This window comes from Aotus nancymaae, unplaced genomic scaffold (assembly GCF_030222135.1).
Source record: "Aotus nancymaae isolate 86718 unplaced genomic scaffold, 86718_ANA_hifiasm-v0.15.2.pri h1tg000019l, whole genome shotgun sequence".
NCBI lineage: Eukaryota > Metazoa > Chordata > Mammalia > Primates > Aotidae > Aotus > Aotus nancymaae.
This window is the reverse complement of record NW_026988431.1, coordinates 56,669,153-56,791,048: the sequence shown is the minus strand read 5'-3', so window position 1 is coordinate 56,791,048 and position 121,896 is coordinate 56,669,153. Positions and strand designations below refer to the sequence as shown.

Genomic DNA, 121,896 nt, shown 5'->3' with positions numbered 1-121,896 from the left:
GCAAGAATTTTCTCGAGCAAAGAGTTGAATTACATTGTCAGTAGTGGTCTCAGTTCTCAATCCTAACAATTATATATATATATAACCAATATAATTATATTGATATTGGTGGTGTCAGTTCTTGTGGTTTTTGTTAAGTATTTATATCAGTCTTCCCTATTTTGAAATTATTTTTAGAAATATTTAAAAATCTAATAATTTTATAGTTTCCTCTTTCCCTTCCTCTACTTTTTCTCCTGTTTTTTCCTCCCAATTTATTTGCTTGTGCATTAGTCAGGATTCTCTGGAGGGACAGGCTAACAGGATATACATACAAATGAAAGTTTATTACGGAGAATTGACTCACAAGATCACAAGGTAAAATCCCAAGACAGGCCCTCTGCAAGTTCAGGAGCAAGGAAACCAGTGGTCGGTCAGTCCAAGTCCCAAAACCTCAGAAGTGTGGAAGCCAGGGTGCAGCCTTCAGTCTGTAGTCAAAGGTCCAGCAGCTTCAGGAAGAGGTTATTTACTTTTACTTCTCTTTGGTGAACTCTCTTATTGTACCTATTTGTAAAGAAAAGTTTATCACAAGTACATATAGATAGGGAAAAACATAGTGTACGTAGGCTTTGGTGCTATCAGTGATTTCAGGTGTCCACTAGGGATTTTGGAATGTATCCCCCACAGATAAGGGGACAATACTGTATTTATTTTTCCAACGTCTTCCTCCTCTTATGTATCTGCTTTGAGTTCCTAATTTAAATGGATATATTTTGAATGTCATTTTGTCAAAATTGTGTATCTTTTCCATAGTAGTATTTTTCTGCTCTGTCTCCTTACTTGTCATGTGTATTTCTCCCGTTATTTATTATGTACCTTATAGGATCTTTGTAGAGATTATAAGCCAAACATTTAAAAGTACTGTGAATGAAGGAAGTTCTATCTTTGCCATTATCTCTTGGTAGAAGTTTTCTATGGTTTAAAAGTGAGAACAGACAGCCAGGATGTCTTCCTCATTTATAAAGAAATTTATCATGACACAAGGTTTTAGATTTGTGTGTATGTTGAAAAATTAAATCAAGTCAAATTTTAGAAATGTACAGTCTTATTGTGAATATAAAACAATAGGATTCAAACTGGGATTTCCCAAACCAAGTGGTAAAAAGCTCACCTTACAATAGCTATGACACAGCTTATAAAGCTTAAAAAAGAAAGTGTTTTGGCCTTTTTAAAGATTGACTGTTATACATGAACATTCACATTAAGGCAAGATGAGCTGTTTAAGTTGATAGGTCTATAGCTGATCGGTTCAATTTCACTGAATAATGCTGACAAGAACATAAAGCTTATGTCTTCTTGGTTTATGATTAGAGGTAGGATTTCAGGAAAATCAGGATAATTTAAGTTTTCCATAGTGCCCATCGTATGCAAAAAAAAAAAAAAAAAAATGTTCAAACACTATGGCATGATAGACATAGGTATCTATCTGCTCATCCAGCTTGCCTGCTTCGAGCCTGTAGTGCAGTCGTACCTAAGGTCTCAAGTCTTTTCCAAAATACTGTGTGCCATAGTTAAACTAAAACAGCTCACAACATGCCTACCCCTTTCTGTACACATGCTGTATAATTTCCTTCCCTTGAGTATGAGTTGCCCTGACTCAATCAGGTGAGTCCTTTTGAAAGAGGATGCGAAGGACATAAAAGAAGTCTGAGATACTCAAAGCTGCACAGATGCCCTCTTGGCCACAGAAGGCTTCAATCCTAGAACCACAGGGCACTGAATTCATTAAACTATCTGAATAATTTTGGAAACAGATGCTAAACTCTAGATAAGAACACCAGCCAGGCTGGTGTGTGTAAACACACAGTGAAAAACATACTTTTCAGTTTCCAATACTGTGGGAATATCTGCAAATTATTAAGATGCAATAAAAGAATATCTATAAAATAACTTGTTGCAAGACGAATTTTGCCAACTGAAATTGAAAAAATAAAAATACTATAAATGTCATGTTCATAGAGATGTATAGCTGATGTTTGTAAAATTGAAACAACAAATACATACCAGGACCTGGTTTTTGTTATCACAATATTAATATTTTGTTTCAAATTATAAAAAGTAGTGAATTTATTCATTCAGTGAATATTTGTTGAAAAACTACATATGCCAGACTTAATTATAGGTACTGAACAAACATTTAAAAATTCTTGTTCTCATTGAGTTTATATTCTAGTGAGGGAAGAAAAGCAACAACAAATATAAGAAACCCACAAAAATAAATAAACCCCCAACAACCAGAGAGAATATTCCTGTTCCTCAAGACAGGCACATTGTGTTTTTCTTGGCACTTTGCTATGCAAACAATATCTGACTTAGAACTTCATTTCAAGGTCACCTAGAGTAGATATTACAGTTACTATGAATAGGTTTGCATTCTACATCTAGGTTCAAAGCTTGTGTCACAAAAGCAGAGTGAAATTAAAGCTATTCTTCAGGTGATTAAGATCTTGTGCTCTAACCCTAATTCAATCAAAGCTTCCAAACCATTTTCAGCCACCACACCATTCATATTCACAAAACAGTTCTGAAAGTAAGTTCTTTCAATAGAATTTAATGATTCTCAACTAGGAGTGGATAGACATCATCTCAATGTGGGCAGAATAGGTGGAGGAGAAAAAGGACCTAGAATTTCCGGGGAGGTTTAGATAGAGGAAATACTTTTTTTCCATTCTTCATCTGATGTCCCATTTTCACAGTTAAAAGTCAATAATTTGAAATAACCAGCATATCTATCTATCTCATTATTTAAGAATATCTACATAAATACCACAATAATAGCATTTAATAATAGTGTTTACTATGTTTCAGACACTGTTCTAAATAGATTTAATCCTCAAACCAACACCTGATTAGATAACCAAGGAATGCCCTTTATTTCTTTTTCTTGCCTGATTGCTCTGGCTAAAACTTCCAAAACTAGATTGAATAGGAATGGTAAGAGAGGGCGCCCTTGTCTAGTGCCAGTTTTCAAAGGGAATGCTTTCAGTTTTTGCCCATTCAGTATGATATTGGCTGTGGGTTTGTCATAAATAGTTCTTATTATTTTGAGATACATTCCATCAATACCTAGTTTATTGAGAGTTTTTATCATAAAGGCTGTTGAATTTTGGCAAAGGCCTTTCTGTATCTATTGAGATAATCATGTAGTTTTGTCTTTTGTTCTGTTTATGTGATGGATTACATTTATAGTTTTGTGTATGTTGAACCAGCCTAGTATCCCCGGGATGAAGCCCACTTGATTGTGGTGGATAAGTTTTTGATGTGCTGTTGTGTTGGCTTTGCCAGTATTTTATTGAAGATATTTGCATTGATATTCATTAGGAAAAGAGGGAGTCAAATTGTCTCTATTTGCAGAGAAAATGATTATATATTTAGAAGACCATATAGTCTCAGCCCCAAATCTCCTTAAGATGCTAAGCAACTTCAGCAAAGTCTCGGGATACAAAATCAATGTGAAAAAATCACAATAATTCCTATACACCAATAACAGACAGAGAGCCAAATCATGAGCGAACTCCCACTCGCAATTGCTACAAAGAAAATAAAATACCTAGGAATACAACGAACAAAGGATATGAAGGACCTCTTCAAGGAGAACTACAAACCACTGCTCAAGGAAATAAGAGAGGGCACAAACAGATGGAAAAACATTCCATACTCATGGTTAGGAAGAATCAGTATCATGAAAATGACCATACTGCCTAAAGTAATTTATAGATTCAATGCTATCTCCATCAAGCTACCATCGACCTTCTTCACAGAACTGGAAAAAAACACTTTAAACTTCATATGGACCCAAAAGGAGCCGTGTAGTCAAGGCAATCCTAAGCAAAAAGAACAAAGCTGGAGGCATCACACTACCTGACTTCAAACTATACTACAAGGCTACAGTAATGAACATAGCATGGTACTGGTGCCAAAACAGAAATATAGACCAATTGCACAGAACAGAGGCCTTGGAAGTAATGCCACATATCTACAACTATCTGATCTTTGACCAACCTGACTAAAGCAAGCAATGAGGAAAGGATTCCCTGTTTAATAAATGGAGTTGGGAAAACTGGCTAATCATGTGCAGAAAGCTGAAAATTGACCCTTTTCTTACACCTTAAACTAAAATTAACTCCAGATGGATTAAAGATTTAAACATAAGACCTAACACCATGAAAACCCTAGAAGAAAACCTAGGCAATACCATTCAGGACATAGGCATAGGCAAGGACTTCACGACTAAAACACCAAATGCAATGGCAAAAAAGTCAAAATAGTCAAATGGGATCTAATTAAACTCCAGAGCTTCTGCTCAGCAAAAGAAACAATCATTAGAGTGAACCAGCAACCAACAGAATGAGAAAAAATTTTTGCAATCTACCCATCTGACAAAGGGCTAATATCCAGAATCTACAAAGAACTAAAACAGATTTACACAAATAAAACAAACAACCCCATCAAAAATTGGACAAAGGATATGAACAGATACTTTTCAAAAGAAGACATTTATTCAGCCAACAAACATATTAAAAAATACTTATCATCAATGGTCATTAGAGAAATGCAAATCAAAACCACATTGAGATACCATCTCACACCAGTTAGAATGTCAATCATTAAAAAATCTGGAGACAACAGATGTTGGAGAGGATGTGGAGAAAGAGGAATGCTTTTATACTGTTGGTGGGAATATAAATTAGTTCCACTATTTTGGAAGACAGTGTGGCAATTCCTCAAGGATCTAGACATAGAAATAGCATTTGACCCAGCAATCCCATTACTGGGTATATACCCACAGGATTACAAATCATTCTATTATAAAGACATATACACATGTATGTTCATTACAGCACTATTTATAATAGCAAAGACCTGGAACCAACCTAAATGACCATCGATGATAGACTGGACAAGGAAAATGTGGCACATATACACCATGGAATACTATGCAACCATAAAAAATGATGAGTTTGTGTCCTTTGTAGGGATGTGGATGAATCTGGAAACCATCATTCTCAGCAAACTGACACAAGAACAGAAAACCAAACATTGCCTGTTCTCACTCATAGGTGGGTGTTGAACAATGAGAACACATGGACACAGGGAGGGGAACATCACACACTGGGATCTGTTGGGGGGTATGGGACTAGGGTAGGGATAGCAGGGTGTGGAGTGATTGGGGCACATACCTAATGTAGGTGATGGGTGGATGAATGCAGCAAACCACTATGCCATGTGAATACCTATGTAGCAATCCTGCAAGATCTGCACACGTACCCGAGAACTTAAAGTATAATAATAAATATATATAAAGCCAAAGGCATGGAGAAGTTAAGTGACTTATCTTAGGTCCTACAGCTCATAAGTGCTCAGATTCAAAATAAGGCATAAATACCAGAGACTTTGATACTACTCTACAAAAAACACCACACTATATATAACCATAGCTAAAATATACTGTTATTCAATTGTTCATGGATGAAAAATTAAATATATAGTTTATTTCTTTTTGGCATGATCAAAAACCTATTGTTGAATCTTTCTGATTATTTTAAAAAGAGATAGAGTAAATATGAATTTAGCAAGACCCTGAAGTTCGAAAAGCTCTATCTAGTAGCAGTGAGCTGTGTCCATACTTCTGAGTTTACTGAAATCTTTCAAGAAGTCTTGTATCAAACTGGGTTCTCATCCTTGAAGTGGCAACCCTTGTTCAGCACAATCTTATGAGGATCTGGATCTGAAAGGCTGTTAGTTCTGGAAAATACCAATCACCACAATAAAAACAATACTGAGAGTATTATTCCTTTCCTCTTTTGTTTCTTGACTTGCATCAATGTGCATCTGGGAAACATAATGATGGAATTCTTAGGTCCTGTTCTATGTTATTGTGGAAGTTACTGGAGCTTAGTGTAACAGTTTCCTTGTCTATAAAAGCCAGATAGGCTGGGCATGGTGGCCCATGCCTATATTCCCAGCATTTTGGGAGGCCGAGATGGGCGGATCACAAGGTCAAGAGTTTGAGACCAGCCTACCAACATGGTGAAACCCTTTCTCTACTGAAAATAAAAAAATTAGCCAGGCGTGGTGGGTGCCTGCAATCCCAGCTACTCAGGAGGCTGAGGCAGGAGAATTGCTTCAGCTGGGAGGCGGAGGTTTCAGTGAGCTGAGATAGTGCCACTGCCCTCCAGCCTGGGTGACAGAGCAAGTCTCTGGCTCAAAAAAAAAAAAAAAAAAAAAAAAGCCGTATAAGAGTAAGTGAGAAATAAATGATAAACTATGAATGTGAAAACATTTGTCACAGTACCTAGAATATACAAATGATAAATAAATGGTACATATCAGTTTTATTAATCTAAATGTTTATCAGAAATAGGTTTTTTCTTGCTAAATTATTATATTGAGTACTCCTTAGTAGAAAATCCTTATATTGAGATTAAATACTTATTACTTCAGTTTTTTTATCTTCTCTGTTTTATTTATGTGACCAAACTTTTACATAACACATACTAGTGTGTACATATACACACATTCACACCCTTGCACGTGAACACACATATATCCTTTCTCTCTCTCTCACACACACACACACTCTCTCTCTCTCTCTCTCAATATGCAGGTGGATATATTTTGATATAGCTTGCCTTTCTCTATGTTTGATTATTATGATGCTTTTTCCCAGGTCCTAGAAATAGATAATGGGTTTTTTCCCCTTTCCTACTGAAATTTGACTGTATTTCAACGTTTTCTTTCTGAACAAAACTCTCCTCTCTACTTTCAAAGTTGTTAGCTACCAAATCTGACGAAAATGTCCCTGTTAATAGTGTGATGGCAAAGTATTTTAGCACCTATTTCTGGATCCAGATAATACATAACAGTTCCAAATAATACATAGCATGTTCTTGGTAGCTTCCTGAAGACAATCATTTTATGTCCACTGTACGTCCCTAAAGAGCTATTTCAATGGTGAGAATTTAAAGCGAGCAAAAAAGAAAATTATAACAAAGGAGGATGAAAAGGATGATTTGTATAGGTTGCTAAGATTCTCCAATTTTATTCTTATCATTTCTTTCATTTTAGCAATAATCACACTTTACATTAATTTAACAAAGTTACTTCCCTCACCCCAGGTATTGCCAATATAATTACGATTTTGGATTTTTAAGCAGAAAATAACTAACATTTTAAGCACAAAAAGAAAACATGTAATTAGCATTTATTATGTACCCATTTAAATGTTTATTTTTTGAGAAAATATCTTTTGAAAACTGCAAGATATGATAAATCACTCAAGTACAACGTATGCCCTGTGGATGAGTACACAGTCCAATTGAAAAAATAAAACCAAAACAATGAGATTATTGATTTCTATAGGCAAGTATTAAATTATTAGACTCACATTACAAGGACTCTGGATAGCTCTCAGTACCTTAACTTTGACATTTCCAGCTGCAAATGCCATTGCATGCTATATAGACCTTTTTACCTGTATCCTACATTTCTGCTATTCTGTGTTCTCTCAAGTGTCTTGCCTTTCTGCAATTATTTTTCTAACACTAACTTGTTAGTTAAAACAACGCCTAAATTCTACCTCACCTATTTGAAATTTTTTTTCTGATTTCTATGGTATTTTCAATCAAATCTCAAAAATTCACTAGTTCTCCTTTATTACTAGGTATTTTATATATTAGTCTTGCTTCTTCAAATAGAGGCGAGCTCTTTGAATGAAGGAATCTGATCTCTAGTTTGTGAAATGTAATTAAGAATGTTTTAGCAAGTGTTCATACAACAAAATTTTGATAAACACATTAATTGAAGAGAAGAGAGTAACAAGCAACATTTATTTCAGCATCCATCCTTTTTCTAATGACCATTAAGCTTTAATTAACTTTGAGTCAACATGCTTCAACTACTTTTTTTCTGCTACTTATGCCTGATTAGAAAATAAAATATTTATCATCGTATTACCCCAAATTTACTAAAAACACTAAGGCTAGATACATTGTGTTCCTATGAATTATTCTTAAAGTCATATTACATTGTTTTTGACTAAATGATACAGAATATATATAGCTTGAAGAATATGACTATAAATAAAAGTGACTCACAACCACGAGAATAAACATCACTCAGTAGATAACCAAGTGGTACCCTACTACCCACAGTTAATACTAATGGTCACGAAGCAACATTCATGTATCACACTTCAACGGAAATGATTGCAATTAGAATAACATGCAATTTAGTTGGCTCTGATCTCATGATGACCATGACTGGCTAAATTTCAACAGATTTCAGTGTGTAGTCTTGGACAAAGGTTGACACCACCCACATTTTTACATGTAGCTAGAATATGTTCATGATGTATAATATTTTCATTTTACGGCTTTTATCCCACAAATGATATTTTAATAGAGGATTGTTCCATTAGTAAACAGACTAGTCTTGCTGACACATCTTTCCTTTTAAAATGTTAGAATTTGGCTGAATTCTAACAAAATCATTTTGAATGCAAAGGGATGGCTTTCAAGCCAGATGGTTTATCTAATAGGAATGTTTTCTGATTAGAGAAACAGCAGTAGACTCATGATCACAGCAGGTGCCAAACTGGTTCTGTAGTTTACATGAATTTGCAACTGAACAAGTCATGAACTAAAGGGAATCTATTTTGAAATGTGCCACAGTCTATTCTGAGAAGAAGGGGAGTGTAAAAGATGGTACTGTATTAGAGAGGGTTCATAGGGCATTTCTTCATATGAATGTGTTCATTATTGCATTTGTGATGAAATTTATTTGTATACTAAATTTCCTGAGTATGTTGTAGAGAAGATTAATAAAACTTCAAAATCATAAAAGCTTACAGAGAATTTTATGATGGGATAATAATCTAAAGTGATATTTTGGGGGGTCAAAATAATTTGGAATCTGTTAATTGGAAAAAAAATGTATCATTGTTTTTCCTTCCTGTTTTCCTTATTCCTTGTACCTGTACTCTGCTTTTGTTTCAATAAACAATTTTTATATGTACTGATAATTAGGAAAACAGAATATTATTGGTATGATAGGCCCAGTCATGTCTGAATATGCATAAAAGGAAACTTCCCGGGCACTGCAGAGTTGGCAACCCCACACAGATTCCTGAGTAAGGGACTGTTGTCTTTGAATACAGTACAAGTTGCTTCTGGGTACTGAGATGACTATTGGCACAAAAGAAAGTGAGCCCATAGCTTCACACTGAGAATCAGTAGCTTCCCATTCTTCATAGTCCGTCAATACCAACAAGCTTTGATGTACCTTAATGACAAACAAAAGGAAAAGCATGTAGTCTAGGATAATAGATGTATAGCTCTCTATGATAGTTAATACTGTCAACGTGATTAGATTGAAGGATACAAAGTATTGATCCTGGGTGTGTCTGTGAGCGTGTTGCCAAAGGAGATTAACATTTGAGTCAGTGGGCTGGGAAAGGCAGACCCACCCTTAATTTAGATGGGCACAATCTAATCAGCTGCCAGCAAGACTAGAATATAAGCAGGCAGAAAAAAGTGAAAAGAGAGACTGGCCTAGCCTTCCAGCCTACATCTTTCTCCCATGCTGGATACTTCCTGCCCTTCCTTGAACATCAGACTCCAAGTTCTTCAGTTTTGGAACTTGACCTGCTCTCCTTGTTCCTCAGCCTGCAAACAGACTATTGTGGGACCTTGTGATCCTGTAAGTTAATGCTTAATAAACTCCCATATATATATTCCATTAGTTCTGTCCCTCTGGAGAACCCTGACTGATATAGGTTTTGGTAACAGAAGTGGTTCTAGAGGAACAGAATATTAAGAATAGAGTTCTTTTATTGGTTTGGAGTTTTCTGGAGTTGGCTTCTTAACATGATTAAACACAAAAATGCTAAAGACTCTACTTCTAATAGTATGGAGACCACTGATAGTCTTGTCGTGAACTGCTTAGAGAGTTATACAAAATAAATGCATTTGACACTCCTGATTCATCGCTCATGAGAGACAAGGACTTTAGTGACTCTATACACAATACCTTTGACCATATGTGGATAATGAAGGAACATAGTAAAGTTGGTTGGTTTTTCCTAAGTTCAGTGGACAAAGTGCTGAAAGAAAATTATAAACTCAGGGATTCTATCTCCTGGCTTCGGAAGCAGATACTGAGCCTCAAATCTGCTAAGATTGCCCTGAGTGAGAGTTTTATCTTCTGTGGTGAAAGAGCTGAAATTGTGGAAAAATAGACACAAGCTCTTAACATGTGAGTGGCTGACCTGCAACAAAATGTGCATGCACAGCCTCACCAGGGGTCTACTGTAAATGGGAGGGCATTGATTAGAAAAGAATGAGACCCTGTAACTTGGAATGCAGACATGTGGGAAATATCTCATATATAATATATATATGATAATATATTACGTATATTCTAATGATATATATATTCTGATATTCTTTATACATGTATTATATATAAAGGGGAGTTTATTAAGTATTAACTCTCATGATCACGAACCTTCATGATAGCCTGTCTGCAGGCTGAGGAGCAAGGAGAACCAGTCCACGTTCCAAAACTGAAGAACTTGGAGTCCAATGTTCAAGGGCAGGAGGCATCCAGCACGGGAGAAAGACGTCGACTGGAGGATAGGCCAGTCTTTCTTTTCACATTTTCGGCCTGCTTATGTTCTAGCCATGCTGGCAGCTGATTAGATGGTGCCCACCCAGATAAAGGGTGGGTCTGTCTTTCCCGGTCCACTGACTCAAATGTTCGTCTCCTTTGGCAACACAGTTACAGACACATCTGGGACCAATATTTTGTATCCTTCAATCCAATCAAGTTGACACTCAGCGTTAACCATCACAGGTTAGTTCTGTTCCTCTAGGGAATCCTGACTGATTCACCCCCTACCTACTTTCTTATCTTATTTACATTACTCACTGACTTTCTTTTTTATATCAGCTACTCTGTTTATTTACTGCTTTGGAAGAAATCTAAAGTGAAAGTAACCTAGAATTAAGTCCAAGCATCCTTCTCACTCACTGTCACCCCAGGCAAATTTCATGGCCTGCTCTAGAACAGTTGGTTAGACTGTTGGTACCTGGAACATGTTCAAATCAGAGATGCACCCCCTAGAAAGATAATTTTGAAATTTTTTGGTAGTTCAAAATGCAAATGAAACTAGATTTCTATAGTGATATAAATGCAGTTATCTAAATCCTCTCCAAATGTGTTCAGTAAGCATCAAAATATGTCTAAATGTAAGTAAAAACTTGAGGTCTCATTTTTGAAGAAATATAATGATTTGGGCCATTTTTCCATACATGGATTTGTCATTATAGGAACCAGAACTTTCTATGATTCATTATTACAAGTATCTTTACTAAGTAAATTCCTATGCCTTATATCATTTCCTCTAACTAATCAAACTTCTTCAGAATTTTTCAAGTATTAATTTTGTTTTAGACAATTTTTCTGGTAGTTATTAATACAAATACTTAAAGCCCTATAATGCCTAACCATTTGATGTAGTAAATTTTGGAAATTATTTAGGTTAGCTATAAGTTTTTATGGCATATTATACATTTATCTTCTATATTCTGTTTAATTCCTTCTTAATTCACATTATGCAGAATAGAGCATTAATGCACTTATTTCATTAAAATTATGAGATTGCTTACAGGAGTGTGAAATAGGGAACCTGGGTTGAACTTTCTGCTTAAGTTATAACAGTCTATAATGAAAGCTCTTCCAGCATTGAGCAATGTTAAGCATCATTCATCCTTGCCTAAATGACCATTAACCTGCTCTTCTTTAACTTTTAAAATATTTCTACCTTTGTTCTGTGTCAGTGTTTTGTAACCAGAATAGAAGTAAGACAATGTATACAGATAATCTGGAAGTTCTCAATGAGAACAGTTAAATTTCCCTCTCCATCTAAACAATATTGCTTATGTGTGTGTGCGCGCGCGCGTGTGCACGTGCACACTTGTGTATGCGTGTGTGTAAATGCATACATATGAGCTCATGTCAGATAACCTGAGTGGTCATTATAAACAAGAACTTCCATGAGATTCTGGTTCTCACACTGTGCATCAGTTTGAAAATGAATTGTTAAAGAACTTCAGTTATATGATCTTTCTTCATTCATGATGTGCCCACTTGCTGGAAATAGATCGTTGGTGCCACAAAGAAAAATTAGTACTGAGACAAAGGATTTTTTGGCAAAGTAATTTTTACTTTTTGAACTACAGGAAGCATACCCTTGCTAGCCATTTTGCCACAGGAGTACAACGAACAAAGGAAAACAGACGTATTTATTTTTTGCGCACTTGGTGTTGTTTTTACTACTGTGTTTGATTTTTGTTCACTGGAGCCAGACTTTACAATTTAAACTAAAACCCGATTGGCTAATAACTTAAAATTTTTTTAAACAGGTAAAAGAAAAGAAGAGCTGGGACATCCCTGTGAGCACGTTTAGCACAAATATTTTGGTTAAAGTACAAGGACATAGAACGTACTACGTGCCTGTAAGCACGTCATGTTAAACAGCTACATAGGATAGGGCCTAACGAAGTTATTAGCACACTTACTCTTTAACAAGAAAGGAAACTTTAAAAAGGAACTTTCCTGCTTCTCACATCACTTAAGTCAAATCCAAATAATTCAACATTTTCTGTTCCGAGGGAGGTTTCATGGAAATCTGAACGCAGAAAAATGTAGAGAGAACTCAGTGATCACATAGAGTGCAGTAGGAGCCATGTATCAAACTCAAAAGACTAGTCCCATCAGTCAGCGCCATTTTTATGCCTCAAGTACAGAGTCAGTTTGTGCAAAATAGCATCAACATTTAATTTATTTAATGTTAATTTTACATGTGTAATACTTCAAATATGTTTTGGGACAAACTAAGCTATAAAGAGTGTATACCTTAGACATGTATTTATTTGCATTTAAGAAACTATACAATAAAAGTAATTTAAGTCATTACTGGTGGTCGAGGAGAATACTTTGTATTCTTCCAAGGGAATATTTATATTTCTCAAGCCTGAGAAACACTCCTATAGTCTATCTGTATTCTCTGTGATTTCTGGGTTTGTTACAGTGATGGAGCAAGACACAGGATCTATTTGTTCCATTCAGGAGTCAGCAAATATTTTTGTAAAAGGCCAAATAGTAAATATTTGGGGCTATGCAAATCAGAACCTCTGTTGCAACTACTCATATCCAGCAAAAATGCAGCACAGACAATAAACAAATGAATGGGCATGCTGGTGTTCTAATAAGATTGCATTTACAAAAACCAGTACTGCACCAGATTGGATCTGTGAAGTATACTCTGTTGATCCCTAAAACTAGCTGAGTGAAGTGTCAGGAAATGCACTAATAAAATATTTCAAAAGTCACCAAATACCCCAGCTTCTACAAAGGGTATCCCAGTACTGCTAACATAATATTCCAAAAGTAAACAAGCACAAAACTATCCAGTTTTTTCTTACTTTAACTTAGAAATGGCTGATTATTTTAAAAGGTGAATAAAATCTACCAGAAGTAACAGATAATATTCTCAACACATAGAAATGATAAATAGTCTAGATGACGGATATCTATACATGCATACAGTCCATGAATGTAACACAATATCACATGTACTCCATAAATATCTACAAATATTGTCAGTGAAAAAAATTTTAAAATAAACATTTTATACACATCAAAAAATTAAGTGACACAAATTAGCCGCCTTATTAAATAGTTAAAAATAAACATTCACCACTCCTAAAGCCAGCATTTCATTTTTCTCCTTTAAACATAAATTTTCAGATACATTTATCATTATAGTCTTTATGAATGTGGCTACTTTTCTGGGAAAAAACCAATATGCTAAGATAACACATTTTAGTAATGAGAGCAAATCACGTTTCTGATGTCAGCATGAATGTGTCTAATGCATTCTAAGTACCCTGGTTCTGAACCATAAGCTTCACATCTTTTGAGCAATGATTACCTTTAGAATGAATAAATATAACATTTCAGTTACTTTCTTTTCTTGCCAACTCAAAGGTATTAATTGAAAAGCAATACAGAAAACCAAATAAAGCACATACTATTTTTTTAAAAAAGGTTTTATATTAAATACGATTACTTGATACATTGTGAAAACCAGATAAATTCAATTCTTTCAGCAAAACAGCAATTCTTTCTACTTAAAGTACATTGACAGAATTGTGAGGAATTTCTGATGTTTAAAGAACCCTAATGAATGACATGTTATTACTATGTAAGCAATTTTACAACGAAGCTAATTTGTTGTATCTAATGGTGTACATGATCATGTTTTATTTTGTTTGTAAAATAGACATAAAGTAGTGGATCATTTTTATCAATGTCTAATGGTTATTACTTCCACTCAGTTAAATTTTGATGTTTAGCTTTCCATTTTATTTTTCAAATTCTTTATACAGGACTGTAACTTTCTAATTTGCCATACTCATTTTCTTCTTTACTTTCCCTACTGATATAATTTGGCTGTGTCTCCACCCAAGTCTCTTTTTGAATTGTAGTTCCCAAAGTCTCCACGTGTCATGGGAGGGGCCTGGTGGGAGGTAATTGAATCACAGGACGGTTTCCCCCATGCTGTTCTTATGACAGTGAGTGAATTCTGTCTAGTTCTGATGGTTTTATAAGCATCTGGCCTTTACCCTGCTGGCACTCATTGTCTCTCCTGCTGCCCTGTGAAGAGGTGACTTTCAGGATGATCCTAGGTGTCCCGTGACCTCCCCAGTCATTTGGAACTCTGAATCAATTAATCCTCTTTTCTTTATAAGTTACTTAGTCTTGAGTATGTCTTCATAGCAGCATGAGAATAGACTAATACACCTACCGTTACCTTATTATGTTTATACTTTTATTTTTTTCACTGGTTAAATTATTTTTTATTTATGTCATTGGCAAATATTCATTAATTATTTTACATTAAATTAGCCATTAAAGGTATTTTGACTTCATAACATGCTTGGCATTTTACACTTGATGCTTACATAAAAAGCAGTCATGTACAGAGTGATAAATAATAACAGCAAGAACATCTAGCCTTATTGGGGCAGGGCATGGGGGATGTCAGGCTTTTATTTTCACTAGCTATAATTTCAAGTAAGTAATCTTAAAAGAAGTAAATGCTCATTGAAAATACTCAATAATATGAAAGTATTAATATATAAGTGAAAAGTACATTTTTCATACCTGTCTCCAAGCTCTTACACACTAGTTGTAATCTGTCAACACATCGACATATTCAATTTATATTCTGCACATGCAAGTGCAAGTGTTTATATATGTATCTGTGTCTATATACATGTATAAAAGTACATAACAATATATTCCTCTTTACAAAATGAAATCTGACTGTGTATATCGCTCTTCATTATTTTTTTCCCCACTCATCAATCACAGTAGTGTGGGCATCTTTGTACAAAAGTACATCTCATTATTACATGAGCCAGCTACTCCAAATTGAAGATATCTTTCTTCTGGGTTTTAGAGCCAGTCTTTCTGGTTTTTCTCATAGGCCAGGGTTCCACTGGAAATATCCAAATTGAAAATATCTACCCTTTATTAAATTATCCCCCTATTGGCGAAATATAAGGCATCTGCATTTTTTTCCTAAAAATGATAAAATACTGAACAGCTATGTGAGGGAGTTTATATAGCTTTGAATTTTGCAAGCAGAATTTTTGAGTCACAATGTTTGCACGTTCACATGTTGGCTGATAGGGGAAAGTATTTTATCTTCCAATTTGCTTTCCACCAACTGTATATATTTTACCACACTGCCACATTCACTAGTTTTGAATTATATTTATTTCAAATCAAATACATAACCGAATCACTAATGTAGTTTCACATTTTTACATGATTCTTGCTCTTATTTATTTCTTCCTCTATGGATTACCTTCATTTCCTTTGTCTATTGCTCTGGCATATTGTTTAGATATTTTTCTGATTGATTTAATGTTGTTAATATATGTTGACCATTAAGCCATAGTTTACTATGTTGGTTTTCTTTTTGCAACTAAATTGTGGCTATAGTTAGCCATAAATCACTTTTAAAATAATTATATGCAGTTTTATTTGTCATTGTTTTGTTTCCAAACCACATATCTTGAACAGGAACAAGTCTCCCAAGAAAATAAAAACATTTTATTTAATTATATATTTTATTTTAATATGTTATATGTAATCATTGAGACCTATTTAATGAGTTGCGTACATTTCTTTTTTTCACTCTTCTTTTTCTTTTGTATTTGTTATCACTAGCTAAACCACAATGATTAGAGTTGTATTGGATGTATAAATTTATTTGACACACACCTGGCATGCTTTTGTTTTTGTATGTTTTATTTAGTTCTTCAGTAAAGGTTTGTATTTTTCACTGAAAATGTTAACTATTTTATATTTGGAATATATACACAAATTTTGTAGTTGTTTTCTCATGAAGGAATTTTTTTTCTTAATATTGCCTTACTAAGAATCCAAAGAAAACTATGTGAATGTGTGAGAACTTCAACTATTTCTAATAATAGTTTATTTGAATATCATATATTTTCTATGAATCAATCAAATCTACCATTTGCCAATGGTAGGGTTTTTTTACTCCTTTATTTTAAATCTAGAGCTACTGATTGTATGACATTTCCAATATACTTGATTAATTCTGGCATTTTTAAGTATTTTTAATAAAATTTCAAAATTCATTTACATTTTCAAATATTTAGAATAAAATTCATGAGAAAGCAATTTTAAAATAAACTCTGATTCTTTGGGGATGTTCCTTTTTAAGTACTAATTGATTCTTTCTCTTTGTTTTTAATTAGAATTATCTGATGTATTTCTCAATTATGTATGAAGTATACTTTATTTTGTTTCAATTTCAATTTTATTTTCTTTTAGAATATTACTATAACTAAATGCAAGGCTTATTTGCATTTCACCAATTTTTCCATCAATGTCCTCTCACTGACTTAAGATTTAATCTAGGCTACATCATTGCATATAATTGTTCCATTTCCACAATGTCCTAATATCTGATTGTTTATCTCTTCTTTCTAGTTTTCATGACCTTAAAAGTCTTGAGGCATACTGGGCAGGTGTCCTGTTGAAGGTCCGCAGTGGATTAATGTTGTTTTTTCTCCAGGTTAGACCAGAATTATCAGCCATTTGAAATAATACCACAGAGGGTAGTGCCTTTCTTATTACATCATACCAGGGAGGTAACGATGCCCACATGGAATCTGTGATGTTAACTTCCGTCATTTGGTCAAGGTAGAATGTACCAAGTTTCTTGCGCTAAAAAATGCACTTTGTTTTTTTTTTTTTTTTTTCACTGCACTATTTTTTGAAAGATATCAGCAAATCTAGCCCAATGTCAATGGGGAGGTGTAAAGAAAGGACAAGAATTAATCTCCAACTCCTGGGAGCATAGTATCTCCATATGTGACTTGCAATTCTCTTCTTTTTTATTAAAATAATTGGTTTTAAAATATTTATTGATTTATTTATCTTTGATTGACTGTTAACTTCACGAAATATCTCCATAAATATTGATCAAGACAGCTAAGATTGTTGGATCTACTGTAGGAAGAAAAACTATCACCTTGATAGAGAACAAGTATAATATCACAAGGAGAAGTCAGAGGGAAAGGGAGATGTTTATTAGAATCTTATACCTTCACTGAGTAATTTTAAAGCTAGTCTTGACAAGAGAGCAATTGGTGGATATTTAACAGGGTCTAGGAAGTAAATTCTGGATTGATGGGCACCATGAAACCAGGATCTTGAAATGAGTATTGATGAACAATTTTGTTAGTTTTGATTAAAAACCTATTTTAGCTGGTTATCGGTCTTAATTTCAAAGAGCAAATATTTTCTAGAACAAATAATTGCTTTATTTTTGCTTGTTCTTGGTATTATTTAATGGAAGTTCAAGGAAATATTCTGGTTTCAGTTTGATTTAACAAACTGGCCAGAAGTTATGTTAATTTCAGTTCTTAATATTTTGTTGTTTTGCTAGCTTCTTGAGGTGAATGCAAATTTCATTTATCTAAGTTAAAAAATACATTTACAGCTACAAAATTTCTTTAGAGTATGATTTTGATATCATATGATTTGATATATAGTAAGATTCATTTTTAAGTAATATGTGATTTCAGTTTTGATTTCCCCTTTAACACAAATATTAAAATATTTTTATTTTCAAAGATTAATTTTGGCTATTTTAAATTTTAACTTTTAATTTTATTCCATTAATTCCATTAATATAACATATAAATTTTGTTTGCATTTTTTTTTTTTTTACTAATATTGTAAATATAGTATGAGTATTTGGGAAAAAATTATACTCTGTTTACTGGAAATTTAAAAATCTATTATTTTTTAAAATAATTCTATTTCTAATATAGGTTCACTTTATATGGTTTGTGGGTGTTTTTTGGTACACACATGCTTGCAAAGGTTGCATCTTTATGATAGATTATACCTCTTTGCCTTTTTGTTCTAGCTATTCTTCTCCATTTCTATTCATCATCTTCATCTCCTAGATTACCAGAGGAGGAACAGGTCCTTCAGGGTCTTAAGACTCTTAGGAAAACAGTTCCTTTGTCTTTTGGCATTCGGCCTCTCTTTTTCCATCAGCAAGTACTCACAATTCTCCACAGCACAAGCTGTAGTTTTCTAGAACAGCCAAGTCTCATCCTATTAACAACAACAAAAAATAGATATCAGGCTGCAGAGATATACCACAGTGGCCATATTTCTCTTATTATATAGAGCATTTTTACTTCTTCTAATGAAGAATCTGTGATAGCTTTTCTGATATCAGAGTCTGACTTTTATTTGTTTAGTTATATCCAATTCAAGTGATCTTTCTAGAATAAAGAGTCTGTCTTAAAAATATATGTGTTACTTCTATTTTAAAATAGGAACCTGATATTTTCTCTGAAAAGTCTCAAGAGGTATTAGAAATTCTACTCTCTTTAAAGATGTCAGAAATTCTTGGGGCCACAATAGAGTTCAATTTCAAAGTAACCAGTCACATACCTCCAGCAGTCTGTAAAATATTTTCCCCAGGATTCTCCCATGCTCACGAGAGAAATTTAATGTAGTAAGTAGTCAGCCATTGAAAGTAGATGGTGCCTGTTGAATCTTTATTGTTCTACAACTTACTTGGAGGCCTTGTGCAATTTACTTAATTTCTTTACAATTAATATTTATTTAAATAGAAAATGAGAATAATACCAGATTTTGCCTTGTACCACTGTTGCCAGGATTAAATGAGATAAAATCTATGATGTGTTTTGCAAGGGCTTAGCACCTGGTAAGGACTCAAGGCAAGAGAGCTATTATTAGTAATGGAAGCTCAATCCTAAGATAATAAATATATACCCAGCTTGTATATCTTGTTCCAAGGATCATTACCTTTTCCCTAGGCAGATATCATGATTATACCTAGAAGTGAAAGCCAAGAACTCATCAGTATCTGAGACAGCACATGGGGTAGCAGAAGACAGGGTACAGAAAGCAGGTGCTGAGTGATCCACTTAATTTTGAACGATGGCATGTATCTGGCCTAGGGCTATTTTTAACAAGCTCAGGAAAACAACAGCAGATCATACTCTGTAGCCTCTTAAAGGCACTTCCAGCACCTTTCAGGATTCAGGACCAATGGGAACTCTGTGCAAATGTATTTGTTATCATTTCTAGAGAAATATTTACTTGAATTATGACTGGAATTTCTTGTCACATATTTTAATAATATTCCCACTGTCAGTCTATCCATAATAATTCAAACAGTGAAACTAATCTCTACTACTAGATATTTGCCTTCTCTTTCACACTACCTAAATTTCTGAGAGTTAGCTGGTTCCTCACACCAGCAAGCTGAGTCAGCAAATAAGTGACCACATGCATATTGCTAAAGTACCTCTTTCCCTGCTACAAACCATAATTAGCTCTAATTAGATATCTTTTAAGCACCTCAAACTCAACTCAACATCTCCAGGCATAATCTCTTGATTCCTATTATCTTCTGCCCTCAAATTTTCTTGTCTTCCAATGTTACCCATGTAGAAAATGGTATCACCATTCACCTAATTGCTCAGGGTTACAACCTTGCAATCACCTGTCATCCCTCTTTGTCTCACACCTCATAACTGATCCCTCAGTGAACAGCAGTCAGAGTAAAGGTAACAAGAGCTACCTTAACTATATGTTCTTGTTTCACCCTTCTTCCTACTTCCGCCACCACTGAAGTCACCATCGTTTCTAATCCAGACAACATCTGTAGCCTCCTAACTCGCCTCATTGCTTCCTCTGTTGTATCACTCAGTCTATTCTGAACATACCAGCAATTATAGAATTTACTGATTTCTAAATGACTTCTAAATGGCAAATCAGGTAGTGTTACTATCGCTTAAAATCTTTCAATGATTTCATATCACACGTTGAATGAATTTCTACATTGTTATTATGGCTTAGAAGAACGTCGGAACTGGGTTTTATCTCTAGCTTCCTCTGTGTCATCATTTCTTATCATACTGCTTGCTGCTCACTTCACCCCAGCCACAGAGCCCCCTTGCTATTCCTTAAGCACTCACAGCACGCTGTTGTCTGAGGATATTTCTCAGCACGCTGTTGTCTGAGGATATTTCGCAGCACGCTGTTGTCTGAGGATATTTCGCAGCACGCTGTTGTCTGAAGATATTTCTCAGCACGCTGTTGTCTGAGGATATTTGCACTTGCTGTTCCCCTGTCCCGGAATCCTATTCCTTACATGGCAGGCTCACTTCATTCACTTTATTCAGATTTTAGTTCATATATCCTCTTATCAGAGTATCTACTTTTCTGCTTATATGCCCATTTATATAATTTTTCTCCAAAACAGCATCCATGTCTACCTATTCTATGATATTATAGTGTTTTATTTTTCTTCATAGCATTTATTACTCTTCAAAATCTTGTTTTATTTGATTTGATTATTATCTGCCCCTACTCATACTAGAATGCAAGCTCCAAGAGAGTGGGGCTGGCTCTTTTTATCCACTTTTGAGTTCACAACATTCATAACACACCTTGAACCTGCCTCATTGTAGATACTCATCAAATAAATCTTCTGTTAATTATTCATTTTAGTTTTGTTTTCTCTTTGCAGTAATTAGTGTATGCTCTGCTGAAGGTCCTAGCGAAAACTGTTATACGGAGCTGATTCTGGGTTATTAGATATATTTCTGCAGCTTGTGTACTTCAGAATGCTAGGGGCACACCTTGGATGTGAATTATGCAGAAACTCTGCAGCTCTTCACATTGGCCCTACAAGTAAGAAAATGTAAGAAAATATTGAACAGGAACCCAACCTTGAGGCTGATAGAGAGAACCAGAGGAAACTGATAAATTTAGAACAAGTGGAGCCAACAGGATTCTTAAGTCTACTGTTGACGATATCATTGTGCAGGTGATAATACTAGAGATTACGATTCCATTGAAAGTCGCTCCCCCTTTCCGTGGCCCCCACCTGCAAATAAGCAAGTATAATAGAAGCATAATTTAGGGCCAGTAAAATATGTGATTAATACTTAATAAACAGAATGTGTCAGCAGAACAATATCATGTTAGGTAGATGAGGTTAAATTACATGTGAAATTAAATTTATAAATGTACTTGAAGGGATGAAAAGAAATGGCAATAACTGATATCAAACTTAACGTGTCCATAGTGTTTTCTTTTCCCAGTGTCTTAGAGATTTTATGAATTGGGGATACTTCAGGAAGAGATAAATGCTCTGTATGTTTTCTTTCCTTTGTCTCCATGCAATGAAGTGATAGAGATTTCAAATTGAAATGCACTTTGAGGTTATCAGGACAGAAGCGTCATCAATTTTAAGGTCTTGTTCTCTTTTGCTTTCTACTGTTCCTCAGATCGTTTTATGCTCTGGACCATTTAACTTCCACTTTCTTAGGTCTCTATCACTCATGTCAACTTTCTCCACCTTCGCTATTCTGGCATTTCACCTTTGCTTTCCTCCTATTAAACCCACTAAAAGGCCCACAAATCACAGCCTCTGGTGGGTCATTTTTCTTCCATACTTCAGTTTCACCATCTATAAAATAAAAATACTAGCAATCTTTTATGTGTTTTACAAATATAGTATGGCATAAAGCAAAAACTATACGTGGTAAGCGATGAAAGATGCTATGAGGCGATCAGAAGGTAAGGAAAGTGGAGGAAGCCCGATCATCTAAAGAGGTGTCAAAAATAGAGGAAGAAGATGAAGGAAGAGTCTAAGAAAAAGATAAGGAGCATACGGTGGACAGCAGGTGGTAGAGAAAGCGACTGCATCTAGTGGCCTAAGGGAACAGTATGAAAATAAAGGAAATATCCTGTGAAACGTCAAGATAAGCACCAGAAAATATATAATCTTTTGCTCTTCAGACAGAGCTAGGCACTGAGATATGCTAAATATGTGTTATTACTTATTTGCATTGGAAATTGGTTAGTAAAAGCATGAGCTGGCTTACTAACAGTGAGTTAGGAATTAAAATTAAGTCATGATTCCTATGGCTGTGTTTGTGCTTAAGTGAAATTGCACTAAGATTAGGTTAATAGAATAAGATGTAAGTGCAAAATTTGTTAAAATCATGGGCTTTCAACTCTTATCAAAGAGTAAGGGAATGAATAAGAAATAATAGGCAATTAGAGTCTACCAACAACTAATCTCAGAAGATCCTTGTGCAAGAGCCAATGGTAAAGCTTGCTCAGAACGGGCAAAGGAATGACTCAGAGTAGAAAATGGTCTCCGGGCCTGAGAATTTATTTTCATGCTTCTCAAATCAGGAGTACTTTGCACACTTCTCTCAGTAAACTATATCCAAGGAACTTCCAAGGAAAATCAAAGCAGGCTGCAAATACTAGATTATGACATAAACAGATCCCCTGATTCTTTCAGAATTAGATACTACTGAGATTTTAGACTACTGCTCCTCTTGAGAGAGGAAATCACTAGAGAAATTTCTTTCACTTACTTTGGGATTGATTTTCATTGAAAAGTGTTATTCTAACTATTTTCATGCACTTGCTTTGTTACGCAGACTTTAGGGTGAAAACACCTAAACTCCAAGAAAATGAAATGAAACTATTTGTCTATTTTATACATTGATTAGATGAAAAGCTGTATCTCTATAATGCCAGGAATCCACATTCCAAATTTCAAGAAATTGGAGTCTTTTCTTTCATTGAGTGCTACCAGTACTTTTTTTTCTTCTTTGGAATTTTTTTTTTTTTAATTTTGACACTAAACTCAAAGCCTGACATTAAAAATTGAAAATTGGCCAAACATGGTGCTCACATTTATAATCGCAACACTTTGGGAGGCTGAGATGGAAGCTGAGGTGGAAGGATTAATTGAGTCCAGCAGTTCCAGACAAGCCTGGGTGATACAGCGAGACCTCTACAAAAATTAAAAAACTATCCAGACATGGTGGTACGCACCTGTAGTCCCAGCTACTAGGGAGTTTGAGGTGAGTGAATCTTTTGGGCCTAGGAGGTTGAGCCTGAAGTGAGCCACCCAGCCTGGGTGAAACAGCAAGACTCTGTCTCTCAAAAAAGATTGAAAATTGCAGAATCATATCTTTATAAATATATAAAAGATTCATATAAGTAGAAAAAGATCAAATAACAAATACATAAATTTCATTTGAAAATTTCATTTTATATGGTTTATTGGCAAAAACCACATAAAGAAAATTTGTAGAAATAATCCAAGCAGTATAGAAATCAACTTTGTTTTATAAAGTCACAAGATGGTGAACATTTTTCTATGCCAGTTTAATGTATTTAATTTTTTAACAGAAGGTATTGTTTTATAATATGAATTAGATTAAATCTTGGCTTTCTATTTTGCTCTATAATGTAAAGCTGAATTAATATTTATTTCCACTGATTCATTAACTCAACAAATATTTGTGGAATGCCCACTCTCTGACTGTTCTAGGTACTGTTTACCTAGGCACTCCATTACCTAGGCACTGTTCTAGGTAATGGAGTTAGGGAAGAAAACAAGATGAACAATACTTCACAGAGCTTATGTATTAGTAGTGAAAAACATGAAATTTAGATTAGATAAACAGACAAACTGATACAATTTAGATTAGATAGATACAAATGTCATGAGGAAAATAAATAGGGAGATGGGCTAGAGTTTGTGGTGGGTTACCTTAGGTTGAGTGGCCAGAGACTCTATTTTTGGCAATATTATCCATAAACTTTGATCTGAATTATAGATGTGGAAAAAAAATATTCTCAGCAGGGAGTGACAATGACAAAGCCTGAAGATAAGAATTAGCTAGTTTGAGAAAACAGGAGAAAAGTCAGTGAAACAAAGTAAACACAGGAAGAATGGTATGACATGACTTTGGGGTGTTGATAGAAACTAAATCTCACAAAGCTTCATAGGAAAACATAAGACAATATTCAGTGTTTTATCAAACATATACTGCTGGGAGCAAAACAGTCCAAAACGTAGTGGCTTAAAAAGCAATATGAGGCTGAGTGTAGTGCCTCACACTTGTAATCCCAACAATTTGGGAGACTGAGGCAAGAGGCTCACTTGAGACCAGGAGTTTACAACCAGCCTGGGCAACATAGCAAGACTCCGTTTCTATAAAAAAAAAAAATTAGCCAGACACAGTGGTGCATGCTGTAGTCCCAGCTACTGGGGAGGCTGAGGTGGGAGGATCTCCTGTGCCTAGGAATTTGAGGCTACAGTGATCTATGATTTGAGGAGTACAGTGATCTACACTGCACTCCTACCTGGGTGATAAAGTGAGACCTTGTCTCAAAAAAAATTGTTTAAATAAAACAAAAAGCTATATTAATTTATTTTGCTCACAAATCCACCGTTATCCATGCAGCATCAGCTGAAGTGTTTAAACTGGGTCCTGAAAGGTTCAAGATGGTTTGCTCACAAGGCTCAAGTTCTTATAGTTTATCAGATAAGACCTCAATCAGACTGTAGGCCAGGTGCCTACATTCTTCTTCACATGAGCCTCCCCACCACAGGTCTCTTAGACTCGTACAAGCATAGTGGCTAGGTGTTAATAGGAAGCATCCTAAATGAACTAGGAAAATGTATCACGCTTCATGGCCTACTCACAAAAGTCATACAGCATTAGTAGTCACAGTCTTGCCTAATTCATGGGAAATGAATACCTCTTAATGGGGAGAGTATCAAAGGCATATTATAAGAAAAAGAAAGCAGCTGGGCATGGTGGCTCATGCCTATAATCCCAGCACTTTTGGAGGTTGAGGCAGCAGGGTCTCTTGAAGCCAGGAATTCAAGATCAGTCTGAGCAACAAGGTGAGACCCCATCTCTACAAAAATAAAAATTAAAAAATTAGCCAGGAATGGATGCATACCTGTCGTCCAAGCTACTTGGGAGGCTGAGGAAGGAGGATTGTTTGCACTCAGGAGTTTGAGCTACAGTTATCTATGAACAAGCCACAGCACTCCAGCCCAGGAAAGAGTCAGACCCTGTCAGAAAGATAGAAAAGAAAAAAGAAAAAAGGGAAGAAGGCAGGAAAGCAGGAAGGAAGGAAGCAAGCAAGGAAGGAAGGAAGGGAGAGAAAGAAAGAGAAAAAAAAAGTGTGATAGGAAGTCTTGTTGCAGCCATCTTTGAAAAATACAATCTGCCACAGTCTATCTTTAGGCCATGGTGATTTATATACCTCTCACATGTAAAATATAGTCATTCCCTCAAGACTGAAAGGTCTCAATTTGTAATTATATAAGCTCAAAGTTCAAAATCTTACAATCTTAATCTAATTTCAGTAAAAATAATTCCCCTTGAGTGCAATTCCTCAAATACAGCTCATTGAGCACTTTTTTTTTTTTACAATGTGATACATGTCACATATCCAACCTAAAAAGAGAATTTTTCTAGTTTTCCAAATACTCAAAATCAAGTGGAGGGCAGACATTGAATAACTGCTATAGACACTCCTATGCAAAAGGGTGGTGAATGCTAAGGAACACAGTAGTCGCTGGTCCATATCAATCCTGAAATGCCAGCCACATGCTGCCAATTCTTTGATTAGAGTTCAGTTCTACTCCCTGGAACTTGTCTCTCTTTGCTGCACTCCATTATCTCCTCATTCTACCCTCTGGGTCCACCTTCTGTTTTTCTAAGCCTTTTTATACCTATTCCCTGCTTGTAAAGGTTTGAGGGCTTAGCCATATCACATTTTGTGCTGTTTCTTTCCCTTTTTCTTACAAGTTGATACACTTATTTTAATATCTGTGAGATTTCTGTGTATTTGTGTACAATTCATTCCATGAAACAAAAGCCAAAAACACAGATCTTGTCAAGACAGGTAATTCTCTTTATTGAGAATGAGACTTACCATGAGACTGCCATGGGACACCATACTTGAGATTATTATGAGCTTTACTGTATCATGGAGAGAACATTTAAAGCACATTTTATGCTCCTTAGAGGGATGATTGTTTGCAAAATTATATAAAGGATAATCTTAGATCTCTCTGAGGTCTTAAGTATAGGTTTTACAGTAGAATTGATTTTCTCCCTTAAGCCAGTCCTTAATTTGAACATCATTTGCAATCCAGAAACATTAAGAAAGGGAAACTGATTTATTTTCAAACTAAGGAAGTTCTAAATATTTTATATTTAAGAGTTAATTTTTAGCTCTTTCCTCTTCTCTGACATGTTATCATAGGCAGTGAAAAGAATCCAGGTGACACTTCCAATATTCTGCCTGAAAACTTCCTTAGTTTGATCATTATGTTCATTGGTGTATTTCCCACCTTGCCTGTTGTTTCAGGTAATAGTGTGTTGTCAAAATTTCCGCCGCTACTAAACATCTTCCTGTCACATTTTTCCTACTTTCCTTGAGCTGTCAGAGAGTCTTCCTCAATATTCTTTGGGCTCCTGGTAATACTTTGCCAAGACTTTTCTGACTTCTTTCTAAGGCCCATCTCCAAGTCAATGTTATATGTTTAAGGGTCTTTACAGCAAAACCCCAATTTCCAGAACCAAAATTTTTATTAGTTACTTGTTACTGCATTTAACAAAAAACTATCCCAAAACCTAGTGACTGAAAACAAAAACAAAAGTTTCCTTTGCTCATAATTCTGCTGCTGGACAAAGCATGGTGAGGAAAGCCGATCTCTGTTCCACCTGTCAAGGTGGCTCAATTTCTTGGCTGGCAAATTAATACTGGCTATGGGCTGAAAACTTAGCTGAAGCTGGAGGGGCTATATCTCTCCATATGGGCCTCTCCATAGGTGACATGAATTTATTCAGGCATGGAGACTGGGTTAGAAAGTGTCCTAATGGGATCAGGTATGACTTTATCTAATTTAATTACCTGTAGTGTCACTTCCACTGGAATCTTAGAGCCACCCACATTTAAAGGCAGTGAACATAGACTCTCACCTTCCAGTGGTAGGAATATCAAGTTACATTCACAGAAGTAAATGTAAATGGGAAACATTAAGTCTTCTTTAAAAATAAAAGTTGCTTAATGAAAGACATTGGATAGCTTTCAGCTAGATTAGTAATGTGAACTGACTTTTGTTGTAAAAGATTACCCCGGTTTTCTATGAGGAAGATGGATTAATGTGTATCAAGATGAAAATTAAGGATCTCATTAAAGAGGCTATTGCCAAAGTTTAGGAAAGAGATAATGGCAGCTCGAATGGGGAGAAGTAGAAAGGGAGACAAGATTAGAGATATGTTGTAGAACTACAATCAGTGGAAATAAATTAGATGCAGTCATTGAGAGAAAGAGAGTAATCAAAAATTACTTCTAAATTTTGCACTTGAGAAATTGTGTGAATTATAATTCTATTCACTGAAATGAGGAAGGCTTGGGAAGAAACAAGTTTTAATTCTGTCCTACAAGGAGATGAGATCAAGAGCTCTACATTCTCTGTGTTAAGTTTGAATTCTTTATTTAATATTCTAGTGGAGCTGTTAAGTAGGCCATTATGTTTACATGGCTAGAATTCAAAGGATTCAAGAGGAGATGTCAGGGGTAGAAATGCAGGGTGGTAGGGTGGAGGGAGGTAACTTTCATTACCTATGTAAATGCCATGGGTTATGATGAAATAAAGCAATTTAGACAATGTATGTAGAACATAATGAATAGCCCAGGATTCTGAAACATGCTAATATTAGAAGACAGGGGACAGAAGTAGGAGTCAGTGGAAAGGAATGAGACGGGGCAACAAGTGAAGGTGGGGCTATCCAAAATGCCTACTATTGTAGAAGCCAAGACAAGTGTTTTAGCTGCTATGACGGTGTAAAACACTCCAAAACTTAGGTCATTTAAAAATACGTATTTTTCTGTGAATTGGCAATTTCAGGTGGGCTCTTACTTTATTCTGCTCTAAGTATAAGCTGGGATAACATGAAGTCAACAGGCTGAAATCATGTGGAAACTTTCTCCAAGTGCCTGGAGCCTGTATTGTAAAGATCCACACCTGGAAGCTGGGACAGCTGGAGTTTCTAAATCCTCCTCTCTATCGCTAGGCATTATTTCCATGTAATTACTCCAGAATGGTGGCTTTAGGGTAGCTGTACTTCTTACACATCTGTTTAGGCTCCCAAGTTGTGTGATCCCGAGAGAGAGACAGGTGGGTACATATCACCCTTCATTACTTAGTCTTATAGGCTATACAACATCTAATTCACCATATTTTAAGGGATAATACAATTTAAAAGGTCCAAAGAAGCTGAGGAGAGGAAACAAAGATCCATCACTCAATGGAGAAAACAGAGGCCCCCATCTCTCAATATTACTTTGTTGAGCTATGTTGGTGTAGTCATCTTTGGAAAGTAAATTCTGCTACAACAAACAAAGAAGGTCAAGTAAGGTCAGCAGGATAGGATTCCATGAAGATAGCTAGTAAGTGGAGCCTATCAGAACGAGTGCTGAATTTGCCAAGTGTTAGAGCTCACTCATAACTCTAGCATGACCAATGGGAAAGAATGAAAACAGCTTGGGGAAGAGTAAAAAGAAGGGTGAAAATCTGTGATTATAAGAGTACTGACTATAGATGACATTTAAGAGAGTTTTCTGTGGAAGGGAACTAAGAAATACAGCAGCATAAGAAAGATACACAAGTTAAAAGAAATTCATTTTTTAAAGAGAGAATATTTGCATGCTGATGGAAATCATCTAAGAGAGATAACGAGATGCAAAGAAAAAAGAAGTGTGGTAGGCACAGAGTCTCAGAGCACTGCACAGTTTAAGATATTGGACTTTTATGGGAGAGTAGATTTGTTTTGTTACTTAAAAGCAGAAACAAACAAAAAAAAACGTATTTGTCTTTCTTTCTTCGAGTTTAGTAATTTGCCCAGAGAATGAACTCTATTGATAACCGCCTGAGGAAAGTTAAAATTGAAGACAAAATTATGGTTTTGTGAGTACACTGGAAGAAAATACAGCCCAAGAAATTAGCAACATTATTTCTGAGTCATGTATTTTTAAGTTAAAAATTAAAGTAACAGGCAAGATCATTTTAATCATATTTCTACTTCTAATGATCTGGAAAAAATTGTAACTCATCTTCACTCTGCTATTTAGTTCTTGTATTTTTATTTTCAAGTAGCTGAAAGAATACTAACTGGGAGTCAGGCAAATTAGATTTATAATAACAAAAATTTGACAACATTTTTAGATACATCTCTTTTTGATCCAAATTATTAGGCTCTAAGAGAATGTGCAAATTTAAGGTACTAAATTGTATTTTTCAATACTTTATATTTTACTTCATATGCAATATACTTTTTACAATGTTAACTTTTAATTAATCTTGTTTATGTGTGAATGTTAAGTTTTGTAAATCAAAAATGTTTGCCTCTTCTTTATCTTTTTCTTTTTTTTACTGTAGAGTCTTGAAAGCCTATAACAGAAGCAGGTGCTTAGTGATGGTACTGAAGACAATGTGTCAATATATAAGGTTTTATTTTTATAATGATTATGTCACTTTGTTATGTTCACCACTTTCTTAGGTTAAGTCACTTTATGCTGACAATAATATGTGATAGGTGCTATTTCTACAGTGATTAAAACTGAGATACAAAGAAGTTAACTAAGGTCAAACAGCTAGTAATTTTGGATGCAAAGTCTGTGATGTTAACCACTTATCTGAACTGTGTCTCTGTTAATGATGAACTTATCGATGATAATCGTTAAGAAAATGATGTTGAGAATGGTGTAGCTGAGAGTTAGTTAAATAAATGAGACTTAATTCTAATAATAAAATGCTTAAAGCAAGGTAAAAGAGAATTATGCAGAGGAAATTAGCTTGCAAAGTGAGCTAATGCCTGCAGAACACAGGGTGAGTGATAGGGGATGAGACTAAGTAACTAATTTTCTGAAGTGAAGATATGAACTACAGTCTCTGTCATGCTATTAATGGTGTATAACCGATCAAAATTTGATTATTAAACAAAATCAACCTCTGAGTCTGAGTTCAAAGGCCAGAAAAAGTTCAATATCCCAGCTAAAGCAATCAGGGAAGGGGAGATTCTTCTCACTCAAACATTTCATTCTATTAGGTCTTCAGTTGGCTGGATGAGGCCCACCCAAATTAGGGAAGGCAGTCTACTTTACTCAGTCTACTCACTCAAACACTACTCTCATCCAGAAGCACCCTTGCAGACACACACAGAATAATGTTTAGCCAATTGAATGACCACCCCTATGCCTCAGTTAAGCTGATACACAAAATTAACCATTACAATAATATGCTGGCTTTATTAAAAATTAGGAAGATTTTTGCTAATGATCATGCAAATATAAGACAAACATATGTAAATTCACAAATTTATTTTACCTACAGTTAAATGAATAGATCTTGTGCACAATTGAGTGTAGATTCCTGTGAAACCATTATCCCAATTAAGAAAAAGAAAATTTTTGTCATTCCTGAGAGCCCACTCCGGCCCTCTTCAAGTCAATCTCCACACTCTTGGGTAATTACTTTTCTCTTTTATATTCTTACAGATGTGTTTAGCCTCTTCTTGAAAGTCATGTAATGGCACTATGCAATATGCAATTTTTGGTTAATGGCTTTTTTCATTTAACATAAGAGATTCTTAGAGATTATGCAATATATTAAATCATTCCTTTTTATTACTGAATAGTATTCAATTGTAAAAATACTTGGTATTTAAAAAATCTATTTATCCATTGACAGACATTTAGGTTGTAGCCAGTTTGGGGCTCTGATGAAGAAAAGCCTCCGTGAACCTTTTTGTACTTGTCTTCTTGAACACTTATGTTTACTTTTATCTGGGTATGTACATAGAAGTGAAATTGCTAGGTCATAACTTACATATATGTTTAACAGGGAATGCAAATCAGCAAAATAGTTACTGCACTTAAATGTCTACCAACAATATATGACAGTTAAAGACATTCTACATACAAAATTTGATGTCAACATTTTTAATGTTAGTCATTTGACCTAGGTGAAACAATATCTCATTATAAACAATTACATTTTCAGTAATCAGAACTCATGTGTTATGTATTTGACTGACAAAAAGACCTTACAGTACTTGTAGTACCTAGTGGGAATTTTTTGAATTACTGATATGCTTTAGTTGTGTCCCCACCCAAATCTTATCTTGAATTGTAGCTCCCATAATTCTCATGTGTTGTGGGAGGGACCCAGTGGGAGATAGTTGAATTATGGGGGTGGTTCCCCCATATTGTTCTGGTGATAGTGAATAAGTCTCACGTGATAAGATGGTTATATAAGGGGAAACCCCTTTCATTTTGCTCTCATTCTCTTGTTGCTTGCTGCCATGTAAGACAAGTTATTTTGTCTTTCACCGTGACCGTGAGGCTTCCCACCCACATGGAACTGTAAGTCCATAAAATTTCTTCATAAATTACCCAGTCTTAGGTATATATTTATCAGCAGGTTGTCTTTTGAGTAAAATGTATGTCTTTTGAGTAAAGAATAGAGATCATGAAAATTTACACTATAAATATGAAATTTAGTAAATTAATTCATCAATAACTCTAACTACGTATTTGAGGACTTCAAAATAAAAAAATAGCTTATTTTTATCTATCTTCCCTCCTTCATCCTTAGCTTTCTTTTCTCTTACTTTATTTGTAGAGTTTGCCATTAATTTTATGTTTATCTCACCTCTGTGATTAGAAAAATAAAGTTGTTGAATTCCACCGTCTTTACTAATTGAAAGCAACTACCTTTGCAAGATTTTTCTTAAAGTTTAATTGGTACATTTTTCCTGACTCAAATGCACCTTTTGATGAGTTCTGATTAAAGGTGTCTTCCGATAAAAGAAAAAGAAAAACAAAATAAAACAAAATCAAAAAAACATGAACACAAAAAACAAAAAATGTGGAAGGGAGTCAACTTTTAAACAAGGATGGCACAATAGGGTCAGGATTCTGTCAGATAAGGGTAGGAAAAATCTATATAAGCTTTAGATGATCTTTAGATTGATTTTCAGCTTTTCAAATGCTAGGCGAGTGTTTACACAAAAAAACGTTCGCTGATCAGAATAAAATAATTCAGTTGGAAACAAATAAAAAGGATGACAAGATTCTTACCTGTAGTTACGTAAAATGAGGAAAGACTTTGAGACTGATTCACGACAGACATGCAATGTTTAATCTGCACAGCGTGTGTGTGTGTGTGTGTGTGTGCGCGCGCGCGCGTGCGCACGCACCCAAGGCCATGGAAACCCAGTGTGTCCTGGATGTGAGACACAGAGGCAAAGGAGATTATTTCAGAGTTTTAAAATATAACGACTGTCCCACTGGATTTTGGACCTTTTGGGGCCTGCAGTCCCTTTGTTTTAGCCAATTTCTCCCATTTGGAATGGGAGCATTTACCCAATGTCTGTCTCCCATTGTATCTAGATAGTTAATTACTTGCTTTAGATTTTATGGGCTCCTAGGTAGGAGAGACTTGCCTTGTATCAGATGAAACTTTGGACTTGGACTTTTTGGTTGGTACTGGAATGAGTTATGAGTCTGAGGGACTGTTGGGAAGGCATGATTGGTTTTGAAATGTAAAAATGAATGTGAGATTTGGAAGGGGCTGAGTGTAATAATATGCTTTGGTTCTGTGCTCTCACCAAAATCTCATCTTGAATTGTAATCTCCATAATCCCCACGTGTCAAGAAAGGACCCTGGTGGGAGCTGACTGGATCATGGGGGCAGTTCCCTCATACCGTTCTCTTGAGAGTTAGTGAGTTCTCATGAAATCTGATGGTGTTATAAGTGTTTGACAATTCCTCCTTCACACACTCTCGCCTGCTACCATGTAAGATATGCCTTCTTCACCTACCACCATAATTGTAAGTTTGCTGAGGCCTCCCAGTCATGCATAACTGTGAATCAATTAAACCTCTTTTCTTTATAAGTTACCCAGTCTCAGGGAAGATCTTTATAGCAGTTTGAAACTGACTAATAGAGCCATAAAGGCTTTTGTAAGACTCTCATCTAAAGTATATCCCTAATGTTACAGATAAAAAATCTAGTCCTATAGACATTAATCATTGCATTATTATTATTATAACTAATGCTTATGTAATTATCCTATATGCCAAGAACTATTCTAAATTATATATATATATATATATATAATCTATGTTAGCCCTCAAATTGACCCTATAAGGTTGTAACTTTATTGCCACTATTTTAAAGGTGAAAAACCTGACTGATAAACTGCTCAAGTGACTAGTCCAAGGTCTTACATTGAGTTTCTGAAATTGGTACTGGGGCTTAGGTGTTAAAATATTCAGTCTACTAATTTTTCTATGACATTCTAGAAGCAGTTCTGTGATTATTGATTTAGTCCTCAGAAAATGATACATTATGACCAGCCACTTAAGCTGAGGTGGAAAAAGATTAAACCTAGGGGAATAGATTATTCAATAACGCAATTTAAAAAGAAAAAAAATGTCCTAGGGAAAGATAAGTATACTGTTTTTTATTTGCTTGGAAAGTTCTCCCATATCCCTTTTCTGATATCAGCACTGTCATTTCTTGTTACAACAGAAATGTTTACGTGAGCCAGGCTTTTCGGTTTCAGTAAATAGCCCATCTGTGATCACATGACCCAGAAGCCACATCCTCTACTGGGATCGATGTTTAGGTGCTGGTGGATAGCAGCTTTCTTCTGCTTCCTCCTAAGGTCCTAAATAGGCGAACTTGAATTTGGTGCTGACAGTACTCAACTTTCCCTCAAAGTAAACAAGGCCTGTCTGCAAGTCAACTACAGAGAAAAATGAAAATCTAGGAAGGTAGAAGTGGGGTTCAGGACTGTGGGTGAAAGCTCCAGCTATGGAAACCACTATTTCTCTTTAATTTTGCTTATACTAGGTCATTTGAGAATTCAGCCATTTGTCATTGCCATAATACTAGTTAAAACAGTGGAAAATCAGACAAGCTGAGACCCTTGGGAAAGAAGTTGGCAGTCCTAAAGTTAAACTGATATAAGCATAAAAATCTAATTACCAACCAAATACAGAGCCCTAAGAAAATCTAGTTCAAGAGATTCAGGACTGAGACATAGATCCAGGAATTCAAAGCAGAATCACATAAACCCCAAATTCTGGATAGGGTAGATGGAAAAGGATGCAGCCCCTGTAGCATTAACCAATGTATTCCTGTGGTTTGACATTATAGTTAGCACTACTCTGAGACATTAGTTACCAAACGGTAGAAGGGAAAGCCTACAGACATTTAAAATTGGAAAGACAAGAGGCTTTTTTTACATCCACCTAGCAGTGCCACAGCAAATCAATCCCAAGGGAACAAAGGAGGATTTGGAATTGCACAAGGCTACTACAATTCAATTAACTGTGAAGAGGAAATAGGCCTACCACGAAACACCTCTATGCATTTCTGGGGAATAGCTGAAGCAGGTAACAGCATGTTCTATATTAACATGTTAATGGTTGTACATCATTTAAAAATATAAAATAAAGAAACCATCTTTGACCTCCAACCTGATGTTAAAAAGTAATTCTCAAGAGTATTATGAAAGCGAATTTAAAATAAATATTAAATTTCCCTTAATTGGTTTCATTACAGCAAACATTGATTATAGATATGGCATAAAAATATTCCAGACCCAATTGCTTGCAAGCTCATGGAATGCTTCCGAACTTACCTCTTTTCATGTATTTTAGCTTTTCCCACACGTAAGTTTCCTATTAGCCTGGCTTTGCCTCTTACTGGCTTATACTGGCTTTGCTTTTTCTTACTTTGGCCTGTTTGAATTTATGGCCAGTGTTTACTTTGGTTCCTTTCCCTGTGAGTAGTAAATGCCAACTCCACAATGCTGTTTCTATTGGGCCACCAATAGTTCTAACTTTTTTTTTTTTTTTTTTTTTTTTTTTTTGCTAATTCTAGAGAAAACAGATTGAATAAATACGAATGTAGAAAAATCCAAGCATAATATAAAACTAGAAATGAAGATTTGCTAATAAGGCAGTTTGTACTGTTACAGACAATAGCTGGAGAATTTGAGAAAGAAAAATCAAAAGCACACAAATGAGACTGTGCAGTGAAGAGGCCATAGAGACAATTCATACTGTCTTTTTGTATCACAATAAGCAGAGTAAGTAGAAATTCCAGCTGAGCATCATTCATTTAAATTTAAGATTTTTAAGAATTAAAACAGACTATAAATTCATTCTTTCTAATGACTCATAATGTTTCCATTGGTGTTTTAAATTGTGTTCACTCTTATTCCTTCTTGGAGGTTATTGGGGAAAAAATGTGTCTACAAGCTTTTAATAGAACAAAGAGTGTATCTGTCAGCTCTACCGACGAATTTAGGCATTGGTGCCTCTGATCATCAATTTATTTTAGCTTTGCTCCTGACTCACAAGAATGTTAAGTACTCAAGGGATTACATTCTAGTCCCTTGGGGTTCTGTACACAAATAGGCTGATTTGGTCTAGTAATCAAATGAGATTTGTTTTACAAGAAGATACAAGCACAATTACTGAAACTAAACACAAATAGAAAGACGAGCTGGTTACTAAGCCAAAAAGAATGTCAATGTTTTAGAACATGGAGATGGGGCCTATCTATGATAAGTCATCCACTTGGAATTAGACAAATCTCTAACTATTTTCAGGAGAAAATCTTTGGCTAATCTTCTCTGTAAACACTAGTCATTTCATAAAATACATTGATACAACCCTGATTGAATTCCTCACTTCTTTTTCACTCCCTACAAACAAACATACTACAAATTAATTCGTCAGTATAAGATTCCGCAGAAGAGTTTATAACTGAAAGAAAAACAATATACCCCCAAAGGTGGGAGGGATATTGGAGAAATATAAGTAAGTCTTTTGATCCTAATCAGCTTTCCAATATCTTCTGTTTTCCTTTTTTAAAAAATGTATTTATTTTTGAGACAAAGTCTTGTTCTGTCACCCAGGCTGGAGTGCAGTCGTGCAATCTCAGCTCACTGCAAACTCACTGCTCAAGCAATCATCTCACCTCAGCCTCCCAAGTAGATAGGATTACAGATGAACGACATGATGCCTGGCTAATTCTTTTGTTTTGTTTTGTTTTGTTTTTAGAAACTGAGTCTCAGTATGTTGCTCAGGCTGGTCTCAAACTCCTGGGCTCAAATGATCTCCCAACTCAACCACCCAAAGTGCTGGGTTTACAAGGCATGACCCACTGCACCAAGGCCAATATTTTCTATTTTCTAAAAATATTTCTATTTTTCTAAACTGTCTACTCTAGGAACTGTTAGCTTAAAAAAGATACATGGTTTACACATAAATCTCATAAGAAAGCTAGATAATTTAGTGTTAATTTACATAATATGTTAGCCTAGAGGAATATATATTGAAGGGCTTATAAAATAATATATTATGCTACAATAGTGTGGTTTATAAATACAAAAAAAAAAAAACTGTAAACAGCAATCAAAGAATAAGAGCATCCAAGTGATATTTCAAAAGTAGAAACTAAGGATATTTAGAGATATTAATTATTCTTGGTGTCTTCCTGAAATTCTTTTAGATTTGTTTTGTTATCATTGTTAGGCATTTGTAGAAGATCATTTAGAAATTTCTAAATTGTTATTTTTATACTTTTAAAAATGTACAAATCTGTTTTAGAGCTTCATAAAGAGGGAAACTTTAAAGGATCATGCTACCTTTACTAAATCCCCACCAATAACTATACAAAAATCTACAGATACTTGACTAGAAACTTTAAATCCTCATTTATTTCAAATGGTTGTTCTTGCACAGAAATGGGTTTAATATTTTTATGCAGTATTGTTTTAAATCCACTTAACATTTTCTTTTAGATTACTTTAAAACAATTTAGGAAGTCTGAAATACTACAGTTTATTTGCTTTTTAATTTTAATTGTACATACATTTTAATACGTGACATGCTTGAATTTTTTCCAAAAAAATTACAAAGTGTTAGAAAAAATTTCGAGACTTATGTATTTGAAATTCTGTATAACACAAGTTTTTTTTTTTTTTTTTTTTTTTTTTTTTTTAAGCAAATCCTTACTTTTGCACTCATTGTCAAAACTTTAATTTTACTTTGAAGAGACTGATTGTGTTTACTTTTTGGCAAATATAGTCTGGTTATTATACAACAAAATGAAACACTGTTATAGAAAGATAAGTACATAGAAAACACTTCCATTTATAAATTAGCATCTTGTCTGTAAACTCAAAAAAAAAATCTTATGATGCTTTTTTTTTTTTTTTTTTTTGAGATGGAGTTTTGCTCTTGTTACCCAGGCTGGAGTGCAATGGCGCGATCTCGGCTCACCTCAACCTCCGCCTCCTGGGTTCAGGCAATTCTCCTGCCTCAGCCTCCTGGGCAGCTGGGATTACAGGCACGCGCCACCATGCCCAGCTAATTTTTTGTATTAATAAGAGACGGGGTTTCACCATGTTGACCAGGATGGTCTCGATCTCTTGACCTCGTGATCCACCCGCCTCGGCCTCCCAAAGTGCTGGGATTACAGGCGTGAGCCACCGCGCCCGGCCATGATGCTTTTTTACTAGCAAACATCTATGTGTTCAGATGACTGTCACTGTCTTCATCTATCTCATTACTAAGTATTGGAATATTTTGTGCTATTTAAAATTGTGAAATCTATAAATCTCTTTAATGGACAAAATCTGATGAAAGCAAATCAGCTGTTTTTAATTGTGGAATACTCCGGCAGTTTACCTTGCTTGTTACCCAAGGTCTTGATGCTTGATTATCTCATAAATGGCCTAAGAAAGATCACTAGTGTCAATCCTTGCAGTAAATATCTTAAGTATAAATCTGTTTCTTTTTTTTTTACAAAAAATAAATTACTAAGATAATATTTTTAAACCTCAATGGGTTTTCTTTGAACTTTAGCAAATTGGAAAAACATTCTAGGCCAATGGAAAAAAATCCTAGAGAAGAAAGATGTTTACTGAAGTAATGCCTGAGCAGAAAGAGGGAGAGAGAAAAAATAAATCCCAAATATAGGTGATGTTCTCTTAGTCCAAGTTTCAATACAATATTCAACTGCAGAATGAAAAATTGGCACATAAATTTTGGAAATGAAGTTTAAAATATAAGTAGAAGGCAGGGATAATCATAGTTGAGGGGAAAAATATGGTGGATTTTTTACTTTTTCACTTGGATTAGATTTGATCAGAATGAGTACCTCTACGTGCATGTGCAAAATACAACACAATTAATTTTATTCAGCAACAAGTTCTCTTTCACTTAACACGATGCTTTGAAGATTCATTTGCATTTTTGTATATATTAATTTCCTGTTGCTGTTGTAACGAAATATCACAAAATTACTGGCATAAAACAACACAAATTTATTTATTTATTCTTTTGCAGTTCTAGAGGTCAGAAATTTAAAATAGTTTTAAAGAGCTGAAATCAAGGTGTCAATAGAATGGTTTCTTCTGAAGACTCCAGTAAAGTATCCATTCCTTATTGCCTTCAGATTTCAGATGCTTACAGCATTCCTTGGTTCCTGGTTGTGTCATTCCAATCACTGTTTCTGTTCTCATATGTTTCTCCACACTTTTTTCCTCTCTCTGATTTCCTGCCTCCCTCTTATAAAAACCTCTGTGATTACATCAGACTCACCCAGATAATACAGGATGATGTACCTAGCTAAAAATCATTAATTTAACCACATCTACAAAGTTTAATTTTCCAGATAAGGCAACATTCACAGGTTCTAGGAATTAGGCCATGGACATCTTTGGAAAGAAGGGAGGGCATTACTCAGTCTACCACATTTCATGCATCAGTGGTGAGTTCCTTTTCTTTGTTGAGTAATATGTATCATTGCATGGAGTTAATTTGTTTATCTATTCACTTGTAGGTAGATATGTTTACATTAGTTTTTGTTTGGGGTTATGAAAAAAGCTACTGTGAAGATTAGTGGGTAAGTCATTGTATGAACATAATGGTTGGAATGTTATTAGGAAAACATCTAGGAATGAGATGCTCAGTTTGTAAGGAAAGTATATATTTAGTTGTATACACAACAGTCAAACTGTTTTCCAAATTGCTTTTACCATTTTCCATTCCCTTCAGCAAAGTATCAGAGCTCCACTTGCTCAACGTCCTCACCAGCAATTCAGATTCTCAGGTTCAGTTTTGCTTTTGTTTTTCTGTCATTTGTTTGTTCATGATTCTTTTAGGTGTACAGTGGTATCTCATTGGCTTTTTAACTGCCTTTCTCTAATGGAATTCTCTGCACTTTGTCATGCAAGGTGATATATAAAGGAAGCCTGTCTGGAGAAAGCAGAATCAATAAAATGGAAACTAGAAACACACAGAGCATAATAACCTCTGAGTTTCCTCTAGTCATCCCCATTGAAACCCATGCCTTAGGTTCTAAGGCATGTCAATTTACTGCCCTGATTTTGTGAAATTATTAGCTTCAATCCCTATAAAGAACACAATTTTGTTTGTAAAAGCCGGTTTAGGGGGATTCATAGATTTGCCCAAAAGTTCATTTATTTCTACGTGATACTAAAGACTATGCTTTTTCAACTTCACTAAGTCACCTCAAATAACTTTTCTGAGAATATTTATTTTGTCCTTCTTCGTCTAATGTCTCTATTTTATACATTGCACTAACTCATAATTCTTTTTTTAAGAAAAAGGGTTCTGTTGCTAGGAAAGGTAACACTTGAAGAAAAGAAGAGATATTTAGAGACCAAGAAATAGTGGGATACAAATACCAAAGATGTCCAAAAAGAGGAGATGGTGGGTTGAGGATTACTCATGGCCTAGAGGTGAACTTACAAAATTATGGACTGGGATATTTTGATAGCAAGCTAACTTTATCTATGATAAAATTATATCATAGATACATTAGAATTTATATATTCAAACTGTATAAAGAAGTATATATTAAACTCAGGAGGTATAGACATATAGTGGCAGAAGGTATAGATTGAAATGGCAGGTCTACATACCACTTTCTATGTGTTTCTTTTCCTTCCTTTCCTTCCTTTCCTTTTCTTTCCTTTCCCTCCCTCCTTCCCTCCTTCCCTTCCTTCCTTCCTCCCTCTTTTGTTATTTCTCTTTCTTTTCTTTCTTCCTTTCTGCCTGCCTTCCTCCCTTCCTTCCTTCCTTCCCTCCTTCCTTCCCTCTCTCTCTTTATGCATCATTTCCTCAGTAATAAAATGGAAGTAATAGTGCTAATTACCTCTTAGAGTTGTCTTGATGATTAAATTTGTTAATATCTACCAAATATTTAGAATAACATCTACTGCATACTGAGTATTTTATGTATGCTGAATAAATAAAAGTTTGTATAGGTAAACCTAACTGCTAATGGCAAGGCAGGAAAAAATTTGAGGTGAAGGACTTTGTCTTATTCAATGACTAAAATAGACTAGGCATAGAACAACTATTTGTTGATAGAATTTTTCTTTAATAATTCATTTTATGAAACAAAATAAATTATTTTTGCTAATTTATTTTTTGAAATTATTATTTTAAAACTTTAAAAATTTAAAACTTTATTTTAAAACTTTAAAATCAAAATTATTTTAAAACTTTAAAAATATGATTTTATTTTATGGGTGAAAGGAATCATACTTTATCTTTTGTTATTAATCATCAATAAAATCACTGATCACATAGGCAGTAACAGGTTGTATGTTTTAAAATCTTTATTAATAATATAGATAAAGATAAATGATTTCATAATCCAGCATACTAAATATTTCCCCAAATGGAATCTGGGAGGAAATTTGGAGCATATATCAATGCTTTTAAGCAAATGGATTAAGATAAAAGACATTGAAATAATGCATTGCTGAATATAATTTTGAACTAAATTATGTTGATTTTTATTTAATTTCATATTTTCTGTGCTTTGTTATTTTCAATAAACATTAATTTTACAATAAAAATATGCATGTAAAAATATACACCTATGGATACACACATACACACACATATTAACTGGGCTATTATGCTGAAAAATCATTAACCGTTATTATCTTAACAAATCCTATTTCCAATGAGGTAGTGATCATTGAATCTATCACTTATCAGTTCAGTTCACAATCAGCTCTGCAAATCTGAATATCTGCTTTTGTAATTTTGATTTTAGAGGCTCATATTTCCAGCCATTATTTATTTTCTGTGTGCATATTTTTTATTTTTAATTGAGGTATTGCTTACCATAAGTGAACTCTTTAACAAATATATTTATATATATGTATTCATATGCTCTAATTATCCACCTGCCACATTTCAGAATATTTCTAGCTTCCCAGCAGTCCCCCAGTCAATAATAACACAACACTCCTGAGATAATGGTCATGGAATTTTAATACAAATTGCCTTTTTCTCTCTGAGTATTAAAAAACTTCATATAGTGGCTCATGTTTAACTGCTCAATTGAATGGCTACCTTTGGAGGTAAGGTCATACTTCATGCTTCAAATGAATTCTGTATACTCTGCATCACACTGTTCCAAACATACTCACTAATTTGATGAGAATTGTTTATTTTTTAATGCTCATAGAGTGTAACTGCCTCCCTTTTTGAAGGATAACCCTTAGCTCCCAAAACACAACTGAGGGATGCTAACAGCCAGTTATGAAACTAGCTTATCCTAAACATGCTTTTCAAACTTGGTAACAATATATCTAGCTGATATCTGACGATGATAAAAAATAAGCAGGGTGAAATTGACAGGCATGACTTATATTACTTGTATGCTATCTATAAAATAGTGGTTAATGTGCAAAAGATAACCATTTCTGATAAAAGTCGAAGATGGTTATGATGAGATAATAAAAAAGTATAAATGAAAGAGCTGAGGTATAACCTAATAATTTTATAAATATGAAATATTATCAGTAGAAGATGGAAAAATTCTTTTCACCTTTTTACTGAAGTCAGAATCAAAATAATATTGTTGATGATGATAATCTGAAACTGAAACATGAGCATATTAGATTAGAAATAGTTAAAACACCCCTCACAGTGAGAATTGTTAAAAATACAGAACCTCTCACCAGAGAACTATAAATGCAAAAAAGATATCAATCTGTCAGAGATAATTTAGTTGCAGTACTTTCTGGAAACTGAATAATGACCTCTAGAGATGTCTTTTATAACTAAGATATTTCAGTTCCTGTTAGATAACATGTGTTAAAATATTTTTAAAACATGGTTTTAAAAAGTTTATCTTCAGCATATTCATGTTTAAAATTCAGCTTACATATCAATTTTTCTTTACCTTGTTAATAACCAATTTATAGAATATATATAAAAAACATATTTACAGTAAGTCACAATTAGAAAGATCAAAGTTTCAGATTTTGCAAAACAAAAGAGATGCTTTTGTTTGGCATAAACTTAAAACCAACTTATCCTTCAAACAGAAAGTGTCATATATACTGTTAAATTTAAGCAAAATTGAACTTGAGAATCTTTAGGAAAGTAAATACAATTCTATTGGTTTGCCTTACCAAGAAATTTTACATAAAATAGCTAATTCCTAATCCAGCAGTAGATATAATGCTATAATCTTAATAGAAAATTGTGATTGAGTTATATATTTTATAGCTGCAGTATAAAATAATCATTACAATACAAAATATTTTAATAATCATTTTGATTATAACAATAAGTTAGAAATTTGCTTTACGGAACAGATTATGAAAAAAGAAGATGAATGCATGAAAAAGTTTATAAGGCAAATTTCTCTAAAAAAATCAACAGAACTTATTACTCAAGTGTATTCTGGAAAAGATACATGTGGAACTGTTATCATCAGTCCTGAAAACAACTGCAAAGCATCCTAACCCAAGAGATTAAAACCAGTTATGAAACTTTGCATCAAGGATTGGTACAGAAGAACTAAAAAATGTCAACAATGTAAACAAAATTTTCAGACCACATACACAAAAAGAAATAACATATACAGGCATCCCTATGGCCAGTAAAACCTATAAATGTAGTAATTTCCTAGAGACATTCTATCAAAAACATGACTAAAGTTGTGTCTAATAGAGGGGACTTCTTGGAAACTCATCAACCATGAGAACTCTGGACTGAATATGTGCATTTGTGGAAATGAAATTAAGGAAGAGATTTATACAATGGACCTCTAAAAACCAGAACTCTGTATCTATCCTTTCATTGTCCCTGGGGTTTAAAAAATAACAGTTTTTAAATTTAATAATTGATATGAATACAGGAATACTTAGATAAATAATATTGTTTATGATGTTTCAATTGGATATAAAAATAGCGTGGCAGAATTCTGCTGGAGGTCTTTACTATTCTGTGAGGAAAAACTGTATGAAGGTAGAAAATTCTAATAATAATAGCATTTTCATGTACTGTCTATGAATGATACATTTTTCCTGGATCACATTCTTTAGTTCTTTTTTCTACTAAATATATCCAATAATGAGTGGTTCAATTCAACAGGATAAAATTCTAGAACTAAATGTTTTTCATTAAATATTCTGGATTCAGTTAGTGGAGAGTCAGAAATGATCACAAGTGAATCTTTAAACAAGATTGACTCATGTTCAAAATTAGCATTATTTAATTGGGTTAGAATATATCAGATAAGGAAGATAATAAAATAACCCAAAGTATTTGAAAACAGTGATATTTTATTTTTTTATATTAGAAAAATATTTAAGATTGATTTGATACTCAGTAAGTCCCACAACGTTGAGAAGTGGGGGCCAGGGAACATACAATGACCCTTAGAGCATATATCCTCAAATTCTGGGATTAACATGGCCAGTCACAGATAACTTCAAAGAAAATGTAAAAGTTTCGTATTTCATGTAATATAATAAAGCTAACTACAGGGAAATCCTTTCTAACTAATGTTATGCAGTAATCTCTGCAAGCACAATTCTCACTTTACCCTGAATATAGGTGCAATTGTACTTTACAGACACTTTTCATCTCTTAAAATATTTTGTCTTAGTACTATTACAGTATCTCTCAATGGCTTAAAGTGCTGCATCATACTCTATAAGCAATTGTATTCCCAATTGATGAATTTAACTCAGATCTACAAAAACGATCTACCCCAGAAACAAAATAATTATTAGAAATGCCAAAAAAATTAAAAAATAAACACAATTATAAACAAAGTATCAGTTGCAAAAAATAAAACGTGGTACAGGAAGTTACATTTTTAATCCTATAACAACATGATGAATTTCTTTCATTTTATGACAGCTTGTGACATTGTTAACTTCTACATAGACCCTAATACTGAAAATATTTAAAGTTGTAATACTCGTTATCTAACAAAATTCTAAATATTTTTAAGTACATGATAAGAGTATATAAAAATTTATTATTTCTTATGCAATATTTTTCAGTCTTAAAATATATTTTAAACATTATATAATTCACAGTAACTAATTCACACTGACAAACTTGGTATTACATTTTCCCTTACCATGCTTAGCCTAAGATTTTCACACTAATAAGAGATTGCTTTAAATTTATAACATAAACTTTCTGTTCACTAATCACAAAGAGCAACTTAGTTGAAATGTTGCTTATAGAGTATAAATTATGATATAATCCTCAATTTAATGAATCTACATTTACTATAAATGTCAGTCAGTATATGAGAAAATACATGAACCAACACAATTTACACATTTCACACAATAAAAGGTCATACAATTATTTTTAAAAATAAAAATAAATAAAAAGTACAAAATCAAGACACCTCATGGTTACTCTTATATCCTAGGCCTTTATTTTTAAGTAAAACTGGAAATTATATTTGACATAGAATAATTGCCTTTTAAAAATTTGTCAAAAAGCAGCCTATGAACAAATGCTAACACCAAAATTCTGTCAGCTCCACCGCTACCACTGCCACCCTGCCAGTCACCCAATCTTAACTGGCATTGTCCCTAGACATGAAAGTTTCTCAGATTGCATAAGGAGATGCTATTTCTGTGCTTAACAATAATATGAGAGGCAAGTCTATATTAATAATATGAGCAGAGGTTTACTATTTTGTTGATTCAGTCATTCAATTCAATTCAGCTCATTTTTTTTCTTGGCTGTAAAAGTAGTCTTCATACTTTTAAACTGTTCAAAACAAACTTCTAAATCACAAACACACAGTTCCTGAAAGAATTTTTATTCTTACATTAAGCCTCATCTAGAAACTACAAATGTCAAAACTGTTTCTACACTGCTGAATCAGCGCAAGAATAAAGTTGCATTTTTTTCCTCATATACTTGAAGTATTCTAAAGATGTGTTGAATCTTTAAGTGTGTACATTTGGCATGATTTATAAAATATAATTTACCTTTTAAATCTTTCTAGTGTAATGAACTGACAAGTCATGTAATTTTCTGTTTCATAATTTAATGTCCCTGAAATACACACTTATCAATACTTTCAGAAAGCTAACTTTGCAAACAGAAATCTTAGCAAAGAGTAATTGAACTATTTACTTTTCTATAGAAACAGCAAGGTTTGTATAAACACTGGAAGTCCAGTTGAAATTTTTCAGTTATTCTGACTGGAAATAAACATGTATAGTTACTCCTGATCCTATGATAAAATTTTTTTGTGAGCAAGAATTGTATATTGTTATCAGAAAGACTTTTATCTTAGGTCATGTAAAAGTATATTACTGTTTATTGGTTTATTTGATAAATGTTTGTTGCTTCTTTAAATCCTAATAAGAAATTATGTGTTTTTTTGTTTTTTTTCTTGTTTTTGAATTATGGAGCCATTTCATTACGATTGATGTTCAATTCCCAGTCTCTTTGTCCCTTAATCATAATTACAGCCTAGTAAGTGGCTGGGAAAAGAGAAGCTGGAAGGTATCTTTTTAATGTCTTGGCATCTAAGAAGTGGTGGAAATAAAGAAAAACTTAAAATTAGGTAAAATAGGTATAGTGTTTCCTTAGCAAGTTTCTATCTTGTGGCCTTCTCTAAATTATTGATTGTCAGTTTCCTTTACTTATTCTGACTTCTGAGGACAGAAAAATATCCTACTAACCACCCTACCCAAATCTATACTACTGAAGATGTTTCTATTGTATGTATTTGTTGTATAACAAATTTTCTAAAGTATCTTGGTTTAAAACAATACATTTATAATCTCACAGTTCTTTAGAGTCAGGAATCTTGTTTTGCTCAGCACGGTGGTTCTGGCTCAGCGTCTCTCAGGAAATTGCACTCCAGTGTGGCAATTATCTCAGCGCTCAACTGGGGAAAGATTTCTTCCTTACTCACGCTGCTATTAGCTGACTTCAGGTCCTTGCTGGATTCTAGCTGAAAACGTCAGTTTTTTGACATGTGAGCACCTTAAAATACTTTAGCTTGATTTTCTCAGAACAAGTGAGTGACAGTGTAAGAGAAGGCACCCAAACCAGACGGTAGTCTTTTGTAACCTAATCAGAAATGACAGCCCATTACTTCTGTAATATTTTGTTTATTAGAAACAAGTCATTAAATCAGCTACCCTCAAGGGAAAAGAATTACATGAGAGTGTAAATACCGAGAGGTAGAGATTGTTAGGAGTAATCTTGGAGGCTGCCGACCATACCCATGTTCAAAAAAAAAAAAAAAAGAATTTTCGTTTCATTCCTCAATTAAATGCTATCTTAGAATTCAAATTAAAAATTGACCTTGTTTTTCTAGTTCCTGTATATGCTCTATCTAGGTTCTAGAAAATGATAGCATATGTTTGGCTTTCATTGTAGAGTGGGGAGAAGAGAAAAATATCAAAAGACAACAATATAAGTTCCGTGAAGAAAAAAAATAAGAGTGATAGAATAACATGATGTGCTGATGGAAAGAAACACTAATTATTTTGATTAGTTCCACAAGGTTTATATGAGAAAGTACTTTTAAGACGAGAACTGAATGATTATAAGGAATTAGCCTTATGTTTTCATAGGGGGTGTTGTCAGGAGTAGAATATTGCAGCAAGGGGAAGAATAAAGCAAAGATTTAAGGCATGAAAATCTTTGACAGGCAAATTATAGGAGTTTCCCAAGACTGATATAAAGTTAAGAGGATCAGATTTTCTAGAAACTTGTAGATCATGGTAAGGATTTAGAATTAGTAAAAGTGCAAATTAGTAGAAGTGGAAAGCCACTGGATATTCTGAGTGGTTGAATTTCTATCCATATCTTTATCTGTATCTATAACTGTATATATTTTATTGACCGAGTCTCTATCACTCAAGCTGGACTGCAGTGGCACAATTATAGCTCACTTCAGTCTCAACTCCTAGGCCTCAGTGATCCTCTTGCCTCAGCTTCCTGAGTGGCTAGGAATATAGTCACATACAACCATACCCAGCTATTTTTAATTTTTGTTAGAAATGGGGTCTTGCTATGTCATCCATGCTGGTCTTGCCTCAAGTGATCCACTCAACTCAGCCTCCCCAGTAGCTGAGATTACAGGCACAAGCCACCACTCTGGCTAATATCAATATATATTTTTAGAAGACCATTCTTGGACTGTGTGGAAATGTATAGAACAGGGGCAAATGTGGCCACAGAAGGTCATGTAGCTATATCAATATTCCACATAAAGGTCGAAGTTAGCTTGAACTAAGCAGTAAAGATAATGAGATACAGACGGATATAAAATACATTTTGAAGGTAAAGCAGGTAATCTTTACTAATAAATTAGATCTGAGAAAATATGGTGAACGTTTTTTCATATTTTAGCCTCTAACATGTTTGGACATATTTCTATAATTTTGTAATGTCCCAACTATGAATCTCCTTTGATTAAAAGGAATCTGAAAATTCATTTTCCTACACCCCCTTGGAGGTGAAAAACAAAGTTATAAACTAGATTATGCCTATCAGGCATACAGAAAACAGACTGGTACAAAGCAGCAAAACCTGAGACAGCAAGTATAAAAGTGTCATCCTAAAAGCAAGGAGAATGTGTGTCAAGAAGTAGGGAATGTTCAATTATATTCAATACTGCTGAGCTTTGAATACAAAGAGAGTGAACATGTGAATGTTCTTTGGTAACAAAAAAGTCACAAGAGACAAGTGGACAGGTGTAAGTGGAAGGCTGACTTGAGTAGCATATGGCATGGAAGAGATGTTAGGAAGAGGAAATAGTAATTATAAAGATATACATTTTAGATTACATTTTGCTATTATAGGATCAGGAAAAATCAATGGTAACCATGGGAAGATAAAGGTTTATAAAAGATTTTTGAAAAGATGAGTAATATTAAAATCATGTTTGTATGCTGATAGGAATGATCTAGAAAAGAAGAATATGCTGGTCATGCAAAAGAAAGAGGTTATATTCATTATGTACTTGTCAGCAACAATTTATTGAGTAATAACTATGTGCCAGGCACTGTTCTACAAATAGAAAATATGGAATTTACTTTCTATTTTTGGCTGGAAAAATAAACAAAGATTACTAAGTAAAATATATGGTGTATATTTATTAAAGAGAAAATAATGCCGGCAATTTTAAATAGAGTCGTCAGGTAAGATCTCACTGAGAAAATCAGTAAAGGCCTGAAAAAAATAGAAATTACATCATGTGGACATCTGAGAGAATAACTTTCCAGGAAGAGGGAGCAGCAAGTTTAAAACTCCTAATTCAATAACATGGTCAATATTTTTTAAAGTTAATTATTATTTTCAATTGTTATGGGTACATAATACGTTTATGAGGTAGATGTGATATTCTGTTAAGGCATAGCATGTGTGATAACCACATCAAGGAGAAACATTAAGAAGGCCAATGTGTCTGAGGTCAAGTAAATCAGAACAAGATCACAACATCAAAGAAGTAACAGGCCATGCAAGGTGGCTCATACCTGTAATCACAGTACTTTGGGAGGCTGAGACAGGAGGATCACTTGAATCAAGGAGTTTGAGGCTGCAGGGAGCCATCATCTGGCCTCTGCTCTCTAGCCTGGGTGGCAGGGTGAGACTTTGACTAAAAAAACTTTTAAAAAAGAAAACAAGATCTTTGGGGCTTGGTAGATTATTTAAGAACTTAGAATGAGCATTTGTGATAGATTTTTGGAATAAAAGCCCACTTGAAGTAAGCTCATGAAGGAATGGTAAGAGATACACAGGAGACAGGGAAAAAAGAAAAAAGGCTACTCTTTGAAGAAGTGCTGCTTACAGAGATGGGGAAAATGTAATGAGAACTGGAAAATAATATGAAATCAGTATGAGTTTTTTAATGGAAGAAATATCAAAATATGTGTATGCTATTAGGAATGGCCTGGTAGACCAAAGTCTTTTTCCTATTTCTCTGATCATATCCTGTCAGGCTCCTTTTCTGTCTCCTCTATCAACTACTTTTTTATTAAATTTTTTAATTTTTAATTTTTGCTGGGACATCGTAGGTGTAGTTTTATGGGGTATATGAGACATTTTGATACAGGCATGCAATGTGGCATAAGCATTTTATGGGAAATGGAGTATCTGTCCCCTCGGGTATTTGCCCTTTGAGTTAGAAGCAATCCAATTACAATTCTTAAGTTATTTTAAAATGTACAGTTAAGTTATTACTGATTATAATCATCCTATTGTGCTATCAAATAGTAGGCCTTATTCATTCTTTCTATTTCAGGTCCCCATTAACCATTCCCACCTCCCTGGCTCCCAGACCCCTGCTACTCCTCCCAACTTCTGGTAATGATCCTTCTACACTCTACGACGTCCATGAGTTTTGTTTCTTTTTCTTTCTTTTTTTTTTTTTAGATCTCAAAAATAATTGAGAACATGTCTTTCTGTGCTTGACTTATTTCACTTAACATAGGTAGGAATGTAAATTTGTACAACCATTATGGAGAACAGTTAGGAGATGCCTCAAAAAATTAAAAATTAAAATAGTATATGATTCAACTACTTAACTTCTAAAGTGGCCCGAGACCTTTAGAATCATATACTACTTTAATTTTTAATTTTTTGAGGCACTCTGTTCTTTTTACTAACTTTTTAGGTGACGTGATCCGAACTTAAGGTGTCCATATGTTAATGGCTCCCAAATGTCTATCTCCAGCCCTAATTCTTCCCTGAACTCTAGACTCATATACGCAATTTTGTTTTTAACAATACTTCTTGGCTGTTTAAACAATTTCCTTAAACATAACATTTCAAATACTGAACATCTAATCCATTCCCATCCCCATCATTTAAGTGAGTAATTATTGAATCCTTTTGCCTCCTTAGACATTTGAAGTTTTTATTTCACAATCTCATCCAGTGCACCGCGGGATGAACTCCAGCAGCTTCTTACCACTTCCTTTGCTCCTCTTGGTCAAAACCACAGTCTCTCATTGAAATTATCACAATAACTTTCATCTGGGAACCCTTTATTTGCTCTTACCTCTTTGTAGTCTAACCTCAACCAATAGCCATATATAATCATATTAAGACATAAGGCATATAATTTTACTCCTCTTTGCAAAACTTTTATTCAGAATAAAACTCAAATAAGTTTCAAAAGCCTGAAAGACCTTACATGCTCTAGAACCCTACTATCATTCTTTTTTTTTTTTTTTTTTTGAGACGGAGTTTCACTCTTGTTACCCAGGCTAGAGTGCAATGGCGCGATCTCGGCTCACCGCAACCTCCGCCTCCTAGGTTCAGGCAATTCTCCTGCCTCAGCCTCCTGAGTAGCTGGGATTACAGGTGCGCGCTACCATGCCCAGCTAATTTTTTGTATTTTTAGTAGAGACGGGTTTTCACCATGTTGACCAGGATGGTCTCGATCTCTTGACCTCGTGATCCACCCGCCTTGGCCTCCCAAAGTGCTGGGATTACAGGCGTGAGCCACCGCACCTGGCCTAGAACCCTACTATCATTCTATCCTATCTCCTACTGCTCTTCTTTTCACCCACACTCATCTCCTTGCTAATGTTGAAACAGTTCACATGTCCATACAACACAGGACCTTTACACTTTGCTGTTGTTCTTTTTTTTTCCAGATTTATGTATGGCTTATTTCTATGTCTCCTGTATCTCATTGCAAATGCCACCTTACTAGAGATGCAGCTCTGACTACCCTACATAGAATAGTAATTCTTCTTCTCTTAGCATTACAGTTTCTCCTGCTTCATTATTTTTTTTATAGCACTGGTCACCATACAAGCCACTATATATTTACCTTTTTGTTGTTGTTATTAATTCTCCCTCATTGAAATGCAGATTCTTTTTTTCCCCTGTTCAAGTTACATTCCCAGTGGATAGACTAAAGCCTGACTTATGATAAGAAGTCAACAAATAATTGATGAATAAATGAATAAATTTCTCAGAACACTCTCTTGATAACCTTGTCTTAGCTGAAAATTGGCCTCACAAAGGGCTTGTTGATAAATGAAATTACATTTATAGGTAGATGTCGTTCTTGAATTATCTGCTGCATTTGGCACTAGTTTTCATTTTTCACTCTTGAAAGTCAAGAATGACTTTGAAGACTCTTTCCCATGCTCTTGGTGTTCCTCAGAACTTTCTCTTCCCCAACATTTTCAATTTCCTTTGAGGGATCATCTTTCTCAGCTAGTCTTTTGAATGTTTATCCCATTTTTCACTGTTCTAGTTTTAACTATAATAATTTCCTACTTTGCTTAAGTAAACTCTTTTATTCTCACAGTCTCAACAATGTTATATTTCTATATGTTTATATTTTCTCCAAAATATTTTAAAAAAATAACTCCAATTTGGCTTGTGAAAGTGCTTTTCAATTGTTAGGCATGAGCCTCAGAAATCAAGATTGTAGGAAATAAGACTCTGAAAGCTCCATTTTAACAAGATCTCCTGGTGCTTTGATGTTCACTAGGATATAAGAACCACTGATCTTTATCTTCATATCTGACCTCTTATTAGAGATTCGAACTCAAATATCCAACTGTTTATCTGATATTTCTAACAGTATGTCCCTAAAACAGTTGAAATTACACATGTGTAATGTTGAACTCATTATCTCGTCTACCACTGAAATCTCTCTTCCTCTTAAACCCTTATCTTCAGAAAGCCAATTTTCAAAGAGGGGTATTACATAATGATAAAGGATTAATATTTCAAGAAGACATAGTAATCCTTAATGTATATGTACATAAGAACAGAGCATGAATACATGAGGCAAAACAGATATGACTGTAAAGAGAAATAGATGAATCCACTGTTACAGCTGCAAACATTTAACATTCCTCTATCAGAAGTGGACATATCCCCAGCAGCCACACAATCACTAATTCCACAGTTGAAATAGAAATTGGTAGATATCAAAACTCAACAGCACTGTCAATCTACTACATATAATTGACATCTATAGACTACATCATCAAACAATAGCAGATGACCCATTATTTTCAAGCTCACATAGGACATTCACCAAAATAGATCACATTTTGGGCCAACAAAATACATCACAACAATTTAAAACAAATAGAAATCATACAATGTCTGCTCTCAGACCACAATGTAATTAAACTAAAAATTAGCAACAGAAATATAGCTACAAGATCTCCCAGTACATGGAGACTAAATAAAATACTTCAAAATAATGCATGGGCCAAAGAAGAAATCTCAGGATAAATTAGAATATATTTTGAACTAAATAAAAATAAAAATATGACATATTAAAATTTGTGGGATGCGGTTAAGAAAGCAATGTTAGGGGAGAAACTTACAAGATTTGGGGCATATATTAGAAATGAAGAAAGCTCTTAAATCAGTCATCTAAGCTTCCACATCAGGAAACAAAAAAACAAAAAGAACAAACTAGTTTAAAGCAAGAAGAAGAAATAATAAATATTAGAGCAGAAATGAATTGAATCGAAAATAAGAAATCTTCAGAGAAAATCAACAAAACCAAAAAGCTTGATCTTTGAAAAGATCAACAAAATCAATACACTTTTTCTTAGGCTAACAAGGGAAAAAAAAGAAAAACAGAAAAAATACAAATCTTTAATATTAGAAATAAAAGTGGGAATATCACTACAGTTACCATGGACAATAAAAGAATAATAAAGAATATTATGAAAAACTCTATGCCCACAAACTTGAATAAAAGATTTTATTAAATCCACAAACTATAAGGAACTTAAACAAATTTACGAGCAAAACACAAACAACCCCATTAAAAAGCTGGCAGAGAACATAGGCCAAAGAAGATGTTTATGTGACCAAAAAGCGTCTGAAAACATGCTCAACATCACTAATCATTAGAGCACTGCAAATAGAAACCACAATGAGATACCATCTCACATCAGTTAGGGTGACTATTATTAACGTTAAAAAGTCAAAAAATAACAGGTGCTGATGAGGTTATAGAGAAGTTGGAAGACTTATTAACTGCCAGTGGGAATGCAAACTATTAGTTACTGTGAAAAGCAGTTTGGTGATTTTTCAAAGAACATAAAGCAGAATTACCATTTAACTCAGCAATTCCATAGTATACATTCCCAAAGGAAAATAATTATTATTCTACCATGAAGACACATGCATGCATATATTTATCACAGCACTATTCACAATAGCAAAGACAGAATCAACATGAATGTCTATTACTGTTAGACTGGATAAAGAAAATGTGGTACATATAAACCGTGAAATACCACACAGCCATAAAAAGAATGATATTCTGTCTTTTGAAGTGACTTGGATGGAGCTGGAGACTATTATCCTAAGACAACTAACACAAAACAGAAAACCAAATGCCGCATGTTCTCACTTATAAGTGGAGGCTAAACATTGAGTACATATAGGTAAAGAGAAGGGAACAGACACCAGGGCCTCAGGGTGGAGTCTAGGAAGAGGCTAAGGATTGAAAAACTGCCTATTAAATACTATGCTTATCACTTGTGTGATGAAATAATTTGTACAGCAAACCCCCATGACACACAGTTTACCTATATAGCAAACCTGCACGTGCAAACCTGAACCTAAAATAGGTTTTTAATAAAGAATAATAAAAGAACATTATAAACGACTTCGTGCCCACAAATTTAATTAAATGGAACAATTCTTTTAAGACACATACTTCCAAAATGCACTAAAGAAAAACTAGATAATCTTGATAGACATACTTATTTTAAAAATTGAATCAATAATTAATAACTTTCTAAAACAAAAAGCACCAGACCAGATGGATTCACTAGTAAATTTTTACGTGTGTTTAAGAAGACATAATATTAATTCTCTACAATCTCTTTTAAAAGATAGTGATCTAGGAGTTTAAAAGAAATTATTTAGGTAGATAGTGAGGGTAAGGAAGCCCTCGGTAAGATTTCCCTTTTAATGAAAAGCAGCCCCAAATCATTTTTTTCTAACTAAGAGCAGCGCGTAACATCCAGCTGCAGGCGCAAACAAGGGGAAGTTTGCACAGGTGAATGCCGGCAGTTGTGCCAATAGGAAAAAATGCTACCTGGAACTAGTCATGATCAAAACGGTGGCTCTATCTTCTCTTTGCCAGCCATGTGTACAATAAGGAGCAGACAAGATGACCTTGGCCAAATGGAAAGCCCATTTGCTTAATAAGATTAAGGTGGACGGACCAGCTTTCCCCCGTGCTATGTAAATGTCACAACTTTTCAATCTGTAGGACCTATGTAAATCAGACACTGCCTCTTCAAGCCTGCCTATAAAAATCTGCTGTAGTCCGATGCTTTTCCCTTTTTTTGGACATGCCTGTCTTGAAAAAGAGAGAACTGCTCACTTCTCGTCTTTCTTCTGCCTATTAAACGTTCTGCATCTTAACCCACTCTGTGTGTGTGTGTCAGTGTTGTTAATCTCAGCACGAGATGACAAACCCTGGGTATTTACCCCAGACAATGATGCTGCTTCATCAGAGCAGAGGGAATACTTCATAACTCATTCTATAAGTCCAAAACCAAGCAGAGACATTATTAGAAAACTACAGACCTGAGTCTTTCACGAACATCAATACAAAAATCTTTATCAAGCAAAATCAAATCCAACAATGGGAAAACTAATTATACACCACCACCAAGTGGGATTTATCTCAGGTATGCAAGACTAGCTCCACGTTGGAAAATCAAGTAATGTAATCCATTACATCAACCAGCTAAAGAACAAGAATCATAGTATCTTAACAGATGCAGGGAAAAAAGGATTTGTCAAAATCCAACACCTAATGAAGATAAACTCTCAGTACGCTAGGAAAATTGAAAGCTTTGTAAATTTGATAAAGAATATCTACAAAATACCTACAGATAACATCCTATATAATGGTGAGAAACTTGAAACTTCCCTGACAAGATCAGGACAAGGCAAAGATTGTCCTCTCACTGCATTTCTATATTGTCCGAGAAGAAGGACAGTCTTGTCATGCAAGAAGACAAGAAAAGGAAAGAAATGTTATACAGATTGGAAAAGAGGAAATAACTCTCTATTTGTTTGAAAATAACATGATCGTCTATGTACAAAATCTAAAAGAAAAAGAGAAAAATGTAAATTTCTGGAACTAAAAAGCAACTAGAACAAGGTTGCAAGATACAAGATTAATATATGAAAGCTAATCGCTTTCTTTACACCAACAGGTAATAACTGGAATTTGAAATGATAGGTAGTTTTCTCCAAAATATACATAGAACTTTAAAACTGAACATTAAGCAAATGAATAAGCCAATAAGAAAATGAGCAAAAGGCAGCTTCAACTGGTGTAGTGCAGCTTTAGCCTATTTGTGGTCTTCCCTGTTGATTCTGGTTGAATATTAACTGATGTAGATGGTCACTAATTTTCTTTGTTTTATATTTCCTATGCCCTACTCAGTGACTGGCAAATAATATACACTCAATAAATTTAAAATTAATAAAAATGTAAGAGTGAATTAATTTTGGTACAGCATAGACATCTTTCAGGAACTAGACCACCAACAGCCCTTGGAGAAAAGTATGTACTACACAGGCCAGTACCACTGTGAATATATATATGCTTTCTAACTCTGATGAAGTGCTAAAAATTGCTTGCAAAATTTTTAACTGTCTCCTAACTGCTTCCTCTCCTATTCTGCTTAATAAAAATTTACTTCATCTTTCTTATGCTTTTTAATAGTCCGTGACACTTATTTTTAACATATAATTTAGTCTTCTCTTTCACAGACACAGACAACACACACACACAGAGAACTCTGAGCATGAAATGTCATATCTAAAAATATATAATTACATACTCAACTGTACTTCTTTGCCTTGATTTTCAAAGAAAGAAGTTTCTCTCTTTCAGTAGGAAGTAATGTTTGTCGACACCACATCTGACACCAAATGTTTGCTTTTTCCATAACAAGAAATTCTCGAATTCTGTAGCACCAGCTAGACTTCCAACAATTCTATTTGATTCTAATACTATCTACGAATTCAGCTGATTGCAAATTTGAGGGTTCCCGTTGTTTTCATATATGTTCATTAATTATCTAGAATAACTCACAGAATTCATAAAAAACATTATCTATGTTTACTCTTTTATTACAAATGTTTCAACTCAGAAACAGACACATGGATGAGATGCACAGGACAAGGTATAAGGACAGAGGGAGGGATTGTGGCTGTTGCTTCTACGCCCTCTGAAGGCGCACTGCCCTTCCCGCACTTGCAGGTTTTCACCAACCCAACAGCTCCCAGGATCCTTTGCCCTGTTGAAATAAAGGTTTCATTATATAAACATGATTGATTAATCCTTGGCCATTGGTGATTGAACTCAGCCTCCACTCCCTCTCCCCTCCCTGGAGGTTAGGGTATTGTGCTAAAAGTCCAAGCCCTTTAATCTTGAATTCGTCTTTTTGATGACTAGATCCCAACCTGAAGCTATCTAGGGTAACTTCTTGAATCTCATTAAAATAAAAAAGAAAGCAAATTCCCAGGGTTCTAGAAATTCTGTGCCAGAAAATTGAGACAAACACTGAATATTTATTTTTTGTTAAACCACACAGTCTAACCCTATATTACACACCTCTTCTTAAATTACATACTCCTGTATGTAAAATATTCTCAATTGTATCTGTTCTGATTTTTTCTGATAATTTTTTTTACCAAAATTATGATTCATAAAGTATTTACTATAAAAGTCACCCCATATTGCCATCTAACCATTATTGCCCTATCCTCTTTTATCCTATCAGCATAAGCTTCTAAAAGGAATAGCCCACATTTACTCTTTTTACTTGTCTACCCAATGCATTGCTCAGTACTTTCCATTCCTATAGTTCCACTGAACACTGAACTCTCTCTTATTTAAATCAAAATCAACCTCTCAGTATGATGGACTTATCTCAAGGAACACACAGTTAATAATAGGGAGAAAAAAAAAAAAAAAAAAAAAAAAAAAAAAAAAAAACCTCTTTTCAAAAACAAACCAAAACCAAAACTAAAGAAACTACCTCCTGTGCAGTTTCTTAATACAGTATTTAACCCAACTCTACGCTTGAAAAGGATGTGTGTGTAGTCGTATTAGTATGTGATGGCAGGTATGCAAATAGAGAGCTTTTGGATTAAGAACAAATGTACTCTTAGTACCATTTCATTTATTTTTATATCTTTCTTAGAAGTGATGAACTATCTTTATCACAGCACCTCTTGCTCTAAAAAATAATATCATGGATACTTAGAGATTTGAAATCTGCCTCACTTAAAAGCAGGAATGATTCACGTTCTATCAGTGATCTCAAGTACTCTGATTTCTAGATCATGCCATTTACTGAATTTCCACATTTGTATCTGCTTCTAATAATGGGAAACTTCCTAGAATGTTATTGAAAACACCACCCATCCCCAAAGTCAAATCTTCCTTCTCATCTTTGCAGTAAAATGACTGATTAAGGAATCATGGAAACCCAGGTTAAGAATAGGGGACGAAAATTTGAAAGTGATGACAGTTTACCCATTAGTTAAAGAGACACAGTATTTGTGAGCAAAGGTATTAGCCAAAATTAGGTTCAGATAATTAATTCATATGAAATACTAAATACATCTTAACATATCAAGGGAACAGAGAAGCAAAGTATTTGATGGAAATTCCAGCTATAAACATTAAAGATGTCTACAAATTTTATTCCTAGTCGTTTTCCATTTACAGATAATCCACAAGTTAAGAAGAGGTTATGTCACAGTAAATCCACTGTAATTTGAAAATATCAAAGTCAAAAATGCAATTAATACACCCAACCTACTAAACATCATAGGTCAGCGTAGCTTACATTAAACATGATCAGATTAGCTTGGACTTGGGCAAAATCACCTGGCAACACACTACAGAAGGTTTTGATGTAAGGTAGAGGCGAAATGTCTCTGGACTAAAAGGTTTTCTTTGTTTTTCTTTTGCTTTTAATGTTTAAAATTATTCTGCTTCTTTATGGTCTAAAACTTTAATGGTCATTGTTTCAAACAATCTCTAGAAGAAATTGTTCGTCTATTTTTAATTTTGCCTACATGGTTTTTTGTTTGACTTACATGTGTCATCTTGGGTAATTCAAAGACAGTTTGACTTCTTAGCAGTATTACCATTACTACAAACTCAACCCTTCACTCTTCACCAAACTGGATTAATTGTTGCAATGAAAACTCAGAAAAATACAGAGTTCTTTGGGGGGAAAATGCACACATGTAGTTACTAGAAGCACTTTTTAGCATTTACTGGATTCTTGAATATTTAAGGTTAATATGTACTGAGGTCTTTGGATCCTGACCTGAAACTACATTTTCTTATCAACATAAGTTTTGGTGGGAACAAACCACATTCAAATTATAGGAGTTTACTTTTCACTCTATTAATTGTGTCCTTTGATGAAGGAAAGTTTTTGATTTTGATGAAGTCCAATTTATCTATTCCTTCTTTTTTGTTGTTTGTATTTTTTATGTCACATATGTAAAATCATTGCCAAGCTCAACGTCCTGAATTTTTTTATCCTTATTTTCTTCTAACAGATTTATATTTCAGCTCTTATGTTTAAGTCTTTGATACATTTTGAGTTAAATTTTGTACATGATGTAATCCAACTTTTGCATGTAGATAAAAGTTTTCCTAAGCAAAATTGTTAAAAAGACTGCTTTTCCCATTGAATGACTTTGGCACACTTGTAAAAAATAACTAGATTATGTATTCAGGGGTTGATTTCTGGACTGTCCATTATAGTCCATTAGTATTTATGCCAATATCACACTGTTTTGATTACTGTAGTTTTGTAATAAATTTTGAAATTAAGGAGCATAAGATCTACAAGTGTTTTCTTTCTCAAGATTGTTTTGTCTATTCATGTCCCTTGAGATTTCATGTGAGCTTTAGAATGTATTTTTCTATTTCTACAAAAAAAATTTTGATAGGCATTTTCACTAAATCCCTAACTTATTTTATGTAGTATTGACAGTTTAACATTATTCTAATCAATGAAGATGGATTTCCATTATTTATGTCTTCTTTAATTTCTGTCATCTTTATTTCATAGTTTTTAGTGTACATGTTTTTACCTGTTTGGTTACATTTATTTCTAAGTAAGTGAAATTGTTATTCATATTTCCTTTTCAGATTGTTCATTGTTAGTGTAAAATGAAATGCAGCTAAATTTCATGTATTGATTTTGTATTCTGCAACATTGCTGAATTTAAATTAGAACTGAGCCCTACCAGTGTTTTGCCACATTTCTAGGATTTTCTATGTGTAAGATCATGTATTTTAAAAGAAATAATTTTAGTTTTCCTTTCCCAATGTCACTGTATTTCATTTATTTATTTTTTGACTAATTTATCTGATGCAGAGTCTATTGTATTAAATAGAGGGATGAAAGTGGGCGTCCTTACATTATTTGATTCTAAGTTTCTTTTTAAATTATAAACACAGAAACAAAAATGCTAAATGTATTTGTTTGATTTATGTAATTGAATTTTATATTCTAAAGGTATATATTTTATGTTTATTTCAATTTGCAAAATAATTATAATTATCTTTATTGTGGAGATTTGGGATCAGTTAATCAAATGATTGCTCAATTCTCTATTTTTACTTCTCTCAGTAGCAGTGGTATAACGGAAGGAGTTTGCCGAATGCTCATTAGGTTACAAACAGACTGGTAATTTAACAATTGACTGCCAATAGAACAATAAAGCTACACAGGCTTTATTGTCTTGACACAGCACACAATTTTTGACTGAAGCAATAGAGTTTTTTTAAATCATTTTTCTGAAAAACTTGTTTTCAATATAATGTTTGTGTAGCTCTGCAGGAATAGACATAATCTGCTAAGAGGCATTCATAAAAATAAATAATGGGGGATTTCCCTTCAACCTCCATACACACTTTCTTTGAAAAGCAGTGACCATAACTGCATTTGGCTTTTTAAGTTGGCACTGTTTTCCTTTTTTGGCAAACGAAACTCAGTTTTTCAAACAAGCCAGCCTTCGTTGTCTAATCCTAAATATAGGGGCAGCTTTATCACTTACATTTGGCATGGAAGGCTATACAAATCTATTTGGCTGATTTAATTCACTGAAAGAGGTAATTTTCTAAATAACTTCTATTGGCCTAAAGGAGGTAAGTAGCTGCCAGGTGGCTAGTTTATTCTCATTGGCACAATCATATCAGGACATAAATGGGATCCTTACTCTGGGTTTCTAGACACACAAACAAACAGAACATGCAACTAAACAGAGGGATTTGTACTCTTTCTGTATTGGTAGGATTCTCTTAACCTTTGCTATATATATTTTGATATATATGTGACCCTTGAACAACACAGGTTTGAACTGCAAGGGTTCACTTATACACAAATTATTTTAAATCAATATCTTTATTTATTAGGGTAGATATGTAGCGAATGCATGAAATACACATAAATGCTAGTCTATTTATACGTTAACGACTTATGTTATCGGCAAGGCTTTCAGTCAATAGAAGGCTATAGTAGTTAAGTCTCGGGAGTCACAAGTTAAGCATAAATTGTCAACTGCATGAGAATCGACATCCAACCCCAACATATCCAATGGTCAACTATATATTAATATATACAAATGTATAGTGTATGTATCATAATATTTATGTTGTATTAATGATTAGGATTTTTAAATGTTTGTATTTTGAAATATAACATATACACATAAAAATGAATAAAATTCCTCCCTTCCTTTCTTCCTTCCTGCCTTTTTTCCTTCCTTCCTTCCCTCCTTCCTTAAGTTTTACAAGGTGTTTATCAGTTGCAAAGACTGTCACAGATACAATTCTGGGGTTTGTTGATCACCTTTTTATTTTTACATTCTTGAATTGTAATCTTATATTGTTTCCTTGAAGATAACTTCTCTTAATTTGCTCCTTTTAAAGCTTATTGAGAAGGAAGCTTAGATCATTGATTTTTAGATGTTCTTTTTTAAGATTTCAATTTAAGCCTATAAATTTTCCACAATTTTCATTCTGATTTTTCTTTTATTTAGGGTTACATACAAGTATCTCAGTTCTACACATCTAGTGACTCATGTTTGTATATAGATATAGAGATGAAAAATTATATGTTTATGTCTAGCAGAAATATATCATGATCAAAGAATAGTCTGAATATAATTTCAATTTTTGTAAATGTCATGGAGTCTGAAGTTGCTGATCACAAAACTTAAGTCAATTAGGACAAATTTTTAGGTAAACTCTTGAAATCTGTCACAGTTTCACTATTCTTTTCTGTTTCCGTAACCATTAGTCAGGAGCGATAAACTTTCTTTTCTTGTTTTCAGTGCTGTCACGTTTCAAGGTTTTATTATGGACTGCATTAAAAATTTGAAATTTTAAATGTTTCTAGTGAATTATGTCTCTTCTTTAAGGAGGCATATATTCCAATGCCTTGCTATGCATTCTATATTAAAGTTTACTTTTTCAGCATAGTTACACTAGTATTCTTTGGCTAATAGTTTCATGTTCTAAATTTTACTACCCATTTATTTCAATATTTCTATATTCTTTGATTTATCATATATCTTCTGTACTTTTTTTCTAATTTAGTTTGAGAATTTTTGTTTCTAATTGGACAACTTGGTCCAGCTAATTTAACATAATCACCAATAAACTAAAATAAATCTACTATTACACTATTTGCTTTTTATGTTTCACTTTCTCTCCTTTTTTTGTCTGATTTAATATTAATTGTTTTTATATTATTTCATTTTTCCCTTCATTAAATTATCAGTGGTGAAACCTTTTATTAATCTTTCAGTATCCTAAAAATTATAAATATGCATTACTAATTTATCAATGTCAGTAGATAATGTTATCTGATAATTTTAAGTTTGTTTAAGATCAAACTTGGACATTAATACTCTTCAAATGCATTTAACCTCCTACTGCTTTTTGTGGTCTATTCTATTTTTTAATTTTCACAAGATATGTTTATTGTTTCATGTACTCAATTCTTATTTAGATGTATTTGTATTTTTTATGTATTTTTTATTGCTTTTAAAGTTTGCCTGTAACTCTGGATTTTTATTTTGAATCATTTTCCTGCTAATTGAAGAACTTCATTTTGCATTTCCTTTATAATAGTACTGGTAAAGAATTTTTTAAAATATTTTTCTTGTCTGAGATTGTTTTTATTTCACTTTTATTCTAAAGTATTTTTTTTTTTTTTTTTACTAAAGACTTACAGGTCCTACGTTGCTCTCTTTCAGAACTTCAAATCTATCACTTTATCCTCCACTGACTTAAATTACTTCTACGAATAGTTAGCTCCAGGTTAGTTGCTGTTCCTTTAACACCAATCTGTATTGTATCTCTAGCTGCTTTTTATTCTCTCTTTCTCTCTCTGTCAATCTCTCTCTGTCTCTGTCTCTCTCCCTCCTTCCGCACTCAGAAATTTCACTGTGTGAACCTAAGTGTGGGTTTTTTTTTCGCTTTTTATTTACTTATTTATTGCATTCTAAAAGTCTCTGTGATTGGTTGATTTGTTTGTTGGGTCATTTTTGGAAAATTTGCAGAAATTGTATCTCTCAATATTGCTTCTTCCTCATTCTTTCTTTCTTCCCTTACTGGGAATCCTTACACATGTTTTTGATCTTCTCACTTTGTTTTTTTGTCTCTTAAATACTGCCCTGTGTTTAATATACTTTATCTCCTCGTTTCATTCTGGAAATTTTCTTGTGATCTATTTCAAATTAATGAAATCTTTCTTTAGCTGTGTCTATTTTGTGGTTGAGCCAGGCTATTAAACTCCTCATGTATGTTCTTATTTTTTTAAGTTCTAGAATATTTATTTAAAAAATGTAAATTCTTGTGCTCTGCCAAATATTCCATTCTTATCATTTATCTCCCTGAATATAACAAGCAAAGATGTTTAAACTCTCAAACACAGTATTAGAGGTAACTAGGAATCTGGGATTACCTTAAATTAGTTTCTGGCTTGAAATAATTTAAAATTAGACATCAATGTGTGGGAGAACTGCACTGCTTGTTGTTTACTTAAGTTTTCTCCCTAGACTTGAGGGATTTTCAAAAGCATTGCTCAGCTTCTCAAACACTAAGCTACTTTTAAGAATCAGCTTAAGCTAGTTGAGAAAAATTAGCACAAAATAACAACCATCTTTGGATTTCTACCTTCAAATACTGACCTTGTAATTTTTTACAGCTTTATCAGCTCCGCAATGCCTTTAGGCTATTGGTTTTTAACTTTATCCAGCTTTTTACGATATCTTCAATATGAATTTTGGTCCAAATTATCAAATTACTGCCAATTTAAAAATTACAAATCTGAATAATCTGTTTTTTTTAAATCTCTAAGGAATACTGACAAGGCAAAATGTCTTCACATGTCTATATAATTTTCAAATGATACATTTCTAAAATATTTTTAAAATTCTGCAGAGCATGAATTATAATTTTTAAAATTATAATACATGAGCACAAAAATATCCACGTCCATAGAATTGTGTCATATCATTTTTTTTATTGCATTTTAGGTTTTTGGGTACATGTGAAGAACATGCAAGATTGTTGCATATAACACTAAATACTGTTCTTGAACATGCATGTCTCTTTCGTCACTGTCATACTGACACATCGGATAGTGCCTTGTATATAGTAACTACTTAATACATCTTACAAATTTAAGGTATTTGATGGAAGTATAAGAATTATCATTACAATCTTTTGTGGCTATTTTTAACAGCCAATTTTAACCTTTAGCCTTCTTAAAAATGCATATAAAAATATAATTAAACATAAATGTAAAATTATATTTTTAAATAGGTTCCAAGGCTTAAAAACAATCAATTTAACAACATTGTAAAGAAACTCATATTGTAAATAGTTTATGCTAAAAATATTTTATGCATGTATCCAATTGCATCAGTAAAAAAATTTTTATAATATACAGATAATAAATATATTTAAATACCAAATAAATGTTATATTTAGTAATAATTTTCCAGTCCCTCTGTGACTTCCTGAAGCTCCAGTAGCTACTCAAATTAGCGAAGTAATCCCTTTTAAGGGCCTTCATATTCAGATTCAAGGTCCCCTGTAGCTTCAAGCATTGTTCTTCTTAAGATACTTGGTCTTGGGCTGGGTTTGGTGGCTCACGCCTGTAATCTTAGCACTTTGGGCGGATCAGGAGGTCAGGAGATCAAGACCATTCTGGCCAACATGGTAAGACCCCATCTCTACTAAAAATACAAAATTAGTTGGGCATGGTGGCTTGCCTACAATCCCAGCTACTTGGGACCCTGAGGCAGGCAAATCACTTGAACCAGGGAGGTGGAGGTTACAGTGAGCCAAGATGGCACCACGGCACTCCAGCCTGGCGACAGAGCAAGACTCCATATTAAAAAAAAAAAAAAAAAAAAAAAAAAAGATTCTTGGTGTTTCTCTGCTTTCCTTGGAGCTGAGAAGCAAATACCAATTATTATCTTTGGCAGTGTATGCAGTGCTGCTGTGGTTTATAGTGGAATAATCTCTGGTTTGGTCAACAATACACTGTTTAACTCCCTCAAACTACGTTCAAGATGTCCTTAATGGTTTAGGACTACTAGACCGAATTCTGTCTCTATTTGATGGGTAGTAGAGTCCCTGTTTAGAGATAGGTTATTGCTCAGCTCTTTTTGTTTGTGTTTCTAGCCCTTTAAAAGGAAGACACTATTTACTCTTTTCTATTCAATGTTCAGGATCCCTTTATTTTTCCAAACAGAGTTACTTATTCCCTGTCCACCCTCTAACCTTCTATATACAGTTCCACTGTTGTCTGAAGCTAGTGTTTAAGCGCATAGTTGAATTTTTCTATCACCTACTTAAATGTGAGTGTTTGTTCACGCTTTCCAACCCGCAAGATGAGCAAGGGGGAAAAAATGGCCTTTGAAAACAATGCTAAGAGGGTGAGGAAAAGAAGCAGGAAATGTGCAGATTAAAATTTAGAGATATAATACTGGTACATACATTATCTTATTTATGTACCTAAAAGTCTGAAAAGAGAGAAAAACTCCTTTGTCTTATACCTACTATCTTCCAGACCGCATGGAAAAGATGTTTATATGTCACAAGAATTACAATTTGTTTAAGGAAGATGTTTATAGATGAGGAAACTGAACTTCTGAGTAGTTAAGTTGGTTTGCCAGATGTCACATAGTAAGACAAATGGTCAGAATTTAAACCCAGGTCCTGTTGGCTTCTAAACTGGGCCTGCAGATTCCTATTTCATGCTTATACTTGTGTTGAAGATATAAAAGTATACATACCTAAATCTATGTCTTTTCTCATTTTAGATTGTATATATGACTTCATTTGCACAGATTAAAGTCATTTTCCACTGGGCTAAATATCCAGAGCTGAAGAATTTTTATAAGCAATGAATTAACATATATGAAAACTTAATGAATATTCAGTATTACCGTTAGATAAAACCTTCTTTTCTTATCCCATTTCCTCTGCAAAGCAGACAAAGGAGGGACAAAAGAAAATGCTTAATTCCCTTCCTGATTTACTGTAGCTGCCATTTAAAATAATTAGTTGCACCAGAGTTCCCAAGTTGCTGTATAGATATTATTTAAATTGGCTTGTTGGACAAGCAGGAAGAGGAAGGCTTGTGTAGAGGAATAGGTTGGTAAGAAATAATACTGATTATATTTATATTTTATAAACATGTGTTACTGGCCACGTTGCAGAGAGCTTTGCATGTATTACCTAATTAATAATTTCATTATTCATTAAATTTTCACTTTAACTCTATGAAACAGTGTAAGTGATAAAACAAAATGGAGAATGCCTAAGAATAAGTTTAATATAGTGATAACTTGTACTGATTTTAAAATTTAATTTGGCTACCTTTCCAATTTTTGCTCTTCAAGCTTTAGATCAGTGCTTCCCAAACATTTGGCAGCAAAAAATCATTGGGGGAAACTTGTTAAAAAGCGAATTCTAATTTCATAGGTGCCATGGCTTGGATATAGTTTACTTCCTCCTGCCACAACTCATATTGAAGTCTGATCCCCAGTGTGATGGTGTTGGGAGGTGGGCGTAGTGGCTGGTGTTTGGGCTGTGGGGATGAATCCCTCATTGATAGCTTGGTGCTATTTTCCTGGCAATGAGTGTGATTCTGGCTCTCATGAGACAGGATTAGTTATTGTGAGAGTGAATTGTTAGAAAGCCAGGACACCTCTCAGGTTTTCCCTTCTTTTCATGTGCCTGCTTCTCATCTGATCTCCTCAGCCATATTTTGATGCAGCACAAAAGCCCTCACCAGAAGCCAAGCAGTTATCAGCATCGTGCTTCTTGTCCAGCCAACAGAACTGCCAAATAAGCCTCTTTTTTTTTTATCAATTACCTAGCCACAGATACTCCTTTACAGCAACACAAATTAAGACAGTAGGTCTCAGGTGGCATCAGAGACACTGCACTCAAACAAGCGCCCACAAACCATTCTTTAAAATATAAGACTTTAGGAATTCTTAAAGGCCCTTATACTGATTTTACATTAGTTAAAAATGAAGTAGGTATTAGTATTTAAATTAATTAAATAAATCTGGTAACCAGATACACACTTGTTACTTGATAACTTAGACTGTGCAAGAATAGATGATTCTAAACTTTGTACTTTATGACATGAATCAGGGTCCATGTCCTATCAATGTCTCCAGAAGTCAGTTCACCTTTTCTGGCTTTATACAAACGCTGTACAACATTACCACTTAGACACAGCTCCACAAGGTACTGAATTTACTCCAGCCTTTAATTAGTTTTCTATAATCATAAATTTAGTGGCTTTAAACACTACAAATTTATTGTTTTAGAATTCCGTGGTTAGAACTCCAGTGGGCTTTAGGAGAGGTTCTGTTTCCTTGCTTGTTCGGGTTGTTGGCAGAATGTTCCATCCAGCTGGGAGGACTGAGGTCTCTATTTCTGCTGGTTGTCAGCTGAGAGCCGTTACGAGCTCCTGGAGACTGCTTGCACTCTTCAGTTCATGGCCCCCTTCCTCTATCTTCAAAGCCAGCAACAGCTAATGGAATCTCTCTCATGCCTAAAGTATGTCCTGCCTCTTCTGTCACATCTCTCTGACTCTCTTGCACTCACCAGAAATGATTTCTGTTGCTAAGATGTATATGAGTAGATTGGGCCTATTTAAATAATTTAGAATAATCTCTCCATTTTGAAGTCTATAATCTTCATCAAATATGCCAAATCCCTTTGTACCATGAAAATTCATATTCAGATTTTCCTAATTCCCAGGATTATCACATGCACATATTTGGGGGACTATTATTCTAACACACAAGCCTGTTGTGTGGGATAGGCTTATTTTAGCTGGGTTTATTAACTAAAATGAGAAAAACTAAGTGAAACAGAAGAGGAATATATTACAGCTTCTAAGACAGTCTTCAGAAATTCTAGGAAGACCAGAAAACTGGGTTTAGAGATTATGCAGCCAGATTAATATCTAAGCCAACCACGAAACTATTCACAGGCTTGATTCCAGTACAAGCATTGCAAACCATGAATATGGGACCCTAAGCCCAGCCCTTCTGCAACAGTTGCTTCTCAGTCTCAGTGTCTGTGCCAATCTCTGACATATTTACTAGCTATGAATTCCTCAAAAAGCCAGTTTCTTCTGTGTTTGTCCTGCAGAACACTGAAGTATTGTGGGGGTACATTTCACTGGGGAAAACAAGTAAATGTCTGTCTTGGTCACCAAGAAGGTGGCGAATTGAATTTTGGATTTTTTCTTTAGTATCAATTTTGCCAAATATAGAGAAAAAAAGAATTTTTACAAAGTTGTGATCTATAAGTGTAACTCTATAACCTACGTAATCCTTCTTCTTAAATAAAGCTCTGAGGAGGCTAGTCCTCACCTGGCTCTTCCTCTCCTTCAGCACATAGTAAGAATGCTTCTCCAAGACTCCCAAAAGGCCAAGGGAGTTCAACCTACACTATGTTGGTTAATATATTAATAGTCATGGTTGTATTTTGAAAAGATTATGACATTTAAAGACTCAGTAACTCATAGAATCATAAAAGTAAAGTCTCATATATTTCTTAAGAGTTCCTATAATTCTGCAGCAGGGATAATTTAGGTTTGTTTGTTTTTTATGTTCGTGGAATTTTTTGTCAACTCAAGGTGTTTTTCTCTAGTCATAGGGCTCTGGAGCCTGGATTAAATGACCCTAACAATAACCTGTGTTGTATACATTATTTTTAGGTTACAAATCACATTAATACATTAATTTTTGTTCATGTCTAATATCTAGAAATTACTATGAACAATAGTGCACTCGTATGTAGATATAGTTGGGGGATTGGTTTCAGGATGCTGCATAAACACAAAATTGGTGCATACTCAAATCCCACAGTCCCCCCTGTGGAATATATGTATACTAAAAGTTGGCCCTATGCATAGGTGGGTTTGCATCCCACAGAGGTTTTATTTGCTTAGTTGAAAAAAATCTGAGTATAAGTGGACTTTTGTAATTGAAACCTGTATTGTTCAAGGGTGATCTGTATATTTATTACTATCTTTATTTTATTGTAGAGTAATCACTTAATTGTTTAAATTGGGAAGACCTTGATCTGAATTCTAGCTCTGTCTCGTTTTCTGCAAATTGGGATGCTAATATTTATCTCATGAAAATTTTCAGAAATAAAAGGGATAAAATGTCTATCACTTGGTTGTTATTAATACAATGTAATTTCGAACCAAAAGTGGATTTCATATTTAAAATAATTTCTTAACAATGACTCAATTGGTTAACTGATGATTCAGATTTTGAAATAGGAAACCCTAATGTCTGCTCATATTTCATCCAATATTTTTCATTCAGAACAAGACAGGCATTTCTATCTAGAGTTGAGGTTACAGACTGGGGGGGGGGGGGGGAAGAAGGTTTTCCTGGAAAACCTAATTTTTCCTCTGAGAATTAAATCAGTGGCCCTAGACATGAACTGTCTAGAACCGTATGTAGTATAAACTGTAACCTAAAGGCATTTCCATAAATAGCAAACCATGAAATCATGCCACAAGAATGACTGACTGATTTGATCAAGCTACTCATTTCACACATAGTTTATTCAATAGTAATGTTTGAGTTCACTGAGAAATATATCCATGAATTTGATGCTTATTCCTGCTATGTTTCAAATTAGTCTCTGCACATGAAGTCAGCAGTTTGGTTTGAATTCCCTTTCTTCCCAGTTACTAGCTATGGACCTATGCATTCATTTAATTAATAAGCAATTCCTTATTGAGGGACCGTCTACCATGGAGGGAGGTGCTGGTGCTGTGGTTCACATGGCATTCACCACTCCTGTCTTCACAGAACTTTTAATCATGGGATAGTCGTTGCTGAATGACAGCCATTAAACAACCAATTACACAATAATTTCATTACAGTTTGAAGGAGAGCTACTGAAAGAAAATAATATAACTTTCACAGCAAATCAATTCCTAACTGTGAAATTTCGAAAATATGATTGATTCAAAAGAAAATTATGCCCTATGCTACTCATTCTAAAAAGAATAAAGTATACACTGTATTAAGTTTAGCAATGATTAAACAATGCCCAGTAAAAGAGGTTACTTTCTAGCATTTTTTGAGTGAAGCCTTTTATTAAACATCACTTATAACTTGAATGTTGCTTCTTTCAATTTCTTATAAATAGTTAGAATTTATTCCAAGCCACATCACCACATAGTCTAAAATAATAACTTTATTGACAATGTGCTATAATAATTGCCATCTAGTTATCAACAGTGATCTATGATGATTGGGCTGATAGCGTTAATGCTGATCTTTTAAAGTGAATGCATCAATACTAATACATTCCAAAAGAGTACTGGCCAATTAAACCTTCAGTGAATTTTATCCTAGTTTGGTGGCTCTGCATTTCACTATATTTTAATTTCTCAACTGTTAATAAATATAACCTCATCTTGTTGATCTACCTGTCATCAAATAGCCCTGCAATTTGAGATGCCAGAATTTAACATCTTAAATAAACATCTTTAGGATGACCATCTCAACAACAAGATATAAAATGTTTTTTGCAGGAATGAAATATTACTTACACTCCATCTGAAGTAATTTCATCAACTCAAATCTATCTTATTGCTTATAAAAATAATCCTTATACCATGAAGTGTTTGTTTAAAAAAGCAACATTCTTTATCACTCTGTTGAGAAATTTTAGGTAAGTCCCCGAATCCGAGAATCTCTTTTCAAATGAAGTTGCTATTATTAAATCTAATCATTCATGTCATCACTTGTAGTGATTCAACACATTAAAACTACAGCTCTCTGGCACTAACACCAAGAATCATATGCTTCCCTTTAACACCATAGCATCTTATTTTGAAGCTGTTACAATATTCCTGGAAGTGGTTTGGTTTGTCTGTGTGATACATTTTCATTAAAAATACCTCATGTAGAATAAGTCATACTGATTCAAATGATGTCTGCTAAAGACATTAACACACATAGCCAATAAGCATTAATAGTCTTGTTAATACAGAGTGTTTCACTCAATATATTGGCATCACTTTACTGACAAAATTATTCTTTTGATATTGCAGAAAATATTCATTATTATTTAATGTCACTTAAATATTTTGCATAATTCAAGATGTTAAACAAACCTTTCTTTTAAAGGAAAGTAGCACTTGGCTTTGTGATTTTTCTTAAGCATTCAAAATTAAATACTCTGACTTTAAAAAAAAAAACTATCCTTACCACTTCTATTTGACAGCATAGCCATATTTGAAAAATGATTAAGACTCAGATCGATCCAAAAGAACAGAATTAGCTTTATAAGGACATGTTTGGATAGTATTTTTTCCATCATGATATTGCACAAAACAAATACAGATACTTATTAAGCCATTGCAACAGGCATGAGAGAAAAGAGAGTTAAAATAACTATCTGTCATAGTAATTATTAATGATAAAATCTTAGTAATGGGATTCTGTCCAATTAGTTTCTGTGACTTTCAAGTTCTGCATAAATATGATAAAATGTGCTTGTTTGCATCTTGATTTTTCCGAGACTCTCTTTCCTGGGCAAATCTCCAGATTGGCAAGCTCAAGCAGATTTTAAAATAGCCTTTCCATATATCACCCACACTTGTCCTGCTTGGGGACGGATTGACGTCTGAGCTTTGAGGTTTGTAACTAAGCTGCTTTTCTCTGCAGAAAAGTTCATTTTCCTTCAGCAGTTGCAGATACCTTCCTTACCTCCCACTAATTCAGTGTTTTCCAATTGTTTCAGCCTGCTTCCAACAGCTCAAGCACACCGTTCAAGGCTCACAGTAAAAGGATCCCATGAAGAGCATCTTTTCCAAACTCATTCTTCACTCTTGACATGTTACATAACTTTCCTATGTGGATAAAGTATAGGAATATATTTATTTTTCTTTCCAGTTCAGATAGAGAACTGTTAGACTGGCCAATTTGACATTTGTTTCTAACATTCAAACATTTAGTTTATTCTTATTAATGAGGTTTAATCTTTATAATCTAATTTGTTACATAATTTAAAAATTCTTGAACAATCTCCATCCAATCCATGTATTTTGTTCTTTTCTAAGAGCAAAGCTTTCTAAAAAAGCATAGAGAAGGTAGAAGAGGATCTCAAAATAGAAATTAAAAGTAGGAATCTAAAATCTGGCAGCACCTATCACATGCAAAATGCAACTTAATATATTTCATTTGGTCCTGATTAGTACTAATAGCACACCACTAATGAGACCTAGATCATAGACTCATAGAATGTTAGAATAGACCTATAAAGAATCTATAAGCTGGTCTAGGTCAAAACTTCTATCTTTTCACTTTAAAGAAGAGGGAAATGATTCTCATAGAGTTGAATAACTTGGCTAAAGCCAAATAACCACTTACAGAGCAGATATTAAACCCAAGGTCTCCTAAGTTCTGTGTCATTGCACTTTTTCCTAAAAATGTTAAGTATAGCTTATGTAACCCTTTATTAACAACAAAAGCAGCCCCACACACATGTTCTTTGACAGTGTATCAAGATCGTCATCTTCATATTCAATAGCAAGCTTTATTGCACGCTGATTAAGAGAAGGACTAAAGCACATGATTTTCCACTTGCTCACTAGGTTACACCTAACAATTTTTCACTGTTTTATTTCATGGCCAAAACGAGAAATGTGGCAAAATAGTATTTAGTTCATATAAGTTTCCAGTAAATATGTATGAAAATGCTTTAAATGTGTATTCAAATGTTTTAAAAGTAGTTTTGGTGATGATAATATTTTTCTCTAGAAAAGAATGCAGTAGTTGATAAGGCAATTTTGTTTTGTTTTGTTTTGTTTTGTTTTTTTTAAGAGACAGGGTCTTGCTATGTTGCCCAGGCTGGAGTGCAGTGACTATTCATAGGCGCGATCCTATTACTGATCAGCACAGGAGTTTTGACCTGCTCTGTTTCCGACCTGGGCCGGTTCACCCCTCCTTAGGCAACCTAGTGGTCCCCCACTCCCGGGAGATCACCATATTGATGCCGAACTTAGTGCAGACACCCGATCTGCATAGCACACTACAGCCCAGAACTCCTGGACTCAAGAGATCCTCCAGCCTCAGCCTCCCGAGTAGCTGGGACTCCAGGCACGCGCCACGGGTCCTGGTGATAAGGCAATTTTGTGAGCCAGGATCACTGAGTTCAGATACCACAGCTTACTCATATGTTAATGAAAATAGGTTAATGAAAATACTGACCTCACAGGGATATTTGATGAAATGTGTTAATATGGCTATGTTGTTGATATTGTTATCAACCATCATTATTACTATTTTTTCAAAAGTTTGAGGTAATAAACTGTTTTAAAAAGATTGGCTACATTGTGTTCACAATAATCTGTTCTCTATAAAGGATACCTTTTTAAATAAAATATTTACTGGCAAATTGCATCTGAGGCATTTTTTGAGTTGAATTTAGAACCATGAGCAATAAGATTTCAACATTAAAAATGTGTGGTATATAAATGACTTTATACTAAGCTCCATCTAAAAATAATTGCTGATCAAGGTATCAAAACTTAAAAATGTAAAGTAAAAAGTTTTCTCACAATATCCTCTATTGCTTACTGATTTCATATTCTCCCTCAGTTTACTTGTATGAAAAAAATATATATTGAACAAGATAATCTCTAAGACATTTGCAGTCCTAAAGCTTTCATTGCATTTCTTGATTTTATGTCTCATTTTCAAAGGAAACTTTTGCACTCTCAGAAATAGTTAACAAAGCAAATGCTTGCTAAAAAGTAAGCATTTCGGCTTTAAGCAATAGATAGATGTAAGTGTTTCAGCTTTAAGTAATGGATAGATCATCTTTTGGATTTTTCTAAACGTTAGGTTTCCAAAAAGAAAACTGCAGTAATTTAGTATAAAGAATAGCTTTGGTGAAAGTGAATGATAGGGTATTTATATAACAATTTAGTGAAATTATGATCCTGAAAATTATTTTAGACAGAGGAGAAGGTAAATATTGGCTTAAATCACAGAAAACATTTCAGTTTTCTTCCCTCTCTGTAAGACCAAAGATATATCCACACCTGAACAGACCTTTTTGTGAGGTAATGATTATCTCCAAGGATCATTTAAATTTCAAAGAGAACTATTTACAGGTTAATTTATGTTCCCAGATCTATCATTTTCCCTAGTAACCATTTATTGTCCTTCAACAGAGTTCTTCTTCTCCCCTTCCCATACATAACCTGTCTTTCTGCAACCTCATTTTTTCTGTAATTTCAAGATAACATATAAGCTTCTGTACTCCATTGGGAAGTTGGGTCTTCATTCTGAATGCTCTTTTGTATACACATTAAATAAATTTCTATGCCTCATGTCGGTGGTTTTTAGTGAACCTTTAGGGAGCCAAAAGCCTTAACCCCTAACAATAAAAAGCTGCATTACTAGTAGCTCATAAATAAGCATACATGCAATATACAATTTTAGTAGGTTTTGAGTCCCTTGACTCAAATAAATTAATTATATAAAGTTTTGGCATTAGATTTTTGAAACCAAAGTAATATTTTGAGGTAGAAAACAATCACATTTATGTAAAAAATCCATAGTTTAGGGATTTCAAACCATATAGATCAGGAACCTGAATAGAAATAAAAATGGTGAAGCAACCCAAGCAATTTTCTATTCTTTACCATATACATGTACACTTTATATATTCCATGTGAAAAATAAGTAGAAGAACCATATAGTTTACTGCCCAAACTGGGACACTTTGGTAGTGAACAGGGATATGAATAGTTACAATAGGACAATAAGTATAAAGCAGGACTATTACAAAAAAACAGGCTCGTATTATCATCCTAAGAGTTTATAAGGAAATTATCTGTAATGATTTAAAATTCAATTTATTTTTTCTTTCTATGCTGTGAATACATAACCATGACAGTTCCAGATGAAAAAGCATTTATTTTTGTACTTGTTTAACAAACATACATGTGTGTACTTTATGCCAAACACTGATCTACACCGGGAAGAGTATTATTAATATACTTTAGATGACAATTACTGAATGAAGTTACAGGTTTATAAACACAACTCTTAAGAAGCACTCAGCTGATATGTTCTGTGATGCTGAAACATAGCAGATGATGATGTCTTAACTAATCTTTATAGAAATCTTGAAAACATCTTATTTATTTCAGTTTAAAAGTCTAAACTATTTTCAGTATAAATTTTAAACCAAGTATATACACATTTATATGTTCAAAATTAAAATAAATATAAGCAAATTATATTTTGCTTTATGAGCCATGTCTCACTAAATACTGTTTGATTGCCTTAACCTACTGAATCTAAAAATAAGAACAATGCAACGGAGGCAATTTCTTTAAAAAGCTTCATAATGGTACAGACATTTCATAGACAAGCTTAAAATGTAATTTGAAGATTTTTAAGGTAGAATTTTCTAGCTCTACCATTTGTGGGGATCCTCTTTGACTTCCAAAGTTGGCATGACATTTATTTTAAAGTAAAAATATTTGAACTACAGATGATGCAGAAGAAATCTTATCGGAACTTCTCTTATCTGATAAAGTTTAAGTTCCCCAAAATATAGCTGTTATTAACCCTCCCCAAAGGGAGTTTCCTGCGAATTCAGCTGTCAAGAAGATAATCCATTTTTGTTACCATTAAACAACACAATAGAATCTCTTATACTCTCTCATTGAAGACCTAAAAACTTTCCTTTCGTTAAGTTGATACACAGAAACATTTAATTCCAGCTGTTCTATGACTTTGTTCATTATTGGGAGTTCCTTCATAAGCACATAAATCAACACTGTCTTTTCTCCTGTCAATATATATATTGTCCTTCAATTTGCAGGCCATCAACAACTGGGCCCAAGTGAGAAGAGAAAAAAACAATTTTTGCAACACATTCTTAGGTCTGTGATATAGTTTTGTCTTTTTCCTTTGAAAAAGCAACCTTTTTTCCTTAAATTATTTCTAAATGATTTCTAGATAAGATAATAAGCTGTACTATGGTCCAAATGTATTTGGACCATCTCCAAGCCTTCCCATAGGTTTTAAATGTAGACATGTGTGGACACAGTAATAAGATCTATGTACAAATAAGGATAAGAACCCTCTTCGGAACCTGAATCTGCCAACACCTTAGACTTCCCAGGTTTCCAAACTATGACGAACAAATTTATGTTTGTTTGTTTACAAGCTAACCAGTCTATGGTATTTTGTTACAGCTGCCCAAAGAAATGAAGACAAGGTAGCCTTGTTTGAGGTAGTGAGTTTTAAAACTATTAACGTTACTCAATGTTAAAACTAGGACTATCAAATTTTTATTAAAAAATAGTTAATGAGATTAAAAACATTATATAATTTTAAAATCACATGGTAATTTGGAATGTACAGAGAGAGTTTATGTAAATGTTTTGATGAATGAATTATTTTAATCACTAATTCAGTTGTAGTTGTGAAGAGATTTTTAAAGTTACTCTACAAATATAGCAAAGATAAATTTAAGTAGAATTACATAGTTATTCCATAAGAAATAAATAATATACAGAACATAAAATATTCTACAAACTAAAATACAATAGCAGCAACAGCTTGGCTACTCATCGAGAACTTTCTGCAACTGAGAAACTTGAAAGCAAGGGGCCTAGCCATTGAACACAAAACCACTAGCTGGTAATAATCCCACAGATTAAGCTTGCAGCTAGCTCTCAAGTAAATGTTAAATAACAAATGAGAAAATTCACCTCAGAAGAGTAACCAAGCCAAAAAGTGCCCTTTTATCTGAAAATTACTTTTTAATGTTTTCCTAAGAGATATTCCAGAAGTATTTACTAACACTCACCAAGGTGGTTTGAATAGCCAATGATAAGCAATCAGGAGAAAGTATTTTTTCCAGCAATGAAACATCCATGAAGTGTGACAGAAAAGAGACATATGTCATGTCAGTCCAAAGCGTTAGTAGTACACAACTGCACAAAATATCAGACTGAGTGGAGGTTAATGAAGCAAGGAAGAAAACAATAGGAAAGACGAGAGGGGAAAAAAAGACTTTGTTCAGTAACTTATTGCAAAGAGGAAACAAAAGGAAGCTACAGATTTAGAGACCGTGAACTTTAGAAAAAGCTGCTGAAAGGATCTGATAAGAACGACAATAGTATATCTGTCAAGGACAGCAAATCCGGCCTTTCAAAGTCCTAATGACACAGGAGAGAACGAATCTGAGAATGATAAGGCTCCATCTCCCTTTACAATGGTAGGACAAGGTAAACCACAGAGGAAACAACCAATGAAGATAAATAGAAACAGAAGAAAGTCACGTTTTCTTTATCATTCAATTTCCTTCAGGTTGCATCATACTATCAAATATTTTCATCCTTTATCCAACACATTCACTTTCACATGCCCTTGAGTAAAATGAGCATTTTATTCTCCCTGGCAGCACTCTTCTTCTTTTTATAAATTTCAACTGAAATTTATAATTATCTTTACTGGGCACTAATTATCTGAGCAGAGTATGGGGGATGAATGGGGACTACTGCACATATGAGCACAGAAGCTACCAATGACAGTGTGGGCAGATGGAGAGGAGCAAGGTCTGAAAGCCATGTTTCCTTTCTCAGTGGGGAAGCTTACAGCCTGAGGCAAGGTCTGAGAGACGTTCTTTGGGAGCAAGACCAGCCTCACCAACAGCCTAGGGCCTGAGTGAGGCTTTTTAACCACCATCTCACTCCCTATGGTGGCCATGAGAAACCCTACCTAAAGGGCGTCTTAGACCAGATCCACCTACCCCTTTGTTCCACCTCTCAATAAGTTCTTTATTTCCATCTGAGACCACACTATTACCAGCATTTTGGTCAAAATCATTCAACAAGTCACTAGGAAGCTCCAAATGTTCCCATATCTTTTCTGTCTTCTTCTGAGCCCTTCAAACTGTTTCAACTTCTGCCCATTACCCAGTTCCAAAGTTGCTTCCACAGTTTCAGGTTGTCTTTATAGCAATGCCCTACTCCTGGTACCAATTTTCTATATTAGTCTGTTTTCATACAGGCATAAGAATACTACCGAGGAGTGGGTGATTTGTGAAGACAAGAGGTTTAACTGACTCACAGTTCCACATGGCTGTGGAGGCCTCAGGAAACTTATAATCATGGCAGAAGGTGAAGTGAAAGGAAGGCACGTCTTAAATGGTGGTGAAAGAGAGTGAGAATGCAGCAGAAACTGCCGCTTTTGAACCATCACATCTTATGAGAATCCCACACTATCAGGAGGACAACATGGGGGAGACTGCCCTTATGATCAAATCACCTCCCACCAGGTCCCTCCCTTGACACACTGGGATTACCTTTTGAGATGAAATTTGGGTGAGGACACAGAGCTAAGCCACATAACCAGGGGAAGGAGGAGAGCAGCACGTCAAGGATCACTCCTTGGAGCTAAACCACATAACCAGGGGAAGGAGGAGAGCAGCACGTCAAGGATCACTCCTTGGAACTAAACCACATAACCAGGGGAAGGAGGAGAGCAGCATATCAAGGAGTCACTCCTTGGAGCTAAACCACATAACCAGGGGAAGGAGGAGAGCAGCACATCAAGGATCACTCCTTGGAGCTAAACCACATAACCAGGGGAAGGAGGAGAGCAGCATATCAAGGAGTCACTCCTTGGAGCTAAACCACATAACCAGGGGAAGGAGGAGAGCAGCACATCAAGGATCACACCTTGAGACAAAAGAATCTGAACAGCAGATCTTGAGTTCCAGACCGTTTCACTGAAATAGTTTACCCAAATGAGAAGAAATCAGAAAAGTAATTCTAGTAATATGACAAAACAGTATTCTATAACACCCAAAAAGAATACACTGCCTCCCCAAAAACTGATCCAAATCAAGAGTAAGTCTCTGAATGGCCAGATAAAGAATTCAGAAGGTTAATTATTAAGCTATTCAAGGAGATAACAGAGAAAGGCAAAGAACAATAAAAATGAATTCAAAAAATAATACAGGATATAGATTAAAAATGCTCCTGGGAAATAAATAATAAAAAGAAAACACAATCACAACTTCTTGAAAAAAAAGACACCCTTAGAGAAATACAAAATGCACTGGAAACATTTAACAATAGAACAAGTGGAAGAAAGGACTTCAGAGCTCAGAGACAAAGCTTTTCTTTTTCTGGTTGGGTTACAATCAGAAAAAGAAAAAGTAATCAAAACAAATAAACAAAGCCTCAGAGAAATTTGGGATTATGTTAAATGGCCAAACCTAAAAGTAATTGGTGTTCCAGAGAAAGAAGAGACATCTCAAAGTTTGGAAAACATGTTTCAGGAAATAATCAAGGAAAACTTCCCTGTCCTCACTAGAAATCTAGACATTTCCATACAAGAAGCTCAAAGAACACCTGGGATGTTAATCATAGTCATCAAAATATCTAATTCAAGATAAAGGAAAGAATTTTATGAGCTGTGAGGAAAGCATCAGTAACCTATACAAAGAGATGGTTTAACAAACACAAGTCAATGAATGTGATACAACAAATAAACATAATTAAAAACAAAAATCATATGATCTTCTCAATAAATGAAGAGAAAACATTTGACAAAATCCAGCATTCCTTTATGGTTAAAATCCTCAGGAAAATTGGTATAGAAAGGAGATAGTTTAAGGTAATAAAAATCTTTTATGACAAACCCACAGCCAACATTATACTGAACAGGAAAGCATTCCTCATGAGAACTGGAACAAGACAAGGATGCCTACTTTCACCACTTCTGTTTAACACAGTACTCAATTTTTAGTTAACAATTTTAATTTCTTCCTGAAAATTGTGTCATATTTATCTATTAATTTTAATGGGTAAATGTGATGCAGTCTATTCCAACCCAAATTCTTTTTCTCAGTTAAAGAAAAAGATTATCAACTGAATGGTAAAAATATATTTATGTAAGTTATAAACAAAAATATGGAAGTAAATAATACAGTTTGAACATGAAATTCATTGAAGAAAGAATCCTATATCAAGCGGAGGTTGGTGCAAGAGGACTGCAAAAGTCTCATCTTTAGAAGGTAATAAACAGTGATTGACTCTCTTGCAGACATCTAATATAAGAACCACACATACTTAAAAATAATAGAAATAACAATGGCATTATTAGTTTCTTACAGGTTTTTAGTAGAAAAAATTATTCAATGCTAAATTTTAGATCTAGGCTTCCTGTTAAGAGACATCACAAAAAAAAATTGAAAAAATAAATCTAAACAATTACATAGGCAAACATCTGTCAGGCATCTAAATGCCACATTCATAAGCATTACTGTAACTGTGAATTGACAATATTCTGCTATACGTATTATTTCATTTCCACTATTGTGTTGGGAAGAGTAGAATAAGCCTGATTGTGTATTCAATGTAATTTTTCCGAAGTGAAGATTATAAGAAGAAAAAGAGACAAACAAACAAAAAACTAATGAAACAAAACAAACAAAAAAATACTGAAAGCTCCAGGGCATTTTTGATTCGATACAGATGTCTCTTAGGAATTGGTTCACACAGTACTTTGCAGAAATGGTTTGATGTATATTCTAAACAGACCATTACATAAATTTTTAAACTATTCATATTGTTGTCATGGCAATATTGTTAGATAGAAGTAAGAAATTTAGAAAGATATAATGTATGTTTAGCAATTACACTGAGAGACAAAGAGAGGAGCTTGCTCTTTGACATCCTTTCCCTCATCCAAGCAATGTGCATAATGAGATGGTTAGCTAGGCTGTAATAAAAGATATGCAAGAGGTAAAGAAACTGCTCCAGGAATAAAACTCGGTTTTGTTCAAATAGTTTCACTAACTGGCTGGACTAGAGAGAGCAAATAGGTGGTAGATAAAACAAAAGAACAATTAAGTAACCTATCCAAGGTCATGTAGCTAATAGATGGTGGATCGAAAATTTAAATTCAAGTTCCTATCAATAGCCTCTCTCCTTCAGAGTCCTGGCACAGTGATTCATTCCTGCAATCCCACCACTTTAGGAGGCCGAGGCAGGCAGATCAATCACCTGAGGTCAGGAGTGTGAGACCAGCCTGGCTAACATGGCTAAACCCCACCTCTACTAAAAATACAAAATTATCCAGGTGTGGTGATCCATGACTATAATCTCAGCAACTTGGGAGGCTGAGGCAGGAGAATCACTTGAATCTGGGAGGTGGAGGTTGCAATGAGCTGAGATTGTGCCACTGTACTTCAGCCTGGCAACAGAGCAGAGACACCGTCAAACATAACTAACTAACTAAATAAATAAATAAAACCTCTTTTCTTCAGATAAAGTGGCTACTCTATATGCCTGTGCTTCCAAATCTATTAAATTGTGCATATGAACATACGTACACCACACACATTTGAATACCCACACACACACCAATTTAACAATGGAATATTAATAAGCTTTCTCAATGTCATGAAATTAAAAAGTAACAGACAAATTTGAGCTCAAATATTTCTAACTCCAAAGCCAGTGGCTCATTCTTTGCTATATCTTTATTTAGTCTTTAAAAATATAAACAATTGAGGATTTCATATCATAAAATTACATCCCCTCGTTCTAAACAACCATTCCACCACATAAAACTGGGCCTAAATTGGGGTAGGCCAGAAGAGTTGCTTTTATTTTTTAATTCTAAGTTATATTGAAATGAACTTTTCTATAGTTAAAGTGTCCTTGGATACTACAGAGAATTTTACAAGAAAAGAAATTGAAGTTAAAAGTTATAAGGGAAAGGTGATTAAATGCTTCTCTCCACAAATATTCATCTCAAGGAAAGCATTACCAACTAATACCAACTATAGATAAATTTCCTTTTCTCTGTTTATGTAATAAAGGGAAAGCATGACTTTACACAAAAGCTAGAGTTGAAAGTTTATAATTTAATGTTATGTCACTTAAATAATTTCATCGGTGGAGAGGACCAACATTTACTTTTTTCATATCTAAGATTTTTCTCCTCATTAAAGGAATTCTAATATAAAAGGATTTGAGATTTTAACAAATCAATTTTCTAGCCTGAAAAAGAAACATATTGGGCTACCCAGTCCTATTTATAATTTTAAATAACAGAAGTAGTTAGAGAAAGGTCAAGTACCTAAATCTGTTTTTATAAGCATCAAAAACAAACATGCATACTAATGGATATTATGCAAACTTTTAATAAGCAATTAATTTGAAAATGAATTGTAAAACTGGAATGAGAAAGAAAAAAATGGAGAGAGAGAAAACATTCAACTTAATTGTTTTTTCATAGGAATTTATAGTTAAGAAGTAATTAGAAAAAAATAAAAGCATTTATACTAATATTTATTGCAATAACATATATAATAGCAAAAAGGAACAGAAAAATGAGACACATCATAAATAATCCAAAATACCAAATAGCATAATTAAGAAGGATATTAAACAAAATTGTGTAGTTAATACAAACTATATTTTTCAGAAATAATGACCTACAGGCAGAAGTTAAGGAGTCTGCTATAACAAAAAAACAAGACAGTGGCTTAAAAACAAAAGAAATGTATTTTTCAAAGTTCTGGAAGCTGGGAGTCTGAGAGTGCCAGAACCGTTGGGCCTTTGTGCAGTTACAGACTGTTAACTCATTGAATCCTCATATTACAGAAAGATTGCTAGAGAGCTCTCTGAAATTTCTTTTTTTTTTTTTTTTTTGTTTTGGTTTTTATATTGTATTTGAAAACAGTCCTGGGCAGGGATATCATAATTTCAAAGGCAAACTAAACATCATCTTTTCTACAATCTGCATTCCCCAAAGGAATTGCAAGATGAGGGGGAAGAGACAGTTTCTGGATAATATTCATACTTCCATTTGTGAACATTGGAATACAGACTTTCCATACGCACATTACCTGTATAATAAAAATGTACATGACATGAGTATATGTCACTGTATAAATATAGAGTTTTAGAAATCTTGAACCCACGCTTCCTGTTCACATCGGTTTCTCCTCAACTTCCTGCCTAGTGAGGTCCATCGTTTAAGAGTCGGACAAATGCACAAGTGTCATTTGTTTTGGTCTGGGCCCAGAATTTGATATACTCCTTGTGTAATACATGGGTACACACCAATGGATGCAGCTTATGGGGCCGGACGAGTTTCTGTCACGTTAGACACAGCTTACAGTTGGTTGGAATATATGAAGACTTTCCAGGATATGAAACTTGGGCAGAAGGCAAGAACATTGTGATACTGATTTGGGCCAGTGGAGCAGGGAACAAGGCCCAGATACGAACAAGTAGCTGAGTACTTGGTGCCACCTGCTCATGTTCTGCCAGACATGCAGCAACCAACGGGGTAAGTCCCTCCATGGTCAGGCCTGCCATGGTGGTGTGTGCTGTCTTGATCTGCTGAAGAATGTTGATCATCTGGGCCTTATTGCACTATGGGAACTGAGTCACAGCTTCTCCAGGATCTTCTCCAATTTGTCTACTGGTTGGGGTCGGGGAGTTTCAGTAGAAGCCTTACCACCACCCAATCCTAGGGACGGTGGGATGGAGGAAGCAAGGGGCATGTGTGGACCATGGGGGCTGACAAGGGAACTCAAGCCAGGGCTATTTCTGCCATGGGAGCCAGGAAGGGGTGAGGAAGGCTGGCTGGGCTGGGAAAGGGCAGAGTTCAGGATTGGGAAAGACAAGGAGTGGGGATCTGCACTCAGAAATTTCTAAGGGCACTAATTTCATTCATGAAGATTTCACCCTGTTAGATTTTCAACCTAACCTAAATGAATTCTGAGGGAACGTAAGCATTCAGTTAATAACAATAGAGAAAAGTGTTATTTTTTTTTTCCATTTAACTTCCTTGGAATTTATTCTATGTGTTCCATACATTTCCAATTAATGAAAACATGAATGCCATCCTTTTTTTTAACCTTTAAGTTCAAGGGTAGATGGACAGGTTTGTTACACAGGTAAACTTGTGTCATGGAGGATTGTTGTAAACAGATTATTTTATTACCCAGGTATTAAGGCTAGTACCCATTAGTTATTTTTCCTTATCCTTTCCCTCCTTTCATGCTCTACCCTCAAAATGAAAATCAAAGCAAAAATAAGATACCATGTCACACCAGTCTGAGTAGTTATTACTAAAAACTCAAAAATTGCAGATGCTTTTGAGACTGTGGAGAAAAAGGAACACTTTACACTGTTGGTGGGAATATACATTAGTTCGGCCATTGAGGAAGATAGATAGCAATTCCTCAAAGACCTAAAAGCAGAAATACCATTTGACGCCACAATCCCATTACTGAGCAATACAAATTACTTTATTATAAATGCATGTGTATGTTCATTCCAACACTATTCACAACAACAAATACACAAAATCAGACAAAATTCCCATCAATGATAGGCTGGATATAGAAAACGTGGTACACATACACCATGGAATACTATTCTATTTCCAATTTTTAATTTCAATAATTTTAATTTTCTGTGTCAGTGTGGACATTTTGGGGTAATTTTATTATATTTCCAACATAAAAATGTTTTTAAAATGTTACTGAATAGAAAATACGTATGAGAGGCCTAGAAAAAAAATTAAATAAATAAATAAATTTAGAAAAGCCATTCACAACACAGTTCAATACCATGGTAGGACACTTAGATTGGCTTACAAGGTTGTTTAGTAAAGGCTGAACTATTTCTTTAATTTGACTGATGATAAGCAGCAAAGAGAGAAAGTTTAAAGCTTCATTTTAATGTGTATGTGTGTTTGTGTATATATACAAGCTGTATATATAGCTTGTTATATTATGCTGGTTAAGTAATACAGCTTGCTGGGATGTAATAGTAACCAATTCCAAATACATTTATATTTCATGCTTTTCTTAATTCTGTATCATGACTTTCGATCCACAAATGTTTATATTTTTATTTCACTAAAAGCTTATCATTTTAGTCTTCAAGGTTGACGTTTTAACTATTCAGAATAATATTCAACAATTATCTGACATTTTATTGTAGAAAAATTAGCTTCTAAAAGTTTTACTTAGAGTTAATGAACTACATGAAAATATAACTACTATTGTGCTTAATAAAACTTTCTGTTAGAAACAACTGTTGAAACTAATTTGAACCACACATCATTTAACTGTTCGCAAAGTTTTTTTTTTTTTGAAAATACCCCTACTCTATGAACAGTTTTCCCTATACCATTTTCATGCACACAAGAAAACTTGAGACTGAAAAAAAAGAAAAATAATTGAGTAGTCATTTTATCTAAATGAAAAGTCACATTTCAGTGACACCTGTTTTCCATGACTATCTGAATTAAACCAAGATCTGTTAATATTGGCATGACTTTATTTCTTTTAAGTACTAATCGTTAAACTCCATGCTGATATTTTTTTCTGAAAATTTATGAGCTGGTTTTTGTGTGGTTTATAATATTTCTATGGCCCTGTATATGCTAAATGACAAACATCAACAAATGTTTTGTACAAGTTATCTGTTCATCATCAACTGTTATTACTGGATTTTTTATTCTGAGAGAGCAGAGATCCAGGAATTGTGAACATATGGAGGAAATTATTTAAAACGGTAATTATCTTATTAGTTGCCTTGCAGAATAAACATTTAAATTTGAAAATTTCTTCAGTAAACACTAAAATCAGGCCAATCTGTTTCTACTAGAAAGAAAGAGATACATAAAATAGTCCAGAATATGAACACTGTCCTAAAATTAAGACTTTGTAGCCAAAACAATTTCTTAAATTTGAAGTATTTAATTTTCATTTCTAAATGAGTTAAAATATCACATATGAGTTTTCTTTCAAATAATTTGCTTGAGAAACACTTTGTGGTTGGTACAAGTGTCAACCCACTGTTATTGACATCAAAATAGAGAAATACTCTGTCTGAATCCTGGGCTCATTTTACTGTATAAACAGTTGACGGTTTATCAGTGGAGAAACCAGTATCAATCATATCATTAAATAATAGTTACCTATCTGCCAGGTTACTATGATTTTTTGGCATCATTGGCATGCAGTGATATTTGACCAAATATTGTTTATATTACTATCATTTCACTCCCAGAGGTACTGTTTGGATTTCTAAATTAATCTGACATTTGTAGTGCTTCTAGGAATGAGATTTAAAAAATACAACAGTCATTCTGTGGATAGATATACAGAAATATGGGAATCCAAGTATACATTTTTTTTTTCCATTTGGGAGTTATAATATATTCTCTATCTATTGCAAACTTTTTAAATATACATTTTACTCTTGATGTAAGCTTCAAAGCAAAGCATAGTCAAATGCTAAAAATTCAAAGCACTACAGCCATATTGCTAAAATTTTATGTATCTGAAAATTAGATTTTTTAAGAAGTAGATTTTAAAATCTATTTCTTCACAATGCGTTAAATATAAATTTATGGATATACTACTCTCCATTTAATCTTCTTTATCTCACCCTTAACTTTAAACTTCTGGTTTTGCATCACTTTCCTATTCTATAACCAGAATATTCATGTTCTTGTTATCCCCAGTCCCAGACTTTCCAACAAATGAGTTTTATAATTATTATCACTTTTCTGGCTGCATTACTTGCTATTAATATTTTCTTAATATTATTCTTCTATATCTGGAGCTATTCAAAGGTATCTTTTTTTTCTTTTTACTATTGCTATTGTTTTATGGATTGTCAGTCTTGATTACTTACCTGCGTATATCAAATTTTCTCTTTAGCATATTTTGTGTCAATATAGTTATTTCTAATTTACCCAAAATTCTCAAAAATAAATATATGTGTCTTATTTATCAGGGCTTTATTTTAAACAACTCTAAAAGAAAATAATGATCTAAGTTTTTCTCTGGTTACATTAATTCTTTTCTAAATTGGATATTGCGTGAATTTAGAAAAGTATTTCTAAATGTTTTAATATATGTTAAAAGCCAGAAAAAATTTCAAGGACCAACTAACTTTATGATTCATTTGATTAAATATCATTAAATAGGGATTTTTACTGCAAAACTTTAAAGAATATTTTACAGGCTAATGAACTTAATACATCTCTTAAAGAATCTTCCAAACTCATTTGCCTGAATAATCTTTTCCTGTCCCAGAATCCTATAGATTAGCATTTATGCAAATCCAGTTTAGGAGGATTGTGGATTAAATCAGTTCAGTATTATATTAACCATAACCTCTGTCTCTCTCTCATGTGTTATCCTCCCATTCCAATATAAACACCTGCTATGTTCTATTATTCTTCTAGCAGGTGGGAATAAAGCGATAAAAAGAGTAGAAAAAGTCACTGTTCTTAATATAGTACATAGTTAGAGGAAAGAAAAATAATACACAAGTAAGGTAAATTCACAGAGATTAGTACTATGCCCCCAAGCACCATATAATACAGCAGATAAAATAGAGAGAACTGAGGTAATTATTTAGATCTCAGGGCAATTCTCTCTGAGATGTCATTTGTGCTGAGACCTCAATAAAAAGAGAAAGCCAGACATGTGAGTATCAGAATGCAGAGAGTGCCAAGAAATGAAGAAAGCAAGCGCAAAACTCTAAGGATGGATATAAGTTTAGTGCTTTCCAGGAATGTTGAGCATCTGACTGTGATTAGAACAAAATCAGTGAGGAAAACGAGAGAGGCACTGGAGAATGAGGCGGTGACTACATCATGGATAGACTGGTGTGGAGCTTTGATTTTATTCGAAGTGCAATGAGAAGCCATTGGAGGGTTTTTAGTAGAAGAATATGACATGAATTTTAAAAGATCACATTGGCAGCTGTGTGAAGAATGGCTAATTAGGGGGAAAAAAGTAGGAACAGACAAACCATTAAATAGACGATTGCATTTTTCCAGATGAGGGAAGTTTTCTTGGGCAAGAGTAGTAGCAAAGCAAATGAGCTATACTTTGAAGAAAGATAACAGAATTTGCTGATGGCTAGAATGTTGGTGCTGCGAGGAAGAGAATAAATGATAATTCCTAGGCTAGATTAAACATGGAGTGAATGTGACACTATCTATTAATATGAGAAAGACTGGAGGAGGAGGATGGAGAACAACACAAGGATGAAAAGATAATTATGTTGTGAGACCCAATTGGAGAAATCAAATAAACATGTAGTTAAATAAATGTGAGGAAGAGACATAAAGCCTGGAGAGTGTTCACCAGAGATGATTGTACCAGTTAAGGGACTGGATAGGTCACAGATACAGTTGACAGAAAGAAAAAGATGACCCATTACCAAGCCCTTGGAAATACATATATTTTGCAAATTTTAAGTTTATAAATTTTAAGCTTATGATAGAATATACATTTTATAAATATAATTTATATTTATATAATTTATATAAACCGTATTATTTATATTTATAATTTATATTTATATAATTTATAAGAAATCATATTATATCAAATCATATTTAAGGGAATATATTTCAAATATATAATTTAATCTAATTTAAAATATAATATATAAATACAATTTAATATCAATATAATATATATAATTTATAGCAATTATAAATATATAGCAATTTTAAAATTATAAATTAAAAAAATTACTCTGAATTGAGCAATGGGCATATTTCAAGATGTTTCAGTATCCTCAGAAAATTTGCAGACCACAGTTCTGGGGAAATCGAAGTATAAAGGTACTAGATTAGACCCAAATCAGATATTAGAATTATATTCTCAACCAAAAGATATAACTCTGTGAAGGCAAAAATCTGGAGCCGTATCATTCAGAAGTAATAAAACTGGTACATTTTTTACTTTCTTATTTTCTCAAAAGAACTACTATTTAATTTTTGATATATATTAAGGCATAACAAGTTGATTTTCTGAGAGAATAATTGAAACATTGCTAACACTGATCCAGACAGGGAAATTTTGCAAAGTCATTCAGGTCATTACTAAGGAAAATTTTACATTAAGAATTCTACTATAATAGACACTCCATTGCTATAGGATCTAGAGACTTTTAAAATGCTATCACTATTGCAATGCATTTAATATTTGATAAATTTCACCCGAAGACCTGTTTCAGCAATTAAAACAATTGCATAGAAACCCAGTAAATTCACGATAATAAAATTGATCTGCATAGAAATATTTATCATGTATCTATTTTTCTATCACTTTGTATGCCCATATATTATCTATAATCAATTAGCCAGTTTATGTTGTCCTTCAGACATAATCCATAAGTACTTTTTTATTTCTAGAAGAAAATTATTTTCTTGTTTCATTTCTACAAGAAAGCATCCTACTAATGTTATTACATTGCTCCCAAGACAATGAAAAGCAAGTATAATGAAATGATTCTATTTAAATATTTGCTTAAATTAGGATAGCTCTTGCGAAAATTGGAGATTGCATGATAAGAAACAAAGAACATAAATATTTAGAGTCATTAAGTAATTAATTACTAGATACATAACAGTATATATTATGTTTATGGCTATAAATGTATTCTACTAATACGTTTTTACTAGGAAATAACTAGTGGGTTTTGTGTCAGCAGTTTCCATTTTATGAAATATGTATAATTAAATTCTGACTTTAGCACACTATACATGGTGATAGACTATACAATCCATAGGGCTGTATTTCTAAAACCAGGGAGTGCTTCCAAACTGTAGTCTCTTATTTCCAGTCTAAATTTGCTTTAGATTAGGTAAACTCAGTTGTGACTATTCTTTTGAACAATGATGCAGCATAGTGGTAGTGAAGAATAGGAGAGTGGAGGAAAATAGTAATAAAACTAAAACAAATAGAAAAGGTCTGAATCATTGCAGCAGGTAAAGGGGAGGAAATAAGCTGTCACCAAAAATTGGCTGGATTTGGTATGAAAGCACGGAACATTTGAAAATCAGCTGCTGTAATAAACAGAAATTTTCCTGTACAGTTTTAAAAAGATATAAAGAAATACTTTCATAATTTCACCAACATTTTCAAATACACCTCTGCATCATTTGCACATTTCCACTTCTTCTACTTTTGTCCTCTTTAATGAAATGCGTATTTATTACTAAATATTTCTCATAGCTAAATTATATTAAAAAGTACTAAAAAACTGTTATATCATTCTTAGCTATGAGCCAAACATAAATTTAATGCTTGTGCTTATGCTTTTAAAACATTATGCCTATATTTATTTTAGTGTTTATAAATCAAGTGAGATTAACACATTTTAAAGACTTCATAAGGCATAGCATCATCCAAAGTTACTTGTGGTTGTGAAGAATAATAAGTAATACTCCTGACCACAAGCAGCTAGTAATTTGGATTGGAAAACAAATTAAAATTATATAGAAATGTAATAATAATAGAAGAATAATTATATTACTGTTCAAACAAATATCTTAAAACATCATTAATAAATAGCAAAACTACAAATATGTGAAAGCCACAAATCTTGACATATTCCACGCACATAGAAAGGTTTAGGTGGAAATGGCGATAAGAGAGATAGCTTTGTTTACCTCCAGAAAAGTCAAAAGTTCTAATACTCTTGTTATTCACGTTTATGGCTTTCTTTCATTATGAGGCAGCATAGTGAAATAGGTAAGGAAAAAGTATATTCTACTAAGAAAATCGTTTTAACAAATCCATTTATTATATAATTGATGGAAGCTTCAAACTGATTACATTCAACAATTATGCATTTTGTGTCTACTATGTGCAAGGCAAAATGCTAGGATTTTTTGGATAATGTTCTGAATATACCTTCTTATTTTGTTAACTCATAGGATCGACCAAATATAGCCTATTCAAACCATTAGAAATATCAGGCTGCCAGACTGACTTAATCCAGAAAGGTCACTTATTTGTTACTCCCTATGAAAATATTCAGCCTACTTTGCATACCAAACAGCTCCAAATTGAAAAGACTTCTTAATTCCATAGAAACTGGGTCAAAATGTGAATATAATACAAATTGAAGTTCACCATCATATTTTATGAAGACATATAAAAAGAATGGCTGTAATTTACAAATTAAGTACCTATTCTAAGGTGTAAGACATTTTGTTGGAAACAAATAAAAATATGAATATATAAACTTACATAAAAAGTGTATATAAATTTATATAAAAAGGATCATAATCTCACACTCCTATTTGATTTTACACTCTAGCACACTAAAACATGTATGAACAATTCTTTTAAACAATTGAAATAATTATGTGTCTGTTTTTAAGAATATTTCTATTTCTTATGAATGTTTGTCTGTAGTCTTGCCCTGTCCAAAATGGTAGCAGCTTGCTACATGTGGATATTGAGATTGGAAAAGTGATTTTGACCAAATTGAAATATGCTATAAGTGTAAATTATACCCAAATTTCACAGATTAAGTACAAATAAAGAGTAAAAGAACCTCTTACAGATGCCATTTATATTGATTACATGTTGAAATAATATTCTCAACATATTGGTTAATGAAATATATTATTAAAATTAATCTTACCTGTTTTATTTCCATTTTGTAATGTGATTACTCAAAATGTATATGTTACATATGTGGCTCACATTATATTTTATTTGAACAATGTTGGACAATATGGTATTCACTTGTTACTTTTAATGATCAAATAATATTCTTAAATGATAATTTATGGCAGTATTACTTATTAACATTCTAATATTGCACATTCTATAGGTTTCAATTAAATTATTCCAACTCTGTAAAATACCACAATGAATAACAATATTTATAGTTTTATATTTCTATGAAATTATTTTATGAGAATAAAGTAGAAATGTATCAAACGAAAGGTCATAGATATCCTTATAGATCTTGTTACATATAAATACATTGCATTTTATGGAAAGGTTATATGCATTTATAATGCCTACAGCCAATTAATTAGTATACCAGGTTAATCAAAACCATCCTGAAGTTAGTTGTGTATTAAAAAAAGAAAAAGAGAAAAAATATGCTACTTTAATGACTACAAAATTATTTCTCAAAAGTTACTTTAATTTACATTTTTAGTTTTTACAGATGAATAGCATATCACTGTATTTACTAATGCATCTTCTGCAATATTTCTCCTCTAAACCTTTGCCTGTTCATTTGAACTTTTATGTTTCTTATAAATCTAAAGAAAAAATGAGAATTTCAGTAAAAGAGCTGAAGATCTATATTAGATCTGACAATTGTCGAATTCATACTCTTTTTCAAATCCTGTGCTAACAATAGTGACAGAAGACAGACAAATTCCCAGGCAGACAGTGACGGTCCCTGGTGAAACCTGACCTTCAGAAACGTTTTAAACCTGAAAACTGAGCTGCCAGTTCAGGATAGAGACCAAGACTGGAGTGAGAACTTCTATCCCCATATCACCCACACTCCCTCGATTGGTTCCTTCTGAATGATATCTCTTAACCAATGGAATGGTGCTTTTTATGAGACCACCTGTATTAGTCCATTTTAATTCAGCTAATAAACATATACCCAAGACTGGGTAATTTGTAAAGAAAAAGAAGTTTAATGGACTCACAGTTCCACATGGCTGGGGAGGCCTCAAAATCGTGGTGGAAGGCGAAGGAGGAGCAAAGGCGCCTCTTACCTGATGACAGGCAAGAGAGCATATGTGCAGGGAAATTACCCTTTATAAAACCATCAGCTCTCATCAGACTTATTCACTCTCACAAGAACAGCATGGGAAAACTCACCCCAATGATTCAATTACCTCCAACTTTGTCCCTTGCAAGACATGTGGGGATTATATGAACTACAGTTCAAGATGAGATTTGGGTGGGCACCAAGCGAAATCATATCACTACGCATGCACTCCCCAATTCAAACCCGTAATAACCCTGAACTCAGCCTCACAGATGGCTGCCCGCTATTGGATTCCCTCTCATTGCTGAGAGCTTTCTTTCTGTCACTCAACAAAATTCTACTTTGCCTTACTCTGTGGTGTCCGTGTACCTTAGCCCTCTTGGTCATGGAACAATAACTAGGAACTCACCGAACTGTGTGAGTGAAAGAGCGTAACACTCCTGATCACGCGGAGATGAGAGTAAAAGAGCTCTAGCACTCCCTCCTAGTCACTGAGCTACAGCAATGAAGACGCCGCTGAGCACCACTCCCTCCTGCTCACTGAACTCAGGCACCAAAAAGCCACAACACTAGTAACTTTATGTGTTTATTTTACATTTAATTTTCACCTTATCCTTCAACACAGATATTGCAAATCTCATTCAAGTGACTGAGATAGCAGTTTAAATAAATTTATGAAGAATCACAAATCTATTATGAGAAAAGACCTAGACAGATTGTTTTCAAAGTCTTTATTCTTTCCATTATAGAACTTGGTCCCTACATAATAATTACTTTTGTCTATCACATATGACAGATTTTCTACTTTTTTCCTGCCATTTAAATATCCATTTGCCATGTAAAAATAACACAAATAGGCAAAACAAAAACCCTCTCTTGTGGCAACATTTTTTTCTGGAACTTTTAATATGGTAAAGGGAGAAATTCTTGAAATATCAGAAAAATTAACATTAAAAAACTGGATTTGGGGAAATAACTGTAAGAAAAAACGGGATTTACATTTCAATTTTGATAAAAATCGACAATGTAGGCATTTGTGGAAAGATTTTGCTGCATTCATTCAGCAAACGTTTACTGAATATATAAAATAATCTAGCTGCCAAGGTTATGAGGCAGAGTAACTTTTTACACAAGTGACAAAGAATTATAAGAACAAAACAAATGGTGCCTAAATACGTCACTAATTCATAAAAATTCATTAAAAAGTGACATGTAATCTCTACAGATGAGAAAGAATTTATTTAATAGTCAAGGTGGAGAAGGATATTCCAGGCAGAGGAAATAGCATGAACACATAGATATGAAAAGACTAGACATGTTTAAAAATGATGAAAATCTAGGTTTTATTAATGCTTTGACACCTGGATTAATTGAGAAGGGATGTATTAGAATGAATCTTAATTCCTATTTTTTGAGTACCTCCCTTTTCCCCAACACAATGATGTTTTTCTTTTTCACATATTTCTTTAATTCTCACAATTTCTTTATGATCCCATCTACAAATGAGGTCCTGTGCTTCAAAGAAAGAAATGACTTAAATTCACACCCTTGCTAAATGGTTGTGTCTGGTATCAAACCCAAGTCTTACTGACTACAGTATCCTAGTCTTTAAGTATCATGTTTTTAAGTTTGTGAGGAGAACCTTCTAGATATTGTGTTGTATTCGCAGGGTCGAGGAGAGGGGGTGGGCAACATTGAATTAAAATTAACTTTAAGACGAACTTAATTAATAATACTGCTTGTGGCCTAAAGACAGGAAGGAGCCAGTTAGAAGGCTACAGTGGGAAATCTGACAAGAATCAATGAACATTCCAAACAGAAGCTAGATTGCACAAAAGGGGGAATTTCTAGTCTACATAAGAATTAGAATAATAATACCTAGAGACTCCCTAATTTTAAGAAACAAAAAGTAAATAAATTAAGAATGACTATTTTTCTAGCTTGAAAAATGAATTGCTGGCTGTTATGCTATTAATGTGAGAAGGGAAGTAGGAAAGAAAAGTTGAGTGAAGACAGTGCATGATTAGAAGGATTGATACTGTTAAAAGCTCCTACTACCCAAGCAATCTGCATATTCAATGTACTCTTTATCAAAATTCCAATATCATCTTTGACAGAACTAGAAATATCAATCTTAAAATGCTTGCAAAACCATAAAAATGCTGACTAAAGCAACCTTGAAGGAAAACAAACAAGACTGGAGGCATTACACACTCTGATTTAAAAATATACCATAATTCTATTGTAATCAAGACATTATGACATTGGCATTTTTCAAAAAAAGATATATCAGCCAATGGCACAGGATGAGAAGCCCAGAAGTAAATCCACACATTTATGGTCAATTGACTTTTGACAAAGGAGCCAAGAACATGCAATAGGGAAAGGTTAGTCTCTTCAATAAGCGGTGTCCAGAAAACTGTTATACACATGAAATGAATGAAATTGGATCCTTGCGTCACACCATACACAATAAAAGTAAACTCAAAATGGATTAAAGACTTAAAATAAGATCTGAAATTGTAAAATTATTAGAAAAGAATAGAGAAAAAGCTCCATAACAATAAATTTTTTACATGACCCCAAAAGCTCAGGCAGTGAAAGTAAAAATACACAAATAGGATTGCATCAAATTAAAAAGCTCCTGCGCAGTGAAAAAACAACAGACAGAAGAGACAGCCCACAGAGTGGGCAAAAATATTTACCTATCATACATCTGATAAGGGATTCACATCCAAAATATGTAAATAATTCAAACAACTGAATAGCCAGACAGCAAAGAACCCAATTAAAAGATGGGCAATAAACCTGAACAGTCATTAATCTATAGAAGATGTACAAATAGCCAACAAGCTCATGAAAAAATGTTCAATATCACTAATCATCAAGGAAATGCAAATTTAAAACAAAATGGTGTATCACCTCAGAGCTGTTACAGTAGTTATCAAAAAGATGAAAGATAAGTGTTGGCAAGGATATGGAGAAAACTATTGTACGTTATTGATGAAAATGTATATTAATATAGCCACTATAGAAAAGGGTATGGAGATTCCTCAAAAATTCTAAAAGTAGAATTACATATAATCTAGTAATCTCACTTTTGGTTATATATCCAGAGATGAAATTGAAATGACTATGCCAAATCACTATGCTCATGTTCATTGCAGCACTAGTCAAAATAGCCAAGTAATTAAATCAACCTTAGTTTTCATCAATATGGAAAAAGAAAATGTTGTATACACAGTGGAATGTTCTTCAGCCTTAAAAGAGAAGGAAATGGTGTCTTTTGAGGCAATGTACACTGGTGGACATTAATGTAAACAAAATACATCAAACATAGACAAATACTACATAATCTCACTTACATGTAGAATCCAAAAAGTCAAACTCATAGAAGTAGAGAGTAGAATGATAGTTACCAGAGGCTGAGAGATGGAGGAAGAAATAGGGAAATGTTGGTCAAAGAGTACAAAGTTTCAGTTGGGAGAAAGAAGTTTTTAAAATCTATGGCACAGTAGGGTGAGCATACACAATTAATAATATTTTTTGTATTTCAAAATTTATAATAATTTCAAATGTCTAACTACAACAAATGGTATATAAATTAAGTGCTAGATATGTGAATTTGTTTGATTTAATCATTTAATCATTGTATACATGTATCAAAACATCACCTTGCACCGCAAAAATACATACAATTGTGTCAATTAAAAATAAATTAATTTTAAAATTATTTCTATCATCTTGATAGTACTGTTCTTTTATGAGTTTTATCTGATTTTGAAAATTAGTAAAGTCTTTTAATAAAAGGCTGTGGCAGAGACTATTTTCATATGCTCTTCTAGTTACCATTGTAATTATGTTGGTCATGTGATGGCCAATATAATGTAGACAGAAAAAATATTTAAAAATGCACTGCTGTAGCCATTTAAAACACCCCACTGAGCCTACAGACCTCTCGCCTGTCATGTTGATTTTGACAGCCATTTTCTTATGAGGGCATGGAAGAAGATAGATGGAAATAGCTTAAATCATGGAGTCAGTGCTTAGAAGAAAGCCACCTAACAGAGACACCTGGGGGGCATCCAATGTTGCCTCAATGAGAAATAAACATTTCAAGTATTAAGCCACTGGTATTTGGGTTTTATTTGATTCTTCAGCCTAATCTAACCTATTTTGAGCAACACAGATATTGAATCAGGAAATGAAGTGAGACTGTTTTCACCTATAGTAAAAACCAGCAATTTGTTCAGCAAATGAATGACAAGTAGTTAGGATGCTGCTAAAAGAGGCTGCAGAGATAAAAACACAGACTTTGCACTATCATCAAAACCTTTAGTAATACTGTCTGTTGTAACTTGAAAAGCAGTCCTAGGTTGAGCTGAAATGGAAACACTTCAGTTTTTATACCCCAGCCTTGGACAGTCAGTGGATGTAGCCCCCAGGAAGAATGTGAATTGGGAGAAAATTTTCAGCTCAAACAACCCCTAAAGGGCTAACAGCTATAGGCTCTCTGCCAATAGCACTTTCAACAGCTGGAGCAGCACATTTTTCCTTGACGGAGGATCTAGGCTGAGAGTCTCTATGTTCATCACAAGGTTTCTGGATCAAGACCAGATATGTTTATTCGTTTTGTGTATATAAAGTACTATAAATGATGTTGTTTAAAAACACAGATATTGGAGTCCCAGATATCTGAGTTTAAATTAGTTTCTGCTTAAATTTCACTCAGTAACTTAACCCACTGTGGAAATGGTGGATCCGTTATCTGAATCTGTTTCCATTAGACTTTTCCTTTTTTAACTAATGAAATCCATTTATTTGAAATCCATACTCACCAAGCAGTTTACAATTTGATTTTCCCATATACAAAAATAGAAGGAACTCATTATGTTGAAGTAAGTGTTCTGATTTGATAGCTGTGTCTCTTTATAAATTTATCACATGCCATTTTAAATTTATACACCATTGTTTGTAACAGGCATATTTTAATCATAATGTAACAGAATACCAGACCAACAGTGGCTATAACTCGGGTTAGTTTTCCCCCATAACAAGAGGGCTGAAGGTAGCCATCTGCTGGTGTTGTTTCATGGCTTTTATAATAATACCAGGATCAGAGTCTCTGAAATTAATTTAGCTTTCTCCTCCTGGTCACAAGATGGCTACCTCAGCTCAGGGCATCATGTCAGCCTTTAAGGAAAGAATTAAGAGGAGGAGTCTGTGTCTCTGATATCTGGATATGTTATCAGGGGAGAAAAGGCTTTTCCAGAAATTTCTCAGCAGACATTGGCCAAAATTGTATAACACAGCTACTCCTACAAGTATAAAGATTAAAAAAGTGAATAACAGCAAGTCCAGCTTCTCCTAGCATCATGTGCAAAATGCATTTTTAGCAATTTTGAAATTTTAAAATTGCAATTAAAAATTGCAGTGTCAACAACCAATTGCAGCCACAGTAGAAACATTTGTCTTGTAATTATTCTAATGTTCTATCCAATACAGTTTTTCATGTCCAGGTATCTGTGGTCCCAGAATGAGTTCCTAAGAATAAAACACACAAGAAATCTGGGCAAGATGACATTTGGTGGGCACCTTGATCAACCAAAATTTCATTTATATAAACACCAGTGAGTCCTATGGGAAAGAGTGATGTGTTGTAGCACGTCATCAAAAATTCAGGAAAAAAAAAAAAGACCCTTAATCACTATAACATAAATAGACTGAAAAGAAACTTCATTTGAGGCAGAAAATTACTGGTATAGTTTCCTAGGCTCAAGGTCTTGGTGGATGCCAGGAAAAAGGAATAATTTTGAGGTAGAAGTGGGTAGTGCCAAAATCCGCGGTCTGATAATTAATTCCCAGAAACAAGGGAGCTGTGATCAATCTAGAGAAACAATGAAATTAAAAAAAAAAAAAAATCTCTGTGAATCGGGACCATTCCATTCTCCTTTTTATTCTATTCCCAAACTGGAAATTTGCTGGAAAATAATAGTTAATTTACTTGAATAAATAAACTGATGACTATGGCTAAAGCATTCTCAAACTGAAAGTACAAATCTTGAAAATACAGCTGAGTAGAGTGGCTTCATATATGTTGGAATTATTGTCTTTCCATAGTCCTGAGGTATGCTCAGTGGAGGACTCAGTGGAGGACTCAGTGAAAAAAGTTATGGTACTGCCAAAAGGAGCCACAGACTGAGGCTAGAGGCTTTCAGTTTGCTGGGTGAGTTTCAGGATCTACAAAGGAGAGGACGGTAAGGGATTTGTAGCATAGAGGTAAAACAAAACAATAAAAACAAGCCTTGGGTGATGAACATATCTGGTCTTGATCCAGCAACCTCGTGATGAACATAGAGACTCTCAGCCTAGATCCTCCGTCAAGGAAAAACGTGCTGCTCCAGCTGTTGAAAGTGCTATTGGCAGAGAGCCTACAGCTGTTAGCCCTTTACGGGTAGTTTGAGCTGAAAAATTTCTCCCAATTCACATTCTTCCTGGGGGCTACATCCACTGACTGTATAAAAACTGAAGTGTTTCCATGACTTCAGATAAAAACTGAAGTGTTTCCATTTCAGCTCAACCTAGGACAATTCTTACAGGTTCACTTTAGTTCTGAAGCTCCCTGTTGTGTCGCCTAAGACTGTCCAGCCTACATTAAAACTGGAGCTCGGGCCGGGCGCGGTGGCTCACGCCTGTAATCTCAGCACTTTGGGAGGCCGAGGCGGGTGGATCACGAGGTGAAGAGATCGAGACCATCCTGGTCAACATGGTGAAACCCCGTCTCTACTAAAAATACAAAAAATCAGCTGGGCGCGGTGGCGCATTCCTGTAATCCCAGCTACTCAGGAGGCTGAGGCAGGAGAATTGCTTGAACCCAGGAGGCGGAGGTTGCGGTGAGCCGAGATCGAGTCATTGCACTCCAGCCTGGGTGACAAGAGCGAAACTCTGTCTCAAAAAAAAAAAAAAAAAAAAAAAACAAAAAAAAACTGGAGCTCTCCATCTACCTAATCTTACTTCATTCCCTTTTCTTCCACAAATGACAGTTCCAAGGGCAAATTACTAATATATGTGTTGCACTGTAAACTTTGTCTCAGAGTTGTCTTCCTGTGAACCCAAGTTTGACACGCCTCACCTGAGGGGCCCTTAATTTTTCTTATTTGAAAAATGGAGATAACAGTACCAGCCTCAGAGTTTGGGGTTTCATATTTTGTTTACAAATATAAGCAAGAACTATTGTTCTAGTGTTATTTTTTACTCATATTTGCTATTGCACCTGCAGTCCGGTTAGGTATAGAAGTGTGTGGATAAACTACATAAATAAAAATTAGTCTAATATCACATGAACAAATAGCTCAATGTTTACATTGACATAGCATAGATAACACTGTGGTATGATATCAAATGTATGTGTTTGTTTTGCTTTAATAATTTCAAGTGAATATTAACACTTCTGTTTATGTATCTTGGCATTTATAAGAAGAAATTTTGTCAAGATTATGCTACCATGATATAAATTATTATTAAATATTTCTTTCAGAAATATTTTTTGTTGCAAGATCTTCCATTAAGCACTTTATTATAGGACCACTATTTATTACAATTGATACTTTAGTTATTTTAAAATTTTGATTATATTATATCACAATTGTTTATCTAAAGCGCCATCTAAGAACATATTTTTTTAAACATCTTTGGAGCCAGTTTTAAATGTTCGTGATTTGTAAAATATTTCTATTTGTTAGAGGATGCAGTAGGTCTTTGAGATCATTTAAGAGAGCATTACTTCAGGTTCTGTGAAGCTAACTACAACTATTACAATTTTTACTGCAATTCTTTTTATCAAATATTACAAGCAGTAGAAAAATTCAAAGGTAAGTTTATCAGTGAGTTAATATAACTACAGTCCAAACCTAAAACTATCTTTAGCATATGTAAAACCTTATTCATAAAGCTATGGAGACCTAAAAAGGTGATGGATAACACTGTGTTAACACATTGCAGAATACACAATATAATCTGAAAGATGATTTGGTTGAATAAACAAAAAGAAGACAGGATCAAATGAAAAACTATAATCAAACACCTCATGTTCTCACTCATAGGCGGGGGTTGAACAATGAGAACACATGGACACAGAGAGGGGAGCACTACGCACTGGGGTCTGTTGGGGGGAAATAGGGGAGGGACAGTGGGGAGTGGGGAGTTGGGGAGAGATAGCATGGGGAGAAATGCCAGATATAGGTGAAGGGGAGGAAGACAGCAAATCACACTGTCACGTATGCACCTATGCAACAATCTTGCATGTTCTTCACATGTACCCCAAAACCTAAAATGCAATAAAAAAAAAAAGAAAAGAAAAACTATAGTCATGATAATAGCAAATCTTCAAACAAATATGGGTGCTTATTTTCTATAAAACTGCATGCTAAGCACTACAGGGAATACAGAAGAGTAAATTTACAACTTAGTATGCAAAGAAGAAAAGTGCACAACAATCAGGATTTGGTAACGATGAGAAATAAAACTTACGTTAAGTATAAAAATTACTAACAAATGCTAGCTAAGATCAAGAGACGGAGGCATCATATGTATTTGGTTAAAGAATTAGAAAAGAATTGAGAAAATCGCTTTCATTAATGCAACTACAATTTCAACAATGTTGATATCAATAACTAGGATGGACGAGAGGCAGAACGGGGAAGGCGTATCAAACAGAAAAACAGCCATTGGTGAATGAAGACCATATAAATGTCTTACATTTTAAATTTAAGAACATATAGTAATTCGACAAATATGCGCAAGTTGGCCTGATTTTATACGTAGATATTTTAGAGCAAAAGAACATGGAATGTAAAAGAATTTTTTAACACTAATGTTCCCATTGGCTCCAACATTGTTTAGGAGACATGCTGCTAAAGGAGATGGAGAGGGAGGAAAAAGGTAGATTTCCAAACTGCAAAGCAGTAATTTATTAACATTCATCCTGTCTATTTCATCATATTTAAACCTATACGACTTCTTGTAAATTTGTGTGCTTACAGCTTTGCAAGCTCAGCCTTTCCTCTGAGGCCTCAAATTCAAGTGAGATTATGATGATCCTTCTAGAAGTCTTATAAACCTTCTCATCTACTAAACACTGAAATTCTTCTAAAATGTGACTGGTATGGTTGACACAAAATGAATACCTGGATTATTTGTTTTCTTTTTTCCTATTTCTCATCATCCTTTAATTCTATTTTTCCTACTACCAGTCCGTCTTCCACCTAGTAACTTCTTTCCCTGACATCTGTTATGTTCTTCAAGATCTATACGGTAATCCAATCTGCATGGATACGACACAAACTCCTGAGTTAGGTACTTTCTTTATATTATAAATCCTTTACATTTTCTTTTTTTCAAGCTCATTAAATTTGCTCTTTTTATTCCCAGTATCAACTCCTATTCTTCAGTGCTGCCAATTTACACAGATCTTGAACCTCTAATCAGAATGGACTCATCAAAAATTTTGTTTCCACCATGGCATCCATCAAAATTTCAGATTTTCCCAGAGTTTTATTTTCCTTTCCCTGTTTCCAGGCCAGGCTAGACCATGAATTATTGGGGAATAAAGACTTAAATGCACAAAGCCGAATTCCCCTAAAAGCAGCTCCATGGGTATTTATGTTTCACTGGGAGCACATTACCGCTAAACATTATTTAATTTACGTACTTTTCTTTTTACTTATTAGCACACTCCCAAGAAAGCAATATCAATATTTACAAATTCTTTTGAAAATTCCAATTTACATATTATTTAACAATTTCCAGTGTGAACTTGCTCAAGTAAATTCCTCCCGAACTCAGTAAATTACTTTTTTCACACGTATCTCTTATTCTATCACTTAGTCTCAGAGAAAAAGTATCTCTTCTGAATTTCAATGCTGACATTTATATTTAAAAAGCTTGCCTTACTACTCTCGCCTTCCTTGCCAATGTCTGTTTCCCAAAAGTGACGTTTACTTGAATGTTCCGCAGTAAATTCTATCAGGTCAAAAATCTAATTTCCCTTGTCCTCCTTCCTTCTCTGGTACTTAACATAGTCAACCGAACTGTGGTATTTTTCACTTGGTTTCACATCAGTTGTCTACTTGCACTGTCTGTATATTACGATCCTGTTCCCCCACACTTCAATCCCTCTGCCATGAGGACCAAAGAGGCCGGACTCATGATGTATCTTGACTTCAATAGTGCAGCTATCTCTGAACTAGTTTAATTGATCCCATTCTTATTTATCTTCCATATATTGTAGCCAAATTAATCTTCTGAAAACAATGCAATGTTAATTTGTTTGTTTCCAGGAAAGCACTCATTTGCCAAGTAGTCTCAATTTATTAGTCTGACCCTTAAGACTCTCCTTAACTAGTTGACTGTATTTTTACAGTTCTACACTATTCCTCAAAACGGGCATTATATTCGATTGAAACAGAAATAATCTACACAATATTATGATGGACTTTTTTTTTTTGTCCTGTTTTTGTTCTCTATCCACTTTTGAACATGCTTCATGTGTCAGAAGGACTTCAGCTTTATGATTCCAGCTTGCATTGCTGTCAGGACACAGGCAATGTAAACTCAGTTTCCTAATCAGATATTATTGACTTGAAACATCAGAAAAGAAAGATAGAAAAAGAAAAAGAAAGACACAAAGAGTCCAGGCGCTGTGGCTCACCCTGTAATCCCAGCACTTTGTGAGGCTGAGGTAGGTGGATCACCTGAGGTCAGGAGTTTCAGACTAGCCTGGCCAACATGGTGAAACCTCATTTCTACTAAAAATACAAAATTTAGTTGTGCGTGGTGGCAGGTGCCTGTAATCCCAGCTACTCGGGAGACTGAGGCAAAATAATCGCTTCAACCCAGGAGGTGAAGTTTACAGTGAGCCAAGATTGTACCATTGCGCTCTAGCCTGGGCGACAGAGCGAGACAGCATTCAAAGTCAAAAATATGAACTTTTTTCCACAAAATTCTCTATTTAGTGTTCTATGCCAATTTTTTTTTATTGTATAACCTTTTCCTCTTAATCTTCTCAATCTGGCTATTCACCCACAACTGCATGAACATACCCTTTAAATATCAAATTACTTTCCTATGGACCAATCAAATATGCACTTTTAGGATTTAGTTCTTGTAAATTTTACTACAGAATTCATTACCTCTGACCAACTCTTTATTCTTAAAAATGATCCTTTTTTGTCTAAAATTTCATATTCTTAAACTTCCTTTGACCTGACTAGTCAAGGGGACCTCTGTGTGCCCTTGTATTCTCTCCTCACTAAACCCCCAAATACGGATATTTCCTGAAGCTCAAAGAAAAAATGATGCTCTTTCCCTCTATTTATTCGCTGGTTGTTTTGATCCTCAATAATGGCTATATACTGGTGATGCTAAAATATATTTATCTCTGTCTTCTTTTATACATTTCTGTTATATATCTCCAACCTTTTTGAGAATATTGATACTAAATATCTCACCATAGTCCTAAATTTTCTACAGCTAGAACTTAAAAAAAAAGCCTTCAATCCCAACTTTCTGTTTTCTAAAAATAATACTCTTATTCTTCCTATAGCACTACTTTAGAATATCTATCCTCTGGGATACTCTGTATAAGGCAGAGTCATAACAAAATTGGAACATAAACTTTATAAAATGGTCACATCATTCGGTGTCCAAATAACCAAATAGCAAGTTAATAGACTACTAAACATTCTCTTCTCAATAAGAATTACCAGGGGTAGAGTGAGAAGAACACTTAATATCAAACATGACATCTCATCATATAGGGAGTACAATAATTATATCCAGGGCTGAATGAAAGAGTAAGAAAGGTCTATGTAAATTCACATTATCTCTACTTGTTTAATTTTTTTTTAATATTATAAAACATAATTAAAATAAAGCTTCAAACAATAAAAAAGTCCCTTTATCAAATTTTTGACATATCCAACGTGCATGAGGCCTTGTACTCTAACTGATCCTCACGATGTAAAATTTATGTGTTTTAAAATTGCTTTCAGTAGAAGCATATAGATAAATTCAATAATAGCTTTGTTGATTTTATGATTATAATAACTTTTATAAAATACTTTGATTTAGAGTTCATGCTGTTGTGTAGCATAAAATATACAGTATTGTATGAAAAATATCTATTATTGGTGTCTGTTACTGACATTCAAAATTCAACATAAGAGGAGGCAGAGCAGATGAAAAAGATGAAGAAGAAAAGGTTCCCTGAATTGTTTAGGGGAGACGTCAAGCTTATTGGGAGACATATGGGGACATACTTGACATTTAACAAGAAAGGTAGAGCTCTAACAATATTTATAGAAAAGTGAAGTCCCTTACCAAAGGAGTACTTTAGAAAGAGGAAGCTATAAGCATACTTAGAAATAATGGGATGAAGATAAATTCGCTTTGCTACCAATAGAGAAAATAATTGTAGCACTGAACCTCAAAGGATATGACATAGAATACCTTTTGGAATATATATAATTTCTTCTTCAGAAAAGAGGAAAAGCCTCACAAGCATAAAAAGAAGTGTAAGTTACATTCAGAATCACCTACTTGCTAAAAACTTATTCATTTCAGAAAGAAATGGGTCATATTATCAGTACAAATATATTGTAGCATGCAAGTGCATTACATTTCTGACTCCATTGACATAAATTGTAGGAATTCCAAATTTCTAAGAATGTATTAAAGTATGTATGCAATATTGGCAATCTATGAAATTTTCCTCTCCAGTTATGTAGAATGTTTAGGGCAGTAAAAACAGAATGATGTGAAAACTAACAATGCATAAGAAATTATAACACTGTCTCATATTTATTGCAATCTAATTATGTAAACATCCATTTATCGATAAAAGCATAAATAATTTTTTATTAGGTAAAATGGTGACCCATATCCATTTCTCTTATTCTTGTTAATGGGTCAGTGCACAATCTTAAGGATGTTGGAATCAGTCTCAAATCTTAATATTAAAAATAGAATAGGCTGAGCATGGTGGCATACACCTGCAATCCCAGTTTCTGGGGAGGCTGAGGGGGGAGAATTGCTCAAGCCCAGGAGTTTCAGGCCCAGGGAGCTGTAATTGCACCACTACACTCCAGCCTGGGTGACACAGTACAACCCTGTCTCAAAAATCAAACAAAAAATAAAGAGTACATAAAATGTAGAATACTTTAAAAATGAGAATTTTATTAAAATAAAATTAGCAATTCAAAATCCAGTGCTATTTATACTAAGATTTTGTTTACTTGATAGAAGATGCCTGTGGAAAATGTAAAGAATAAAATCAATGAATAGACATTGTAGTGGCAATGGCCATGAATTATTGAAATAGTTTGATGTTCAGGCCAAGCATGGTGGATCACACCTGTAATCCCAGCACTTTGGGAGGTCCAGGCGGATGGATCACGAGGTCAGGAGATCCAGACTATCCTGGCTAACATGATGAAACCCCGTCTCTACTAAAAATACAAAAAATTAACCAGGCGTGTTGGTGGGCACCGGTAGTCCCAGCTACTCGGAAGGCTGAGGCAGGAGAATGGCTTAAATCCGGAGGCAGAGGTTGCAGTGGGTGGATATTACACCCCTGCACTCCAGCCTGGGTGACAGAGGGAGACTCCAGCCATCCGTCCGTCCATCCATCCATCAATCAGCTTGATGTTTAATTGAAAATATACAGTTTATGCAAACTAAAACAATGTCTTTCATTTTTATATCATGAAATCATCTCTCCCGTAAGCTGTATGGTTGATTCACAGCTTCTGCCGAGCAGCAGTGAGTTCACAGCCTCAGGTCCTTTTTGTGAGCTGCTTATCTCTTATGTTGGATTGTGTATTCTTTGGTTTTTCTGAGGTTGTATTTTCAAGTTAAGAGTTTTCCTTTAAAAAAAACACATGGCAAGATGCCAGAAAAGTAACTCAAGTGGTTTTTGCATGGCTGAAGTAATTTTTTTAGTATTTTGAAGTTTCTAAGTTTTCTATATGGGCTTCTCTGATTTTTATAATAAAACAATTTCACTAAAATGTGATAACCTTACTTAAAATCAGCAGGTAGCATCATTCATTGAGCCAAATAATGAAATCCTGGACTTATTTAATGAAATTAGTACACAATACACCAAATAAATAAATAAATACAATACACAAACCTATAATGGTGTTCAAATATTAATCTTTTCTCTCTATTTTCTGACCCAACATAGATTAACTCCCAAATAAAACTATGGACATGACGACAATATGGTGATTTTAAGATTACTTGGGATCTTCAATGACCAAAATCTTTCTTTCTCTGATTCAAAGATCACTCCAAAATAACTTGACAATTTTTTAGCAATATAAGGTTTCAGAAGGATTCTATACTTTCACAGTGTAGTAAAGCATCAGCTATGCAAGTGCTCTTAGCTGGGATGCTATTAGGATGACATGTTGACCTTATCATCCAGAATCGTAGAGCTCCCAACTTTGGCATCTGTTAACTGATTGGAGTCTCACTATGGATGTAGAAGCAATCAATTAGACTGTCTCATGTCCCTGTAGCCCTGAAATCTTGAAAATATATCTAACCTGTTCAGCCATGACTCTGTCGCCAGTGTCCTTTCTGACCTTAGCTCAGAAGAATTTAAGATGTTTTGTTCAGCCTTATGAAAATTAGTATGAAATAACCCTTGCTGTTGGTCATTTATTTCTTTATTAAATAGCAATTTATAGAGGAATGACTGTGTGCTAGAAAGTGCTAGGTGCTAGAGGTACAGACATCACTAAGACAAGCATAAGTATGGCGTGCTCTGACAGCATATAGCTAGAAACCAGGTGGGCGGGGTGGTTCACAACTACAATCCCAGTGCTTTGGGAAGCTGAGGCAGGAGGATCACTTGAGGCCAGGAGTTAGAAACAAGCCCGAGCAACACAGTGAAACTGTGTCTCTACAAAAATAAAAATAAAATAAATTAGTCAAGCATTGTGGTATGTTTCTACACTCCTAGCTACTTGGAAGGCTGAGGTGGGAAGATCCCAGGAACCCATGAGTTTGAGGTTAAAGTGAGCTATGATCATACTCCATCCTGGGTGGCTCTAAAAGTAAATAAATAAATAAATAATATTTGTTTAAAATTACAAGAAACCTTTGTAAGAATTTGAAGGGACATTATTTTGTATCGTTCAATCTTTTTTAAAAATTCAGCATACGTTTATTGCCTGTCTACTGTTCAGGCCCTATAGTAGGGTACCTAAGTCAGCTGTGAGTATGATATATTTTCTGCTGCCAAGCCCTAAGCTCCCTAAATATGTTTAGGGAGCTATTAACCTTTAAACTATTTAACTTTTAAACATTCATCTCTCTCTCTCGTTTGCTTTCTTACTTCTTCTTTCTCTTCATTTTAAAAACTTTTCTCATAACTCTTCAAAGAAATACTATACATAAGACATAGTTTAGAAAAGCTTGCCTAGCCATATTGTTTGAATATACATAACTTTACAGATAAACTGAAGAGATAAAAATGCTAAATTTTGTGAGTGAAAATTTAGGAGCCACATCTACGAACCCACCTTTATGTGGAGGTTGGCTTTTAAATACTGAGTACTGTCTGCAGATACGGAGTTAATCCTAGAGCACGTAGCTAAATCTGTTCATTCATGGAGGAAGTTTCGCTCTCGTCTACAGTTTGCCCCCATATTACCCTACCTCATCATGAAACAGAGGAACATACAACTACTGATAACGTCTGTGGATCCAAAAACTATGTATATGTGTCACAGGGCAAAACCCCAAATCGGGATTCAGCCAGGCAGGCCACGTAAGTTCTTAGCTTCATGCAGGAAGGAATTCAAGAGCAAACGGACAGAACAAAATGAAAGCAAGTTTGTTAAGAAGTGGAGGAATAAAGGGTGGCAACTCCATAAGCACGGCAGCCCAAAGGACTGGCTACTGTTATGATTATTTCTTGATCATTTGCTAAACAAAGGGTGGATTATTTATGAGTTTTTCTGGGAAAGGCGTGGAAAGTTCCCAGAACCAATGGCTCCTTTTTTTTTAGACCAATATAGAGTAAACTGCTATGATTGCTGCGAAAAGTGTCTTTTAGTATGCTAGTGTATTATAATCAGTGTATAATGCACAGTGAAGACAATCAGAAGTTACTTCCATTGCCATTTTGGCATTGACTAGTTTTGGCCAGCTTCGTTACCACATCTTGTTTTATCAGCAGGGTTTTTGTGACTTGTGTCTTCTGAAACAAGTTGACCGAGTTTCTATCTCTTGTGTATATTCCTGGTAACATTTGAATGTGACCAAAACTAATACTATATTTCAATTAACACAAGTCATGTGTACTTAAGTATTCGGAGACTGAAATCAAAGTATGTTAGTATGCATATTCACTGTGCTCTTAAAATTATATACCATTAATATATGCATATCCTGTATACATATCTTGAATGCATATTAGGAAGCTAAGACTTAAATGTTGTCTTTGAAATCTGGGGGGCAGAAAAGCAAATTGTGAACTACATTTTCTTCTAAAATTATTTATGACATTGTTTTCTCCATTAAAGAAATGAAAATCCAAAACACTCAGAATAAATGTCATCACTACTTTTCTTAAAGGAAAACATTCATTTTTATGTCAGAATTAAATTGTTAATACTTCATAGGAAAATAGTTTTACATATTGAGTATATGAAAAAATTTAAATATTCAGTTAATCAAAGGGAAGTATTCAAAAAGTTAAAATTGAACTTAAAAAATTTTTATACCAGCCATGGTGGTATGTGCCTGTAGTCTCAGATACTCAGGAGGCTGAAGATTGCTTGACCCCAGGAGTTTGAGGCTGCAGTGAGCTACTGCATGCCACTACACTCCAGCCTGTTTGACAGAGCAAGACATCTTTTCAAAAAACACAAAATAATTAATTATACTGTTTGTATCCACAATTAACTGAACTTCTTACATAAAATTAAGTGATGCTTCAGAATTAAAATTTTGTGAACTAATATTTGTGGCAGAAAAATACATTCACTTTTTCACATATAATATACTTTAAATAATCATTCTTTAAAAAAACATAAAACTTTCTAAGATACTTATTCTAGTTGACAGCTTCGTACTCAATACTTTACAAAGTCATCTTTTAATTTTGTTCTAAATATTTATTAAAATATATTCTTAAAATTATTAGAGAAACATTGGAATATAGCCAGTATTTCATATAGTTCAATATTTAAAAGTGCTTACAAACATATATGCATATCTCCATTTACTTATATCTTTAATATGAATGTGGATGGCAACATGGTAACTATATGTTTAATTTAATAGGTGTCTGATTATAATAACAAAAAATAGGATTTCATATAGTTTCAGAAGTCAGATATTTTTGAAGAAAGGTAAATTTCATGTCAGACACCCATATGATTTCCCAACTGAGTAGCAGTCAGCCATAGAAGTAAGAGTTGTCCTGGACTTGCACACACTACTATGAGTTGCAACTCCATAATCTCAGTTTTGGGGAAAGTTGCATAACTTGCTCCTGCATAATATGTCTAAAGCATTCAATAATTATTCTGGGAAGACTGACTAAACAACGAGCAAGCCTAAGAATCAGCTTCCTCATTTGCAAGGTACTTGATAAAGCAGGTAAACATAAAGGTAAAATTATGTTTGTTCATAATTGTTCTTTATATTATTGTTTATTAGATATTATGATTATGGCTTCAATTTATTATTTGATGTTATCATAAATATTAATTCGAAGCTATAATCTTAATAATATCTAACAAATAACAATAATATAAATAACAATAATAAACAACTACAAGTCTTGCCAGGCCTTCCAATTGGTTGAGCAATGAAAATAGCTTAAGCAAAATTTCTACCTTTAACAGTTACACTAATGCTACAATAGTCCATTTTTTAAATTAAATAAAATATCAGAGACAGAATTAGAGCTCTTTAAAGAATAAGGTTAAAGTACCTTACTTGTTAAAATTCTTCTAAAACATTTTAACACTAGTATTCTATTAAAGTCTTCTTAATGTAAAATTCATGTCAATGGGATCTACATTCACAATATTTATAAATCAAATCAGTATTTTTTTTAAATGTTAGCATTGAATAACAAAATAAATTGTGAGAAAAGTAAACATTCATAAAAATGTAAAGAAGGAATATGAGGACTGTAATTTCTAATGAATACCTTTAATTATGATATTAATTATGGTACTTATACAATGTTTTTCCAGAGTGACATTTTAAAATTAAACTGATTGTATTTATGTTTTACCTATAAAAGGGTAGTAACACTGTAATGCCAGATACATGATTGATTGATTAATAGATAGACAGATAATGAAAACATGTTACCTTAATTGTAACACATGTTAATGGAAGAATAAATGTCATATGCCCAACAGATTTTATGAAAGAGTGACAACGAGTTTTAAATTTTATAAATATTAATTAAAAGTAATTTAGCATTTTTCGTAACCTTATAATATAGAGCAGGGATTGATAATCTACCACCTGTGAGGCAAATCTGGTCCATCAGTTGTTTTGCTAAATAAAGTTGTATTGGAACAAAGCCACAATTTTCTTTACATATGGTCTATGGCTGGTTATGTGCTATAGAGGCAGAGTTCAGTAGGTATGACAGAAAACATGTGACCTGCAAAATTTTAAATATTTACTACCTGGCCTTTTACAGAAAAAACTGCTGAACACAAATATAGATCATTGCTATAGTTAGTCTGTTGTTGCTGACAAGATGATGTAAAATGGCACCTTGAATACTTGGTTTCAAACTTGCAGAAAATATTGCAGGATGTTTTTCTTTTTTCAAAGCTTTATTTTCCTAACAATGAGTACAAAAGTTCCATTTTATAATATTCTCTGACATGTTAGTCTTCCAGAATAAATCAATTTTTAAATTTAAAAATGTTTTAAATGTCTATTACAAAATTTTTTCATGTACATACAATTACCTGTGTTTCACATTTGTTTAAACAGATGTGTACTAATTTGCCATTTTTTTAGCAAACTAAACATATGCTGTGATTACTGTAAGTACATGATTTTATATATCCTTCCTCATATGCCTCAATTTTTTTGTGATTTTCTAAATTAGCAATTCTTCTCTCCTGGCAAACCATAAACTGTTTCAAGAATGTCACTTTCTGCTCTGCTACAGAGATATCTTTGTAAAGAGCATAATTTCTGATAATGTGGAGATTAACACAAGTGAGAGTCACTCATGTAGTCATTATTTAATTTAAATGTAATGTCTGCATAGTTACATCATAATGTAGCTTCCATTCATCTGCTTAATAGTCTTAATATAATGTAATCTCAAGGTAATCGCTAACCTAAGAGCAACCTCTGCTGGCCAACAGAGGTTGAGCTGCAAGCAGTTTTAGAGTAGTTTTACAATGCTAGTTCACCATGCCAGTTTGACAAGTATACTCTGGAGAGGGTTTTAACATTTTAATTTCATACAGCAGTGTGAAAAATTATATAGTTTCAATTTAAAATGAAGGTAACTATAAGTGTGTTTAAGATTACGTAAAAATCAGAAATTCTATGTTAAAAGTTTGATTTAAATTCTCAGTTTTAGAGTTTGAGGGTCATGCAGAAACTACCGTTAAATGGGGATAAGAGCTGAGATTTCACAGAACTCTTCAGAATATTGAATAGAAAATGTTTTATCAAAAAGTTTACTATAAAATATGAAGTACTGTACGAATAAGTAAATTCTAAATTTTAAAGATGATTTCAATATAATGAACAAAATAGACATGATTAATGACTTTTTACAGGTGAATATAATTGTAAATGAGAGGCCATATAGAAGTGACAGGGAAATACTTTTTTAGAAGCATATAAAAGAAATGTCACCTAGACACAACTTTCAAACATTACATCTATTAAATATATACTCACTCTTCCTGTGTTTATGTTAATAAAGCACACACAGTTGAACCATAAAATGTGAGTTGCATTCTAATCAATAAGTACTCAGTGAATATATGAATTTCCTTGTCTTTTGGGCTAGATGCTATGGAAGAATTTCATGGAAAGTCATACACATCTAGTAGGATAAAATCAGATCCACAGAAATAACACACTTGAACAATAGTGAATAACTCAGATCCACAAACACTCTATGACCATTTAACTATACAGCCGATATCCATATGAATGCTATATTTATTTTGTATAGAATCATCCCTCTATACTTCATCGGGACTTCATATGGCCTAGAAAACAGGTAATATTTTACGTCTAGTGACTCTAGTGTTTTCTATATTCTAGTGTTTTATATATTTTCTGTTAGTGATTCTAGTGATTTTGTGTCTGGTAAGACTCAATCTGACTCTTACTTTTCAAATGTATTTCCTACGTGATTTGGTCATTCACATTTATCTAGTCTACCAATGTTTTGCACCAACCTTGGCACTTTCTTCTTCATAGTAATAGTAGCTAACATGAAAGCCTACTGCAATAGTTCTCAAAGTGTGGTCAAGACTCCTAAAGGTCCCAAACACATCCATGGGATTTATGAGGTCAAAACCATTTTTGTAATGGTGAAGTGTAGTTTCCAGTTTTTATAGTGCATTCAAGGTGCGAAAGCTGTGATGGAGAAAACTGATGGTTTCTGGGCACAAATCAAGGAAGTTGTATCATACTGTGCTAATAGTCACTGTATTCCTCACCACCACACACTCATAGTTAAAAACAAAAAGCCAGATTCATATGAGGATGTCCATGAGGCATTAAACATTGTACTAAATAACATGTGTTTAATATGTCCTTTTTACTCTTCCGTGTGATAAAATGGAAAATGTATGTAAGTGCTTTTCCTGCATACTAAAGTTTCATGATCTTCATGAGAAACAGCAGTTATTCAATTACATAATTTTAGAGTTGAACTAGCTGCTTTTGCTTTTTACATGGAAAATCATTTTTACTTGAAAGAACAATTGACACAATAACTACAATTATTCAGAGGATATTTGGCAGAAATGTTTTTTAAAATGAACAAAGTAAGCTTACACTTAAAATGAAACAACTGACATTGTTTGTCGCTAATAATAAAATTCAAGATTTCAAGCAAAAATAAGAAGTATAGAATACTTGCATCTGTCATTATAAGCTTGAGATCTTTCTAAGAATTCAAGACTTCCCTAAAGCAATTGTTGGTAACAATAAATGTGATTTTCTGATATTGCCTAATAAAATCTGTTTAACATTTGGAGATTGGGATAATTCAATTAACAAGCATTTTTCAAATGATCCTCATGTGATAATATAAAGTTATGCATCAGTAAAGATGCATTCAAAGAATATAATACATCACTGGATTTCAGGAGTTCAAAAAGTTAATGGGTATGATTTCATATTTCACCTTGCAGTTAAATATTAAGAAACTACCACATGCCAAGTTTTGGTGTAGCATCAAATGAGAATAGCCACAATTACGTGAAAAGCTTTTGAAAATATCCGTTCCTTTTCCAACTATATCTCTGTGAGACCAGATTTTCTTCATATAAGTCTGCAAAAACAGCATTTCACACCAGATTGCATGCAGAAGCAGATAGAATAATTCAGCTCTGTTTTATTAAGTCAAACAGTATAGAGACTCGTACAAATGTAAAAGAATGCTATTCTTATCAATTAATATTTTTGTCTGCAAAATATAATTTCTTTTTCCTATAAAATTCCAGTTTAGCTTATAATTACAATTATTATAATTTTAAATTAATTAATAAAGAAATATTTTTAAATTCTTATATGTAAACATTGATAACTGTAATCTACATAAATCCTTTAGGGTGTATAATAATTTTTAAGTTTGTAAATACTACCTAAAACCCCCAGTTTTAGAACTATTGGCTTAACATGTGCTAGATACTGGTCTAACAACTCTGCACATACTGTTTTGTTTAATTCTCGAAACAACCCTGTGAGTAAGTAATATTATTTTTATGATCTATAGATAAAAAGGAGACACAGTAATTTGTCAGAAGTCACGTAGTTAAAACGGAGTAAAGCCAGCATCTGAATGCTAGGTCCCATGCATTTTTTTGCTTTTTTTTTGAGATGGAGTCTGCCTCAGCCTCCTGAGTAGCTGGGACCTCTGGTGCGTGCCACAACGCCCAGCTAATTTTTCGTATTTTTAGTAGAGACGGGATTTCACCATATTGGCCAAGATGGTCTCTATCTCTTGACCTCATGATCTGCCCACCTCGACCTCCCAAAGTGCTGGGATTACAGGAGTGAACCACCACGCCTCCATGGTTTTGGTAATGTTTTCCATAAAAGGCCTACCTCATGCCCTAAGTACTCCATTGAATAACACTGTACACCACAAATGATAAAGTAAAAAACTGAGGCCTGAATTTGACTCCCAACTTTACTATGAAATTCCTTGAGGATCAGTAGCTTAAAAATGAGCAAGTTAATAATGTTCTTGCGACATGGTTCTTGCAACAAGGAAATTAAATAATACATGTAAAATTTTTGCATAACTGTAAAGCATGCAAAAAAATTACTATTACTTCCTTGGCTTTGTGTCCCATTTGCAGGCATTCCTGTCCACAGTCTTCTTAACTATCAACTTCTTCTTTGTGTATTCTCTTTCTAAAGAATTATGGCACTTTTTTAGTGCACTCATTTACAACTCACTTTTATTTTATGTGTGTCTTCTACTCTCTACTTAAATTACAGGCTCTACTGGGCAGGGAACCTCTTATATCTAAGTGCATCCTCAGTTCCTGACCTCCAGCCCAATCTCCAGTAAGTTCCCAACAGACATTTTCTCATGAAGGCCCAATCTATTGCTCAGGTTTCGGATTAGCACATACCAGTTCTTATTGATCTGACCTAGCTTTAATTCAAGGAAGAAAGCCAGAGAGTATCTTCTTACCGAATTAAATAAAAGCCATAAGTGAGTGATTTTAGAAAGGTGTCTATCTATCTCAATAAATTAAGGGAGACAAAATAAAGCCACAGTTAAAAGGAATGTGTTTATGAGTTATGCTTATAATAATGTATCATGAAGGCCCATCAATATGCACATTTTCCTGTTTTGACTTTTAGGCCCTTATTTACACAGGCTGTAACTATTTCATGCATTGCTTTTGAGGTATGCAAACCTTGAGATTGGATCTTTAGTTTCTGTTCCTACTAGCATTACAAAAATTATACTGAATCTCTGTATACCAAAGAAATGACAGTAAAGGGTTGAAGAGTACACACCATGAAATAGTTACTTTACAAATTTTATATTGCCAATGTTAATGTCTAGCAAACAAAAACTGCCCGTTGTCCATGCAGGTGGAGATGTTTTCCATTCCAATAGCCACTCCTCCCTTTGTTTTTATTTTATTTTATTTTTCCTGCTAATACAATATTTTGTGGTATTTGCCAATCTCACCACCATACCTTGTCTACTGTTTAATACGGTTTATTTTTAAACACTGCCCTAATAGAGATACATTCTCACATTCTTCTTTCTCTTGGATTCATGTCATTTTATTTCTTCTTCCCAACACTACGAATTTAACACCCATGGTGATCTGATTTTCTCTGTGGGCGTACTGTTAAGAGTTGTTTATCCCTTAGGCATCCTGTAAGCACTTGATGTTTGCGTCTACATTTAAGAACAGCGCATGGACACAGGGAGTGGAACATCACACACTGGGGCCTGTCAAGGAGTCGGGGTCTAGGGGAGGGATAGCATTAGGAGAAATATCTAATGTAGATGATGGGGCGATGGATGCAGCAAACCACCATGGCACATGTATACCTATGTAACAAGCCTGCATGTTCTGCACATGTACCCCAGAACTTAAAGTAAAATAATAATTTTAAAAAAGAACAACACATGCTTGTTACACATGAAATGTTTGGATGTATCATTTTCATAACTTCCAAGAAATTTGTTTTTTTTTTTGAGACAGTCTCACTCTGTTACCCAGGCTGGAGTACAGTGGTGCTATTTTGGCTCACTGCAACCTCCACCTCCCGAGTTCAAGTGATTCTCCTGCCTGAGCCTCTCCAGTAGCTGAGATTACAGGCACCCACCACCACGCCCAGCTAATTTTTGTATTTTTAGTAGATATGAGGTTTCACCATGTTGACCATGCTGGTCTTAACTTCCTGACCTCAGGTGATCCACCTGCCTTGGGCCTCCCAAAATGTTAGGATTACAGGCATAAGCCACTGCGCCTGGCCACCCTTCCAATAAGTTAAAAATGTATCCAATGCATTCAAAATAACTTTTTTTTTCTTACTTCACATTCTTTTGCAAATCTTTATCTTTAAGTAACATCAGACCTTTCAATGGAACATTTAATTGTTCATCTTCACTGATGCATCAGAGTGTCATTTTTGATAAAATATCAGCTTACTTACTGTATCAAAATAAAGTTATTGTGCAGTAATTTAATGACATAGCTCTTCCCTTTATGAGATCTGAAAATATCTCATTAAGTGTTTCACAAATTACCACAATAACTTATGCTGACATGCTCATTTATTCTCATTTATGAATAAATCTGGTTGACAAGCCTAAGGACATATTGCAGGGAATTCCCGGCCTCTGATATATGTTAGGCATCATTAGAGAATCTCAAAATGGGGATTGTTTGAGCATAACCACTTTGCTGTATAAAAGCAAAATATTAGATTCCATAAAAGTTTACACAAAAAAATGTACTTGTCATCTGACACTTGTCCATGGTATAATGTGGAGATGTTCTTACTTCCCACTCATCAAGAATCACAGTGATCTTCCCCATCTGCCACATGCCTCATAAGAGAAAACAGTCCTGTAGTGTAGCATTTTTCTGCTTTAGAATATTATTATGTGATTTGTTTTACTTTTTAATTATGATAGGCCACTCTCAATGATTACTTTTCAGAAAAGAAGAAATAAATGTAGAAAATTATTTGAGGATTGAGTCCAACACATTTTATAGACAAAAGGTAGAAATTAACATTGTGAAAGTAATAGACAAAAAGCTGTACTTGAATTTCTGGGATTTTTAAAAAGTTACTTTAATTGCTTAAGCAAATGAAGGTGAATGTTTAAGATATAATATGGGGTATATATTTTTATTTAATTAAATATCTATAAAGAGACATTAATTAAATACTTCAAAACTAATAAAAACTAATAAAATAATTTCTGTCTTTTAAGAGATTATGGTCCAATACACGTTGAGTATATTTAAAGAAAGATTGACATTCAAAAAACATTCAATTTGTTTCCACATTTTAATAGATCTCTTTCTTTTACAATGTCCTTTTATTTTCTCCTTTAAAAATTAGTTTCATAATTACAAAAGAGTAGTGTGCATCAATAGACTGTCTTCAGTAAGTCTCCATTTTTTTACAGCTTCAAACACATTTCATGTATTTATGGTGTAAAATGATTGTCTCTGATGTGGATACTAGTCTATAGTATGCTATATAATATATGAAAGTGCTTTGGTCATTATTAGATTCAAATATTTAAAGCTTATGAATCAAAATCTATTATTCAGTTTCTTTGTTCAGTGGTCTTCATTACATAGTTAAGGCATATTAAATGTAACATTTATATAAACATTAAAATAATAGTAAAAATATATAATTTTTTCAGACAGGGTCTCATTCTTTCCTACTGAAGAACTTCTGTTAACGACATAGTTAAGTGTGGTTCTCGACTGTCCTATCTCATCTCTGGCTATGCTCCTCTACCTTTACTATATTCTTGTCACACTGTACCTCTTTCCAGTCCTCCAAATAGCAAGCTCATTCTCACTGTTTGTACTAGCATATGCCGTTTCCTCTGTCTGAAACTTTCTTCTCCTAGATCATCAGAAGTAAAGCTTTCTCATCATTCAGATCTCAGCTTAAGAGTCATATCCTTGGCCGGGCGCGGTGGCTCACGCCTGTAATCCCAGCACTTTGGGAGGCCGAGGCGGGTGGATCACGAGGTCAGATCGAGACCATCCTGGTCAACATGGTGAAACCCTGTCTCTACTAAAAATACAAAACTTAGCTGGGCATGGTGGCGCGTGCCTGTAATCCCAGCTACTCAGGAGGCTGAGGCAGGAGAATTGCCTGAACCCAGGAAGTGGAGGTTGCAGTGAGCCGAGATCACGCCATTGCACTCCAGCCTGGGTAACAAGAGCGAAACTCTATCTCAAAAAAAAAAAAAAAAAAAAAAAAGGTCATATCCTCAAATATGCTTTTGCTGAACATTTTCCTTGATATAGACCAAATATGAAATCACTTTTTATTACAACTTTCTGTTTTGTTTTCTATCGCAACCTGGAATAAACTTATTTTTTCCACTTTTTTGTCTCCTTCTCAGTAAAAGGGAAAAAAAAGCAACAGGAAAACATGATCTTTGTTTCTTTCACCAGAGTTAAATCGCACAAAATAGTATCTGATCTATGGAATGCTTTCATAAAATATTTATTGGATGAATGAATAAATAAATGATCATATAATTTTGATATCTAAAAGCACATTTTCTAAAACAAAAGGCAGATAACAAAACAAAATATATTTTAAAACATGTTAGATGCTGTAAAAAAATACTTTTTTAACGGCCATAGAAACATTAAGAAGGAAGCAATGTCCTGCAAGTGGAAACTTGTGGAAGCCCCACAAATGCATGAAATACAAGAGCCACACCTTATTGCTAGGAAGATTATATAATTTTTCAGCCATACCAAGATGTATTTAAAAGCAAAAGGAGGAAAACAAACATAAACCCGGAAATGACAATCTGGGGTGGGGGCAGTGTGAAAGAGAGCAGAGAAGCTGAAAAGCAGACTTTCTGCATAGCAGAGCATAATGCCAATTATAAAATGTGTACAAAGAAATATAGATTTTATCCTAGAGGCAGTAGGTTCTATTAAAACATGTGAATGGCAAGGTGACATTTATAGTTTTAAGACTGAGCATAAACATTTAATGTGTGTAAAACTCTCCGAGGTTCCCGTAAGCAGACTTGAGAGTGGAAAGAATGTAGCAGAGTAGGAAAATAGGGAAAGACGTGGAAAATGAGACGGTAAGGATGTGTTTGTGAATTCACTTTGTTTCTCAAGAAAACTGGCTGCATAGATCATCTGGTCTTCACCTACATTCAAGGGTCTGCAAACTGCATGCAAATACAAACAGGTTAAAACAAAGACATGAAAATTATAAGGGATGCAGGGAGCAAAAGAAAGGGAATAAAAAAAAAGTCTGGGCGTTCAAATGAGATAACACCTAAGAAAACATTTTTCAAAGAAAAAATTATTCTGAAAAGACAGAGAACACACAGAAATCCAGACTGCTCTAAGCTTGTTTTAGAACCTCTGATGGCAGATTGATATATGCACTGACATATAAATACTCAATATGTTTTTATAGAACTATGAGTGTATATAATCTCTTTGCCTTTATCCAGAAAGAAAGAAGGCAACTACAATAAAAACAGCAAAAACAAAAGCAAATTCTCTGCATTTTTAGTTAGATAAATGCAACATGCAAAAATCTGACTTCTGAAACTGTGAATATCATGTACTATATTAAACATTTTTTACTGAAAGTTTCACTGGAATTGTTGAAGAAGAGCCATTATCAAGGATGATTTTTTTTTGTTAAGATTCAGGATAGGCCGGGCGCGGTGGCTCACGCCTATGATCCCAGCACTTTGGGAGGCCGAGGCGGGTGGATCACGAGGTCAAGAGATCGAGACCATCCTGGTCAACATGGTGAAACCCTGTCTCTACTAAAAATACAAAAAATTAGCTGGGCATCGTGGCGCGTGCCTGTAATCCCAGCTACTCAGGAGGCTGAGGCAGGAGAATTGCCTGAATCCAGGAGGCGGAGGTTGCGGTGAGCCGAGATCGCGCCATTGCACTCCAGCCTGGGTAACAAGAGTGAAACTCCGTCTCAAAAAAAAAAAAAAAAAGAAAAAAAAAAGATTCAGATAACTAACCCATTTAAGGGTAAAACGAAAATAAATAACAAGCGTGTTGGACCCTGTGCACTATCTGGGAAGCAGGACTCTGTATTACTGTCTTTCATACCCCTAAGGAATGCTAGTCTCTTTACAAGCTGAGTATAAAGTGGTCCTCTTTCCCTCTTTTAAAATGCAGAGCTGTTCTGTTCTGCTCAAACAACTTCTGCAATAATGGCTTTACCAGTGAAAGTGAAGAATAATTCATCTAATTGAAACTTAGAATGCTATAGATAGGCAGAAAGCAATTACCTATGATACAAACTAGCCAGGTTCCTGGGAATAACATCCATATCTTTATGAGAAATGCTATGAAATTATTCAAGACCATGAACATCAGGACATCCATTTACATCTTATCTGCACTTCTCAGAGTTCTACAGGATGCATAAGTAGGAGTACAGTAAATATGAACAGCAAGGTAATCCTCCCATTATATTCAGCACCAGTGAAATCCTACTGTGTCTAGTTTCACACCCCAGAACTTAAGAAGAAGGAAGTGAGCTCAGGATAGAAGAAAAGAAATAAAGAAGGGTTAGAAAATAGGAAAATTCTAAGGAGGGTTAAAAGAACTTAAATCACTTAGGCTTGAGAAGGAGTGATTAAAGGGATATTATTAATAGTCTTAGATGAAGAGTTGTTCCACAGATTGTGGTGACCAGCTATTTCCCATGTTTGTTGAAAACGCAAAAGAGA

General features: G+C 34.0%; 1 long non-coding RNA gene across 2 annotated transcripts; it reads right to left on the bottom strand.

Moving 5' to 3' along the window:
* Window positions 1–307: 307 nt before the first annotated feature.
* On the bottom strand, window positions 308–77,612 carry LOC105713608 (uncharacterized). 2 transcript variants are annotated; one of them, XR_010343490.1, is made up of 3 exons: window positions 77,414–77,612; window positions 72,286–72,428; window positions 308–543 (listed from the first exon to the last, which is right to left on the bottom strand). It is a non-coding gene; the product is annotated as an uncharacterized LOC105713608 (long non-coding RNA). The 2 variants fall into 2 exon arrangements; XR_001106595.2 differs by lacking the exon at window positions 308–543 and adding an exon at window positions 57,083–57,251.
* Between the last annotated feature and the right edge of the window lie 44,284 nt (window positions 77,613–121,896).